This window comes from Eptatretus burgeri, chromosome 15 (assembly GCF_056783735.1).
Source record: "Eptatretus burgeri isolate ZD-2024b chromosome 15, Ebu_testis_v1, whole genome shotgun sequence".
Taxonomy (NCBI): Eukaryota; Metazoa; Chordata; class Myxini; order Myxiniformes; family Myxinidae; genus Eptatretus; species Eptatretus burgeri.
The window spans coordinates 35,527,975-35,672,153 of NC_140975.1; the positions used below are offsets into that span (position 1 = coordinate 35,527,975).

At 44.1% G+C, this 144,179-nt stretch overlaps 4 protein-coding genes across 10 annotated transcripts in view; 1 reads left to right on the forward strand and 3 right to left on the reverse strand.

The window, feature by feature from the left end:
* Positions 1-3,766, forward strand: part of LOC147011920 (splicing factor 1-like) — a 104,198-nt gene extending 100,432 nt beyond the window's left edge. For all 5 annotated transcript variants that reach the window (XM_085857527.1, XM_085857528.1, XM_085857525.1 and 2 more), the window contains one exon: positions 2,523-3,766. In XM_085857527.1, coding sequence (XP_085713653.1) covers positions 2,523-2,809 — 287 coding nt within the window. In that variant the 3' untranslated portion in view covers positions 2,810-3,766. The remainder of the gene's footprint in view (positions 1-2,522) is intronic.
* Positions 3,767-6,858: 3,092 nt separating this feature from the next.
* On the reverse strand, positions 6,859-9,623 carry LOC147011921 (ADP-ribosylation factor 6-like). The gene has a single exon (XM_085857530.1). The coding sequence runs from the start codon at positions 9,045-9,047 to the stop codon at positions 8,520-8,522; it is 528 nt and encodes a 175-aa protein (XP_085713656.1). The 5' UTR covers positions 9,048-9,623; the 3' UTR covers positions 6,859-8,519.
* Positions 9,624-43,126: 33,503 nt separating this feature from the next.
* On the reverse strand, positions 43,127-65,524 carry LOC147011922 (EH domain-containing protein 1-like). Its single transcript, XM_085857533.1, has 5 exons — positions 65,005-65,524; positions 64,323-64,420; positions 54,586-55,007; positions 51,946-52,107; positions 43,127-48,049 (listed from the first exon to the last, which is right to left on the reverse strand). The coding sequence occupies exons 1-5, from the start codon at positions 65,409-65,411 to the stop codon at positions 47,405-47,407; spliced, it is 1,734 nt and encodes a 577-aa protein (XP_085713659.1). The 5' UTR covers positions 65,412-65,524; the 3' UTR covers positions 43,127-47,404.
* A 5,673-nt stretch (positions 65,525-71,197) lies between these two features.
* On the reverse strand, positions 71,198-105,477 carry LOC147011923 (uncharacterized). 3 transcript variants are annotated; one of them, XM_085857557.1, is made up of 8 exons: positions 105,429-105,477; positions 104,631-104,689; positions 84,232-84,297; positions 83,979-84,103; positions 80,633-80,696; positions 79,296-79,462; positions 76,938-77,041; positions 71,198-71,576 (listed from the first exon to the last, which is right to left on the reverse strand). In XM_085857557.1, the coding sequence occupies exons 3-8, from the start codon at positions 84,293-84,295 to the stop codon at positions 71,420-71,422; spliced, it is 681 nt and encodes a 226-aa protein (XP_085713683.1). In that variant the 5' UTR covers positions 84,296-84,297; positions 104,631-104,689; positions 105,429-105,477; the 3' UTR covers positions 71,198-71,419. The 3 variants fall into 3 exon arrangements, with proteins under 3 accessions (XP_085713683.1, XP_085713682.1, XP_085713681.1); XM_085857556.1 differs by lacking the exon at positions 105,429-105,477 and having other exon boundaries at positions 104,631-105,421; XM_085857555.1 differs by lacking the exons at positions 104,631-104,689; positions 105,429-105,477 and adding an exon at positions 84,534-85,561.
* Between the last annotated feature and the right edge of the window lie 38,702 nt (positions 105,478-144,179).

A 144,179-nucleotide genomic window follows, 5' to 3' on the forward strand; every position in this document is an offset into this window, starting at 1 on the left:
ACGGTGTAGTCGTGCTGTCCCCTTTGCAGAAAAGCATCCCCAAAGAATGATGTTTCCACCTCCATGCTTCACAGTTGGGATGGTGTTCTTGCGGTTGTACTCGTCCTTCTTCTTCCTCCAAACACGGCATGTGGAGTTTAAACCAAAAAGTTCTATTTTGGTCTCATCAGACCACATGACCTTCTCCCATTCCTCCTCTGGATCATCCAAATGGTCATTGGCAAACTTCAGACGGGCCTGGACATGTGCTGGCTTGAGTAGAGGGACCTTGCGTGCACTGCAGGATTTTAATCCATGACTGCATAGTGTGTTACTTATGGTTTTCTTTGATACTGTGGTCCCAGCTCTCTTCAGGTCATTGGCCAGGTCCTGCCATGTAGTTCTGAGCTGATCCCTCACCTTTCTCATAATCATTGAGGCTCCACGAGGTGAGATCTTGCATGGAGCCCCAGACCGAGGAAGATTGACTGTTATCTTGAACTTCTTCCATTTTCTAATAATTGCGCCAACAGTTGCTGCCTTCTCACCAAGCTGCTTGCCTATTGTCTTGTAGCCCATCCCAGCCTTGTGCAAGTATACAATTTTGTCCCTGATGTCCTTAGACAGCTCTCTGGTCTTGTCTTGCCCATTGTGGAGAGGCTGGAGTCTGATTGATTGAGTGTGGACAGCTGTCTTTTCTGCAGATAACGAGTTCAAACAGGTGCAGTTAATAGAGGTAATGAGTGGAGAATGGGAGGGCTTCGTAAAGACAAAACTAACAGGTCTGTGAGAGCCGGAATTCTTACTGGTTGGTAGGTGATCAAATACGTTTTTCATGCAATAAAATGCAAATTAATTATTTAAAAATCATACAATGTGGTTTTCAGGATTTTTGTTTTATTTTTTTTTTTTTTTTTTTTTTTTTTTGTTTTTTGTTTTTTTTCACAGTTGAATTGTACCTATGATAAAAATTACAGACCTTTACGTGCTTTGTAAGTGGGAAAACCTGCAAAATCAGCAGTGTATCAAATACTTGTTCTCCCCACTGTGTGTATATATATATATATATATATATATATATATATCTATATATATCTATATATATCTATATATATCTATATATATCTATATATATATATATATATATATATATATATATATATCTATATATATCTATATCTATATATATATATATATATATATATATATATATATATATATATATATATATATATATATATATATATCTGACCTTTGAAACCTTTTCATATATCTATTCTAATACCAAGCTTGCACACTAAAAACTCGGCTCGCCGTCACACGATCCCTATGAAATTGCTGTGGCACTTCACGGACATGCCGACAATGTTTGGGAAGTCTTGGTGTTCCATAGTACCACTTACATTTTGCACAATGCGTATTTTTGTCATTCCCCGTGTACGGTCTGTCGTCTGCTACCAGCTATGTTGTACTGCTATCCCGTGCATGTGTACGGGTATCGCTAGTGTATGTGTATATATATATATGTATGTATATATATATATATTCAAAAGTTGCGCCCGATTTATGTTTTTTCGGCTGTCAGATTCTTTCTGGGAAGTCATGTTGTTAATAATTGCCTTGCAGATTATTCATTTTCATAATTTATTTATTTTTGATTTTGGTTTGCAGGTTATTGCTGCGAGTTTGGAAAGTTACTGAATTTGCACCAAATTGAGCTCAATGGCACAATTAACAGACAATTGTGTCTACTGGGCTGCGAATAACCAAAGAGTGACAGTTGAGAAGGAGGTAAATTTACCTGGCGTGATAGTTTGGGCCGCCATATCTCCATTAGGGATAATTGGACCATTTTTCTTTGAGGGATGTGTCACTGCAGAAATTTACCTGGATATGCTGCAAACCTTCTTTTGGCCCAGGCTACAAGATCAGGACTGTTATTTCCAGCATGATGGAGCTCCACCTCGTTATGGACGTTATGTTCCTCAGTGGCTTGATGAAAACTTTCCCAGAAAGTGGATCGGCCGCCGCGGTCCGATAGAGTGGCTGGCACACTCCCCGGACCTTACACCTCCAGATTTCTTTATTTGGGGTCTCATGAAAGACCTTGTTTATCGTGAAAAGCCTCGTACCATTCAGGAATTGAAGGCTCAAATCACTGCAAAGTTTGAGGAAATTGATATCGAACTCTGTAGACGTGTGTGCCGCTCTGTGCCTGCTCGGCTGCAATTGTGCATCGATCATGAGGGAGGGCACTTTGAAAATTGCAAGTAAAACAGCTTGGTACAGTTCTGTAATAATTTTTTCTTGAATAAATGGTGAGATAAACATGTCATTAATTTATTTCTACCTTCTTGTACACTGTAATACAAATGGCAAACAAACAATCAACTGACAAATCGGGCGCTTCTTCTGACTCACCCTGTATGTACATACTCGTTGTAGAGGAGGCCACCTATTGGATATCATGTTTTTATATTTGGCATTATAATGATTCTTCATCAGACACTGATAATATAATTATTGGTGATTGTTGTTTTCAGATATGAACACCAGTCTCCCGCCCTGGCAGCAGGCCACGAACCCTCCACTTCCTCCACCACCACCTCCAGGACCCACTCCTCCTGCACCTGTTCCACCACCTCCCACACAACCACCTTTACCTCCAAATGCCCCACCACCTCCCCCACCTCCCCCTGGCACCAGCGTGATGTATGCCCCACCCCCACCACCATCAGATCCCGCTACACAGTTTTCCAACCTCCTCGGCAGCATGGCCATGGGCTTGTCCACCTTCAATCTACCACCACCACCACCACCCCAGAGTTAAAGGTCATTGTGGTGGTTTGTATTCATGGCTTAACCTTTTGTCTTTATGTTTTGAAGTCTGTTTCCTTCTATTTTGGCAATGTCTTGTTGACGTGCATTTTGGTTTATGGCATTTCCTTCTCTGCCATTCGACTCTCCTTTAATGTGGATAATTCTGCGGTATTCAAAGTCCAAACGATAGTTGAATGGGTTTAACAATGCCTTTTGTTTTGAGCCGGTGGAAATTTCAACTTGTCCGTTGATTGAGCAACACGAAATGCAAAAAAAAAATGACAATAGGAAAGGACGTCACATGAATGGCTTGAAATATCCCCATCACATCTTTTATGTACAAATTAAAATTATTAAATCTGCATGTATTGGCAAAATGTAAAGGCCCAGTCTCAGCAGGTTTGTTGAGCTTTCACCATAAGTGAGTGATTGGAGTTTATCCACCATACTAGCTGTGCGACGAATATATTTTCATAAGTATGTCACTGTTTGTGCAGTTTAATTCCTCGCTGTAGAGATGCGTTTCCTCAATGTTTTTTGGGCCGTTTGTAAAAAATTTTTTTTTTTTGTGCAGTTTGTCTCTTGTTCTTACACGCCATTCGACTTGTTGGCTGCACCCAAGTTGGTACAGAGTTGATTGTGATCACTTTGGGTGTTGAGTTAATGATGTAAAGGTTGATCAGCAAGTCTGTGGCCGAAGTGAAAAATAAAGTAAGGGTGATTCGGTTAGTTAAACTTGTAAAGTTATGAAATGTTTTGGTTTTCTTTTCTTTTGTTTTTTAAAACATAAAGTCATTGTAACAAGACAAGCAAAATTGGTCGATATCAGTCATTGGATTTTTAATTACGATGGTTGACAAACCTGCTGTTCACCCACTCGTTGGTATGGCTATTACCATCCGATATCAATCGCACATTGTCCCAGATATTAGTGCTATTAAAGTTTTTACTTTTCTTTGCCTCTTAATTGAATGAGCAAATGGATGCTGATGTGATTATGTTTGTATATTGGAAGTTGGGTTCAGATTACCATTCTCAATGGTTTTTCCTGTAAATTTGGAGAGCTCGTCTTTAGTGGTGAAAGGGCGATGCAGAGAGGATGCGAGTTCTGACATTCATCTGCAGCCCTCAACATTTTTTTCTCGTGGCACAACCAAGGCTCATGGAAGAGAAAGATAGATTTGACTTTGTGGTTGCAGGACAACAATTGGGCACAGCAGTGGAGGAATAAACAAACAGAAGGAAAGGGAGAGAGAGAAAAAGAAAACACTTAAACCAATAAGTAAAGCAGTTGGGTTAAGAAGGGTTAATGGGGGTAATAAAGATCCACAGGTCAGGATAGGGAATGATGGATGACATGAGGTGGCAGTGCACTGCCTGCTTGAAGCCATGGAGAGAAGACTGAAAAAGAACAGCCAATGGAATGTGGTTCCATAGACAGGAAAAGTGGGGAATAAAGGAGTTGAAATGTGCAGTCAGCTTGGATTTTGGAAGGTTAACCAGAACTGGGTCACTGGAAGAATGGGTGCATCCTAGAGTTGCTGAGGAATGTCAGAGGATAGACAGAGACAGATAGATAGATCCACCAACAGAGAGGTGGTTAAAAAGAGCAGAGGCTATCGACATGTCTGCAATGTGAGAGCAGCAAACCTTGTGCTTCGGCCTCATCATGGGAAAGTCCGATAATGTTGAGCTTCAGATTCCACAGAATCCAGGAGAGTCATGATGCTGGGGTACCAGCCCATAGGGGGAGAGCAGTACTCTATTGAGCTGTTGACAAAGGCTTTGTAGACTGTGTCCAAGAAAAAACCTGAATCGAAAGAGGATGCCAATCAGACAGCTGACTTTGGAAGCAAGCTTTGCCATGTGGTTGGCCCAGGAAAGTAAAGGATGATTGTGAGGCCTTGAAGTTCATTTGACTGAACTTGTCCCAGTCGCTGACGGTGAAAATAGGCAACTTAGTTTGATGATTCCTCTGGAGCGACAGGGAGGCAAGACATAGATTTCCCAAGATCGGTGGGCATGTTCCATTTATCAGACCAACATCTAATCAATTCCAGATCAGCACATAGTAATGCAGTTGCAGTCTGCTTAGCAGCAGGATGGACTACTCATTGACACAATGTGGAGTCATGAGCAAGACTGGGCCAAACACACTGCCTCTCGCCTTCACTCGGAGAGGAGAGAGTTCCATTGATAGCAACACGTTGATTGTATGAGATGAGGCATTCAGAAATCCAGACGGCCTTTTATTCCACAGGCAGAGAGCTTGGCAAGCAAAGCAGGACGGCAGTCTCTCAAATACCCAAGATATGCATGCACGCAGGAAGGGGGTGCTGAGGGCGCTGCAGCACCCCCTAGCTGCGGGCAGGAGCACAGCACCTCCTGCCTGAAAATAAGTGTCTTTTTATATTAAATATATATATATATATATATATATATATATATATATATATATATATATATATTAAAACGATATAATAAATAATTTTGCTTTGGGGAAGAAAATAAGTTTAAAAAATGTTTGTTAGTTTTTAGTGATCACAGACATGGAGATCTTGCTACGGGGTTGGGGGTTCACGACAACTCTAATACCATCGCTAAAATAGACAGCACCTCAGCACCCCCACTCAAAATGCCTTCCCATGTGCCTGAAGATGTGTTACGGAGAGGGTCCTGACCTCTTGAGATTGTCTTCAAGCATTTCTGGGAGGGAGCAGCAGCAGTTCTAGAGTGTTACTGGGATGGTAACGAAATTGAAGGTGAGAGAGTGGCTCTTTGAAAACAGCAACGATCTGAAAGATTCCATGACTATTGTTGTAATTGGACAGAAGCCCACTGGTCTGTAATTGATAGCATCTGTTTTGGCACCCTCCTTGTGGACTTGAGTGATGTTTGCTAACTTCCAGGCCGATTATCATCTTTTCCATAAGCTGATAAATCAAAATAATCAACTGATCATCGATCTAGATTCTAGAAGGAAGGAAGCAATCAATACATCATTCGTCTTGTCAGACGTCAACACCAGATTTCACATTTTATTCATTTAAATTTTAAAAAGACTGAGATGATGACTTCCAAAATACCAGCAATTTTATTTAATAATGAACACTTGGAAGAAGAAGAAAAAAAAACAAAACCAGAGAAGATGTTCATGTAATGATTGTGATTTATGTATACACTGGACAAAACTCCATTCTCCATGCATACATACATACATATAGTACATTATAAATAAATGGATTTGAACCTGAAAGCCATCTGCTTTCTTACGATATTTCCAAGGACTCGTGCCCGGTATTTACAGCATGGGCGACAAGATGTATAACGTATAACGCACATCCAACACGGAATGGGCCTTGTCATGGAAACTGCTTTTGGGCACGACCCCTCGTTTGTACTTCGCAGGGAAAGCGAGTGTGAACATTTACTAGATCGAGCAGAGCTCGCAACAAATGCAACACACATCTCACCTGCACATGGGTGCAATCACGTAAAACATCCATACCAATGCAAAACATTAGACTGACCATTTAACAGCTTTTATGCAATATTATCAACTTGCAGTGCATTTTTTTTAAGGCAGATTAACCTCCATCCTGTCCATAACAAGATTAGAGAGATCTCCCCTCGGGTGATAAATAAAAAGAGGTCCAAACACAGCATCACCAAAAAGAGGCAATGGCCTTGCAGATCTGCAATTGCAGATGACAGAGATCTCTCCAAAAAAAATAATGAATAAATTAATCTACAGTGTACAATATCCAATCCTATCTTTTAAAACTTCCATCTTGGCCACATGATTCTGCCTTAAAGATATTATATATATATATATATATATATATATATATATATATATATATATATATATATATATATATATATATATATATATATATATATATATATATATATATATATATATATATATATATATATATATATATATATATATATATATATATATATATATATATATATATATATATATATATATATATATATATATATATATATATATATATATATATATATATATATATATATATATATATATATATATATATATATATATATATATATATATATATATATATATATCCATCCATCCATTGGACTCTGCATTGCATGAGCGGTGCTGTTAGAAAACGGTTAATTCGTATAGAAATAGCATAATGGCCGATTATTTTTTTTTTTTTTTTTGACTTGCCGGGTACGTCATTGGTGAAACTTCATTGCACTGACCAAATAATCACCCACGAGAAGAGTGCAATTTCCAAAACATTATATAAAAGCTTAAAGTCTAAATTACCACTCTTGATAAATAATTCCATCATTGACATTGCCAAATAACTGAGCTTGTACTCAAGACGAGACCAAAGAAGAGAAAGTGATTTCAGATATGGCTGTCAAAATTTTTTTAAAAATAAGTCCCTTCCCCCTATCCACCCCAACCCTGCCCACCACCAAACCAAAACGACAAAATCAAAGGCAGAGGACAATTTGAAAAGAAAAACGTGCAAATCCATCGGCTCAGTTTTATCCGATGGAGTGATACAGAGGTAGCGAATTATGGTGGCTCTTGAACCCCTCCACCCACTCTGGACCAATGGTCTGTTGCAGAGCCTGAAACATTGCCAAAAGTAATGACAAACATCGTTTATACTAATGCCATAAATAAGGTACCATAGGTCAACATTGATCCACGTGTACCCCTATTCAAATCCATATTGATGCTAGCAGCTGCCAGGTTAAAACGAATCAGTGTCCACCTGACGTAGAGTACTGTACAAGAAACCTCATGCCTTAAAGTTTGAAGTGAGCCAAGTGAGGTCTTCACAGAGACCACCACCGGTGTCCACCTGAAGTAGTGCACGATAAACCTTATGCTTTATAGTTTGATGTGAAGTCTTCACCGAGACCACCACCGGTGTCCACCTGAAGTTGGGCACGATAAACCTCATGCTTTGTAGTTTGATGTGAGGTCTTCACCGAGGCCACCACCGGTGTCCACCTGAAGTAGAGCACGATAAACCTCATGCTTTGTAGTTTGATGTGAGGTCTTCACCGAGGCCACCACGGGTGTCCATCTGAAGTTGAGCACGATAAACCTCATGCTTTATAGTTTGATGTGAGGTCTTCACCGAGACCACCACCGGTGTCCACCTGAAGTAGAGCACGATAAACGTCATGCTTTATAGTTTGATGTGAGGTCTTCACCGAGGCCACCACCGGTGTCCACCTGAAGTAGAGCACGATAAACGTCATGCTTTATAGTTTGATGTGAGTTCTTCACCGAGACCACCACCGGAGTCCATCTGAAGTTGAGCACGATAAACCTCATGCTTTATAGTTTGATGTGAGGTCTTCACTGAGACCACCACCGGTGTCCACCTGAAGTGGAGCACGATAATCCTCATGCTTTATAGTTTGAGGTGAGGTCTTCACCGAGGCCACCACCGGTGTCCACCTGAAGTAGAGCACGATAATCCTCATGCTTTATAGTTTGATGTGAGGTCTTCACCGAGGCCACCACCGGTGTCCACCTGAAGTAGAGCACGATAATCCTCATGCTTTATAGTTTGAGGTGAGGTCTTCACCGAGGCCACCACCGGTGTCCACCTGAAGTGGAGCACGATAATCCTCATGCTTTATAGTTTGAGGTGAGGTCTTCACCGAGGCCACCACCGGTGTCCACCTGAAGTAGAGCACGATAAACCTCATGCTTTATAGTTTGATGTGAGCCAAGTGAGACCTTCATAAAGACCGTCACCGGTGTTTGCACACGAGGGCTGCACATACCAGTTGCGGTCTCTTAAACGTGTTAAGCCCAATTTTTCCTGCACCTCATGAGGCTTCATAGCATCAGGCAGGTCCTGTTTGTTGGCAAACACCAGGATGATGGCGTCGCGCATCTCGTGGTCATTGATGATTCGCTGCAACTCGAGTTTCGCTTCGTCTATGCGATCACGATCGGCGCAGTCGACGACGAACACCAGGCCCTGCGTGCCCGTGTAGTAATGTCGCCACAACGGGCGGATCTTGTCCTGGCCACCGACGTCCCACACGTTGAACCTGACGTTCTTGTAGGTCACCGTCTCCACGTTGAAGCCAACGGTGGGAATTGTCGTGACTTGCTGGTCGAGCTTCAGCTTGTACAGAATGGTCGTCTTTCCAGCCGCATCCAATCCCAGCATCAGGAGGCGCATTTCCTTGTTCCCGAAAACCTTCGAAAGGACCTTCCCCATCGCAGCAGGTTTCCTTCAATGGACGTGATGTTTATTTTTTTAGTTTGTTTTTAATCCGTTTCTTTGGCAGAAACGATCGACAATAATAATTTTACGCATCATTCTCATTCATATAATTGTCCCTCGATGAAAAAGCATCTCGGTTTGCGGTGATATGCGCTGGAAACGGACAAGAGTAATGGCGACGACTGATTAAAAACTCTACCTTGTCCGACAAGTCAATTCCACGTCTTCGTGTTGTTAGGCCTTCGGCTAGGCCTCAAGACCACGGACTTTCCTAGAAGGCGGCGCCACCTGCTGCCCTGCGCACCCCGACAATCCGCGAGCGAGACGACCGTCCCGCGGGTTTTACTCCGTTCGGGGCCGCCTGACGGGTCGGGTCGCCATGGTAACTGACCCTCGTCGGTAAATGAGAAGAAAGGACTGAAGGAGAAACAATTCGGCAGAGGGTCGTTTTTAGGGGGGAAACTGTGATAACTCCAAGAACGATGCACACGTTTCCCGGAAGCCTGGAAGAAGAGCGACGTCAGCACAGGCGGGTCCTCATCGACTTCAATTTATCATTTTTCAGGTTTCTCCTCCCCCTCCCCTCCTTCTCCTCCTCCTCCTCCTCCCCTCCTCCTCCCTCCCCTCCCCTCCTTCTCCTCCTCCTCCCTCCCCTCCTTCTCCTCCTCCTCCTCCTCCCTCCCCTCCCCCTCCCCTCCCCTCCCCTCCCCTCCCACTCCCCCTCCCCTCCCCCTCCCCTCCCCTCCTCCTCCTCCCTCCCCTCCCCCTCCTCCTCCTCCTCCCTCCCCTCCCCTCCCCTCCTCCAATTTATCATTTTTCAGGTTTCTCCTCCCTCCCCTCCTCCTCCTCCTCCTTCCCTCCTCCTCCTTCCCTCCTCCCCTCCCCTCCTCCTCCCTCCACTCCTCCCCTCCTCCTCTCCTCCTCTCCTCCTCCCCTCCCTCCTCCTCCTCCCCTCCTCCTCCTCCTGGTGCAGCACAAAGCTGCTGGTTGCATCATTGGCATCATGCAGCGTCCTCTATTACCAGAACACTGGTACTCGTTGCGCCGACCTCAGAAGGTTGACAGGCTGAGTCAACCCACCTGGTGTTAATTTAACGGTTAAAAAAAACAAAGCTCGAATGAGCTAAGATCCTCGTCCTCTTAATGATGACGTCATAAAAAAAACGAATATGACGTCATTGTGATGTATCAGGTTTGCGATAAAAATTATCTGTGCTAACGCCCGGCTTGATTCCCGCAAACAAGATTCAAACAGCTTGCCGAGTTTCGGAGATAATGGTATAGGCGATTTCCATTAGCAGCGATATTATGATGTCAACTTTTTTTTTCTCGGAAGAATTTCCAAAATCGGAGATGGTTACTGTCTGCACGTGGGCTTTCTGCATATACATGGCGAGTTTCACGAAGATGCGATGAAAACTTTGGGCTGTGAAATAAAAAATAGGAATTACGTCATAAAAATTGATATGACGTCATGGTGATGTATCATATGTGCGGTAATTCATCTCTGCTAATGCTCTGTTCAATTCCCGCAAACAGAATACAAAAAGCTTGCCTAGTTTCGGAGATAATTTTTTGGGCGATTTCCATTAGCGGAGATATTTTGACGTCATAACTTTTTTTTCTCGGAGGAATTTTCAAAATCGGAGATGGTGACTGTCTGCGCAGGGTATTTTTACATATATGTGCCAAGTTTCAGGAAGTTTCGATGAAAACTGTCGGCTGTGAAACAAAAAAAAGTCCACAAGAACAACAACGTAAGACTTAGAGATCCTCCACGAGGATCCATAAACAGGAGCTCGCGCTCAGGACCCTCAGATCCTAAGCCTAAGATCCAAAGCCAGCCACCCTCACCGCTAAGCCAACATCAGTCTTTGCAACTTACACGGCTTCTTTGTATGCATGTGTAGTACATGTGAGTAAATTTTGGTCAAAATTAAAGGCCAAAGGTCAAGGTCAATTTCAAACCTTGAAAAAAAATCCTGAGGTTTGGTGGTAATAAAATCACAAAAAGTCCCATTCGATGAAAATTGGGTCAATTGTTGTCATGGAAACTGTTGGCACGTCCAAAGGGCTAAATCAATTGTTCTGATTTTTGATGAACCAATTCTGTGACCCTATATGCAAATCCTGTTCGTATTTCAAGTGAATTGGATGAATATCGATGATTTTCTGTGACCTTGACCTGTGACTCTTTGACCTCATAAATATTCTCCATTTTGATTGGGGAACCAAATTGAGTGACCCAATCTGCAAATGATGTTCTACCTTGTAGAGTACCCACACTATGGTTGGATGGAGTTTGCACATAACGTACTGAAAAAAGTATCTTCTGTACATTGCAAGAAGACTATAGATGTTTGTGTGGTGTGCATCGAAAGGTGGCGAAGGGGTCTCATGGGTGTAAAGGTCTAAAAGGGTCTAAGAGGTCCAAAGTGTCTATAGGGGTCTTAAAGTCTAAGTTGTCTAAATGTCTAAGAGGTATGTTCCAATAGTAGTTTGGGTATAAATGGGTTTTAAGTATGCAAGAGGTCTAAAGGATCAAAGGAGTCTGAAGGGGTACTAAAGTGTTTGAGAGGTACGTTCCAATAGTAAGTAATTAATAGACAAAGTCACAGTCCAACAATCTTTATATAATGGACCAAGTGTATGTGTATGTATGTATGAATCTATGTATGTGTGTATTTAAGTATACACTGTATGTATGTACTGTATGTACATATGTCCACTACATGGCCAAAAGTATGCGGACACCCTTTCTAGTTAGTGCATTCGGCTGTTTCAGCCACTGACACACACACACACACACACACACACACACACACACACACACACACACACACACACACACACACACACACACACACACACACACACACACACACACACACACACATTTATTAGTATAGATTCCAAATTGGCTCCCATCCCAAAATCATTTGACATGTCTCCTTCCCAGATATTATTGTATATCATGCTGGATATGAGAGAAATTCATCCAGTCATTTTTGAGCTCTGGAAGGATGGACAAGACCCAAACCATCTGTCCCCAGGCAGGCTCTGACTCCCTGTTGTGACTAAATAAAAAGTTTCATGTCTTGGCCTTCCATGGGTTCTTGTCCATCCGTTTCTCCTTTGCTCCACTGGTTTGCCCATTGACCCCTCAACCTTTATTGTTCACCTTCTCAATATCTGGATTTCAAAAAGATCCAATTCATTCGAAGTTATTTGTAGGGATCCAACTATACACTCGTGTTTCAGCCTCAACTTTTGAGTGAAGTTTTTGAGAAGAGAGAAAACAAGTAATTTCATCTGATAGCACCATCAACTATCTCTTGCTTTGATTGTTATTGTTCATGCCACAGGTACTCAAAATGTTCTATAATTTTATTCCGAATGGCCCCAACGCACTGTTTCATTGCATCGCACAGGTCTGATGCAGGATTGTTTTTTGGGTTTTTTTATCTATAAAGGGGTTGGGGGTCAGTGAGGGCTCAGTTCAGCTCTCCTGGTGGGCTGACACTCTTAGCATACCTGAAGCCTTCCCCACCGATAAGACCTTCATTCACAGTTAAAAAACAGACCATGGTACGCACACTTTCCTCTCAGCTGTTTAGCCTGGGTTTGAATCCCGACCCAGCTATAAACTGTCATCCCAGTGTTTGAGTTGCTGGGGGACTCATCAATTTGTGTGCCGTCCCTCGGATGGATGTTAAGCTGGCTGTCCCGTCTGCCAGCATCCACTTGTGGGTGTTAAAGATCCCACGGTGTCCTTCGTGAAGAGTGGACAAGCTATCACCGGCACCATGGCCAAGTTACAAATTCCTGCTCTAACCTGCATCAACAGCAGCCACACCCTCAGCCTTGTGCTGCATACGAATGAAGAAGCTGTCATGCTTCTTTCATGCCAATCTGCTGAATATGAACGGTCATACCGTTATGGTATGACCGTTCTGTCTCTGTCTCTGTCTCTGTCTCTGTCTCTGTCTCTGTCTCTGTCTCTGTCTCTGTCTCTTTCTCTCTCCATGTTAGCAGGGGGCTGCTGGCTGTTTGTTCGTTGTATACTGTCATGGCTGCTCCTTGCTTCGTGTCGTGAGTACCCCTCCCCTCCTCTGCTGTGCTGTTTGGTGTTTCCACTTTCCCCATTTTTCGTTTCTCATGTGTTCGTTTTCTACTTGTGGACTTTTCCCTTGTTATTTTTCCTTCCTGTCTGGAGAAGAAAGAGAGAGCGCCCACGGTCTCGTGTCGAAAATTGTAGGCCTAAGGCCTGTCATGGCCGCCGGAGGAGGTTTTTCTCGTTCACTGCGACCGTGTTCTTTGTTAATTCTCAACTTTAATCGTTAATTTATTGTTGTTTGTGAAAACGCCTTTTTTTTCTCTCTCTCGATAAAGTTTACTAACTTGTTTTCTTGAGTTAGAATGGCAGGTGAACGTTTCCGTGTCGAGATGTTCGAGTCACTAATTCGTAAACACGCTGTTTTTTGCTTCCTTCCCAGTGAGGTGGAACTTAACGATGTGCTTTCCACCATCGGTAACATCGTTAGGTTACATAATATCCGTGCTGCTTGTCGCATGAATAAGAAATTTGTGGTGTTTGTGTCGGAGGAACACGTGGTCGCCACAGTGGTTGAGCATGGCCTGTTCATCGAACCGAACACTTACCTCTCTGTGTTCGCTTTGCAGGCCCCAACAGTTAAAGTTAATATTAATAATATTCCACAATTTATAAGGAACCAGGACTAGTGTAACTGTGGTGAATTAACGTGAATCGAGGGACATGACGCGGGATCACATGTTGTGCGTCTCGCGTATAAGGGGAGGTCTCTCTGCGGCACGAGTGATTGTCCCCGGGGCATTGCTATTGACATCGGCTGTCCACTTGATGCTCGTTAACTGAAGGTGCTCATTGACTGGTGAGAATGGAGATTATATCGAACTCCGTGCTTACGCGGATTTAGTCTGCAATGGTTAACTGCACATGTATACGTTTCTGCTTATGTACTCCTAGCTGAACCTGTATTTCCTGGTGTGCCCACAGAAGCGGCTCCAATCAAATGGAATAAAGCCTAAACTCTGAAGGTTCATCTCTCGCTCTCATTTCAATTTATTCCATTCAATTTTCTCGGCTCTCTCAACCAAAGATGGACAAGATCTACAAACCAGAGAGGTTCGACGCAGACCCAAACACGACTGACGCAGAAATGAAATGGTCACATTGGTTCTGCTCCTTCTCACACTATCTGACCATCATCGCGGAGGGAGCTGACAAATTTGCCGCTCTCGTGAATCATGTCTCGCCCGGCGTGTACAGGCTCTTCTCAGGGTGCGACACTTACGAAGCAGCGATTGACGTGCTGCAGGCGCTCTACGTGAAGCCCAAGAACGAGGTATACATACGACATCTTCTCAACACACGCAAGCAAGCAGCCGGGGAGACAATCGATCAGTTCCTGCAAGCTCTGAATCAGCTGGGAAAAGACTGCAGCTTCCGGGCGGTAAGCGCCGAGGAACACCGAAAGGAAGCCACACGGGAGGCATTCATCCAAGGACTCAGATCAGCCCACATACGGCAACGCTTACTAGAGAAAGCGCAACCCACTCTTGACAAGGTAGTCGATCAGGCTCGAGCGATGGATACGGCTCAGCAGCAATCTGAGTCATTTGGGACACCGATGCTGCTCATGAACGCTGCTACGATGGGAACCCAAGGAACCCCACTGGCACAGACACAGCCAGACATGAGGGATGGAGAAACACCCGAGGAGCCGGATACCCAGACCTCGTCAAACTCCTCAGCAACTGCTCCGGTCGGTAAATGCTTCTTTTGTGGGTACAAAAGGCATCCTCGTCAAAAATGTCCCGCCAGAGATGCCACATGCATGAATTGCGACAAGAAAGGGCATTATGCCAGGGTATGTAAATCTACTCTAAGGAGAAATAAACCCACTTCTGCGGCTCTCTACTCGCAAAATAAATTGACTGCAGCCTCCCCGGGAATCTATCCAAGGCTATCATCAACGTGCGAATTAACGGGCATATGGCTGAGGCACTGATTGATACCGGTAGCTCTGAAAGTTTCGTCAACAGCTCGCTAGTGAAGGGCAGGAAATGGGTAATCCACCCGACTGACAATACGGTATGCATGGCCGCCACCTCACTACAATCCCGCGTACGAGGGTACTGCAATGTTGAATTGGACGTAAAAGGGTACACGCATCGGGATGTAAAGGTGCTGGTGCTTCGTGATTTGTGCGCAGACGTAATTCTGGGTCATAATGTCCTCAAGCAGCACACGAGCGTCGAAATACCCTTTGGAGGAAGCAAGCCTCGTCTAATTTTAAATGCGCTGACCACCGCGGAGGTGACGTCCCCCAGCTGTTCGCTAACTTGTCGCCGGTCTGCAAACCGATAGCGATCAAATCGCGGCGATATACCACTGCTGACATGAATTTCATCACTTCAGAAACCAAGCGATTACTGGAGGAGGGAATTATAGAACCGAGCGATTCGCCATGGCGCGCACAGGTGTTAGTAACCAGCAGTCAGAACCATAAGAGACGGATGGTTGTCGATTATTCCCAAATGGTCAATCGCTTCACCCAACTCGACGCCTACCCCCTGCCGCGCATAGATGAGATGGTCGAACGCGTGGCCAATTATAAGGTATTCAGTACCATCGACTTGCGAAGCGCCTATCATCAAATTCCCATCCGAGAGGAAGACAAACCGTACACTGCATTCCAGGCAGGGCGGCGCCTCTACCAGTTCAGAAGGATACCATTCGGTGTCACGAATGGAGTAGCTTGCTTCCAACGGGTTATGGACGACATCATCTCAGATGAAAACCTCGAAGACACTTTTGTTACGTGGATAATGTCACAGTGTGCGGTAGGGATCAGAGGGAACATGATAGGAATCTGGACAGATTCTTGAGCATTGCTGGAAAATATAATCTGACTCTCAACTACGAGAAATGCGTATTCTCGGCAAGGTCAATTGACCTTCTCGGCTACACGATAGCCGACGGCACAATTAAGCCTGATCCTGAGCGATTGCGCCCGCTCCGTGAGCTTCCACCACCTCAGGACTTGCAAACAATGCGCCGGGTGATCGGGATGTTCGCTTACTATGCAAGATGGATTTCGCAATACTCCGAGAAAATACATCCCCTAGTGCATTGCAAAAACTTTCCACCAGATGCCGCTGTCGTGAAAGCTTTCCACGATCTCAAGGATGATATCAGTAAGTCCGTGGTTTTATCGATCGACAGCTCGGTGCCCTTCGTGGTGGAGACCGACGCTTCAAATCACGCCATAGCTGCAACACTTAATCAGTCTGGGCGGCCGGTCGCTTTCTTCTCGAGAACTCTCTCTAGAAGCGAGCAGAGACACTCGGCAATAGAGAAGGAGGCGTACGCCATCGTCGAAGCGCTGCGTAAATGGAGACATTATTTACTGGGAAACCACTTCACGCTCGTTACGGACCAACGATCCGTGGCTTTCATGTTTGATGGGAAAAATAACGGGAAAATTAAGAATGAAAAAATTATGAGATGGCGGATAGACCTAGCTTGCTACAGTTACGACATTGTTTACCGGCCCGGGAAGGAAAACCCTGCTGCAGATACCTTCTCCCGGGTCTACAGTTTGGCAACAATCAGTCAGGCTTTGCAAGACCTCCATGTGTCTCTGTGCCACCCAGGGGTAACCAGGATGGCACATTTCGTACGCAGACAAAATCTTCCCTATTCTGTTGAAGATATTAAACAAATGAATGCTTCATGCCCTGTTTGTGCTGAACTAAAACCCAGATTCTTTGGCGCGGCATCTGGCAGACTGATCAAGGCTACTTCCCCCTTCGAGAGACTAAACATCGACTTCAAAGGGCCCCTGCCGACCGAGACAGACAACAGATACATATTCACCGTTGTTGATGAATATTCAAGGTTCCCTTTCGCGTTTCCGTGCTCGGATATGACCTCGGGCACTGTCGTAAAATGTCTCTCTGACCTCTTCGCTATGTTTGGGAGACCTTCGTACATACATTCAGACAGAGGGCCGTGTTTCATGTCGGCCGGGCTAAAACAATTCCTATTAGAGCACGGCATAGCAACTAGTCGAACGACGGGTTACAACCCACAGGGAAACGGGCAGGTGGAACGGTATAATGGAGTAATTTGGAAAGCCGTAACTCTGGCGCTGAAATCGAGAGGACTGGGCCCCGAGCGGTGGGAGGTTACTCTTCCTGACGCAATGAATTCCATACGCTCTTTGCTCTGCACGTCCACAAATGCCACTCCTCACGAACGTATGTTTACTCACCAACGACGTTATGTTGACAGTCAAACGGTGCCCAACTGGCTGACCCACCCCGGTACAGTGTTCATGAAACGCCCGGTACGACAAAGCAAGTATGAACCGCTGGTGGAGGGGGTCGAACTCATTGACACTAATCCAGAGTATGCTCATGTCAGGCTCCCGGATGGCAGGGAGACCACTGTGTCGGTTCGCCATCTGGCTCCCTCAGGTACTGGCTCCCCTCCTGGCACTCCTCCTTCTGACATTTCCCCCCCAGGAACTCCGCCAGGCGACGGGGCTGCCGCGTTCCACCCGAGAGCGATCGAGGAGTCATCCCCGGCACAAGTCGAGGCTCACCAAGAGGATCGGGAGTCTCCCTCAAGTGAAACTGCCGTTTACTCCCGGAGAGGTCGACGAATAAGGCCCCTCGACGACTCAATCTGTAAAGGAGATTATCGGCATTCTCGCTGCTCATGCTCCTATATGCCCATTATATCATATATCGATGCTCATTTCCATGCTCCTACAACTCAAAATAATCACTGCTTGGCATGTATGCTCCTGTAGATCAATTAGTCCGCGTTGCTTGAAATGTATACTCCTATAGTGCTAAAGCAATCATGGTGTGTAAGATGGGCCCCTAGTTACATTTTAAAGGTGGGGAGAATGTGGTGAATTAACGTGAATCGAGGGACATGACGCGGGATCACATGTTGTGCGTCTTGCGTATAAGGGGAGGTCTCTCTGCGGCACGAGTGATTGTCCCCGGGGCATTGCTATTGACATCGGCTGTCCACTTGATGCTCGTTAACTGAAGGTGCTCATTGACTGGTGAGAATGGAGATTATATCGAACTCCGTGCTTACGCGGATTTAGTCTGCAATGGTTAACTGCACATGTATACGTTTCTGCTTATGTACTCCTAGCTGAACCTGTATTTCCTGGTGTGCCCACAGAAGCGGCTCCAATCAAATGGAATAAAGCCTAAACTCTGAAGGTTCATCTCTCGCTCTCATTTCAGTAACCATTTAAACAAGTCCGGTAAGGTTGTGTCGAGGATCTCAATGGTGCCGATGCATCATGTTAGTGATAAATTTAACCACGTCATGTCCTTAAAAAAAGAGTGGTTTACATGATACTACCTGAAAATGGTAAAACACTGAATGTTGTCCTCAGTGTAAAAATCGAAGGGTTTGAATATAAAATGTTTGCCTCCTCAGAGGTTACGACGTGTTTTGGGTGTGGAGCTTACGGGCATGTGAAGAGTGTGGGTCCCAATGTGGTTACACCGCAATAAAGTGAAGGTGCCGTGAGGAACGATTCTTCCTCACCACAAACTGATGGGGAGAAGGTGAATCGGGAGCCTAGCCCCACCGGCTGAGGTGTTCGACGAATTGGACTCGTCCACCACGACCAGCACTGGAGAGAGGGTGTGTAATCGTGACGTCATTAATCCACCCTCACCAAACGAGGAAGTGAAAGTGGTTGCTTCCTCTCCTTTACCATCCACTGTACAGGACAGTGTGGACGATATGGAGGTATCTCTTCTGGATACCAGGAAAAATGCCAAAAACGGTCAAATGTTGATGCCTTTGATGCTAAGGAGCAGAATAAGGTCCAGATCGTGTCAGGCTCAGTGGATCTCCAAGGTACGTCTCATATTGGAAACCCCTTGGTGGTACCGGAGTCATGTGCGGATGTGGAAACTTCGCTTGTTCCACTGGCCGACTCTGAGCGAGACACAGAGAACAGTGAGGTATCTCAGGATGTTTTAAGTGTTTGTCCTGTTAGCCAAACTTGTTCAGACGAGTTAACAGCTCTGTCTGTCTGACATTGATGGAGAAATAGATAAAGGGGAAAATCCCTGTGAGTTAAATGTCAACCCCTCCCTCACAGATGATGATGTAAGGGTTGTAGAGGGGAAGGACATGGACAAGGCAAATTCGGAGGGGTCCATAAACAGAGCAGAACTTTCTGTTGAGCCAAAAGTAAATGTTCCACAAGTAATAGGAGAGGCCATCGATGAAGCACTTGATTCAGATGAAACCTCTTCAACCCCACATTTCAGTGCTTTAAGCTCTCAAGAGGATGAGGGGGGAAACGACACAACCTTAGTGTCTCAAGAAAATGTGATTAAATTCCTGGATGAGACATTCAGGAAAAGATACGTAAAAATCAAAGATTACTTCCCGAATTTACACGATTTCATTAAAACTGCAAGGAGTATGATTGGTGATCCTTATCATGTTAACATGTCAGAGCCTCAGTTTCAAAGGTTAAGGAAATTTGTTACTCGGGCTGGTAAAGAGCTTCAAGAATAACTAACAGAATGGAGATAAAAGTAGAATCAGTGAACATCAATGGAGGCCGCAGTTGTGTGCGTCGCCTCCAGGTATTTCAGCTCTTCCAAAATGAAAAAATTGATGTGTTAATGCTACAGGAGACGCATGCAAATCAGTCTACTGAGGATGAGTGGTGTAAAATCTTTAAAGGTTGTCTTTTTTTTTCTCGAGTGCACTTGTTGAGGCCAAGGCTGATGTGGCAATAGTGTTGCATCCTCGACTCCAGCCTTCGGAGATAACTTGTAAGGAAATTTTCAAAGGTTACTGTCTGTGCAATTTGTCAGTAGTAACCTAAAGATTTGGATGACAAATGTTTTCTCTTCTCGTGCTAACTCTGAAAGAGGTGCCTTTCTGTACAAGTTGGCAGAGTTTGTAAGCACCATTGACTTAACCATGTTGTTGTGTCTGGGGGGTAACTACAACTGCACCCTCGACCCACAATTTGATCGGAACACTTGTGAGCCTCATCCACCCAGTGCAAGGCCTTTGGCACAGCTCGTCAAAAAGTTTAAACTGGTGGATGTGTGGCGGGTACAAAACCGTAAATTCCGTCAGTATGCATGGGTTTGTGCATCAAGAAATGTTTTGACGATGGCTCGCCTCGACAGATTTTATGTTAATCATGAAATGGTAAACATTATTAAGAACTCATATATAAGGCCGTCTGGTTTTTCCGATCATCACATGATTGTTATGGTGTGTGGCTTTCCTCATCATGTCTGTGGAAGTGCATATTGGACTTTTAATATGAAACTTTTACAAAGTGCACATTTTATAGAAGCTTTTAAAATGGTTTGGGAAAAATGCGAGTCACAAAAGGGTTCATATTTGAACTTAAGACAATGGTGGGACTGCACAAAGTCCCAAATCAAATGTTTTTGCCAACAATGCTGCTCTTACAGCACAAACAACGCTTTTGGTGTGATATCTGCTTTAAAAAACGATATACTTATCTGTGAGCAGAAAGCTGGATTGTCTCGCATGAATGTCCAGCAGTTGTCGGAGAAAAGGACCCTTCTGGCTGAAATGGTGAAAGAGCGGGCGGCCGGTGCTTTCGTCTGACTGCGGAACGAAAAAATCCAACTTGACACACCAAACAAAGGGTTCTTCAATTTGGAAAAAATGGTCAAGACCTCTCAACAAATCCATGCTTTGCGCTCTTCTGGTGGTGATTTGTTGACCTCCCAGAGTGATATCAAGCATGAACTACAAGACTATTTTTCGAAACTCTACGCAAAAAGAGCTGTGAATAAGGAGAACAGGAAGCCAATGCTTGAACAGCTCCCTTCTCTGTCTGAAGACCAACAGCAATTGCTTGAGCCTGACATTTCTCTTGGAGAACTTACTGCTGCGCTCAAGGATAGCAAGGATGGGAAAGCCCCTGGACTAGACGGCATTCCGGCTGAATTTTATAAGGCTTTCTGGGACATTCTAGGCCCTACTCTTCTTGAGGTCTTTCAGGAGAGTGTTGAACAAGGTGAATTGCCATTGAGCTGCCGGAGGGCAGTTTTGTGTTTCCTTCCGAAGAAAGGAAATCTACATGAGACCGCAAATTGGCGGCCTGTGTCACTCCTCAACACGGACTATAAAATGTTGTCAAAAGCACTTGTAAACCCATCTAAAGGAAGTCATCTCCTTCTTGATTGGCACTGATCAATCATACTGTGTTCCAGAACGTTCCATATACGATAATATTTTTTGGTGAGAGACTTGATCAGTCTCAGTCGAACTACATCTCCTGGTTTTGGTTTATTGCTTTTAGATCAAGAAAAAGCTTTTGACAGTGTTAACCATTCTTTTTTGTTTGATGGATTAAGGAGAACAGGGTTTGGGGAAAAATTTATTGCTTATGTTAAGTTATTGTACAAAAATGCATCTTGTCTGCTGAAGGTTAATAATAGTCTTTGTTACCCTTTCCCCTTTCAGCGAGGCATCCGTCAGGGCTGTGCGCTATCAGGCATGCTCTACAATCTATCCGTTGAACCTTTATTAGTTTTACTTCGGAACTCCGTGTTCGGAGTCTCTCTTTCACAAAACTCCAAAGTCGTCGTTTCAGCTTATGCTGATGATATTTGTGTTGCTATTGCAAATTAAAAAGATGTTTATGAGGACTCTCATTGCCTTACCCAGTTTGAGCTTGCTTCTACTGCAATGGTAAATTGGAAAAAAAAGTGTAGCTTTTTAAGTGGGCCACAGATCGCCTTCCTCGTCCCTGCCTGTTTTACCAGGAGGAATACAGTGGAGTAGTGAGGGGTTTAAATATTTAGGCTTATTTCTAGGAATTGAAGCGTATGAACAAAAAAATTGGGAGAACTTCCTGGAAAAAATTAAATTGAAACTGGCAAGGTGGAGAAGATTGTTCCAACTTCTCTCGCTTAAGACATGGGTGTCAATCATAAACAACCTGGTGGTTCCATTTATTTGGCATAGAGTTATCCCACTTGAACCTCCGAGATACTTGGTCACAGGCATTCAGAGGGTTCTGACTTTTTTCTGGGGTGGCCACCATTGGCTGGGCCCAGACGTGGTGTGCAGACCCTGAAATGCGGATGGTCAAAATCTGATGCATATCCCAAGTCAGATAATGGCATTCCGGATTTCCACGATTAAGCGCCTACTGTACAGTGAGTGTGTTCCTTGGCGACCTCTCACAAACGCCTGTTTGCAGAAAGTGGAAGGTCTGAAATATGACCGTGAACTTTTCCTCATCGACCTGCAACACGTTGACATGTCTCAGCTCCCCAGTTTTCATCAGAGCCTTTTGAATGCTTGGCAAGTCCTCGGAGTGCAACGTTTAGAGCAGGGGTTCCCAAACCCAAGGTTGTGACCCAAACTTGAACCCCCCCCTCAAAATCTCAGTTTTTGAGGGGGGGTTTCATGTCAAAAGCATAGGTACACTAGGTACCAGTATCATTTGGGTTGCGAGGCAAATGTGATTTCAAATTTTGGGTTATGGACAAAAAAGTTTGGGAACCACTGGTTTAGAGGTATCATACGATGCCCAAAAGTTTGTACATGAGCCATTAGTTCAGAATCCTTTATTCTCTAGAATTTCAACCTTCAGGTCGTTTATGCATTGTTTCACCAGTGTTGGAATAAACAGAGTGCGAGACCTGTTGCATCCATCCTTCAATGCCTGGCTACCTGTAAGCTCACTTTCATTAAAAACTGGTGTTCGTTCTGCTCGTATTGTGGAGAATGTCTTGAAAGCAGTAATTAAAACCTTTCATAGACAAAACATCGGGTGGACTGGGGTGGATGAAGTGGTAGACTCGCGTCTCTATTTCCCTGAACTTCAAATTTCCTCAAAAAAACAAGAGGGTGTGTTCTCCTAAAACTTAGAGGAAATTGGTGTGTTTCACGTCATGGGGAAAACGGCTATCTACAACATATGTCTGGAAGCATGTATACCTGGTTTTACAAAACTGTTGAAAAATCGGTGGAATGAGACCTTACCTGCTGGAGCTTTTTTAACTCCAGTGTGGAACAAAATGTATAGTTCTCCAACTCTTGGGTGAACTGGAGACCTGAATTGGAGACTAGCACATCAAGCCCTGGTCACACAGACATTACTCCATACGTTTAATTCTTCTGTTCCAATTTCTTGTCCTTTTTGTGATTTGATTGAAAATGTTTCCCACGTTTTTATTGAATGTAAGAGATTGGTACCCCTCTTTCTCTTCCTTCAACAGCTTTTCTATAAATTTAATTTTGTTTTTTTCTTTTCCAGTCTTTATTTATGGAATCAGGGGGAATTATAAAAGTAAACCAGTCCTCTCATTTTTGTCTTTTCTGTTGGGCATTGCTAAAATGGCAATTTATAAAACCAGGAAAGCAAAATTGAAGGGGAAAAATGCAAATGTGCTTTTGTGCTTTAAAGGTATGGTTTCGGCACGAGTAAAAATGGAGCAGGCTTATCTTTTGAGCCTGGATATTGTGGGTTATCAGTTTCTTTTCGTGAGGAATCTGTTTGTAAAAGTATAAAGTACTTCCACTTACTTTTTGCATATATGTATTATTCTGTGGTGTTTTTGACATGAACGACACCCTTGTTTGTATTGCTTTTGTTGAATTTATTTTTGCTGTAAAATTGTTTGGAATTGTTTTTATGAAGTGTGCTTTTTCTGGTGTGTTTTGATACTTTTATAATAAAAGCATACAAAAGTCTCTGTCTCTGTCTCTGTCTCGCTCTCTCTCGCTCTTTTCCTTCCTTTAGATTTTCCACATTCCTTGTATCCTCATGCATACATATTATGGAGACAGCTCCCAGGCATTTTACAACACAATATACGAGATGTCTAATTATAGGGATCACATCATTATTCAGAACATCAACCTGTGGTGGACGTGCCGTTGTTCAAAATGCCACCCTTAGTGTCTTTTTTTATTGAAGTGACGATTGACCATTTACTTTGCAATCAAAAAACCGTACATCATGTTTCATCACATCATCCCATGCTTCCAACGTTCACAATTTTACATGAATTGCACACTTCGCAGGTCATTGGCACATCTGCCTTTGCCAACCAACAATGAATGTGCCATCTTTACAACAATGTCCAGAACAATACAGTATGTACACTGTATATATATATATATATATATATATATATATATATATATATATATATATATATATATATATATATATATATATATATATATATATATATATATATATATATATATATATATATGTCTATCTCTCTCCTTTCATTGAATCTAACATGCATTCTTGACCTGTCAATTGTAATTTGTCACTTCTGACGTCAGTGCTATGGTGGAGGAATCCAACAGCTTGTGCAAGTCGTTGGTAAGCCAAAGTGGTGTTGTTATGGGGCAAGTAGACCATGCGGTGCCCATATCCTCTCCAGAGCATGTTTCTGAGCAGCCATGGGCAATGAAGCCATTGAGTGCTCAGAAATGCAAGTCAACGGTAAATCATCATCCGCTCCACCGCCAAGCCACTCTGTGAGGCAAATATTTGACCAAAATTGAAAATTGAAGGCTTTGTTCACCTGGTGCATTCCACAATTGCTATTGCACTTGGCTGATCAATACAGTGTAAATAAACGATTTCAGGAGAGAAATCTCCATTAGTAAAAGATAGGATCCTTGAAATGCATGCTTTATAAATCTGGACAAATGGTGCATGTTCTACACATTCATTGCACTTTTACAAGTGTTGATCAGGAAGTCTATGGCATCACATTAATATAATTGGAGAAAAGAATATTTCGTTCACGTTCCTCATTGACTTTTTCAAGCCACAATGTAAATTATCACTCGACTCACTTAATGGTGTCTGCTCATGGAATCTTGAGTTATTGAGGGCCAAACCTCCAAAAGTTTTATTTTCGAATAAAACTATCCAGTCTGTTCAATGAGCGAAACGCAAGTTACACGCTGGAAGTAGTAAAAATGCACTGGATTTACCAATGACGTCATATAGTAAAATATAAAATACACTGCAACCACATACTTCATGGTGTGGGGAATCCAGGTTCAGATGTATTTGTCCATTATTTACTAATATCCCTGTAGTTCACGTTCACATACACTATTTTTGTCTGCTAATGTTTGCCCTGGATATGACATAGTTGCAAGATCCACGACGAGCAAAAGATCAATGTAAACAAAAAAACCCTCTCATTTATGTACATACAGAGTGTCCATAAAGTCCTTGTGCAACTTTGAATTTTTATAACTTTTGGTGTACACACGATAAAAAAAAAATAACTGTAAATTGTGCATGAAAGCATAATTCATCAAGTTTTATTTTGTTGTTTTTTTTAACTCCATATGGTTCAAACTTTTAGGCTTCAACATAACCACCATCGTTCAATCCGATTTTGCAACTTGTTGAAAACTTTCTCCAGTTGCCGCTGAGTTATTTAATGAATTGCATTTGTGATCGTAGTCATAAAGTTCATTCAAATAATGTGGTTTTGATGAATAAACAGTTTTACGTAGCCCCATAAAATGTAGTCCCATCAGGACAGGGCAGGCGAAAGAGATGGCAAAGAAATTGGTCCATGTCTACCGATCCACTTGTCTGGGAAGACATCATTGAAGAACCGTCGCATATTTGAGGCGATAGTGTCAGGGAGCCAAGTCTTGCTGGTACAAGGTGATATATGAAACGTTTGATCATCGTAGTTCGGGAACCAAATACAGTATTCATAGTGGTTGACTTTACCACTGATGTTGAAGTTGCCCCATCAGAAAATATCAACTAATCAAGAAACTTATGGGAATTGTGGATTTAACAAAAGCAAGAAAAAAATTATTTGGAAGAACATCAACATTAACAAAACGTAATGAATTGTGCTTTCATACACCATTTACAGTTTCTTTATCTCTTGTGTACATCAAAAGTTATAAAAGTTCAAAGTTGCACAAGGACTTCATGGACAGCCTGGTGTATTATCTACTTTATCGTCCACTCCTCCCTCAGCCCCCCCCCTATGCAGTCACGGGACCGGTTCCTGCTCTGATGCTCTCAACATCTAAAACGTATACTGGAACTTCAACACTTTGAAAAACAAACATCCAAGTGAGATACCCACAGCACATCAACTTAATCCTTCATGAAATTAACATAGCAGGTGTCAGAAAAATAATAATAAGCAGAGAGACCCGCAATTTGTTCTGAGATTTATCAAATTAATTCAACTAGTGTCCTTGGTCGACGTTAATTCCAATGCTCTGTCCGTTGTGAATTTACCTTCTTCCCAATACCACTATTCCTCGGGTTTTACTCCTCGCTTCCCCATTAGCTCATGTCTCTCAATGCGCCCGGTCTTCTCTGCGCTCCGACTGTGGCCGCAGCTATCAATGCAGGGAGCAGTGCTCTACGTGCACCCGGCACTCCTCTCTTCCCTCCGATGTCCTCGGTCTTGGGGACGAGCCTCTTGCCATCACTCACAAAGCCTCTTTGACAAGAGTCTTCAGATGTCAGTGTTGCCTCGGTTCGTAGCATGCATTTCTCAGTCGGGGTACGCGGGAAACCTCCATAGCTCCACTGGCATCTGTCACCTTCAGGTCTTAAAGGACAGTCGTTCGAATGATTGCCACCACTCGCGCTCAACTCCAGCTCCGCCATGGTTATGTCCATATAACCCGGTATGGAGCTGTTCAACAAAGGGTTAACAACGTTCTGTACCTCTGGCACATGTGGCCTCATGAAACATGCACCATGGAGATCGTGCATGGTGGCCTGTTGTTCAGCGTCTTCGATTGTCTGTAGATAGTTCCCTTTTGCCAGGGAGTTGTCTCTTGGGAAAGCATGACTATGTGGTTTGTCAGTGGTGGACAGCAAGAGTCCTTCCCGAGAGAAGGCTCTTTCCATTTTAGTTGAAGGTCTTTGCCCAAAAGAGTCGGTTTTCCAAGTGCGAGTCTGACCACAGCAGGCACTGGCTCCATCCTCTTTTCCCAAAGTCGACATGACAGTTTGTGTGCCACCTTGTGTTGATGGATATGGACGAGGAGGAAGAAGAGGAGGAGGAGAAGTGCAGTATGTGAAACGCGATGGAAGAGACAAAGGGGGCTTTGGAGGAAGTCTAGGACGTGTAAGTTGCGGAGCATCTTGCTCTTCTTCCAAGTAGTTTCGTTTTGGACATCGCTTAACGATGTCGATATCATTTCTTATGTGTGGAAACCCATCATCCAAATACTCAACATTTTGTTGATCTCGCCACAAAGGGTCTTCAAATCCTCGACGTCGATCTACAAATGCACAACTCCGTTCCTCATCCTGGTCCTCTCTCACATTCCCTTTTGGGTCGAGCAGGCACAGGAGGCATGCGATCAATGCGCCTTGAGCGCCACCACGATTCCCATGCTTCAATTCTTCCGTTTGCTCTGGCATTCCCACTCTGCCAAACCTGCTCTCCCATCCCGGGCCATCTTGAGCTTGTGAGCCGAGCCTGCTCTCCCATCCCGGGCCATCTCGACCCTGCGAGCCGTGCCTGCTCCCCCATCCCGGGCCATCTCGACCTTGCGAGCCGAGCCTGCTCCCCCATCCCGGGCCATCTCGACCCTGCGAGCCGAGCCTGCTCCCCCATCCCGGGCCATCTCGACCCTGCGAGCCGTGCCTGCTCCCCCATCCCGGGCCATCTCGACCCTGCGAGCCGAGCCTGCTCCCCCATCCTGGGCCATCTAGAGCGTGTGAGCCGAGCCTGCTCTCCCATCCTGGCCCATCTTGAGCTTGTGAGCCAAACCTGCCCTCCCATCCCTTCTCGAGATCTTCTCTGTAGGCCCTCGCACGTCTTGGTCCTAATCCGGACGTTTGCCCGACCCGCTTGCTGAATCCTGCACGAGCCTGACCGAAACGTACGAGCCCTGCACGTGCAAGCATGGCCGTGGCTCGAGCCAGGAGCACGCGAAGAATGAGTAGCAAGGGCATGGCACGCACAGCACGGTGCAGCCGGACTCAACTTGGAGAAACTATTGCATTGGGATCGACTCGGAGTTGGTCATGGACGAAAGGCACGAATCCGTGTTGCACATGCAGCATTCAATCTCTCCACTACCCTCATGCTGCGGTCTATGAACATGGTCATGGAGGGTGGGAGGGAAGTTGAGGCCGGGGTGGGGTGCGAGGAGGTGGTCGCCGGTGATGTAAACGATGCTGTTAAAAATAGCGAAATACGAAAGGGGTTTCTCTCTTTGTGATTTCAATCGCTCTGAATTGATGTATTTTCAATGTTCATACACTTTACAATCAGCGACTAATTATCTGTATTTGGTACGAGTCATAAATGCAAGTTTGTCACAATGGACAATGGGTTAGAACCAACCTTTTGGCAAAGACGTTGCCTCCAGGAGTGACTTTTCAGAGAGTAGTTAATGGATGGACTCGTCTCCCTGGAAAGGTTGTCGCTGCAGAAACAGTATATAGGTTCAAACTGGAATTAGATAGGTAACTAGAAGCATTGGAATAGGGGGGGGAGGGGGGTAACAAGGATGTTGACAGGACTTGGAGGTAGCTCGAGTATGCATGGGTGATTGTGTACATGTGTGCTGTGTGTGAGAGGGTCGAGTCAAGGGATAGCGTTTGTTGTACATTCTTCACCCGATAACCACCTTCGCACACCAAAACGAAATTATTAATAATAATAAAAACAAAAAAAACAACATTCCCCATTTTAATATTTAACACTCCAGTGATGTCCCTGAACCTGCCACACTTTTTCTGGTCCCCACTCCTTTTCTGGTCCCCACTCCTTCCCCACATCTCATCCTCCCAATGAAATACAGTTGTTGACTTCATGATGTGTTTTTTAGATCCTCGTGGAGGATCTCTAGGTCTTACTCACGTTGTTGTTCTTCATCTTCTTCTTGTGGACTTTTTTGTTTCACAGCCTACAGTTTTCATCGAAACTTCCTGAAACTTGGCATACACATGTAAAAATACCCTGCGCAGGCAGTAACCATCTCGGATTTTGAAAATTCCTCCGAGAAAAAAAAGTTATGATGTCAAAATATCTCTGCTAATGGAAATCACCTAAAAATTATCTCCGAAACTTGGCAAGCTTTTTGAATTCTGTTTGTGGGAATCGAACAGGGCATTAGCAGAGATGAATTACCGCACGTATGATACATCACTATGTCATTCCTATTTTTTGACATTTTTTGTTTCACAACCCAGAGTTTTCATCGGATCTTCGTGAAACTTGCCAGGTAAATGCAGAAAGCCCACGCGCAGGCAGTAACCATCTCGGATTTTGGAAATTCTTCCGAGAAAAAAAGTTGACGTCATAATATCGCCGCTAATGGAAATCGCATACACCATTATCTCCGAAACTAGGCAAGCTGTTTGAATTTTGTTTGCGGGAATCAAGCCGGGCATTAGCACAGACAATAATTTATCGCAAACCTGATGCATCACGATGACGTCATATTCGTTTTTATGACGTCATCATTAAGAGGACGAGGATCTTAGCTCATTTGAGGTTGTTATTGCAGACAAAGACTAATAGAGGGTTGACATAAAGCACAAGGAGGACAAAGACTTTAGTGTGTACTCGACGTTCCTCCCATCCCTTCGCTGACAGGTTTTAATCGAAAGACAACATGTTGTACTTCACAAACATATTGCATGTCTATCTGTGAATGTCAATAAGGATGTAAAGCAAAGTGAAAACGCATGGAAAAGGAACTTTTATAACACGTCATTATTGTTGTTGTGGCTGTGGTTGTTGTTGTGCTACATCAGTGTACTTTTATATATTTTTTCTGTTGCTTCAAGAAGTACTGTATTACTATAGTACATCACCTTTTGTATGTTCCTTTCTTGTCCTTCTAACAAGTTCCTGCCGTCGAGAATAATAAATACTACCGTTGGAAACGCCACGTGAAAGCTCGAGTTGGTCCTTGTTCTTCCTCAATCTTTGAAACACGCGCTTTTGATATTTGATATTTATTTATTTCCCATTCACATCATTACATGACTGGAAATATTTTCAAACAATTTCATCAATATGAGCAAAGTTAGACTGCAAACAGAAAAGAAAAAAACATCATAAGAAAAAGCTTGAGAGTGATGTCCTTAAATAAATTGCATTTCATACAATATACCTTCATGCGATATCTGAATGGAGAGAAAGAGAAAAGAAATTCAAGAAAAAAAAAAATGAATGACAGATAAATTTAACATCACATATTTATCCGACTCGCGAGTCATAGGTCCTGATTATAAACGTGTTACATTGTTCAAACTTAATTATAACGTGCACAGACGATCCATGTTAAACATACACATTGTCTGCCCCCCTCTCTTCACACTGCCTCCCCCCCTCTCTTCACACTGCCTCCCCCCCCCCCCGCACACTGCCTTCCCCTCCCCTCATGCTGCTTTTCCTTCCCCTTCCCCCACGCTATCCTCCTGCCAAACCCCCTCCACCACCAAAAATTCTCCAGAAGTCAAAAAGAGGAAGAGCTGTCAAACAATATGCGAATTGGACAAATGAAAGCTTTTGAAAATTTATTTGTTTGTTTGTTTATTATTATTATTATTATTATTCTTTTTCAGCAGTCAAAACTGCTGCTCGGATCAATGCAGTTTTTACCAAGGAATGAATCGCCAGATCACAGAAAGATGGCCGAGAGGTACGCACGCTTGCTCTAATATTTATAGTCTGGGTTTGATTCCTAACCCAGCTATAAACTGTCATCCTGGTGTTCCACAGGCAGGGTGATTCATCACTGTGTGTGCCGTCCCTTGGATGGACGTTCATGTGGAACAGAATTCCCCTCCCTGCTCTCCCCGTCCGCACTCTCCCCGTCCGCACTCTCCCCTCCACTCCCTCTCCCCTCCACTCCCCCTCCTCTCTCTCTCTTTTTCACCCCCCTCTCTCTCTCTCCCCCCCACCCCCTTGTGGTGACACGTAACACTTAAACTCACAGTCTCCCTACTTAATTACATCGAGATCTCTCCTACATATACACAGACCAAACAACTCTATTCAATCCTAACTTTCCGATGAAATTCCTCCATCTACCCCCACAACCGTAACAGTATGTAAAAGTGAATGTTACATCATGTACATGAAAATTTTGCATATCAGTTTTAGACATACTTTCATTTTGATGAATGATTTAATTCATAGCAGAATGTAGTTGTACATTGTAATGAATTCAGATTATTGTGTCATTATATAAATGTAAACATTACTATGGTCACACACATGGATGTGACAGAATTAGTGACGACATTTTCTATCTGTGTATTCCAGTTCAAGCATTGATCAATTGTACTGCCTTGAAATTTAATGTATTCTTTCATCTCTCATGGGATTCCATCAAGTTTAACTTTAGACTGTAAATCATTTCTAAATTAATGGTGACTTTTAAAATGTATATAGTTGCTTTTATTCTAGTTCAGGGATCATTTGTTCCTTCTGAACCACGTGGAAACTTTTAGGTAATTCAGCATTCAGGGTTGAAATAAGTGTTGCAAAATCAGAATGAGATCAAAAATATGCATACTAATTATTTATGATGCTCAATGGTTCCACCAATCAGGTAATCCCATCCTTTCTTTCTCTCAACCAATCAACGTTGAGGACATTACATTGTGACTTCATAAACGAGAGTTTGGGGGGTTCTTCTTAATCTGCTTGTGGTTTTATCCTGAGGAATGCAAGTCGAAAAACTTTGATCATGTCCATTTTGTTGACATGCACACATTTACATGGAAAATTTGTACCTTCACTCCCCCCCCCCACCTGAGACAATTTGTACCCCCACCCCAATCCCACACCACTGGCAAATATAAAAAAAAACACCCCTATAGTCTAATTGTGGTCATACTGGTCCGATGTACTGTAGTTAGTCTGGATATAATTGGTGCAGAACTGTAGGAGTGTAACGCGACAAATAACCAAACACACAAATAGACCGGGGGCCAGTGGGACCTACCTTGCACCACCCCCCCACCCCCCCCCCCGCGACAATTTTTCACTGATACCACAGTGTTCATATGTATCCCAAGTATCAGAAAAAAGATGTTCCCAGAAAAATAACTCATTTGCACTATGCTTTATGAAGCTGTTTCCATTTTTGCATGTAATTAAGCTATCCAAACATTATTCTACATCTCTGACAACAAAGGAAATATGTTCACTTCATTCCTTGACCCTCCAAACATATGTGTGGATTCCTCATTTACAAATTTCCAGGTACCAGAAGTTGAGATATTTACGAAAATGAGAATTTCTATAATGGCGGATCTAATTAGCATATCAATGCATTTTAAATTATTTACACTACTTTTACTCAAACAGAAAATAGTTGTTTCCCTTAATATAAACACCAACAGACATCATAAGTCGCAGTTATGTATTATATCAGGCCCAGGTAATTAATTCAATTGATTAATCTGATTTCGCATGATTTTCAAACGATTCATTGTGCTTTGTATTTTATGCTAATTGGCCAACTTTAAAAAATCCAAAATTTTTAATATTTTTTTTGCCAACCTGGCTTGTATCTGGCAACACTTAAGTAATGTTTTTTGACAAAAAACTGACATGTGGTAATTACAAGGAAAGAAAATGGAAATTCTTGCATTGTTGTGGGAATTAGTCTTTCAGTCAAATTTAATTAATATGCAAATGAGCTAATTAGCATAAACAAAAAATATTTTAATACGTAAATATATAAGCTATAATTTGACACCAATTTTGTGATTTTATTTGACAGAGAATTTGACATTTTGCCGATCTGTGTGAGATTCGTCTATTGTTGATTGGTTGCCATGGAAACAGTTTAATAAAGCATAGTGCAAATGAGGTATTTTTCTGGGAACATCTTTTTTCTGATACTTGGAATATATATGAACACTGTGGTATCAGTGAAAAATTGTCGCAGGGGGGGTGGGGGTGCAAGGTAGGTCCCACTGGCCTCCGGCCTAAAACAAACAATAACACAAACACCAGTCCGTGAATAAAAAAACAAAAGGGGAAATAAAATAAAATAAAATAAAATAAAAATAATTAAAAATAAATAAATAAATTTTTAACTGCCATCACTGGTCTGTTCTGTGGAGGGCACGTGATAGCACTGGACCAATCATGTTCCGTGATGTACCTCGGGCTGTAACTTATACTTGGTGGCCTCGGCTTCACTTTTTAAAACCCCCTAATTTTTGCTCATGACAGCGAGCTAAAAAAATGTATAGCGATCCAGTCTTGTATGCAAAGTACAATATAGCTGAGTTTCAGGAACCGTTGATGCTTGGTCTCGGAGGAGATGATAAACACTTAGCTCCATTGCAGTATATAGATAACGGATAAACACACATGGTATCAGATATGAGTTTTGAAGCTGGATTCCCTATACATTGAGCCAGGAGGTTCAGATGGGAACAATAACAGGACAACCTTGTGGTTTATTTCAATTTGTCCAAGTTGCTCGATGATAAAGCTTGATGTACAGAGTACATCTTGTATACACGGAATGTGATATGCGATCCCCGCACACTTGCGACAGCTGCGTCATGCGCCGCATCGCAGCTGCCTGATGACTCCACGCGCTGTTTATTATCGCAAGATTCTTTCAGCAAACTTCTTGCTCCTTGCCGGCCGAACTATGCACATGACGCATGCCATTCAAAGAGAATAATCCATCTTAGCGGTGCCTGTCGAAAAACCATGAGCTATAAGAGTATCGGCAGGCGCTGCGGAGAGTGAGTCGGACCCTATAGTAGCAACTCAACAGGTGTACGAGCGATCACTCATTTCTCTCTCTCCACAATGAATGGATTGTACAAACCCACGAGCAGCTGCAGATCTTGGTGTCCAATGGCTCCAGCTGCCCTTTTCTCCCGTCACGATTTTCAATTTCCATCAACAACCACATGGAAGTCTTGTCCGTGTGGTCAGCGCTGTGAGAGCGAGTTTTTAGAAATCAAATACTATATCATGTTTATTTATACTTTATATCTTTTAAATAAACTGAGATGGCAGGGCATCTTGGAGGTATGTACACACTCTTCTCTGAACTGTCCAGCCTGGGTTTCAATCCCTGCGATACTACGCAACTACTCCGACTAATCCGCATGCTCGGCTCAGTGGCTTAGCGACCCCCTTGGGGGTCGCACTTTGTACTTTGCCCTTTTTGCACTTTGTAGTTCTTGGGACAGGGGGGAACACACGAGGTTAGGGCAGCAATTTTTTGGTCATGGTGCCCGCGATAGCTCATTTACTCTTCATGAAAGACACCATGGGATCTTTATTGTCCACGAACTGATGTCGGCAAATGGGACACCCAGTTTAACGTCCATCCAAGGGACGGCACACACAGTGCTTCATCATCCTGCCTGTGAAACACCGGGATGACAGTTTATAGCTGGGCCTCGATTCAAACCCAGGCCAGACACCTTCAAGACGAGTGTGCATACCTCTCGGCCATCCTGCCAGGCCTTCTTCTCTCGCGTGAACACTTTTAGTAAAAATTGCTAAAATTCGTAAATAAAATCGTGTGCCCCATGACTTTTGACTCGGATCCCAAAATCACTTGATGTGTCTCATGCCCAGATGTGATTGCATTCACGTACCGAATACGAAAGAAACGTGTCCAGTCATTTTTCCGGGAGAAGCTTTGGATTGATACACAGATGGATGGACAGCCCCCAAAATATAAGCCCCCAGTTGGAGGCTAGTGAAGAAATTTGTTAACTACCCAGTACAATACTTCATCAAAATGTTAACACTCCATTCGGAGAAGACCTAAAGGCACAGAGAGGACAGAAAAGAAAAGAAAGTAAACTAATGTGTAGCTAGAGGAAAGTGTTGCTGAGCACAGGGTGTGTGAAGTGAAACAAGGAGCTGTTGTGTTGCTCTTTGTGCTCTGGAGATGTCTCTCAAGCCACACGGTCATTGCTTGAGGAGCCAAACAAGAATGGCCTGTGGGATGCCATGAAAATGTAGCAGAAAACTTCTCTTTAAAAACAAACAAACTAACGGATCATGTTTATACATCCACCAACAATTACATCTACCTATTGTCTGTTGTATTCACATTGCTTCAGTGTTGTGTGAGCCTATGTGGACAAGGAGAGGTCATTGAGGGACCTTTACAGCTGCAAAGATAGAAATTTTTTGCTCTCCTCAACAAGCACAGACACTCTTGACACTGAACTTTACGTTGAGGTAAGTTCTCGCTTGCTCTTTGTATTCTATAGTTGGAGCTGGTCGTGTTAGGAAAATAAGTCGTACAACACCAATGGACTGTCAGTCCTCCCTGGCTACGAAACCAGCAGCTGCAAGTATTGGGAATTGTACAGCTCCATGTTTTTCGCAGGCTGGTTTCTGATGTTCAGCAATGCATGTGTCTTGCCTTATCCCCTGCTCTCTGGAAGCTCCTCACGCAAATGCCACATCTACAGTTGGCCATCCCAAGTATTTAAGCACCCAGCAGTATGTATTGCACTAACTCGTCTTGTGGGAGGACTTCTCATATCACTCTCTCTCCATTATCCCCACAGCCTTGTGGTTCTGACATATCTGGTCTCTCCATCTCTCTTGAGGTCCTCCAGAGGGATGGAGCTGGCGTAAGCAGCCAAACAGGGTCACATTGGGGATATGGTAGTTGGACATCCGAGGCACCTGATCTAACCACTACAGTCTGCGCTTGGTGTGTAAAGTTGTTTTAGTCACCAGATCTCCCTACAGACCACTGGTCACCTCAGAAGTGATATTATGTTCCCATTGCTGCCAGCTGGTGATACCAACGATGGTGCGGGTACACCGGTGGTGAAAGGCATTGCGCCTCCTGAGATGTCTGCATCCAGTATTCTGAGCTGTACAAAGGTGTCCAGCACATGGAGCTGTATATCAATATACAGAGTACACACGCCTGAGACATGCCACTGAGTTTTGATATTCAGATGTCTGTCCTTAACAAAACAAGCAGCGAGCAGGGCACCAACAGCCTGGGATGCACTCGCTTTGATCTGAGGTCGAAACAGGTTGTGCTTCCAAGAGTTCAAATAAAAATGCACAACACATCAATGTGCACCTGAGTATGTTATGCGACACACGAATGAACTGTTTCCATGCATGACGCACACTTGTCGAGACGTGAAAGGGAAGTGTACTGCGAGTGGAAAGCAATCTTGATGTTGAGTTGGGCACCTTATACTTACAACAAAACCAACACAATAGTTATCATTTTTTACAAGAGCAAGGCTCAGGGAAGAGTTAAGTTAAATGGACAGTGCAGTATTGCAGCAACAGTTGGGCACAATTGGCAAGGGGATAAATTAGATAGAGAGAGGGTGGGAGGGAGAGAGAGGGGGAGAAAAGAGAAAACATTGGAATCGGCAAGTAAGAAGGTTGGGTTAGGAGGGGTTCATGGAGATCATAAAAATCATGGCTTAAGATAGGGGGTGACAAGAAATGGAAGTGCACTTCCCTGCTTGAAGCCCTGGAGGCAAGAGTGAGACAGAACAATCTCTTGAAGGTGGTTCCATCGACTGGAGAAGCGAGGAAGGAAAGAGTTAAGGTGTGCACAGTTAAGGTCTTTTTTGTACGTTAAAACAGAAGTGGATTACTGAAAGATTGCATGAATCCTGGAGTTGTTGAGTGTCTGAGGACTGACAGAGTGAAGGGAACAATTTTGGAGAATAGATGGTAGAAAACAGAGACCATTGACCTGCCTGTGATGTATGAGCAACAGACCGTGTGCTTTGGCCTCATAACGGAAGATTTCAATAATTTTTATAGCTTTATATTCTAAATAATCCAGGAGAGAGTGCCAGCCCATAGTGGAGAGCAGTACTACAATGAGTTATGGACAAAGGCCTGGGAGACTGAGTTGATCTGATTTTCCAAAGAAAGACTTGGATCATGGCCATCATGGCCGCAAGTTGCTCGCTCATGTCTGGGCTATTATCACGCTGCTGTGGTGACACCGGCCTGCTGCTTCTGGGGTACGAAGCTACACTGCAAAGAGGGGTTTGTCCTGAACAGAGGCGGCAACTCCACCATGCCCTCCATCGCCATTTCTTCTGGGGCCATGGTGGGGTCAGTCCAGTGGGCCCCCTCAGCTAACTCCTCACAAATTGTTCATTATTGTGCCGCTTTAAAATTAAAATTTTGGCGCCAATTTGCACACGCTCCACAATTTATATTTTGAGGTGAAATTTCTCACACATCGGGTCCGTTTCTCACTCGCTGACACCAGTGTTGCAGTGAGCCCAGACTCGAACTTGAACTGAGGTCCTCTTTCTGTGCCGTTGGCCCTTTTCATAAAAACTGGCAGGAACCTAAACTGACCATGCGCATCACCTTTTCTCTCCTACAGACCATCTTGATCCTGATCGGTGCATAAGCAGGGGACAAGAAGCAAAGCAAACCCCTTAGCCTTCACTTAGAGTGCATTACGATCCCAGTCACACTCAATGGTCCCGAGGCCTCCTCGGGAACATTTAACGAAGCCAAAGGGATGGTAGGTGGAGAAACATACTCTCACATGAATGTTACAGTACGATTAACAAATCAAATACTTAAGAAGTAACTGATGCTATGCTCAAGATTCCTTAACCCCGAGGAGGCATGTCCACAACAATTATCCTAAATTAAGCCAAAAGCACACAAAACTTCCACACCTTTGCTTGTCGGTCTCTCTTCCAAGTGATCAAATGTGTACTCAGGTAATGCGTTCATACCCATTCATACCACTGTGTGTCATGTTTATGTGCAAGGAAAGTCACCCATTCAGTTTCCACATTATCAATTTTTATTTCCATTTTCATGCTCAGGGGTATGTTAATTCGCCTTGTATCAAAGTTTGGACAGGTGGAAATGCACCCTTAATACGTTGTATCACTTGCTTTACACATGAAAATACCACTTTGTCAAGGAGGTTTATTTCTGAAAATTATCTGTTGAAAGTTGTACCACTCATCTCATGGAAAACTCCTTGTACACATATCTGAAAAATATGGCATTGGGGGGTGCACGTAATCGCTGCAATTAATTTGATTTGGAAAAGCCACTTCGTATTCAGTGATTCACCATGAATGGTAACTATTATATGTCTCCAGGAAGTGGTATTTTCATAACATTTAAAAATAGCTGCTGGTCTGAATCAGATGGTTCATAGTCATAGTCAAAACACAAACATCTACAATTCCCTCTCCAACTCTTCAAAACAATACTCTCCAATACTCACCATAGCACACACTTCACTCAATACATTGTTGAAAAATCAGAGGACACAATCTCTTGAAGTGTTTTTCTATGTTTTATCCCCAATTTGAATTTATTTTTTTTTGAGGTATATTTTCACCTATGCAGTATTATGACTGTTGGATTCGCTATATATGCGAGATATCCCTTATTGTCAGGTTTTCTGTGTGTGTGTGTGTGTGTGTGTGTGTGTGTGTGTGTGTGTGTGTGTGTGTGTGTGTGTGTGTGTGTGTGTGTGTGTGTGTGTGTGTGTGTGTGTGTGTGTGTGTGTGTCTGCAACGCGAGGCTCCACAGCACGAAACAGCAAACCGATTTCGATGAAACTTTGCCAATATGGGCAATATGTGCCGGGAATGTGCGCGTTTGAATTTCGTTGCCTAGCAACCACCCGTTGCTGTGCAGCGGCCAAAAAACCGCGTACAGTATTTTCAATACTTGTCCTTCAGTTGTGAATGTGGAGATACGAGACTTCGGAATTAAACACTTCGAGATATTTAGAAAATTTTACTCGAGCCGATTTTTGATTGAGGTTTTATTTTTCAAATGGTAGTCCTTCAAAAATAGGGTGTCTATTTACCGTCATTTTTTATGAGGGGCTTAGGAAAATGGGCGGAGCTTTGGGAAAGTGGACGTGGTTGATGAAAAGTGGGAGTGGCGTAGGAAAGTGGGAGTGGCGTAGGAAAGTAGGCGTGGCTTATGAAAAAATATTGTGTGGCTCAGGAGGTGTGGTCAAACAAGAGCATTGAGAGATGTTTATCAGGTTTTCCATGTGTGTGTGTGTGTGTGTGTGTGTGTGTGTGTGTGTGTGTGTGTGTGTGTGTGTGTGTGTGTGTGTGTGTGTGTGTGTGTGTGTATGTGTGTGTGTGTGCACGCAACACTAGGCTCCACAGCACAAACCAGCAAACCGATTATTTTTCAAATGGTAGTTCTTCAAAAATAGGGTGTCTATTTACCGTCATTTTTTATGAGGAGTGCCAGTTGGAAAAATACGCAATAGGAAAAATCTTGCCAGGCAGGGGAACAATTGTATGTGAACCAATACGTCTTGGCAATGAATCTTCGTCGGTGGATCGGTCAGAATGAAAAGCATCGTATCCAGCGCTTCGATCCTTGCGAATCCCTCGTCGCCTACCGGCTTGTACAATAATTTTGTTTATATTTTTAAAAATTATTTAAGACTCATGGAGGTGATGCAACACAAATCATGCACAAACACATAAAAAGAAATACATCAGACAACTGACCTTGGGGAAAGTGAGTAACTTCCCAGAGAACTCTGGGTACTCATGACTAAGTGACTTTCTACACACAATCAGCAGGTCAATTAAGGAGGAATCCTGCTTCACCATGCGATGCCAACCCACAGGGTACAGGGTTTATTTATTTATTCATATGCCACCTGTGGTTACTTTGCTGTATCATTTTCTGGGGGCACAGCTGTGCTGCTGATGCAATGCCCCTGTTACCAGCATGCTGGTGCTCATTTTGTTGATCTTGGAAGATGACGGACTGAGTCAATCCTACCTGGTGATACTTCAATGGCCCGTCAGGGGCTTGAAGTCAACACCCTAAGATCTTAAGCTTAAGTCAACCACCTTAACTGTTCGGCCAACATCAGGCCTGGTACAGGGTTTATCATTGCTCTATCATCTAAATGCTGGACATCAAAGCAAGGAGGCAGCATAAACCATTTTCTTAAGTCTTTGGTCTGACCCTGCCAGGGTCAGAATGGAACACCGATTTTCAGACATGGAGAAGATGCCTTGACCTCGAACCTCAGAACAGATGCTTTGTCACAAGCCCAGAGCAAAAACATTATTCCAAACACAGGGCGGAGGCTATAACCATTATACCACGGAGTCTGGTTATATTTTGCGTTTCCAAAAGCATGTAGATTGCACAGAATCATTTTCTACGTCAGTTGCACTTTTTGTCTTGGGGGCCCGTTCAAGCTCCGCAGACATGATCGCACCTTCTCCCAGGGTCTCCAGCGAGACCCCGGGTACTCAGGGTAATACCGGTATGGTATTTCATCTCCAGGCATTATCATTGTAAATATTTCCATGAAACTTGGCAAAAATATTAAATAACTATCATATAAGACCTGTCGCTTTACTGCCGGACTTATCAAAAGATAGCATGTTCCGCTTCACAAACACATTGCATACCTATCTGTGATTCTCAATGAGAATGTAAAATGAAGCAAAACGTATGAAAAAATAATCTTCTATAACATGTAGTTGGTGTTGTTGCAGTCGTTGTGGCTGTGGTTGTTGTTGGTGTGCTCCTCTCGCATTATTTTACATTGCAGACAAAAGAAGAGCCATGTCGAAGCTTCTCGACATGCACTCATCAGGATGATCACAAGGACACTGGAAATAAGGACAAGCAATTTATGCTCACACACGATCACTGATTTATTTAAATCGGTGACGATGATCACAGTTGATGCCCTGTGTGAACTGGATAACCCCATACCTGATACGGGGCTTCAGTTGTCTCAAAACAAGCAAAGTATTTGTAAAAAATATTTTTGCTTCCAGACACTGGGTCTGAATGTGGCTTCAAGCATCCAAAGATGTACAGCAATGGAGGTTCGGGCCATAACCTGGCCAATCCAAGGGATAGTTTTCAGCACACTATGGACTACTACTACATGTGGTCACAACGCGAGTGATACTTACTACTCACACAACGCTCCCATCAAATTGGGAAGGTTGTAACATGCCTACAATACAATTAAACAATGTAACATGAGTTCAGTGCCAGTGTGATGCCAAGTACGTAGGCCATACATATGAAAGACTGGAGGAATGAATTAAGCAGCATGTTCCATTGGCAATTCGTAGTCGTCAAGCTAAATGTTGTGGACAACTAGTTCGTGCTTGCAAACAAACCAACTAAAATGCTGACTCAAAGTCATGACTCTGTGATTGGACAGCATTTGCTGAATGATCCAGTGTACTGAAAACGATTGCTTGTATTGGTTTCAGATCATGCTTGAAGCCACATTCATACACACAAAGTCCCATTCTTTGCAAGCAAAAATAACTTGTATAAATGCTTCGCTTTTTTTCAAGATAACTGCAGCACCGTGGAAAGTCAGGGTTGTCTGGTTCACTCAGTGCCTCACAACGGCAATCCTCCTCATCGACGTGAGCTAATCAGCGATCATGTGTGAGCATAAATTGCTTCTGTCTTTATTTCTGGTATCCTTGCAATTGTTCTGATGAGTGCATGTTGAAAATATATGTATATTCATGTCTAACAGCTTCCATGTCCATCATAGTTTATTCCAAAGGGTTTCTGCTGTCATAGGATAATAAACCAATACATTATGCTCCAAGTCTTCCGGTTCTGAGGTTCTGAAATGAGAATCGACTTCCGGTTCTGGGTTTGGAGCGTCGACAGGTCTTCTTCGGGGCTCTCTGCTGACAATCTCAGAGTTAAGTTTGCAGTCGTTATCTGTCCCGTTTTAACTGTTTATTTTCTCACTTACATGTTACTGTGTTCCTAGTTCGGTTTTGTTTCAAAAATCGTGCTATTTTGTCGACCTTGTCTGGCCGGGTGCTTGAGGCTTGAGGCCTACCGGTTCCCCTCGGTGTACGATCGTGTTTATTTGTTTTTTTCTCCCCATTACCTTCAATTTCTATCTTCCCCACTTTCCTAACGTCCCCTGTCCCTCCCAACTAATCACTCCATTTCTTATCTTAAATCAAAAAACAAACAAACAAAAAAAACGCTACCTTTCTCCTTGCACAATCATGAGTCTCGATTCTTCTTCTTCATCTCCTCTTCTTCTTCCTCTTCTTCTTCCTCCTCGATTTTTTTTTTTTTGACAACACTTCCATGACCTAATCTGTTGAAAACTCTCTCAAATAATAATAATGATAATAATAATAACAAAAACGATCTCTTATAATGCTTCATCTTCCTCTTTCATACGTGTGGTACTCTTTACTGTTTCAGAATGCACTACTCTTCTGCTATTTAATCAGACTGCTCTCAATTCGACCTTTCCTTCATACCTTGCCTAAAAAAATCCAACTGTAACAGCATTTCTTCTCTCCATTCTCTGAATTTGCCTTTACTGCATCCATCAATAATTGTGTTAATTCGCATAACTGACCTAAAAAGGTGGCAAAAAACCCCAGATTGCTATGAATGTTCGCTTTCCATCAACCCATTCTTTTTTTCCAACTTCAGTGCCAACTCACCCCTCTCACCCCTCACTCTCAAAGCAACCATCCCACTCTTCTCCCTCCAAGCCTCCCTCTCACCTCTCTCAAAAACTCCCCCCTCACCTTTCTCCCACCATTCATTCCCCTCACTCATCCTTCTCAAAGTTGCCCCCCCTCTCATTCACAAAGCTGCCTCCTTCCACTGCCCTCTCACCTCCATCTCTTCACTCACCCTTCTCAAATCCTCAACTGCCTTCTTCCCCCTCTCTTGTCCCCCCTCTCCCCCAGCACCACAGAGCCTTTTCTCCTCCTCATTCGGCCTCCTCCCCGAGTTATTCTGCAATCCCCCACACTCTTTCAACAACCCTCCTTACCCCCCTCGTCCCTTGTCCTACCCTCCCCCCACCCCCTGCTCCCAAAGCCTCTTCTCCTCCTCATTCGGCCTCTTCCCCGAGCTATTCTGCAATCCCCCACACTCTTTCAACAACCCTCCTTACCTCCCCCCTCATCCCTTGTCCTACCCTCCCCTCCCCTCCCCACCCCCTGCACCCAAAGCCTCCTCCCCTACCTCTTCATTAAAAGTGTGCACCTCAAATATCCGGGGCCTTCGCTCAAGCCTTTCAGATATTTCCATACAAGTTGCCACTGACAAACCAGACATAATCTGCCTAACAGAAACTTTCCTCCCCCAAGACGTGTCTGACTCCCAAGTATCTCTCCCTGGTTACTCCCTCCTCTGGTAGGACAGACCTGAGCCTCGTCCTGGTGGAGGAGTTGCTCTCTTCATCAAAGACTCTATTCCTCACTCTCCATGCACTGCCCTCACTCCCCCACACCCCCAGGAATACCTCTGGTTACGGCTTCACCTCCACTCCCACGTCATGTTTATATGTGTACTGTACCGTCCACCTAATAGTGATGACTCCATCTACAACTCACTATCTGAAAACATGGACCAACTTCTATCTTCTCATCCAAACTCTCTTTTCCTCATATGTGGGGACTTCAATTGTCATCATGCCAGTTGGCTTGGTGTGGGTACCTCTCTTACCTGTCATGGCACCTCAGCAAAATCTTTCTGCGACTCATTGGAACTGACTCAATCGGTCAACTTCCTTACCCGGATCTCAACCAATGGTACTCCATCTCTTCTGGATCTGATTTTGACAATATTTCCCTGACAATATCTGCTGCTCTTCCTCCGCTGCAATCGGTTCTTCTGACCATGTCCTTGTCAAAGTGGACATCTCTCTGGTTGTTATCAGAGAACCACCTCACCGCTGTCAAGTCTGGAATTTCACTCAAGCCGACTGGCAGGGTCTCCAAGCAGCCCTCAAACTTATAGACTGGTCTCCTGTCACTACTTTCTCAGACATCAACTCATCCTGGGAATTCTTTCAAAGAAACTTGCTCTCCCTCATGCACAGATTTATTCCTTCTCGTCTTCAGTTGTCCTACCCTTCCTCCCGCCCTTGGTTCACTGAAGCTTGTGGTGAGGCAGTTGTCCTGAAACAACGTGCCTTTGCCCTCATGGAAAGAAAACCCAACTGAGGGCAATCTCAGTTCCTTCCATAAAGCTTGGAACAAGTGTGTATCTACCCTCAAGAGAGCCAGAAAACAACATCCTTCTAATCTCAAGTCTGAACTCTCAAACCTCTCTCCCTCCTCAAAATCTTGGTGGCATCTAATAAAATCTGTTTCTGGTATATGTTCCCCCTCCATCCCCTCCCTTACCTCAAATGGCAGCACTGCTGATACTGCACATGAAAAAGCTGAATGCCTAAACTCGGTGTTTGCAGCTAAATCTTGTGTCCAAAACCCATCGCTTTCTCTACTCACCTTACCCAGTCGCACCCAACTGTCCCTGGACTCCGTGTCCTTTTCTCCTAACAAGGTGGAGAGCTTGCTGTCAAACCTCGACTCAGATTCTGCAACCGGTCCAGACGGCATCAGCCCACCTGTCTTTAAAACCTGCTGCTCTGCTCTTGCTCACCCTCTCTCTGTTCTATTCACCCTCTCATTTTCTCAAGGCCATCTGCCATCTGCTTGGAAATCAGCAAACATTACTGCCCTGTATAAAAAAGGTGCAAAAACAGATCCCTGCAACTATAGACCAATTAGCCTTCTCCCAATCATCAGCAAGGTGATGGAATCCATCATCGCTTCAGAAATTAAATCCTTCCTCTTCTCCAATGGCTTGATTTCCAATCTTCAATTTGGTTTCAGACCAGGTCACTCTACCCTGGATATGCTGCTTCTGCTCTCCCAACAATGGATGGAGGCCCTCAATGCCAGACAGGAAATCCGAGTCATATCCCTGGATATATCACGTGCTTTTGACAGTCTGGCACCCTGCCCTGCTCACCAAACTCTCTTCCTATGGTATCCAAGGCCATCTCCACTCATGGTTCGCAGACTTCCTCTCCTGTCGCAGTCACCGTGTGGCCCTTAATGGAGTTCTTTCATCCCCTCTTCCTGTCCAGGCTGGAGTTCCTCAAGGTAGCGTTCTGGGCCCTGTTCTTTTTCTGGTTTTCATCAATGAAATTTCTGACTCTCTGGAAAATCCTCTATATCTCTTTGCTGATGACTCCACCCTCTGCTGTACCATCGATCATCCCTCAGACCGGCAAGCAGCAGCTTCTTCGCTCACTGCAGATCTGGATAAAATCACAAACTGGTCCAACACGTGGAACATGTCTCTCAATCCGGATAAATCTCACACTCTCACTATGTCTCTTCGAAAGGATCGTTTAGAAAACCCACCCATCCACTTTCTCAACAATCCTCTGGAAGAAGTCCTTTCTTTCAAGCTTCTGGGTCTCACTATCTGCACTGACCTTTCCTGGGAAAGCCACATTTCAAACCTCGCCTCCATAGTCAGTCGCTGACTGGGAATCCTCCGTCATGCAAAGTCCTTCCTTGGCCCACCTGAGCTCCTGACCACTCACAAAGCTTTTGTCCACAGCCTGATGGAGTACTGCTCTCCCCTCTGGGCTGGTGCTCCTGCCTCCCACCTTTCTCGGCTTCATGCTGTGGAAACCAAGGCATTTTGGATCATTGGCATCTCCCGCATTGAGGTGGAGTCTTTGGGGCTCTCACTCAATCACCGCAGGTTGGTCGGTGGTCTTTCTGTCTTTTACCATCTCCTCTCCAGCCTCCCCCCCCCCCCGCTCTCTCTGCGATTTGTCCCCACCTCATTTCCACAGGGCGTTCAAGGTCCACCAACAACCCCCTTCTGGTAAAACTACCAAAATCACGAATCACTGCTCACCTTCACTCTTTCATTCCTCTTTTTCCCCACCTTTGGAATAAACTCCCTCACTCTATTCAATCTTCGCCATGTTCCCCATCCCATCCCCATCCTTCTCCCTTCCACAGTTCACCTAATGTGTCTGTTCCCCATTGTTTTGTCCCTTCCACTCCCACCCCTCTTGTCTCATGCCTCCTTGCTGTGAGTTGTGTGTTAGCTCTCATACGAGCCTCGACCAAAGTATACAAAAAATAAATAAATAAATAAATCCCATTCTTCCCTCCAGGCCTTCAAAACAGCTGTTCACCACCACCTCTTATCATCCCCCATCCAAATCCTCGATCTTTTCTGCCCCCGATAATCCACCCAAGCCCACCTCCTTCAAATTCCCTGCTTTCCTTCCTGAAAGTCGATTTCCATTGGCTTTGTTTGGGTCAAGTGGTAATCACAAAGAGGAACCCTGAAAAATGTAATCGTCTGTCGAATTAAAATTATTCATAAGATTTAATCAAGTCTGTATGTGCATCTCTAAAAAAAAAAACGTTACGCCATTTTTGAACAGCCCCATATTGGGGTTAAACATCCGTGAGCATGTGACGAATCAGCTCGTTCTGATATAATCGTGGCAGAGGCTGACATGGATGAGAGGTGTTGCGTTAATCTTTTAACAGCACATTAAATGTGTGCTTCTCAATTGGCCCGTTACCAGATTTTGTCACAGGTTGTGACCGCAGTGAGGTCATTCTTGTGATCTAACGGACACGACATTTTACAACTTTAAAATTTTTTGTTCCCAATAAATCGATTAGTACATTATAGCTTTCCAATGGTACCATTTTATACGCCCGATGTGTGTGTGTATATATATCGGGGCGTATTATGTGATACCGGTCGTCCGTCCGTCCGTCTGTCCATCCGTCCGTTCCTGTCCGCACTCTAACACACAAAGTTTTCAACTTTCACGTTTCATATTTGGTACATAGGTGGACTGTGGAGACGGTGTGTCGCGACATACGTTCGTCATCTAAAGTGGTTGCCATGGCAACCAGGATGCTGTTTTCCATGTAGTAGCACAATTCTACATATACTTTCTTGTTCGGGCGTGTATTGTGCTCACTTGTTATTATTCTATGACAGCAGGAACTCTTTATGCTTGGATAGGCATGAACTCCATAACCCCATCTTGAGAAATGACATACATGCACACAATGTTTGAGATGAATCAGTAAGTTGGTGTCCTAACATCGAAGTGAATAAATAAAGGAATGCGATTATTTACTCTGAAGCGTTACAATTGTTTGGAAAAAAAAATAAAAGTTCAGTAAAGACTAAAATGTAGAAACATAACAAAACTTGGTTGATTCACTTCAAGTCAGGCTCCAGACTTCCTGATCCCCCCTTGTATAATCTACCTTAAAACACATTTTGATTTTAATAAAATCTCTCACACTTTTATTATTCCTGGGTATTTCAAAAACTTCTTTCCAATTTTTTGCTTTGCAATAGTTTTGAAATTTTCTCACAAATAGTTAAAATTGTTATTTTCATTTGGTATTAGAATGGCATTTAATTGAAATTGCTATTTAGTGATCGCATTGGACAGGCTCGTTTGCGACGCTCTCAGCCGCCTTGACTTCCACACAGGACGCGGTGCTCTCAGCAGGCTGGCGAACCCGTTTGCTGGGTGGCACCAGGTGTATGGGCAAGCGGGTTGGTAATTCCTGCCCTTCAAGGCGTGCCCGCACAAGGAAGCTGGCAAGAGAAAACTCCTCAGAGTCCAACATTCCATCCCCATCGATGTCGGATAGACGCCAGATGCGACCAAGAACAGCATTGGGCAAGCGTGACTGGATCAGTATCAGTTTGGCACGGGAACCAGAAATCTTTCCATTGACAGGAGAAAGAGATGAAAACACTTTATCAAAGTCCGGTTTGTCTGCAGCCACGGCCCATGGTACATCCTTGCCTCTTTCACCTTCTTCATCCTCTTCTGCATTTTGTCCGTCATCGCTTTGTTCATCTTCTCCTCCTCTTCCCAACCATATGAAGGACTCATCAAAGCTTGAGAAGGCACCTCCAGTGATTATGGTAAGTTGCTTAGCAGAAGCTTGGCGATGGTGTGTCGTGAGCAGGACAGGCAAATCCTGGTTGAGCATTGTATTCAGGGAAGTGAGATGGGACTGACGCAAAGAGCGCACTGTCTTCGGTCCGAGTATCAGCAGCATAGCCTGCAGACAAATGGCAAGGGTCATTCAGGTTCAGTTTGTTTGTTTTTTGATCCAGAAAGTCATTTTCCACATAGTTTTGCTACCTTCCTCCCCCAAAAGTTAAACTTGTTTCTCTGCTTGCTTATGAACTTGTCTCAAAGAAAAATCTTTTACAAATATCATGGAATTATTTATATATTATATTATTCTTCAAAACTGACAATGTTCTTCTGAAAGTCATAGGTCAAATAAAAAATTCCAGTTGAAACCCTTTCCGATTGAAAGAATTGGTCAAAGGTGTTTCTATTTGCATGACAGCCAGGTGTTGTAAAGGCAGGAATGATGAAAAAGGTAGCAAATGTCAAGGGATGTGTCCAGGTGATGATGAGTGCATATGGAGGCTCAAAAACATGAAACGACCATTTTAGGCTTTGTTATGCATAGTTATTGAAACTGTGTGTTGCACGACTTTTAGTCTGTTTATGACACACACGTGTTTAAAAAAAAAAAAATTAACATGCTCTCTGCCATCAACAAAAAAAAACAAACATGTAGAATTGATAAAAGAATTGCTGAAGGAGAGGGAGATTGAGAGATTGGGACCATACTCTGTTCAGAGCGTTGGTGCTGCCTCAGCAGTCTCCTTGGCTATTGGACACAATCCTGGATGGGTCACCACTCCGACACAGGACACCAGCAAGCTGGCAATCATTTTGCCGACCTCGGAAGGATGACGGGCTGAGTTAACCCCACCTGGTATTAATTCAACAGCTGAGCAGGATTTGACCTCAGGACCCTCGTTTCCAAAGCCCACCACCCTAACCATTAAGCCAACACGAGGCATATTGTTGAAGGACTGTTCCAGCATTGATTCCAGGTGCCTTTTGGCACGAGGGATGTGCACAACACCTCAATGCAAGTTTCCACATCGCGTAATTGCCTCATGCAGTAATCATTCAGCACATGCAGCTCATGCACGTTTAGGTTTTTAGAAGTGACACGAGTAATTCTACGCCAACTCAAAACCGTCTTTCTGAGACACCAGCATGTGGATCATCCAAAAAAAACCAAAACGTTGATTACATTCTTCAACAATACAGTACAATGCCATGTCTGTCCGAAAATTATCGGAATCAAATCATTGGACACGTTCAAGCACAGTCTTCCATTTGCCATGTTGCAAGACTCTAATGTAAGGAGAGGAAGAAGATGTTATGAAGCCACGAGATCAGCAATAGATATGCCAAGAAGTGGACGTCCCAGAATAACGACCCCCCCCCCCACCCCACTCAGGAGCTAAACATTCCTTTAACCCATCTGTACAATCGGTTTGAAGCTGGCCACAGGACAGCAAACACTCCCTGGACCTCACAGGATAAGTGTCAACACCGTCTTGAGGCATATCCATACACATTTGCAGTAGTAAAATCAGCATGTCTGATGGACATGGAGGCAATGGGCAAGCGTTATGTTCAGTGAAAAAAAAAATCCAGGTTTCTCCTTGAAAGGCATGATGGCCATGCACGAGTCTACAGAAGACACAATGAGCGATATTCCCCAGTCTGTTTGAAGGAAGCCGCAAGTTTGGGATGTGTAAATGTAATGATGGGGGTGGTATTACTGAAACCTTTCACATCACCTTGATCCATATCCGTGGCAATCTGACGGTAAATCGATACATTAATTGTATCTATAAGCAACACGCGTTTCCTACCCTTCAACAACATGGACGAAGAATTATCTTTATGGACAATGCTCCTGCTCACAGATCTGATTTTAACAAGGAACGTTCTTGTCATTGCCAACATTAATGTCATGATGTGCTGGCCTGTCATTTCATCTCACTAGATTTACATCCAATTGAACATCTGTGGGATATCATTGATCGTTGTGTTTGAACCTTGCAAACATGGCCACAGACCCTCAACGAGCTGGAACAGGAGATGATTTGGGTGTGGAATAGCATTCCTCAGGCTCAGATTTAAGTACTTGTATATTCAAAGTGACGACGGTGCAATGCAGCGATTGCTGTCAGAGGTATACATTACTCGTTATTGAGATTGGTACTTCCACATTGGATCCCTATGTGAAAAATATTTGCCAGAACACAGCATTGCATGATTATGTCACAATGAAATGGACGTGCAATTAGTCGGAATTTATCTTTCTCAGAGGTTTGCACCTCATCTGTCGCATTATATCACACAAATAAATCCAATCAACAACAATTATGTGCTCAGGTCTTTTTTTATGGCAGAGAAACCATGAGACAAGTTGTTTCATTTAATGTTATAAATTAATGTCGAGCATTCAAAATATTTATAACTAGAACGGCACTTGATAGAGCACACACCTCCGCCAGGCTGAACAGTTTATGTTTTGTATCCCACTGATTGGCTGGATCTGGAACCGAAACTGAACCAAAATCTAATCAACTTGTTCTTATCACCAATCCATCTTATCCACCAAGTTTTGTCATAACTTGTCCACGAGGTTTTGAGATATCGTGCTATGTATCGTTTTTGGCTCTATCAATCAATGGTGAAGAATCACTTAAAAAATTCCAGTAGTCGGATCCGGATCTTCACCAAAATCTAATCAGCTCGTCCTTGTTACACACCCAACCTGTCCACCAAGTTTTATCCGGATCCGTTCACAACTTTTTGAGAAATCCTGTGGACAAACAAGCAGACAGAAAGGGGTGAAAACAACCTCCTTCACCTTCAGTGGCGGAGGTAATTAAAAACCTCGTATCCAGATTCCGATCTTCACCAAAATTGAATCATTTTGTTCTTGTGACACACCCAATGTGTCCACCAAGTTTCGTCCGAATCCGTCATCAACTTTTTGAGATACTGTAATATACAGTATATCGTTTTTGGCCCTATCTCTCAATGGTGAAGAATCGCTTTTAAAAATTTCTCGGATCCAGATCCAGATCTTCACCAAAATTTAATCAATTCGTCCTTGGCACACATTCAAATTGCCCACCAAATTTTGTCCGAATCCGTCCATAACCTTTTTGAGATATCCTGCTCACAGACAGACAAGCAAACAGACACATGGGGGTGAAAACACCTTCGGTGGCAGAGATAACAAAGTCCAGCGAAACATTGCATCAACTTTTTCTTTACTTTTGACTATTTCATGAAAATGTAAATCCCACTTTTTCACAATTTAAAAAAATAAAACTAGTGGGCCTGCCATAAAAAAAATTGGTCCATTGGACCAAATCTTCATTGGTCTTCACGTCTTTGCAGCATACTTTCCTGCTGCACTGATTACTCACACACGCGCACATCTCGTCCCTTTATAGCAGATGGCCAACAATTTATTGGATGATGCAAGAAAATGCATCCGATTCGAAAATTAATTTTACGCACAGTGGTCAAAAACAACCCATATGAAAGGATATACATTATATAACAATCAAATAGCAAAACACGTTCACCATAGAATCTGGTTTTGGGGGGATTAAAACACAGTAGAAATACCCTTGGATCCAGATGGGTATTTCTGCTGTGGATGGATCTGGATGGGTTAAAAAAAAAAAAAAACAACAGCAGAAATACCCATCATTTAACTTCAAAATGAAAACAAAAGAAGCCGCAGAGGGATTAACCTCTGAAATAAAGAAACAGATAAACCGCATTGATGAGACAACATTCAAATGGTGGCTACGAGTTTTTGTGATGCGAATGCATTTCTTTGGGAATTTTCGCTTGAATGGGATTGGTGCTCGGATAAAATGAAAGGTATAAATAAATCAATGAACTCCACCATAACAAGGGCAGTTACATGGTCAACATTATGACTTTGGGTGAACATGAGCAAGACCTAATAACAAACAGCTTTGTAAGATTAAGTGAATACATGATGTCTTATTGGTGCATGTCATGTGGGTGTAGATAACACACCTTCATGGAGTTTATGTTAGGGAGATCTCCTGGCCATATATGCTGTTCACAGCACACTCGAACACAGGTCTCATCAAAATGTGACATAAGCTCTTGCCAATAAGCCTCAGAGCCCGAGTAGGGTAATGCTGCGTGCAATGTATGCATCAACATTGCGTGAGCCTGTGTAGACAAGGGAGATCGCAAAAGGACCTGACATATGCAAAAAAGAGAAAAAAAAAATTTGACCACCTGACCACCACCCCTCCCACCCCCATGGTGCAGTATGTACTTGTCATATGTCCAACCACCTGAAGCTTTAATTTTTTTTTTGAATCCCATATATGAAAATCAATCTTGAAAAGAAGTTTCCAAACCAGGTCAAAAACTTGTACAATCCTACAATTTTCTGACTCTAATGAAACGATTGTTCTCAACCATCGTAAATGTTGGGCCAGAGATAAAAATTTGAGGGTTTTGAATTAGTGCCCAGTCTCTGCAGTCTATGTGTAGTAAGGTGGTATAAATCACTTCCTTTCCACATAAAGACTGCTGCTTGAGAATTCTAAACCACCTGGTTGGGTGCCAAGGATATATCATCCTAGTTGGCAGGTGTGGAACAAGCTGACTGGTTACGATGCATTAAAATCAGTCAAGTTGTTGGAGGTAAGTCAAAACTTCTGGCTTATTCGGCTTCCAGGTGAATGGGATTTTCCATCATCTTGGATGCAAGGATATTTATGGCAGTGAGCCAAAAAAAAAACTGATTGGATAAGTTGGAATCGGAAAATTTATTCTCCAGTTATTATGGTTACAATGATTGTTGTTTGTCCAATCTGCAGTCTCACCGAACAGCTAAGATGGCGTTGTTATCATGCAGGATTACAGTGATTATAGTGATTTCGACAGCTGCGATTTTGATGATTGTGAAGAAGTTATGATTATGATCATGATTGTAGCACAGGCGTGATGGGCTGAATGACCTCATCCTGCATCAAAGTTTCTTGTTGTTGATCCTTGCTGATAATAATAATAATAATAATAATAATGGATAAGCCAACGATTACGATTACATCGCTGATTATATGTACTCCTCATTAAGAAAACATCGACTTTAAAATGCGAGATAAACTATTGGTTCAGAGATCTTAGTAATGTGTCGGCAAATCTTACAATTGAGGAAACAAACACAACATCAGGAAATTGGATGTGCGGCGCTTGATGTTAAACTTTATCATTACCTCAATTGGGCGATCGTGTAAAATTAATGTGCGAATCAAGTCTCCTACAGAATCTGTATTCATCTGCACACATACCTGCACACATACCTGCACACACCCCATCAATGGCTTCTATAAATTGGGCACCCATCTGGTACGTCAATTGAGGAGGCGAGGACCAAAGTGAGTTCGCTCACACCATCGGGATGGTTCAAGGGGGCATAACTCAGACTTGTTGTGGTTTCCCAATGCAACGTTCATTGAATTGTCATTTCTAGGAATTGACAAGGTAATGTCATACTGGACTGTTCATGGAGAGACGTACTCTTGGCTGCCCAAAGCTTTAACCGCTCTTGAAGAGCATTACATCATCACTGTTGCAAGAAGGAACCACTTTTCCACAGCACAATCTCCAGAATGAACTTTAAAGAGTAAACAAGAATCAAATGTTGACCTAGATAGTTTGGAACAGGCTTCATGCCAGTGATAAGGCAACTAGAAGATCACTGCTCCACAGTCATTGAACACAGCAACATCAACAGCAGAACATGCAATGGGCAACGCGACCTGACAACACTGTAGGGTGAACCGTTGACACCATGTACTTTTTACTGACGAGTCGATTCTATTTAGACTTCAATGATGGACATGCTAGAATCTCGAGATCAGGTGTGGAGTGATTTGATAACTGTGCCATTAAATCAGTGTTATCGGTTTGGTGGGGGAAGCCTGATAATAAAGCAACCCAGAAAAGCTACACAAGGTAAGCCCTTTGCATTTATCAGTGGACCCCAAAGTTAAGAAGTTAGACAGGAAAAAAAAACATGGCTGTCTGAAAGGAGCATCCAAATTGGCAACTTTGCCAGCCATCAAATGATAGACAAGTTTATATTGGCAGAAATTGCTTCAATACCAATTGACCACATTTGATCCCCAAACAAGCTTGGACACGTCTTCTCATCAACCAAATCGGATGATCCAGATCTCTCTGTGGATCGCTGTGCCTTTCTTTGATCAGGAACAGTGCCAGTGGATCAAGAGACTGTGGGCAAACGGCGACTGCAAAAAAAAAAAAACCTCCTGAGGATATACCAAACATGTTCAGTCCGACCGAGGTCTGGAGATCATGCAAGCCAGACAATTCAAGTTATGTTATGATCTTGAAGTGCACCATCAACAAAATGTGCATGGCGTGGAAGGGCGTTTATTCATTAAAATTAAGGTGGGACCTTGCTGTTGGGCCAGACAACTACAAGCATGCTGCCATCCTTGTGTTTGTCTGTGCAGTGCACAGATAAATGTCCTGCTCCTCTTAAACGAGTTGAGAATATGAATGAACACAGTTCAAAGTACCAAAAAAAACAAAGAAAACGACACAAGCCTTGAAAGCTTTTTTGGAAAAAATAATTATGAGGAGTATACATAAGTAACACTCACGTACTCGAACCAGCCTTGCCCTACGTCCAAGATCGGCGAAGCGTCGTAGACAGGCACCCCGGGGTAATACACGCAGATCACGGAGCAACGCACGCTCGTCGGTCTCCAGGAGGTTCCGCTGTTCAGCTGAGCGCAAGGGCTCCCCCCAGAATGAGCCCACATGAATGCGTGGGGACTCAGCGACTGCAGGGCCCACGGCACGTCCCAAGCACCATGTGAGGGCGCCATAAGCTCGCAGGAGTTCGTGCGCACTTAGGAGATCTGACTTATTGAGGAGGACACGGAGTTTGGCTCGGTGGTGCCGGCGGAGTGAACGCAGCATCATTGACAGCTCGGCAGAAAAGTCCAGGCGTTGCGCATCCACCATTAACAAAATGCGATCAGCTCTCGAGGCTAGGCTAAGGAGCACTTCAGGGAGATCATACCCTAAGATGGAAAAGAAGAGGTACAGTGAGATAAAGTGGGGGTGGGGATGTTCGAGGTTGAAATCAAGCCAGAATGCTGAACTCCATTCTATGTTCCAGAAGCAGAGCCAAATTTGTGAATTACATGATGATATAATGAGGCATATTGTTTTTGTCAGCACGAAAGGCTTCAAGGGGAATGCCTTTGGAAAAGGAGTAGAACATTGTGTGCTGCACCCACAACTATATCGTGATGTTTTGTTCTTGGATGCCCGATGCAGAGCGTCGGCACTACCGAAGCAGTTTCTTGGTAAGGGTTATACTGTGTGGTTTTTCCATTGCTTTCACAGAAGTAGTTAGGGAAGGAATTTGGAATTTGGCCAGGGTTCCGGCGATAGCTCATCTACTCTTTGAGGACACCGTGGGATCTTTAACGTCCAGAAACTAATGCCAGCAGATGGGACGCACAGTTTAAAGTCCATCCGACGGACGACACACATTTATGAAGCACCAGGATGACAATATATAGCTGGGTCAGGATTCGAGCCAAAGCTCGACAGCTGGGAGGCAAGTGTGCAAACTATACCTCGAGGCCATCCTGCTGGCATTGTTCAACATTAACAAACTCTCACAATGATTTCAGAATTCAGTCAAACTCACAACCATGACTGTAATTCAGTTTGCTCTCTGCCCTTGCTCATAACAATATCCTATGCAGACTGTATGTGGGATAGATGAGAGAGATTGAGAAAGGGGAACTCGATACATTTGAGCCACATTTGCACAAAACGAGCATTTGGTTTCTGTAGAAAGTTTGACGATGAGTGTTGTCAATGAGATGGCAACGTATGTACATAACATTGTCCTTCATACAGGAACAAACTATACATTATAGTTGTGAAAATCAGGTTGTAATTAGGAAGATCCATAATTAAAAACTGAAGGAATCACTTACAAGTACAGGAGCTGACAGGTAACTCAATAGGCAAGGCTCAAGTTTGTTGTTATGACTGAGCTGTTGCAAAAGCTCTGTTGTTGCATAAGTAGAAGCAATAAAGGCTCTGCTGGCTAAACAGTTGAATAAGCTCTGCCTAGAAGGCATAAGCTGAGCAGCCCCCTGCAGTCCATAGGATTGTACTGCAACGAACACAGGAAGAAAACTAAATTCTCAATTTTATAGACCACTCTGCCCCAGAGAGAGAACATCTTGATGTATTGTCATGTGAGGTTTGACCATTTCACTCCAGGGAGACCTTCTGCTACACATTGATGAAGGCCAACAAGCCCAAAACGTGTGTCCGTGGATGTTCCCTCGACGAGAACATCAGTTGCGCTCATCTAAATGGGCAGCCGGGAAGTTCGACAATGAGTTGGTAGAGGTATAGCAGTGTGTGATACCCACAGTGCAAAGTAAGGTCCCAGTTCAAGGGGTTCCCCAATCCTGGATTCGCCATTTATCTTGGTCCACCTCCCAGCACTATAACAAGCCCCCTTTTGTTGTATCCTCGCCTGAGGCGGTCACTCATTGGCATTCCTTGGGTTTCCATGGATACCAGGGGTCCTCCTTCCCCATGGCCAACAGATCCTATCCCTATTCCATGCTGGACTATGATAACAACAACCTGACTGATTTGACTCCTCGTCTCACGCTGGGCTAGTTGTGGTGAGACATGTCAGAGCTCCACTCTGCCTCTCTCCTCAAGAGCCTGATCCACATGCGGACATGCAAAATTTTACACACACACACACACACACACACACACACACACACACACACACACACACACACACACACACACACACACACACACACACACACACACACACACACACACACACACACACACACACACACACACACACACACACACACACCTCCCTCTCACTGGCTGCCATTCATTTCACCTACATCTATCATACTTGTTAGTTGCTTTTCCTCACAAGACTAAACACAACCCAAGGGATGTTGATCCTACATTTCAATACACATCACAGAACTACAATTTAACCCCTTCCACTTGGTCCACGTGCTGGCCCTCATGGTCACTCGTACCAATTCCAAAACTCACCTGCATTCTCCCAAAGTAAAGCATGGCAAGTTGTGGCAGTGGGAAAAGGTAAATTTAGCATCAATGAAATCCATCACTTGGGAAGTTGGTCAATACAAGCAGCACCTGTTGCAGCCATTCCTCTCATATACAAGCCAATCATTCCCAGTACTCTTCTTCCCAAGCATAAGGGCCCTTTAGATGATGGCTACATGGGAAAGCTTATGCGGACTTCTCTGAGCCTTATCCAACCACATTTTCAATCTCGTGTTGAAACGTTCCACAGATACTCTGGTTAGTCGTCCGGTGGTGATATTCAAACCTGGTCCATATACATTGTTACCGATCTGGGGTTCGGGGTTTGCCATGAGGGCAAACTCCTTGAACTCCTCCAAACCTCCGGTCCTGCAGGCCGACGTGGATAACTCTATGGCTCGGTGGCTGATGAAGCAACCATGAACATCAATCAGACGGCCAAACCTGCCAGTGTTTCTTTTCTCAGTTGCTCTCTGTGTCTCTGGCCTCCATTTTCATGGTGGTGCCTTGTCTCTTTCTGTACAGTATGGGCTGATTTGCTCTTCTTGCGATGTTGTTTTCCCATTACGAGCAGTGAAGTGTGTGTGTGTGTGTGTGTGTGTGTGTGTGTGTGTGTGTGTGTGTGTGTGTGTGTGTGTGTGTGTGTGTGTGTGTGTGTGTGTGTGTGTTGTTGCAGGCCGGCGGAGTTGGGTGAGAAGACCATGAGGTGGGGGAAGCTACGTTGATTCCCACCAGATCCCTGGAATTGTAGGCTGTCGCTCAAGGAGAATTCCGTGACGCGGCGGGTCACTTAACCGACTGTGGACACCAATAACTCAACCGCGTGACCTAGGGTCCTCCCGTCTATGGAAACGGGTTACCTAATTAACCACATGGTTTGATTATGGGGAACCACGCCCTTGGTACACCTTGTCCGAACCGGATCGGATCACCTCTCCGGATCGGATGCAGCCGAGTGACACTGCCAAGGACGTACCGGCTGGAGCTTGGTTTTTCAAACCTGGGGGCGCGACCCCAAGTGGGGTCGCCGAGCAAATTTCGTGGGGTCGTGGGTGTCTGCTTGCAGCGGAAAAAAAATACATTTTTTCTATTTTCGCTCGGTGTTCGCTTTTACGGGATATAATATAAACGGTTCGTTCAAAGTATGGGAACCGGCGCAACATGATGCTTGGAATGGGATCCAGCCGATGTGTGGGCTCGCTGAAGGGCGGTTCATTTTGGCGGGAAATTAGTGGTTTGATCCACGGCCTCTCAGACTCAGACTCTGACTATATCATTAACGTCTATTCACGTCTCCACGTATGACTCGAGACCTAATTTGTGATGACAGCACCAGCCACCAGCAAATCTCGAGAACGTTCTGACCGGAATAAATTTCTGGACCTTGGATTTTACTACGTGGTGGATAAAAGTGGGGCACAGAGGCCTCAGTGTGTGATTTGTTTCGAAGTGCTTTCTACGGAGTCGATGAAACAAAATAAGTTGCAGAGGCATTTGACTACAAAACATGCGCCTTATCAGGATAAGGAGAGAGCGTTCGAGAGGAAACTTCTTGCACTCAAGAATACGCGTCTTGACAGAGAGGGTACATGCCATCAGACCAATTCTCAGGCATTAGAGGCCTCGTATCGAGTGTCGCTCCATGTTGCCAAGACTAAAAAGCCTCACTCCATTGCGGAAGAACTCGTGCTGCCATGTGCAAAGGACATGGTATCTCTGATGGTTGGGGAGGAAGCAGCGAAGAAACTGGCAGTTATACCCCTCTCTGACAACACCATCCAACGCAGAATTGAAGATACGAGTCTGGACGTAACGGCTCAGGTCGTACAGAAGATCAAGGAATCACCGTGGCACACCATACAGTTGGACGAGTCCACTGATATCGCATCGTACGCACAACTCATCATCTAGGTCCGCTTCATCAAGGCTGATAACTTTGTCGATGAGCCTCTGCTCATCAAACCATTGGAGGCCACCACCAAAGGCGAGGACATTTTTGGGAAAGTAGAGCAGTTTTATCGTGACCATGATCTGGACTTCGGAATGTTGCTCGGTTCTACAACAGACGGTGCGCCAGCAATGTTAGGAGCGCGTTCTGGATTCAAGGCTAAATTGCTTGAGGTGGCTCCTCAGACCTCCATGGTACACTGCATGATTCACCGAGAAGCGCTCGCCTCTCGTACTTTGCCAGAAACCTTGCAGAGCATGCTCTCAGAAGTCGTAAAAATGGTGAATCACATCAAATCGAGCGCCCTCAACACTAGGTTATTCAGGCTATTCTGCCAAGAGATGGACGCCGACCAGAAGAATTTACAATTCTACACTCAAGTCAGATGGTTATCTCGAGGAAACCTTCTTCTGCGCGTTTACGAGCTCAAAGATGAACTGAAGGAGTTCCTACGCACACAAGGGAAAACGGCATGGGTAGCGCTGCTTGAGTCAGACTATTGGCTGTCAGAACTGTGCTATCTCGTTGACATCTTTGAATGTTTCAATGTCCTCAACCGCTCCCTCCAAGGCAAAGACGCCAACCTCATGATTTTTCACGACAAAATGAGCGGATTTCTGGCGACTCTAAAATTACTGGCAGACAAAGCAACTGTTAAGCGCTTCAGCCTTTTCCTCCGTCTGGTGGAGCATCTAACGACCTGCCAGTACGATGATACTGAGCTCGGCAGTCTTTCTGGGGAGACAACACGTTACCTTCGGTCGCTCATTGAACAGTTCGAGCACTATTTCCCTGAGCTGGATGTGCAGTCCTTTTCTATGGTTCGGGACCCTTTCACGGCTCCACTGGACTTGATTGCTGATGAAGATGATACAGCACAGGAAGAGCTTGTACAGCTCCAGCAGGATTCAGGAGCTCAGGCTCTTGCGCGGACGAATTCGTTGTCGACATTCTGGTGCAAAATGCTGCCGTCGTACCCGACCCTGTCACGGCGCGCCATTAAGGTTCTCATGCCATATCCTTCATCATACTTTTGTGAGCAGTCGTTCTCCACCATGGTGGTGATTAAAACAAAGTACAGAAATCGCCTAGAAATGGAGCACGATATGATCCTGGCATTGTCATCTACTTCTCCACGAATAGAGAAGTTGGTTTCTGAAAAACAGTTTCTCATCCTTCTCACTGATATATCTAAATGTCATTCGGACTAAACTTCTGAAACATGCAACTGCACTATTTGGATACTGTCGGCTATTCTCCGTTTACTCGTCCATGAAAACATGACGATGGTGAATAAAGTAAACAGTAAATGTTCTTGTGTCATATGAAATCTTATCTTGTATATTATGAATTGGGTTTTGAATCTTTTTGGTCGTGTTATGTAGAGAGGTTCTGAAATTGGGTCGCCACTAAAAAAAAGTTTAAAAACCACTGGACTCGAGGGAACGGATCGTTGGGAATAAAGACCCTGCTAAACTTAGATGTGAACCATGCTGGACCAATGAGAGAAAAGACAAAGGTGAGCTGGGAACATTCCTAATGACAATTATTTATTAACAAGCAAGTGAGGAAAAGTATGTGGCTCGACAAAGATTTATTGGGTATGTGACGCAGGGAAAGAGGAGAGAGAATGTGGTGCGACAATAATACAAGTAACCTACTAAAGCAGGCACAGTGCAAACTTGACGTGAGATTAATAACAGTAACAACTAGAGGGGGGGCACTCGGTAGAGAGCAAACCCTCCGCCGCCAATACTGCTAGGTCACTCAAGTGAACCTGATATCCTATTCATTCAATTTGACGTCAACAGTGCTCACAGAGTTATAGTTTGCAACTTTCCCTTTTACATACTCAATTAATTCGGCATAACTAGATTCCTTGAGACAGAAATTGATTTTACGTGGGTATATCCACCTGAAGTTCCAAAATCAGCCGCAATTATAATTTTGGCATTTTTTTTTGTTGGAAATCACTTGTAACATGTAGAAATGCAAAAAATAAAAATAAAAAAAATCTAAATTTTGTTGAAAAAAGTTGCATTTTTTTTTTCTCTAACAATTTTTTTGGGGGTTGGAAATCACTTAAAACATGTAGAAATGCAAAAAAAACATTTCCCTTTTTTGGGGGGGGGGTAATTATTTTTTGGGGGGGTAATTATTTTGGGGGGTGGAAATCACTTAAAACATGTAAAATGCAAAAAAAAAATTTTCTCAAACAATTTTTTTTTGGGGGGGGGTTGGACATCACTTAAAATATGTAGAAATGCAAAAAAATATTTTTTCTCTAAATTTTTTTGGGGGGGGGAATTTTTGGGGGGGTTTTGTAAATCATTTAAAACATGTAGAAATGCAAAAAAAAAAAAACTTCTCTAACAATTTTTTGGGGGCGGGGGTAACAATTTTTTTTGGGGGGGGTTGGAAATCACTGAAAACATGTAGAAATGCAAAAAAAAAAAAAATTCTCTCTAACAATTTTTTTGGGGGGAGGGGCCCAAGCCCAAAATTTAATGGCATGATCCTTGGACCATACCTAACACCCCCCACCAAGTTTCGTCGAAATCCGTCGAGGAGTTTTTCCATAATACTGTTCACAAACAAACAAACAAACAGAAGGGTGAAAGCAGTAACCTCCAAACATCTTCGAAGATGGCGGAGGTTAATAATACTCTTCTGCAGGCTAACTTAACAGACAGGCCCGAGCACACTCAGACACACAGAAAAAGAAACCCCAATGAGAAGGGACTTTTGCAGCCAGGGAGGGAGGGGGTTGAGGTTATGCTCTCGGTACCTGGGCGTTTCAGGGGAGGAGATGCTCCGTGGTGCGGTACCCGACAGTAGTCGCGTTTTCTGGCCACAGCCGCACGTGTGGAGATCGTGTTGTGAAGGAGGAGCTTGAGTGGAGAAGGGCGGAGTCCAGAGGGCGAGGGTGGAGCAGTAGGCGGGACCAGGCAGGAGAAGTCGAGAAGCAGGAGTCGAGGTCGTGTGGGCGGAGACGAGGAACAGGAGGCGATTCGTCGACGTCGTGTGGGCGGAGACTAGGAACAGGAGGTGATTTGTCGAGGTCGTGTGGGCGGAGACGAGGAACAGGAGGCGATTCGTCGACGTCGTGTGGGCGGAGACTAGGAACAGGAGGTGATTTGTCGAGGTCGTGTGGGCGGAGACGAGGAACAGGAGGCGGGCCGTCGAGGCGAGATGTGGGTGGAGCCGAGAGACAGGAACACTCCGCGTGGAAACACCCAAACCGAACACGCACTTCAATTCCCTCACACGGAGGATTTCTCCGTCCTTTATAGAGCTCGGGGGAGGGGCCATGCCGAATCCAACGTCATCACCGGAGTCGGGCGCTCCGACTGGCTCCGACCCCTCACGTGGTCCGCCAGCCTGGGCCGGGTTTCAGGCAGACGCTGGTGCAGCCCGTCCATCTTGCTGCCAAAGCGTACGTGACTCGCCACACATGTCGGGTTTCGGGTAGACGTTGATGCACGGTTATGGTAGACGAGACGAGGGGGCAAGCAGGCAGATTTACCTCAGAAAAGAAGAGAAAAAGAGTGGGGATAAAATAAAAGGGGAAAATGATTTAATAATCCTGACTATTAGACCTTCGCAACGCTCTCCCGGTTGTGCCACGAGACAAAGGGTAGGGGACTATCTCCACGTACAATAATGGGATAACTGTCTCGGGACACTTATCTATTGTATGTGTGGTGAATTGAAGGTCGTGACGTGCGATCACATGTTGCACGGCTCGAGCACGGAATAGATAAAGCTAAGGTTCTGCTCGGTCGGGGTGATTGTCCCAGGGGCATTGTCGTTTACGGCGGCGGTTCACTTGGTGCTCGTTGAATGGTGAGAATTGAGAGTATATCGGACTCCGGGCTTATACTGATTTATTTTGCGGTGATTAGTTGCACGTGTATACCTTACTGCTTATGTACTCCTTGCTGCGCCTGTATTCCCTGGTGTGCCCGTAGAAGCGGCTTCAATCAAATGGAATAAAGCCTACACTCTGAAGGTTCTTCTCTCGCTTTCATTTCAATATGCACGTGGTTCTGAGAACCGCAACAATTATATATATATATATATATATATATATATATATATATATATATATATATATATATATATATATATATATATATATATATATATATATACACACACACACACACACACACACACACACACACACACACACACACAAGGGGGACGTGCTTACATATTGTAAGCAATAACGAGCCATGCTTTCCCATTGCCTTGGGTCACTCACCTGAATTAGTTTTTTTCATTTATTTATTTATCTTATTTACTGACCCTTTCTGACAGTTCTGTAATCCCCCCCCCCCCCCAGGTGTACTGGCTTCGATGCCCACCTACACGTTAAATTTCAGCTTTCTACCTCACCCAGATGGGTACCAAACATGAATATCAGTGAGTGAGTGAGTTAGTGGTTAGAAAGATACACATATACATATACATACATATACATATATAACACATGAGGCATGTTGCTGCTTTTCTCTTCTCCATAACCCTTATGAAGAAATAATTTAATTCTTAAAGATCGTTTTATTACTCTTGTTTTGCAGTTTCAATATCTTATCCAATTTCACGTCGTTTCAGAGTCCACCGAAGGAACTTTGTCACATGAGTTGATATTTGCACTCGTAGTTTCAATCCTGCAGTGAAGCACCTCACAGTGTTGAAGAGTGGTGTTAATGAAATTTGCAAGATGCAGCATTTTAGTACCCAAGTGTCAAGAGAGCATAACTCTCACCAATTTCCCCCCTCCCCTCATGTCCAAGAAACATTGCGGCTAACAGGAAAACAATAACCCAAGAGTTTACAAAATCCATCCAAGTACTCCGATTTCCTGCTCCCTATATACAGTATCTATTTGTTCCTTTGTGTTTGTGAAATTCATTCGGATATATGACGTCTTATCCTTCTGATCATTTAATGGTGGCAGAGCATCGGTCTAATTTGTCATCAGACAACTATTTGTGGAGGTGTGAGTGAGTGAGAACCATGTGTCTGATGCAGATATCGGTCATTTATCCAAAAGGGGTAGTGTGCAATGGCCACGAGCATATTCACAAGTTTATTTTAATACCATTTAGAAGCAGTACTGTGTTGGACTTCATGCCCTCATCAGGAAGACAACTGGTGTGCTCATGGTGCAGATGACATATCACTAGTGAGAGGAAAATATATCCTTCACGGACCACAGACTACCGATATTTGATATCGTCGTGCGGGTTTCAAACATTGTACCAGCAGTTATGGAAAAGTGAATGTCATGACATACCTCGTGGAGAAATTGGACCATCTCCTGCCACAATTCCCGGTGTATCCACAAACGTGATGGCCTTCAGCACTGGACATGGCAACTGAGCGCACACCAACCTGCCATGAGCAATTGTATATTAATGATAATAATTGTGGTAATAATAAATAAATTCTTCAATGTCTGAGCCTTATCGATAAAGGTGGTTATTAGTCCCTCCAGGTTTCACCAGAGGGGACTATAGGTTTGCTCTCTGTCCGTCTGCCCATCCCACCTGTGGTTTTTCGGATTATTTTTGTCGCGTACCCTCTAACATATTCAACTGAAACTTGGTGCATATCTTTCGTATGATAAGTTACAGAACATGTTTGAGTTTCAGGGAGTTTCGTCAATGTTTCACAGAGTTGTGCCCTTTTGAAATATCACACCGGTAGGGGAAGTATTGCAAAGCACTCTTGCTCTTGTTACTTTTGACACTGGGTCAGCAACATATGTGCGTTTCTTTTCTGCAGATTGCCACAGAGCCTTAAATTTCTCAATACATGTATATATTTTTTCTAAAAAAAAAAAATTTTTCAACTGATTGATGATCATCATATGTTGTATTCTCAAACTGAATCATTTTCATTTCATCATCATCATTATCATATTCTTCAAGATTTTTCTCTCAACATCCTTTCCTTTTCCTCCTCTTGCTGGGTACCTGCTGAGAAATGCACTCCCAAACGACCCAAGAGAAGCGAGTGGGAGGCTCGGCTCCAACACCACCGTGTGTCCTGGTAGAATAACGGCTCTGGGGCCGTAGCTTACGATGGTCACTGCATCTGTCCCGTGACCTGGTGCCGACCGCAGCCCTGGATAATCCTCTTGCAGAAGATAACGTAGAAATGAGGTCTTTCCGGCTCCGGGTGGTCCGAGAAGCAGCACAAGTGACTTGGACCCAAAGTCTGCTTGGTGCAGGGAGGGTCCGTGGAATGCATGGAAAGAACTAGCTTTTTCGAGCGGCAGGAGCTTTTCCTGATAGAGCGACCACAAAGCCTCCTGGAACGAGGGCCCACAAGCTCCTTGTTCATTTATAGCTGCATCACCTGGCTTTTTGCGCCCCCACATGATCAGATTGTAGTGTCAATGTTGTGCTGGGTAGTTTCTCGTTCTGATCTGAATTTCCCGATGGAGATGCAGATGAGCTGCAAAGGTTCGTCAAAGTTCTCTCACTAGCTGTTCTCTCAACCTTTTATGAAACAAGGGAGGAGTAAGGGTGGGGACTTTGAGAAGAGAGGGGGGTGCTCTGTTGGAGCAAAATTAGGGTGGGGTGGTACAACATTGGGCAGCACATTATGCTTCTTACTACTACTTTAATATAGATTGAATAATAGAAACCTGAAAATGTGCTTTGCACTTTTTGAGTGTGATCCTCATCGAGGGAAGATCAGAAAATCGATGGCTTGGCATATCAAGTCACTGATTCAACAGCTGAACAATATTTTTGTTTCATGTGACTAAAGATTTATATTCCATATACTGTAATTGAAATGAACGAAACATTTTTCAAACTGGTGTTTAACAATAATTTTACTAATTCAAGTTAAAATCCACCTTGCACGTATTCGGTTATTTATTCTTCTTGATTGTAGTACGTCATAATGTCTGCTTTTCACATTTTGAAAATCAAAAGTAGCAGTAAATATTAACCTTATCATTAAGTTCTTGTAAAGTACACTTTACTTCTTTGATAAATCTCGCACATGCACACAAATTTATAATATGGAGGAGTTTTTATTTGTGAAGCACTTGTACCTAAGACATCTGACTTTTTAGAGCACACTCATTAGTTACCACACTATTTTTGTTTGAAAAAAAAAATAATAATAATTGCCTCCAAGCCGTCCAGTATCATTGTGTTTTCTGTGAGCCATTGTTTGTTGTCTTTGATCTGATTTGCTTCGGGGTAAATTATTAAAATAACTGATGCTTTCTTTAAAACTCCATGGTTCAACCTCACCATCTATAATATGTATAACATGCTTGTTCAGTTTGTTTGTTTTCTGATGATATTTCTGACGATTGTATATTATAAATGAGTTCCGGTTGTATATTATAAATGAGTTCTGGTTGTATATTATAAATAAGTTCTGGTTGTCTATTATAAATGAGTTCCAGTCTCTTTTTTTATAAATGAGTTTATTTTTTCATGCCTTGAACAAACTTTGGTACATCACTGGTGATAAAGGTTGTGGTCAAGTTTCATCGGAATTATGTGTGTGGTTTCAGAAAAGAAAGCAAATACATATTTTGGGGGGCAACCCCCACATAGAAGCCCTTTGACCCCAATTTTTTTAACGTCGTGAACAAACTTTAGTACATCACGGCTGATGAAGTCGGTGGTTAAATTTCATCGGACTTGTATGGTCATTTCGGAGAAGAAAAAGCAAATACATCCTTTGGGGAACCCCCCCCCCCCATAGACCACTTTAGACCTCAAATTTTTTTTCATGGCACGAACACACTTTGGTACATCATGCTTATTGAAGGTTGTGGTCAAGTTTCATCAAAATTGTGTTTAGATTTGGAGAAGAAAGCAAATGCATAATTTGGGGTCAACCCCTTACACCCTTTCGAGCTCAATTTCTCTGTCATAAACAAACTTTAGTATTTCATTGCTGATGAAGGTTGTAGTGAATTTATATTGGAATTGTGTGTATGGTTTCAGAGAAGAAAGGAAATCATATTTTGAGGGGGCAAACCCCCTTACACTCCCTTTGAGCCCGATTTTTCTAATGTCATGAACAAACTTTGGTATACCATGGGTGATGAAGGTTGTTGTGAAGTTTCATCAGAATTGATTGTGTCGTTTCTGAGAAGAAAGTAAATATCTCTTGGGGGGGGGAACCCCCCCATAAATCCGTCTGTAGACTCCCTCAGACCCCAATTTTTGTATTGCTGAGAACAAACTTTGGTGCGTTATGGGTGATGAAGGTTGTGGTCAAGTTTCATCAGAATTGTATGTATAGTTTCTGAGAAGAAAGCAAATACCTATTTTGGGGGGCAACCCATGTAGACCCCCATTGGGCCCGTTTTTTTAATTTTTTTTTATGCCATGAACAAACTTTTGTACATAAACGGTGATGAATGTTGTGGTAAAGTTTCATCGAAATAATAAGTGTAGTTTCAGAGAAGAAGTTGAAAGTATTTGTGGATGGACTGATGGACAGACGACACGTCATCCCGTAAGCTCCCCGGAACTACGTTCCAGGTGAGCGAACAAACTGCAAATGCACTTTAACTTTCATATCATCACGACTTTTTCTTTAACCACCTCAATTATTCCCATCTTCATTGTGGGACTAGCTGAGGAACGTTTTTTTCCTGAAATCTTTCACGAACAGACTGGTTAAGCCTCACATTCGATTAAAGGTGCAAATAATTTTAAATTTGTTCTGGGTGTCGGTGATAACTCGACAAAAGACACTGTGGGATCTTATTATGACCTAACAACACTGCATTTGTCAAATGACGTAATCCACCCCAAAATGCTCTGCACATGTACCGAAACCCCAGGAAGCTGAAGTGTTTGGGGCAAAATAAAATGTATTGTATGTCTGGGATAAGGGTTGTTACCTGGAATGGCTCACCAAGCTTCTGAAAGAAAATGAAAATACTTGGAAAAGTACTGTGAGGCCACAAGAGTCCACGCAAATGACAAGTTTCCACCAGTATCACTCTCTTCGTCACGTGTTTGCAGCAAATGCTGGCGTGCCACATGGATTAATGGCTCCATTTCAGTTGGGAGTTGGATGTTTGGATAAAACCCCACATTGGCTGGCTTACTAGCTCAGCTTTTGGGGGGCGTTCCACTCTCTGTATTGGTTTTCTCATTGATTAAGTTATGGTATGACTATGTACTCTTGTATTACAATATTTCCATGAGCCAATTTGCATTCAGGAACACGACAATTATGGTTAAACACCTTGAAATTGCCATACAAAATGCTGAAAATTATGTTTAAAAGACTATTTGAATCACACATTTTGTGGTAACATCGATAGGTTGAAAGTGCCCGGCAAGCAGAACCGAGTAAGTGTAAAACACATATTGGGCATGTGCAAAAGATGTTTAGCATTCATACGTCATTTCAAAAATAACGTATTGCTGCTCGATGGGTCCTCCGGATTAATGTCCTTCCTCTGGATGGCACACACAATGATGTATCGCCCTGCATGCAAAACATCAGGGTGACAATTTATCGCTGCACCAAGATTCAAACCCAGGTGAGACAGCAAAACGGTGAGTGCGCACAACTCGAGGTTATGTTGCATGTGAACGCATACAAATTTTCTCGTCCTCCACCTCAATTAGCTCATCTGATCATATGCTAGTGAAGGTCAACATCTCTCTGGCCATTCTGAGAACAGCCTCAGTGCCGGCAAGTCTGGCAGTTCACTCAGGCAAATTGGCAGGGACTGCAAGTCACTATCACACTTCAGGTACTGGTTATATATATATATATATATATATATATATATATATATATATATATATATATATATATATATATATATATATACCACCCCTGATATTAATTCAGCCTGGGAATTCTTCCACAGAAACCTTGTGCACAGATTAATCCCATCTCTTCTTCAGTTATCTTACATATCCTGCCACCCCTAGTACACTGAATCATATGGTGAGGGAGTTGCCTTAAAACAACTTGCATTCTCCTTCTGGAAGGCAACTCCGACTGAAGGCAACCTCATATCATTCCAAAAAATTCCCCAACAAGTGTGTGACTACTTTCAGGAGAGCCAGAAAACAACATCTGTCCAATCTCAAGCATGATCTTTCAAACCTGTTTCCCTCCTCTAAAGCCAGGTGGCACCTTGTTAAGTCTGTCTCCGGTGTATACTCCCCTTCCATCACCTAAAGTGGCACCACAGCCGACTCCGCTTGTGAGAGGTCCGATTGCCCCAATTCTGTGTTTGCTTCCAAATTCTGTGGCCCCAACCCCTCATTTTTGGTACCCACCCTTCCCTGTCATACCCAACTGCTCCTGAACTCTATATTTTCACTGAGAAGGTGGAGAAGTTGACAACCCTTGATTCTGATTTGGAAACTGGATTGGATGCCATCAACTCACGTATCCTAAAAACCTACTCTGCAGCTTTTACACTTCCTCTATCTACCCTTTCCACCCTATAATTTACCCTGGGTCATCTTCCATCGACCTGGATGTCAGTCTACATGACTGTACCCCATAAAATGGTGCAAAATGGAACCCCTTAACTACAGATCAATTAGCTTACTCCCAATCATCAGCAAGGTCATGGAATCCATCATCGCAGTTAACACAAAATCATTCCTTTTCTCCAACGACCTCAATTCAGATTCAGACCTGGTCACTCTACCTTGGACATGTTGCTTCTCTCCCAACAATAGATAGAGGCCCTCAATACCAGACATGAGATCAGGGCCATTTCTCTTGACATATCTGGAGCTTTTGATACAGTCTAGCATCCTGCCTTGCTCTTCAAACTGTTTGCCAACTCTATTCTTGGATTATTGACTTCCTCCACTCTCGTCACCAATGTGTGCTCTCAATTGAATCCTTTCTTCTCCTCTCTCTGTCAAGGCTGGAGCACCCTCAGGCAGTGTTCTAGGCCACATCCTATTCCTAATCTTCATCAATGATCTCTCTGACTCTTTGGAAAATCCTCTTTATATCTATGATGACTCCACTCTCTGCCGTGACATCCCTCATCCCTCTAACAGACAGGCAGGCTCTTCTCTGTCTGCAGACCTTGACAAAATCACAAACTGATAAAACACTTGGAATATGTCTTTTAACCCTGATAAATCCTAAACACTCTCTGTGTGTGTCTGTGTGTCTGTCTGTCTCTCTATCTCTCTATCTCTCTCCTGCAACTGCAAACCCTCCCATCTACATACTTTCTCAACAACCCTCTCAGAGACATTCAGTCATCCAAAGTCTTGGGTCTCATTCTCAGCCATGATCTCTCTTGAGCAAGCCACATTTCAAAGTTGGCCTCCAAAGGCAGATGCCGACTGGGCATTTTCTGTCGTGCAAAGTCCTTCCTTGGCACACCTGAGCTCCTGTCCACCTTCAAGGCAGCTTCAGCTTTATGGAATACTGTTCTCCACTCTGGGCTTTGCCTCACACCTTGCTCAGTTTGATTGTGTGGAAACCAAGGTCTTCAAGATCATTGGAATCTTTTGCGATGAAGCTGAGTCTAATGGCCTGTCATTTCACCATCACCAACAGGCAGGTGGTTTCTCTGTCTTCTGCCTCCTTTCTGGTCTTGCACCCTCTGCCCTGTCCATACTTTGCCACCACCCCCCCCCAAACCCCACACCCAGGTTTCTGCATGATGCACATGGTCCACCAGAAACACCCTTCCAGTGAAACTCCCAAAATCCAGAACCACTGCTCACTTCCATTCATCAAGACACCATCATGTTCCTCTTTTTTCCCCACCTGTAGATCCAACTTCCATTCTCTCTTCAATCTCATTCTTCCCTCCAGTTCTTCAAGACAGCTGTTCACCATCATCTCAAATACCACCACCCTCCATCCAAAACCATGATCTTTTCTACACCCGTTAAACCACCCCACCCCTCGCAAAAAATTGCTTCTGCATCCATATTGTCCACCCTTTGCATTCTCCCTTACCCCTCAACATTACCTGCATCCCTTGTTTGTCCGTCTCCATCTATTTTCTTCCTCCACCCTGCTTTTAGTGTTTCCCCCTTTCTCCTGCCGTTCCGTTTGTTATGATATGTCCTAATCCATTCTGTGTTCATCGCTCTTCCACGAGCCTTGACGACATAAACAAAAAATATATACACACACGAAGGAGTCCAAATTCTGAGCATCATTCAACACATTTCAATGTCCCTTTAATGAAAAATTACAGGTAACATCATAATTTTAAACACACAGTGTATTAACTTAAGATGTACACAATGTTTTCACTAGGAAGATATCAGCTATGACTGTGTAGTATATAAATGTAAAATTATCAGCACCAATCACCAATATTTACTCAGTCATGAAAAAAAATTAATGTGCATGGCTTATAGATCCTGAGTAATGGAGAACATTTCAAGGTGACACTTCCACCTGGACACCACAAACGATCAAGTGGTCAGCACGGCCTTTGATTTTAAGGCTTATATAGCGGGCTTTTTTCGGTCCAGCATCACAAGTGAAAGTTCTGTTTCCTCCAGGTGGTATAAAGATGTCCCCACTCGCTTCGCACCTTAGGAGAAATGAGGAATAAGTAAATAATTGTTGAGCAAGTTTGATTTTGATCTCAAGCTTTTTGCCAAGGTTGCTCGCAGAAAATTTATTTTCTGTTCTCTGTAGGATGGTAAAGCAAAGAAGATGATGGTGCTTTAAAAGTTTCAAAGTACTTTGAAGAGAGATTGATCGATCTTCACAATTCCTTCCACTTAGGATACACTTGTACAATGCAGAATTTCACTTTCACAGCACACTTAATATAATACCTAGATCCTACACACGCACACGCACACACAATCACGCTCTGGGTCTGCTCAGCAGGCATGTTAGACGTCGGCCATTACAAAGCTTTCAGCGTTGGTGTGAGAAATTTTGGAGGTTAATCTGAAGACTCAACAGCTCAGTTATCTGTTACCATGGAAACAATAAGGTCCTTGGGTTTGAGTTCCGAATTAAGTCAGAATTTTTTTCACACTAGCCCCAATCAGGAATTTATTTCTGTTTGTTATATATGAGAGTGAGTCAAAAAGTATCCGAAATAATTTATTAAAAACTGTGTTGTGTTGACTAAATTGCTTATTATCCCCCGCCAACCAACGAAGTTGGCGGGGGATATAGAAATGGGTTCTGTTCGTCCGTCCGTCCGTCACATTTCGTTTCTGGAGCTTAACTACAAATCCCCTCAAGATATATTTACGAAATTTGGTACACATATCAAGCAAGTGGTGAACTGGTGCCTTTTGATATTTAGAGATTTCCCCCCAAAAAATTTCTGTCACTTTCCATGGAAACAAGTTGGGTATTAAGAAATAATTGAGGTTAACCTTTGTTTCCAGAGCATAGTTGCAAAACTTCTTTGCTTCTTTGCAAAACAAAAAAAGTTGTTTCTTGAGTTATCGCGTAAACGAAAATCCGGACGGACGGACGGATAACCCGGAAACATAATGCCTCCGGCACCCTTGGTGCGGAGGCATAAAAACATTTTGGTATTATAAATAGAGATGGACAACCTATTTTCCTGTTTAAGCCTCTTCTTCCTCTTCTCAGGGACGTGGCCTCACTTTTTTTTTTCTTCTATCGACCAGCTTACAGTGAGATCTCTCAGCAAAGCCATGGCTAATAGAGAAATGCGCAATCAGAACCTCATCCAAGGTTACGGGAAAGCTCATCCAGAAACATCCAAAAAGTCCTTTGACAGCTCATTTTAATATGGAACAAAAAAAGGTTGTTATGTAACGGTTTTGGAAACACCCCCAACTCCCTGTAAGTGTAAAACTCAGATGTTTGGACACACACCCACACCCACACCCAACCCCACCAAACTCCAAATCCTAACCCCCAGGCGTTACGAACGTCATTTTTACAGCTGGCTTTCTTTCGCAGCATGAAGAAGACGTCACAATTCAGTATTCATGCTGAGGCGAATTGGCTCACTTACTGAGCAAGACAATGGCCATTGACTCTTGGTGGAGTCATATGAGACGGACCTCGAAGCCTTGTGTATGCCACCAAAGGGGATGGCACCATTCTGCAGAGTACCGCGTATCGGCAGCCGTGATAGACGAAGAAACTGCATGGGGTCTCTGTGCCTTGGTGTTGAATACCGCTCATGAATACAGTCTGATGTACGTTTTTCCCACTGCGAGAGCACGACTTGGCGGCACTTTGGGTGCGTCTACACATGCAGGATGAAGCGCCTCAATTCCAAAGTTCCACAGAGCCCATCTCTGGACAAGCTCAGTACCAGAATAGAGGGAGGATTTTATTTTCTTTTGTTTTACCATTGTCTGTGTTGGAGTCTGTGTGTAGAGGCGCCTCGACTTTAGGATTAATTTACCTCACGCATTATTACATTCTGAATTATTGTCCTTTGTAAATATTTGTCTATTTTCATTAAATTCCGCGGTTATTTTAAGTTGCTGTGTCCGTGAATTTGTCGTGTGGTTAGAGTATAAAACCCACCTGTGCATCCATCTGTGTTTCCGTCGCTCCGCCATTGCACCCCACTCCACCCGCACATGTAATAATCTCTGAGGATCAATGTGTCCGCCTCCTAAGGAAAACTACTTGGTTATCTGGGCTTGCGGTGTTAACTGCCATCCACCACAATTTGGGTCAGGGGATTAACGTAACCGGCAGTACCGCGACAATTCATTAACCTCCGCCATCGAAGATCGGAGGTTACTGTTTTCACCCCTTTCTGTTTGTTTGTTTGTTTGGTTGTTTATTTGTGAACAGTATTACGGAAAAACTCCTCTACGGATTTCGACGAAACTTGGTGGGGAGATTAGGTATGGTCCAAGGATCATGGCATTAGATTTTGGACTTGGTCCAAAATACAATATGGCCGCTATGGCGGCCATTTTGAAAAATATTTGAATTTTTTTTTTTGCATTTCTAAATGTTTTCAGTGATTTACAACCCCCCCCCCAAAAAAAAAAACATTTGTTAGAGAGAAATAAAAAATTTGCAACTTTTTTTTCAATAAAATTTAGATTTTTTTTGCATTTCTACATGTTATAAGTGATTTCCAACAAAAAAAACATGCCAAAATTATAATTGCGGCTGATTTTGGAACTTCAGGTGGATATACCCACGTAAAATCAATTTCTGTCTCAAGGAATCTAGTTATGACGAATGAATTGAGTATGTAAAAGTTAAAAGTAAAAGGGAAAGTTGCAAACTATAACTCTGTGAGCACTGTTGACGTCAAATTGAATGAATAGAATATTAGGTTCACTTGAGTGACCTTGCAGTATTGGCGGCGGAGGGTTTGCACTCTACCGAGTGCTCCCCCTCTAGTTTTGCTTTTGTTTCTCTCTGGCCATTTATGTTACTTTCAAATATCTGGCTTTGCTTTCTCCCATTTTTTATTTCTTCCTTGTAACTAGCCTGTCCCTTGTGCAGTGGAGATGGAGTTTTGCAAGTGTGTGTGTGTGTGTGTGTGTGTGTGTGTGTGTGTGTGTATGTGTATGTGTATGTGTGTGTGTGTGTGTGTGTGTGTGTGTGTGTGTGTGTGTGTGTGTGTGTGTGTGTGTGTGTGTGTGTGTGTGTGTGTGTGTAGACAGCGTTATTTAGGCTTTAGTAAAAAATTCAAAAAGATTGTTGTTTAAAGCTGCAGGAAAAAATTAACTCAGGAGAGCAGCACGGTGTTTTTTAGGGGGAAATGGCCTCCTAATTGCCTTGTTTTATGTCGGAAAGGATCTTGAGACCACTCATTACATTCACCGTAGTCTCCTGGAGACTTGTGTCTCTTTGTATATCTATTTCCATTCTGCATACTGAAATTTTTTTTCTCCATAGTCAAAGCCCGTGGCAGAGCGAGAACACAGAATGGATCAGGATACAACATAACAGGAGGAACAGCAGGAAAAGAGGGAAATACCAATAGCAGGACAGAGGGAGAAAATAGATGGACACAGACAAACAAGGGATGCAGGTAATGATGAGGGGTAGGGGAGAACACAAGGGGTGGGCAAGATGGATACAGAAGCATAACTTTAAGATGTGTGTGGGATGGTCCAATGGGTGTAGAAAATATTGTGTTTTTGAATGGGAGATGATTTGAGATGGTGGTGAGCAGCTGTTTTGAAGACGTGGAAGGAAGAATGAGATTTAAGAGAATGTGGAAGGTGGTTCCACAGGTGGGATAAAAAAGAGAAACAAATGAGTGGAGGTGAGAGATCGTTGATGAAGACTAGGAATATAATGGACCTAGAGCACTTGACAGGGACTGGAGAAGAACAGGTTCTGTTGAGAGCCACACGTTGGCTACGAGAGTGGAGGAAGTCAGCAATCGAAGAGTGGAGTTGACCTTGGATTCCAAAGGCAAACAGTTTGGAGAGCAAGGCGGGATACCAGACTGTATCGAAAGCTTGAGATATGTCCAGAGAGATGGCCATGATCTCATGTCTGATATTGAAGGCCTCCATCCATTGTTGGGAGAGTATAAGCAGCATATCCAAGGTAGAGTGACCAGGTCTGAATCCAAATTGGTGATCTGAGATTAGGTTGTTGGAGAAAAGGAATTATTTCCGATGATGGATTTCATGACCTTGCTGATGATTGCAAATGAGCTAATTGGTCTGCAGTTAAGGGGATCCCTTTTGACACCTTTTTATGTAACGCTATGATGTTGGGGAATTTCTGAGCAATGGAAGATGACCTAAGGTAAATGACAGGATGAAAATGCCAGAGAGAGGAAGTGCAAGAGCACTCGTTATATTGAAATGCAATTGGTTTGATTCCCAATGGAGCATCCCAGCTTACACAGTAATCTTGTTACATCATAAAACATGATTCCAAACATTGTGAAAACATATTTTTGTCAGGTTTTCAAAACATCATTAAAATGTGATTGAATAGCATTTTACTCATTTTTGAAACGTTATCATGGTATTACATTCAACATCATAACTGTCGAAATGTTTAAAAACGTTTTAAGGATGCAATGTTTTCAATAGTTTCAATTGGAGTGATGTAAGTGAGTTATAAGTCACATGACTGTAGATTCAAGTGGAATGATCGATGGAAATAGTTTAAAAAAAGGAAATCACAAGTGAATGAAATGATAGATTTCACCTGGTGTTGGCTTGGCGGTTAGGGTGGTGGCTTGGGATCCAAGGGTCCTGAGTTCAGCCCCATTTACTGTTGAATTAACACCAGGGGGTTGACTCAGCCTGTCATCCTTCCGAGGTCGGCGAAATGACTACCAGTGTAGCAGCCAAAAGGCTGCACACGAAGGGAAGGGGTATCGACGGATTTATCAAATCTGGCATTGGTGTGGCGCAGGCATGATGGGCCGAATGGCCTCCTCCTGCACATAATTTCCATGTAAATTCCGTGTAAAACATTTGCTAGTAACCAGACGACCCGTGAACCCATTGAGTTCCCGTTGTGACAGCGATTGATAAAAAAAAATCATTTCAAAAAACAAAAAAAGATAGCTCCAGCGAACTATACCGCTGAGGTTGTTTGCATTGATCAAATTCTCCCGAAGAGTACTTGACTGAATCGGGAATTGATTTTAAAATAATTTTTTGTTGCCAGATTTTAACGAAACTTGATACTGCACACCGCAGGAGAATGGTGAGTAAGGTGGTCCTAAAATTTTTGCACTGTCGTGTACTGTTTTGGCTGTATTTCGGGAACATACTTATATACAAGATGAGAGTTTTAGTAATATATAGAAGATAGATAGGTAATGCTGAATAAATAATAATAATAATAATGATAATAATAATAATAATTAGAATCCTAAGAATAACGATGATAGCAACCACAATACTCTAACTATAAAAATAAAACAATAATAAAAAAAAAATTACAAGAAAAGTAGGGGCTGAAGTTTGTATACAGTAATTCAAGCATGTGATACCTCCAGCCTTTGAAGTTAGGGAGCATTCGACTGATGTGCAAATCCACATTGAAGAATCGCATGCCCTGAACACCATTGGTATTCTTCAGAAAGACCTTGGATATCTGCTCACAATAGATAATGGGTTCTTGATAAATAATTGATCATTCTATCAAAAACAACTTATCCAATAACTTTTTTTTAATTTTTGACAGAGAATAGACTAACATTCCCACAAATGTCTCCTGCTATTCCTCTGTTCCAATTGGTTCATCCGATTGTGTGCTAATGAGAGTCAACATCTCTCTGGCTATTCTTAGAGAGCTGCCTCAACACCGGTGAGTCTGGCAATTCACTCAGGCAGATTGGCAAGGACTGCAAGCAGCCATCTCTCTTCAGGACTGGTATTCCAGATCTACTACCCCTGCTGTTAACTCAGCCTGGGAATTATTATACAGAAACCTGCTCTCTCTAAAACATAGATTCATACCAGCTCATCTTCAGTTATGCTGCCCTTCCTCCTGCCCATGATACACTGAATCCTGTGGTGCTGCAGTTGCTCTGAAACAACTTGCCTTCTCTTACTGGAAGGACAATCTGACTGAAGGCAATCTCAGTGCATTCCAAAAAGTCCGCAACAAGTATGTGTCCACTCTCAGTAGAGACAGAAAACAACATCTGTCCAACCTCAAGAATGAACTTTCAAACTTTTCTCCATCTAAAACCTGGGTGTGGCCTGTTAAGTCCGTCTATGGTGTATGCTCCCCTTCCATCGCTTCCCACTCTTCGATTGTCATCACAGCCAACTCCACACGTGAGAGGGCTGAATGCCTCAATTCTGTGTTTGCTTCCAAATCCTGTTTCCCCAAACCCTCGCTCTTGGTACCCATTCTTCCCTGTCCCTTCTTCCCTTCTTCATCATGTAAATGACAGTGAAACTATCATATAATTTTCTCTTCTTAAAATCATACATTTGTTGTTTGCTAATTGTGGTTCCACACATTTCCTTATCCCTACCAAGTGGGTAATATTCTTCCTTACAAGACTTATTTAATTCATGTGAGTCTTGTAAGTTTATCACAAATGACCAATTATAATCTAAATTACAGAGGGCTGTGGGAGGCAAACCACAGTGACCTTACCTGTTCTCCTTAATGCTCTACCCCATTCATTTTAATAAAATGCACAACAATCACAATTATGCACAAAAATTATATATAGGCGACAAATCTTCAATTACGATCCGCCGCCTTCTGCTCAACATGGTGTCCTTAGGGCGGGGAGAAAAGACGATAAAAGCACACAAACAAGCAAAACAAACAGGCCTACCTTAACCACAATTCAACTTCATCAATTCAAACACATCTGATTGACCACGTCCCCCAGTAGATGCCACTTGCTCCAGCTGTTATCTGAGCACAATTTCCCAATTTAAAAACTACCTAGCCAATTTCACGGGCTACCTGCCTTCCATAGCACATATCAAATCGCACGGGACTGAGTAGAACATTCCTTTATACGCTACAACAACAATAACAACCATAACCATAACATTCCCTGCAAAACCATGGCATCTCAGTTATCTGCAGGTGTGGCCTCAACTCAGAAGACAAAACTGTGGCAGCAAGGTGTAGCAGTGTGTAAATTCCCCCAGCACAAATAACGTCCCATCTCGATGGAAACCATGGAGTCTCCATCCTCACCCACCAGCACCACAACAGCTCCCTTTGCTGCACAACCTGCCACAATTACTGCCTGGCTTAAAGGCAGAACGAGCGCACTGATTCATATCCTCAATCCAGGAGGATAAAAGTTTCTCCATTTTCTTCAATTAAACTCCTCCGAGGTCTCGTTAAGCACCTACAGGAGTTGTGGACTGACGAGATGAAAGTTGTGGCTTTCATTTTTTTCTTTGTTCTTTACAATTGTCCTTACAGATGACTCCCTAAAACCAAATCCACACCCAACATCGGTGACATCAACACCCATCCACCTAAACACTTTCAATTTCAGCTCCAGATTTTGTGATAATTTCGGCATAATTACCAAGGCTTTCGGCACAATTGCCAAGATGGTGGTCATAGAGTAGTAAGATAACAATGCGCGTTCTGATTGGTTGAGAGCAGACACACTCAGAGACGTGCTCTGATTGGCTGCCAGCGATGTCAACACTAGCGGTCGCATTTAGGGTAGATGCAGTGCATTTAAACTTGTAGCTTTTGACTTGCTTGATGGATTTTAAATTTTAAAAATTTTTAGGTAATTAAAAATTGAATATTTAATTTGTGCTAAAGCAAATCCACGCAAAGCGGGGTCGCACTATGCGGTGAATCACCACAATACATTGAGAAATCATTCTAATTTGGTTTTCTGAGGAACCTTTTGGTTGTAATGCAGGTCCATAGTCCACCATGGCTCCCAGTCCCTTCCGGTAATGAAGCAGAATTCTGGGCAGGATAGGTCATTGTTGTCATTTTTGAAAGCTTCCTCCGGCCCTGTGTTCTCTCCCAGCAGGCTGGACTGATAAGCCTTACCATACACCACGTCTGTTGGGTGTTGTGGAGGAAATGTACAAAATGGTGGCAAGTTTATCAAATATCAAACAAGGCCTGCTTTGCACCTCACGTAAGATGAGGCCATCCATCTCAGTGTCATGAGAACCGAACAAACTTTAATAGTTCAGTTGTATTTGAGGAAATAGGTGCTGATGCAATATGATAGCATCAAATGGATCAAAACAATGAGGAAGCCACGAGTGAGCATGACACACCGACACATTTACCACATGTTGTAGTTATAAAAGCTTTTTTGCATGGAAGAACATGACTTAGAATATAGGATATCTCATCAGCAAAAATGAGGTGTGCCATGCAGATGATGGGTGTTACTGCAAATAATCAAAAACCATCCGATCCCAATCATTGCAGAATTGTGCAGCTTACATTTAGAGTCACTCAAGAGAGGCATACTGGATGCTTTCACATTGCATAGTGATATCTTCTTGTTATCGCCCATCAGTCTGATGTATCGGGCACTCAAACCTCCACACTTATATGTGCTGATGATTACTGATCCCTTCAATTTCAGCTCATTAAAATAATCACATCTGGTTTGAAGACAAAATCATCACACCCTCATGTTTGGTTATGTGAAACGTTTCTTATGTGTGAGATGTAAAACAATGAGGTACACAATATGTATATAACTATATATATATATATATATATATATATATATATATATATATATATATATATATATATATATATATATATATATATTGTTACGGTTGTGGAAATTCACAGAGCACCATATAGGTCCTTAGATCAATTATGTCGATAAGTCTGTGTTCAGATAGATTTCCCCACCGATGTTTAAAGGGATTTATTCGCGTAACCGGGCTGTGATCTTTGAGTTAGCCATTTTTCTTTTGCTGTCGTTATTTTGGACCAACCGCATTTCAACCAACATAACCACCTTCTCCACAACGCCGACCACAACCACCTTCTCCACAATCGCCAACATCCACACAGACAATGAACAACCACCTTCACCACAGCCACCTTCACAACAACCACCTTCTCCACAACTGCCTTCACACAACCATCTTCTCCGCAACGCCAACCACAACCACCCTTCTCCACAACACCAACCACAGCCACCATCTCCTAAACCACATCTCCCCCGATAACCAACAACGAACACCATCGCCTCACCTTCAACTCCGCAAACGCCGCCATCTTTGCGCCAGCCACGGCGAGTTCCCAGCGAACAGCATCGCTGCAAACAGACGCGGGGGTTTCCTCGTTGGGCAACATAAAATATATACACATATATATATATACATACATATATATATATACATAAAATATACATACATATATATATATATATACATTATACATATATAGCCTGGCGTTGGCATAGTGGTTAGGGTAGCGGCTTGGGATCCAAAAGGTCCTGAGTTCAAGCCCCATTGGCTGCTTGAATTAATACACACCAGGAGGTTGACTCAGCCTGTCATCCTTCCGAGGTCGGCGAAATGAGTACCAGTGAACTGGGCCCAGTGTATGCCCCAGTTAAAATAGGTGTACCATATCCCTGTGTGTCGTATGAGGCAACCAGGGTTGCGTCAGGAAGGGCATCCGGCATAAAAACCTATGCCAAATCATTATGCGGACAATAAAACGGATTTCCATACTGGATCGGTCGAGGCCCGGGTTACCAAAGACCGCCACCGGTACTGTTGGTCAGCAGGGTACCGGTGGAAATTGTGCTACTGTTGGGCAAAGGAGGAGAAGGAGACGGGGAAGGCATGTCCACAGGAAGTGGGAGAGGGGGAAGGGTAGAAGTGTGGAGGTGAGAGTTGGAACTCTGAATGTTGGGACTATGACTGGCAAAGGGCGAGAGTTGTCTGATATGATGGAGAGAAGAAAGGTGGACATACTGTGTGTACAAGAGACCAAGTGGATGGGGAGTAAGGCTAGGAGCATTGGAGGTGGTTTCAAACTGTTCTACCATGGTGTGGATGGGAGGAGAAATGGTGTCGGTGTAATCCTGAAGGAGGATTATGTCAAGAAGGTATTGGAGGTGAGGAGTGTCGGACCGAGTGATGAGTGTGAAGTTGGAAATTGAAGGGGTGATGATGAATGTCATCAGTGCATATGCCCCACAAGTGGGGTGTGAGATGGAGTGTAAAGAAAATTTCTGGAGTGAGTTAGATGAAGTGGTGGAGAGTGTGCCCAAAGATGAAAGAGTGGTGATTGGATCAGATTTCAATGGGCATGTTGGGGAAGGGAATAAAGAGGATGAGGAGGTGATGGGGAGGTACGGTGTCAACGAGAGGAATGTGGAAGGGCAAATGGTGGTAGATTTTGCAAAAAGAATGGAAATGGCAGTGGTAAATACGTATTTCAAGAAGAAGGAGGAATACAGGGTGACGTACAAGAGTGGAGGAAAGTGCACACAGGTGGATTACATCTTATGCAGGAGATGCAACCTGAAAGAGATTAGAGACTGTAAGGTGGTGGCAGGGGAGAGTGTAGCTCGACAGCATCGGGTGGTGGTCTGTAGGATGATTTTGGAGGTGAGATTGAGCAAGAGAGTGAGGGCTGAACCAAGGACCAGATGGTGGAAGCTGAAGAATACTGTTGCGTGGAATTTACGGAGGAGGAGAGACAGGTGTTGGATGGTGGTAAAGAGGGATGGGATGATTGGGCAACTACAGCAGAAGTGGTGAGGGAGATAGCTAGGAAGCTTGGTGTGACATCTGGACAGAGGAAGGAAGATAAGGAGACTTGGTGGTGGAACGAGGAAGTACAGGAAAGTATAAGGAAGAAGGGGTTGGCGAAAAAGAAGTGGGATAGTCAGAGAGATGAAGAAAGTAGGCAGGAGTACAAGGAGTGGCGGCGCAAGGCAAAGAGAGAGAGGTGGCAAAGGCCAAGGAAAAGGCATATGGCGAGCTGTATGAGAAGTTGGATACAAAAGAAGGGGAAAAAGGATTTATACCGATTGGCAAGGCAGAGGGACCGAGCTGGGAAGGATGTGCTGCAGGTTAGGGTGATAAAGGATGTAAATGGAAATGTGCTGACTAGCAAGGAGAGTGTGTTGAGAAGGTGGATGGAGTACTTTGAGGAGCTGATGAATGAAGAAAATGAGAGAGAGAGAAGGTTGGAAAAGGTGGAGATCGTGAATCAGGAAGTGGGGTGGATCAGTAAGGATGAAGTGAGGACTGCTATGAAGAGGATGAAAAGTGGAAAGGCGGTTGGCCCAGATGGTATACCATGGAGGCATGGAAGTGTTTCGGAGAGATGGCAGTGGGGTTGTTAACCAGATTGTTTCATAAAATCTTGGAAAGTGAGAGGATGCCGGAGGAGTGGAGATTAAGTGTACTGGTTCCGATTTTCAAGAATAAGGGTGATGTGCAGAGCTGTGGTAATTACAGAGGTATAAAGTTGCTAAACTACACCATGAAGTTGTGGGAAAGAGTAGTGGAAGCTAGGTTGAGAGGAGAGGTGATGATTTGTGAGCAGCAATTTGGGTTTATGCCAGGAAAGAGCACCACTGATGCGATGTTTGCTTTGAGAATGTTGATGGAGAAGTATAGGGAAGGCCAGAAGGAGTTACATTGTGTGTTTGTGGATTTAGAGAAAGCTTATGATAGGGTGCCAAGAGAGGAGTTGTGGCATTGTCTGAGGAAGTCGGGAGTGGTGGAGAAGTATGTGAGGATCGTGTAGGATATGTATGAGGACAGTGTGACAGTGGTGAGGTGTGCGGTTGGAATGACGGACTGGTTTAAGGTAAAAGTGGACTCATGGACTTAATCTTCAAAAATTTTCTTTCATGTGGACTCATCAATAGATAAAAGTACAACTTATTCGTTTAAACAAATGACTTTATGGGAAGCAGATTTCAGGTGAAATTACTCGACTTCAATGCGGATAATCATCGTGAACTTGTCATGCTTATGTGTTGATGTTTCTACAAAACAGACAACACAAAAGACGTGTGAACACGCAAAAAAAACAAGGATATGGACAATTGACGCTTTTTTCTTTTGACATTCTTCTTTCAATTGACCCCTCGCTCGTGACATCCCATCCCCAAGGATACCTAACATTAAGGGCCAATCAGAAAATGTGCGGCTGAACATAGAAGCAGTTCCAGCATGAAAATGTTCTTTCAAAACCACAGAAAAATCCATTTATGTCAATGTAAGAAGAGGACAAAAAACACTAATAACTGTTTCGTTAATGCAATCCATTGACTTCCTAGATGTCATGCCATTTACCTCTTTACATAACCATTATTTCTCGTGAATCTGCAGAGGTTCACCAAGGGAAATTATGTAAAAAAAAAAAAAAGTAAAAATAAAAGCAAAAACGATATCCCCTTAGGATAATGCTTTCAAAGCCAAGTTCAATGAAAATGAATATTTTTTTCGATTGAAATTTTGCTGTAGATAATAGATATGTAGAGAATAGTTTGATGAAATGGAAGTTCGCATAATGCGGCAATCATCGGAGGGATAAAGCGAGTCCATTAAATGTGTCATGCTTTTACCTTCCAGAAACCCTCATTTTTCCTTGGCTTGAAGCAATTTCTGCTTGAATTTAAAAAGTGTGGAATTACTTTTTGGTCTTTTTGCGTTTTGTAGCTTGTAACCGCATTCTCTGCCACATTCTGCTCTGTAACGACAGAATCGTTTTTCTCATTTTTGACATTTTTGACGCCATGGAAGGACAATTAATTGGTGTTCTCCATTTTAATTGTATTCTTTGTTTCCAGCAACAAAATTTCCATCTGGATTACTTACGAATTGGTACAAGACCTGTTCCCCAGCACGAGGCAACCATTAGCACTAGCCCCAAGATCTGCATCACTGCAATACAAAATAATAACAATGTAAAAAGACAACATAACACACACAGGCAGCGATTCTACATCTGTGAAAATTGTGAATATCCCTGACACTAGTGGTAATAGTACAGCCTGTTTTATGAGTACAGTATTTTGACTTAGTGGACAGTTACAATTGCAAATCACACAAATTCATTGACTTCATACGAGTTATGATGGCAAGCAAAGAAGCCGAGAATTGCCAGTCGTTCAACATACGTGAAAAGGACATTTTTCGTTCCATACAAATTGATCACCTCGGATGTCCCACAGTTTACAACTGCCTGTATCGTGTTCCTTATAACTCCACTTGATGTTTACCGTCATACAGGTTGAATTACATGCTGAAAGGCTGAACGTAATTTAAAACCTGTCATACATATGTATGTCATGCTGTAATGAGTTATTACAAGTCAGAAAAATACATTAAAAACTAGAAGAGCACTCGTATCGGCAGAGCGCATACCTCCACCACGCAATGCCTGATCCACTAGATGACTAGAACATATCGGGGCCAATACATTTTTGAGATATCATGTTGTATATCGTTTTTGGCTCCATCTCATAATGGTGAAGAAACGCTTTTGGATGAAATAATCTTGTATCTAATAAATTCGTTTTCGGATCTTCACCAAAATCGAATCAATTTGCCCTTGATACAGACCAACATGTCCACAAAGTTTCATCCGAATCCGTCGACAACTTTTTGAGATATTGTGCTATATCTCAGTTTAGCCCTACATCTCAATGGTGAATCCAAAAAATGTTCTTTAATTTTCAGGTTAATTGGATGAAAATTTACGATTTTATAAATTTGACCTCAATATGACATATGACCTTTTGAGCTGTTTAATTTCGGATGAAAATTTACGATTTTATAAATTCGACCTCAATATGACCTATGACCTTTTGACCTGTTTAATTTCAGATGAAAATTGTGCTTATACTGTTGTACATACAAAAAAATGACGAGCCTGTGCATACATACAAACGTATGTGGTTCTCATGCATAATAAGAATTATGGATCAATTGTTGTGTAAATGGTATCACGTGGTAAATTGTGGTTCAATTGTCATGTGGAAATCTTATGTTGAAGTACAGTACTTTGGTTCGTGCGTTTTTTATATATCAAATAAAATGTGCATGAAATAAGATCAGTAATACAGATGAACCTGCAGGTGCATGTGGATGCATCTAATATGCTGTTGCATCACCATTACATCAGACTAAACAAATGCAGGGGTGAGCCTGAGCTAATATGTGAAGTAGGCGAAGTATGAGTTTGCAAAGTTGACTACAACATCCTCCATCATTGGAACAAACCAGGGAGTGATCTTGTAACTCTATAATGTTACTGCCAGGGTCTCTGCTAGCAATTAGGACACCCATAATCACATGCATCTGAAAGCAATTCTCAGATCTTGCATGAGTTCTTGAAATTCCTGTTTGAAGTTATCGATGGCATTAACATTTGCTTCAGTGACTGCTTTTGTTTTCATCATAACAGCTCCATTTCACAGGCTTTGCCGTTTCCCTTTGGTCTTGCTACTTGCTATTTCTGACTTGCTCATTTCATTAGCAACGACACATCTGCCATTTTCATCAAAGGCTGATAGGCTTTCTCTACAGGATGATAGGTTGAGTAATAATAGTAAGGCTCAGAAGAAGTACGATGAAACCCTTCCTCAAAATCATCTGGCCCTTTAATGTCGAGGCCATTGAATCTTTTTGTGGTCTTAAGCAAAGCACTAGCGCAGTTGCAAGGCTTTGTTGAGCAATCTTTTGGCTGTTATTCCACAGACAGTTTTGATGATGAGCCGAAGCAATATTTTTGCTGCAATCTTGTACTGTCTTTTAAAAGCTTCCACTAGCTTAACCCTTGCCCCATTATCATCCAACAGAATGACTTGCTATTTCATTAACATGCAGTTCTTTTACAGCAGGCTTCGGCTCTGCCAATACTTGTGTGCCTTTCCTGAAAGCTCATATTTCCTCCCTGTGTTTCACAAAGTACTTTTCATACCGCTTGATTTTAGCTCTTGCGATCATAACATCATTAATATGAGCTGCTGCCTTTTATCCCTCAGGATTAGCATTCCAACTAGTACGAGAAGCTTCCCGGGAAGCTGCCTTGTTCTCTCAGTCAGCCCCATACATCGCATGCAAGGGTACATTCTTTCTTTTTTGGGGTTTGAATACAATTCTGTTTGTTCTGGGCCCTGTTCCTTCATAACTTATGCATACTGCAGAACCTTGCACTCCATGGCAAACTTTATTGCAGACTTTATTATGGCAGAGATTCGTACCGCAGAGATTATTACGGCAGAGTTTCTCAGTGTCTGCACGCCTAAATGGCGTTCAATGGGTTGTGGTGGTGTATTGCGGTTGTATTTTTTTCCATCATAAAAACTTGCATTTTTTTGTTGTTGTTCGGATGGAATTGCAATAGCTCAGAGACAATGTTGGTTCCTCCCGTTAACATCATTGTAATCGCTTCAGCCATTATTGTGCTTAGCTGGCTGACGAAAGAAAGAAGTACAATTCAGCAGTTTCGCGATGTATTGCGACTTCTTTATCAGTCTTTGTAGTTATGAAAACTACTAATACTACACTACGACTAATCCACATACCCAGCTGAGGGGTGTAGTTTATCCCCATGGGGGTTGACCCTTTTGCATTTCTTTCCCATGGAACAGTGGGAATGTGAGGTTTGGGGAAGAAAAAAATTTTGGTCATGGTGCTGGCTTTTTTGCGAAGGTCTTTGCAAAGGACACCGTGAGATCTTTAACGTCCACCAACTAAGGCCAGCAGATGGGATGTCCGCCTAACATCCATCCGAGGGACGGCGCACACATGGACGAATTGCCCTGCATAATAGTACTTGGCATTCCTTAAGTGTATAAGGAGTAAAGAACAGGTTAGGACCAGTGTGGGCCCATTGAGGAATTGCACCTGGGAGAGTAGTTCGTGAAGAAAGTGAGATAGCAGGCTTATTAAACAGGAATTTTGCTTCAACTTTTACACAAGAACAGTCAGGAGAATTGCCAAAAGCTGAAAGTGTCTATCAAGGAGGTGAGGAAGGGCTTTTACAGAAGATTCAGGTTGGAGTGGAGGAAGTAAAGGAACAGCTAGGCAATCTAACAGTAGATAAGGCTCCCGGTCCAGATAATATGCAACCGAGAGTATTGATGGAGGTGGCTGAGCAGCTAAGTGAGATGCTAACGGATATTTTCAATAGCTCACTGGAGTCGGGACAGGTACCGGAGGATTGGAGAGTAGCACATCACCCATCACTATAACCTATGAGTACGTTGATGAGTGCACAGGACTCGCGTATAAAAAACAGGGAAGGTGTTAATGTGTGTGAGGAAAGTGTGCAAGTCGAAACACTCAAAGGAGATAAAAGTTGTAACAAGGTGTCTGGAGGGGAACCTTCAGATGGATCATGTTGTTCGTGAACCAAGACAGCCTGGAACATGCAAGAATGGATTTAGGGAAAAGGGATGAGCGAAATGGAGATAGACGTTCTATGGCTTGCAAAATCGGCTGTTATGATGTCAAACAAGCCGATGGCTTATTAAAGTACATCTCGACCTGAGGTGCACAAGACCATTGGCCTGGCCAGCAATAGGAAATAATGTTGTTTTGCAATGTGACGACACAATGGAACATGGAAAGAGTTTGCTGGTTGTCAGAGGGATGGATTGCCTGCATTTGCATTTAGCATTCGCAGCAGCTTGGTGTTCCAGGGGCAAAAGACCGTAAAAACTGTCGTGGTGAAGGCAAGATGGACACAAGACATTATGTTGATGGATAAGAATGTAAAAGTTGAAACAGAATGCCCAATATTTTTAGTACGATTATTCAAGAAAGGATCCAAAGTGGAATTGGGGAACTATATAATTGTTAGTTTAACTTCAGTTGTAGGGAAGGTGTTGGAGACATTAATTAGGGACCAAATGAGGAATCATTTAAATAAATATAAACTTATTAAAGGTAGTCAGCATGGGTTTCATGAAAGGAGGTCATGTTCGGGTGGATAGGGGAATGCAGTGGACATAGTATATCTCGACTTTAAGAAGGCATTTGATAAGGTACGACATCGGAGGTTGTTCGCCAAGGTGAGGGCTGGTGGTGTGGCTGGTCAGGTAACTAACTGGATTGCAAAGTGGCTTAGTGATAGGAAGCAAAGAGTGGCTGTGAGTGGGAAGATGTCTTGCTGGGAGGATGTAAGTACTGGGGTACCCCAGGGATCAGTTATGGGACAATTATTATTCATTACTTCCATCAATGCTTTGGATAGTGGGGTTAAGAGTCGGCGTTCCAAATTTGCAGATGGCACTAAGTTGGAGGTAAAGTGGATAGCAGAGAGGGGTGGTGGGGAGAGGTGATCAGATTAAGGAATGTCGAGATACTTTCATAGATTAGGAAAAGATTGGCAGATACGGTTTAACATAAAGAAGTGTAAGGTGATGGGGATGGGTAAGAATAATGAAAATATAGATTACATGAATCAAGGGGTAATCTTGAAGCAGGTCATGCAGGAGAATGATCTGGGGGTGGTAATAGATACGTGAGGAAAGCAGACAGCCGACAATGCCAGATAGCTGGAGGTAAAGCTAATAGGATTTTTCGATTGTATTTGTGGGGGATAAATTATGTATCAGATGAGGTAGTTTTAACTATGTACAGCAATTCAGTGAAGTCTCATCTGGAATATTGTGTGGAGTTTTGGTCACCATTTTTCAATGAGGACATAGCTGCCATAGAGAGGGTTCATCGTCAGCGGCTACATAATTAATTCCAGGCCAAGCTAGACTCAGCTCTAAGGAGCAGCTGTCAAAGGAGACAGGACTTTATTCATTAGAAAGCAGGTGGTTACGAGGGGATATGACAGAGACATAGTTCTGATAATTAAGGGTACAGAGAAAATAAAGTGCAGAAGAGACAGAGATAAGACTAGGGACCATAACCTGAGTGTAAGGAAGAGGAGAGTAAGGCAAAGGTCTTTTACTCAAGCGTGCAGTAAATCTATGGAAATAGTCTCCCTGGAAAGGTAGGGGGAGCAGAAACAGCAGATATGCTGGCATTTAGGACAGGTAGATATACCTAGAACTCTAGAAGCATTGGGGATAAGGAGTACATGGACATTGGCAGGAATGATAGGTGGCTGAGGTATGGATGGGTTATTGTATACTTGTGTCATGATTGTGACGTCTGTGAGAGGATTATGTCAAAATGTGCTGCTGGTGTTTGTTTGTTCATTGCTCACCTTAGATTCCGTGATTGCCTGCCCTGACCCCTCCCCCTCCCTTCCCCCTCCCCCCCCTCAAAAAAAAATTCGTATATAAAAGATAATAATATTCATATAGATTTATTCAGATCATATATATATATATATATATATATATATATATATATATATATATATATATATATATATATATATATATATATATATATATATATATATAGTCTACAAAACACGCTGCAGGTGATGTCTGTGCTTGTCGCACCATCCCCACATCCCCACTCCTCCACCTGCTACACATGCTCCCCCAGTGAATTTACGTTGATAAATTACAAGTGTTCCATTGAATAATGTGTTATCGATCACGTACTTGTAGTGCAGGCTGAATGAGGTCCTCCTGCATGCAAGTTCCTTGTGTAAATTCATTCAGCAATTCATATGATGTTGAATGTATACATCAATATCAAATCACTCACACAATATCCAAACCCCAAATTGTTTTGGAAAACAACACTGTACAATTACTGGTAAGCGACAGCCTCCAGTGAAGCATGTAGTTGGAGTTTCCTATATTGCAAAAAGTCAATAAACAGCCATTGTTTTTTTGTATTTCAATAGGTGTGTTCGTATAGTTTCATGTTTGAAAACCAAGAGCACTTGAAATGCCCTATCCTGAAACTTAGCTCTTTTGTTTCCCCGCCCTATAACTACAAGCCAAGCACTGCATTGACAAAGGTTATTTTTTAGATTTGTGAATAACGTTGTTTAATTTACTAATTTGGTATCAACTCTTTAATTTACTCTCGTACTTGCGATCATTCTAATCTGAGAAACATTGGAAAGAATTCGATCTTCATTGCAATGAGAAGCCGAATTAGCTTTGTAATAGAATGAGTAGGTAAATAAAGTACAGGTGTGGATCCTTGTTTGAGGATTAATTACTTTGTCAAGACAAATATTAGGACAAAATCATGTCTGTTGTCGCAATCTTATCGTGGTCTTGTTTACCAAACAATTTGTTTCGTGGCAGCTCCATTGTAACTTTGCTCTTTTTATTGGTATATATGTGGATGGTCAGGACATTGAGAACAACTCAATGTGGGTTCTTAATTAGCCTTCTGATTCAACATGAAGATCGAGATTCTTGCTGAAAGAAAAACTTCCATTGAAAAAAAATGGTCGAAGAGCTAGCTGTCCCTCCCATGTGTCCTTCTCCCAATTATCATAATCAGAATCAATCTTTTCCAAGACTGGAGCATATACGAGGGGTGATCAGTTTGTTTGGGGACCACCAAGGAAAACACTATAATATTACTTTTATTGCTCAACCTAATCTCCTTTCCTGGCAATGCATTTGTCCTCCAGCTTGTCTATGTCCATTCTGTAGAACTTGTCGTGCCGTTTGAGGAAGTCCTCCAAAGCTGCCATCATGGCATTGTCAGTCCCCCTCATATTTGTTCTCCTGCAGAGCTTTTTCAGGTGAGGGAACAAATATAAGTCAGATGGGGCTAAATCTGAAGAGGAGGTTGGGTGTGGCAGAAGGTCATGCCCACAGTTAGCAGCAGTAGCCACCTAAAGATAGGCTCTTTTCTGGACAACTGTCAGCATCCAGGGAGTCCACAGTGCTGACACCTTTGTCATGTCCAGTTTGTCTGTAAAGATTGTTGAATTGAAGCAAAACTGATACCCAATGTCTCTGCTACATGCCTGATGATTGCTCCTCTGTCTTTCATAACTACTTCATACACCTAGTCCACCATTTTTGGTGTTGCCACCTCAACAGGAAGATCTGATCTGTGCTCATCTTGTTCAACCATACTTGAACTCAGCAATGCAGTACTTTACCATGGACCATGAATGAGCATCATCCCCTTATATTGATACCATATCCATATGTATTTGCTTGGGAGGGAAGCCTTTCTTGTGCAGGTACTTCATCACGACTCGGAGCTCCACTTTCTCCATTTTGACTGAATTTAGGGGGTTTCCTACTTTGAGTCCACACACTGGAAAATCTTTGAGCAGAAATATGGAATTAGCAAGACGTGTCATAATAGCAAGGATAGATCTTTATATTCGATAACTTTCATCATCCTACCATGTCTGCAAGTATGTTGGGCCACATAAAGCTGATCACCCCTCATATATGTATGCCTGGTGTTGGCTTAATGGTTAGGGTGGCGGGCTTTGTATCCGAGGGTCCTGGGTTCAAATCCCACTCAGCTGTTGAATTAATACCAGGTGGGGTTAACTTGACCTGTCATCCTTCCGAGGTCGGCAAAATGAGTGCCAGCATGCTGGTATACTGTATCGGAGTGGCGATGCATCTAGGATTGTGCCCAATAGCCAAGGAGACTGCTTAAGCAGCGCCAATGCTCTGCACAGAGTATGGTCCCAATCTCCTCCTCATATATGTGACGTCACCACACATGCATCTGCCATATTGGATTACAACAAACAATATGAAACTACATGTGAACTGTATTACTCTTTATACCTTGCACACATCACGCACAGTATAATTGAGCAATTGGTTCACTTTGTCTATCTGTCTGTCTGTTTGTCTGTCTGTCTGACAGGCGTCAGTCTCTCATCCAGGAACTACTTCATTTCAATTTAATTTCATATTTGGAACACAGTAGAACACGAATCGGAACATGATTTGGAACACGAACCTACAGTTTAGTAGTGCTTTGGCTCTGAATTTGGCAAATTGTACAGCATCTTGTCCCAAGCACACACGTGCACCCATGGTAAAAGTAATTGCTTCAGTCTATCTGTCTGTCCGGCAGTCAAACAAAATTGAAAACCATTCCAAACGAGAAACTTACTCATAAAGGACACAAACAACAGGCACGAATAACTTAATATTAAGGTGTTAAATAAAGTGGTGTCAAAGAGAGTGCATAATCGGTGGTGCACTTCAGATTTAATCATTTGTTTTTTATTTTTATTTTCTACAGCCTTTAAAATGTAACCCCAACACGAAAGTTTCAAACTTTTATTTTATTGCAATTTAATTACATATATTGAACACTGTAGAACATAAATCCCCTTGTTTGAACTTCCAAAAACCTTCAGTTGATGAGTACTTTGGCAAAATTTTATGCCATCTCGACCAAACTAATTTCTCGCATGTTCTGAGGGGGGAGTAGCAGTGAGATGCAGACAAAAATGGCAGTGCCTAACCATGGGGCTAACCCTGGCAATTGCAGGGAGCCCCACCTGTGGAAAGGGCAGGGGGAGGCGATGGCCAGCTGTTTGGCCGAGTAACGTCCATAGCCTATTGATCGATCAACTCATTGCATTACTTGTATTGCATGGAATTACTGAAAAATGTCTAAACATGCATAAAATCGATCCAAATTTCCTCTAACAACAAAAAATTCACAACAACAAAGATCATGCACAATTCCATCGATAGTTCCACAATAGTTGATAAGTGATGAATACATGAAGTGAAAATAGTTCAGAATATGGACTGATACACACAATTCCACAATAGTTTCACAGTCATTGATTAGTCGTGTATATAAGAATAATTGTTCACTGCATGGTGGAAAATAACTAAATTTCCACATTGGATCAGCGTACCAAAGGAGAATCTTTAATTTCATATATATGGAGGAAGAACATTCGATGATTCACTGAAACATTCGAATGAACTTCACTGAAACAGAAGCCTGAAGTAATCCTTCCTATACACAATTTGACTTCCAAAAAATGGGAGGGTGGGACATTTGGCAATTCAACTATGGTATGAGCTGATAGGTACTAGGCGAAATAACTCAAAACTGCAATACATGGCCACTTTGGGTGGGAGGGAGAGAATAACACACTCATGGCAAAAGTTTGTAGTGTTAACAGCCAGGTCACCCAGTTTCTATGCAGCGAGCAAGACCTTTTTTCAGAGTAAGATATTCCTTTTATCAATATGTAGGTCTAAAGACTGTCGGGAAAAGGGAAACATTACTGATAGCCAATTCGACTATAGTATAAAAATTATATTTATAAAGTACCAGCAACAACTCAACAAGTGAATATAATGGAGAATACATGAATATAATTATTTTCTTCCACAACTGAAGGTGCTCTGTTAAAAAATATCTATTGAATTTATGATTAAATTTGAAATTGAAATTTGAAAATAAATTTGAAATATTGCATAATTCAGTGTTTTCTAATTAGTGTGTGGTGGGGTAGGAGGAGCAGGGGGGGGGGGAGATGGTACATCATTGAATTTTGTCAGAATCACTCAGACTGCCCCTGTGCATAGCGATTCAATGACACAGCAACTTCAGCAACGTCCGCCAGCATCCCCTTTTGGTAAAACTACCAAAATCAAGAATCACTGCTCACCTTCATTCTTTCATTCCTCATTTTTTCCCACCTTTGGAACAAACTCCCACACTCTCTTCAATCCCACTATTCCCTCCAGGTTTTCAAAACAGCAATTCAGCACCTCTCTTATCTTCCCCATCCAAAACCACGATCTTTTCTACCTCCACTAATCCACCCCAAACCCACCTCCTTCAAATTCCCTGGTTTCCTTCCTGAAAGTCCCTGTTGTGTAAGGTCTTGAAAGTCCCTGTAGTGTCCATCTTGTTTAGCCCCTGTACCCTGCCCCATCCCTCTCCGTTCCACAGATCCCCTCATGTCTCTGTTACCCACTGTTTTTTTTCCTTCCCTCTCTCACGCCTCTTGACTCCTGCTCCCCTTGTGTGTTTATGTGTGTTTGCTCTCATACAAGCCTTGATAGTGTGTACAAACAACAGCAAAAAACAAGCTCAAATGAGCTAAGATCCTCGTCCTCTTAATGATGACGTCATAAAAACGAATATGACTTCATTGTGATGTATCAGGTTTGCGATAAATTATCTGTGCTAATGCCCGGCTTGGTTCTCACAAACAAAATTCAAACAGCTTGCCTAGTTTTGGAGATAATGGTGTAGGCGATTTCCATTAGCGGCGATATTATGACGTCAACTTTTTTTCTAGGAAGAATTTCCAAAATCTGAGATTGTTACTGCCTGCGCGTGGGTTTTCTGCATATACATGGCAAGTTTCACGAAGATCCGATGAAAACTCTGGGTTGTGAAGCAAAAAATGTCAAAAATAGGAATGAGGTCATAAAAATTGATATGACGTCAAAGTGATGTATCATATGTGCGGTAATTCATCTCTGCCAATGCCCTGTTCGATTCCCACAAACAGAATTCAAAAAGCTTGCCTAGTTTCGGAGATAATTTTTAGGCGATTTCCATTAGCGGAGATATTTCGACGTAATAACTTTTTTTCTCGGAGGAATTTTCAAAATCGGAGATGGTTACTGTCTGCGCAGGGAATTTTTACATATATACGCCAAGTTTCAGGAAGTTTCGATGAAAACTGTCGGCTGTGAAACAAAAAAGTCCACAAGAAGAAGATGAAGAACAACGATCCACGAGGATCTAAAAACACTCTGTGGGGTGTCGTGTTCTTTGAATTCTCAAGTTATATTAGTCTGAGAACTATTAGGCTTCATGCCATCAATCAACATTTGATGCGTATTTGACTTGATATAAATGCATAATTGTCTTGCTCTGCCTTACTATGTGCATTTGCCTTCATATTTTAATTGTTATAAGTTAAAAAGAAGGACAAAAACAACACAAAACACGTTTGTATCAAATTTTAATTCCAACAGTGACAGCGTGACTGATATCCACAACAATTATTTTAATTGCACTCCACAAAGTTACACTTTAAGCACATTCCGTAATCTTTTCTTCACTCAATATAATTATCTGAACAGCAGAAAATGTTAAGTTTAATGATTTAGCAATTTGTAAATATGGAGAAGGGGTTTGTAAAACAGCCTTGCCTGCTTAAAGTAAATATGTAATTACGCTTAGTTATAAGAATTGGTAATTTCTTTACATTTTCAGAATTCAACAGTTATTTAGTCCACCAGCTCCGATCCTCAAATCTGAAAACAGATTTTGATTATATACTCTAATTAGTCCATGGGAGGTCATCGCCGAAAATCACCAAGGCTTTTTGAGTAGACTTAGGCCGAAACAATATGGTATATTAAGACCTCTGTGAGGTGAATGCAGACTGACCAAGGGTAAGCCTGTTTTTGGTTTTAATTTAATAATCCCATTAATTATCTTGAAAAGGGCTGTTTAACATAACAGTTTTCATTCATGCTCTCCCTTGGAGTTCGCTTCGTATGCACGCAAAGTGTGGGCTGCAAGGTTTTATGGTTTTGGAGTTATGGATGAGCCACATGCACTGACACACTGCCACAGTGACACACACACACACACACTGCCACAGTGACACACACACACACACACACACACACACACACACTTATTATTATTATAAATGTAAAATTGGCCAAATTTTTGTTTTATCTCAAAATATATCTTGTTTTTGTTTTTCCTCACATCAAACCACATCTCAATCTTTCCTGGTGAGGAAGTTAGACATGGTTATTGAGTGACTTCTTCAGCCCTCTCAGGGCATACTTTTGTTTTGGATGTTTAGTTTATGTGGATGCTCCATCCACATAAACGAAAACATCCTATATAAAAGTTATTTTGAGATATGACAACAGATTGAAAATCCTTTTGAGATATGACAATAATACAATCACAGTAAGTCCCATTTGATTATAATGGGGTGAAATTGTAACGGAAACCATTGACATGTCAAAACGGCTATATCGACCATCCCAATCGACCTCATTGGAATACTCGGAAACTAACTGGAAGTGTTAATAGGTGATTTGATCCAGTGATCACAACACAAGGAAGCTGGAGGTGCCATATATTACCCTTCCTGTTCATGCCATTTTGGAGCCAAAATTTGATTGTACAACATCTCTTGTTCGAAAATAACAAACAAGAAAGATGCTGTGCTTAGCACAGTACTTGCAAAATCCAAATAAACAATAGTTACTATGGAAACTGAAATTTCAAAAATTTGGTCTTTCAAGTGTTTTACATGATTGAATTTTAAACATAACAGGCTTGTTTGATACATTTTCTAATTGCTACCTCATGGGTTTTTTTATCCCCCCCCCCCCCGGAGGGAGGGAGCGGGATATTGTAATCGTCCAGTTTGTTTGTCTGTTTGTTTGTCCGTCTGTCTGTCTGTTAGCAACTTTACGGCAAAACAGCTTTCGCAAACACTATCAAATTTAATCCACAGGTGGGCAATGAACCTTGGATGACCCCATTAACTTTTGGGTCCAATTGGATCAAAGGCAAGGTCAAGGTCACAAAAAGATCAAAATCGTTTTTCGCTCATAACTTCGTCAAAAATGATCTGATTTACTTCAAACTAAGCTTATAGTGAACCTTATTCTAGTTGTCACTTATAATCCTACCCATTCCTACAGTGAAAATGCATATTTGTGAAGATCGGTAGGGTCCGAAGTTTTGGGGGTCATGGTCATCGGGCAAAATTACAAATTTTCCATTAAAACTAAAACATGGTTACGAAAATACAACTTCACGGGAAAATGGCTGGATCAAACACTGTCAAATTGTATCCACAGGTGGGTAATAAACATCGGACGACCCCATTAACTTTTGGGTCCAATTAGGTCAAAGGTCAAGGTCAGGTCACGAAAAGGTCAAAATCGTTTTTCGCTCATAACTTCATCAAAAATGGTTTAATTGACTTCAAACTAAGACTAAAATATTCCTTATTCTATTCCTTATAATCAACATTCAGGTTAAGGATGTATCAAATTTAAATTTGATCCCCAAAATAACTTTATGCCTTAAATGGGCAGGATTTGTTGTGCCTGGCACCACTTGTTTTACATGTTTTGGATGGCCTTGACCTTGACCTTTGACTAATTTTGACTGATTTTTACACATACACACTGCACATATGTACAAATAAGCTGCGTAAGTTTCAATTTGGTATCTTGAAATCCTTTTGAGATATGACAATAATAAAATCACAAAAAGTTCCATATGATGAGGTGAAATTGTCATGGAAACCATTGATGTCAAGATGGCTACATCATTCATTCTGATTTTTAGTGAACCAATTCAGTGACCTAATATGCAGATCCTGTTCAAATTTCAAGTCAATTGGATGGAAATTGACGATTTTAGAAATTCGACCTTGAGGTCGAAATTTTTAACCTTGACTGCTTGAGAAAATGGCTGACCAGAAGTGATCGACCCACCTCTGATTTTAAAGTGCAAGCCGAGTAGGATGTAGTAATGCAAACTGGAAGTCACAACAATGACTGTGCCAATTTTTCTCAAAAGGTTATGTCAGGAAACATGACTTTGCTCTGACAATGACGTTTTGAACTCAAAAACAATAGGCTTATGGATTTTGACGAGCTCTATCAGTTTGTTAGGTTTTTTTTTGAAGGTTAGTGTAGAATTGCGACCTTTAAGCAACTGACAGACAAACAGATATACTCAGGAAATTAATATACGGAACTTGCAAATCTTCGGTTTCACAAGTAACTGGAACGGTAGTCGGTAGAGCGCATAAGCTGACAGGCTGAACAGTTTACGTTTTGTATCCGACTGATAGGCCGGATCTGTATCCGGACCTCCAAAATCTAATCGGCTTGTTCTTGTCATCGAACCAACTTATCAACCAAGTTTTGTTATAACTTGTTCACATTATTTTTTGAGATATCGTTCTATACATCATTTTTGGCCCCATCTCTCAATGGCGAAGAATCACTTACAAAAATAAAAAAATCTCATATCTGGATCCAGATGATCACCAAATAGAATCAATTCTTCCTTGTCACAGACCCAACCTGTCCACCAAGTTCCATCCAAATCCATCAACAACTTTTTTAGATATCATGTTCACAGATAGACAAACAGACAGCAGTGAAAATACAACCTCTACCCACCTTTGGTGGCAGAGGCAATAAAGTGATGTTTTTGCTTTTATCCAAGTTACAAAATAAAATATCGAAAATCTTTTCATTTTTAACTCTGACTTTAAGTTCACACCCATACACAAATAATCATCACCAACATCCAGATGAGACCACAACACAAAGCCAACAAGAAAAAGAGCAATCAAAGATTGCAGAACCTCGACAGGACTTGTTTTGTGTAGTGTATTTTGGGTGGCGTTTGTGTACTGGTGTGTTGCATAATTAATGAGACGTAATTAGAACTGCAACTTTATAACTGCTGGCAGTGATGACCGGGTACCAAGATATCCCACCTTGATGTAACCCCTCTTTGATTAGACATCTGACTCTGACCCATGACGTTTTTTATTACTATTCAATTGAATTCAGAATGGGATTGAAATAAATTGAATTAAAATCAAATGAAAGACCAAATAGGTACAATCCTGCATTGGAGTCATCAAATGGAACCCGAACAAGCAGACAGCAAAGATGAAGTCATCAGGAGGAACCTGGATAGGATTCACATTGCAGATGCTACTCCTCTACACTGAAACCTATCCAGGTACAGCCAAGTGAGCCGCATTCAAAACAAAAAATATCAACAAGAAAAATAAGAACCCATATCAAAAAATTAAAAAAGTCTGGCTGCCAGACCATGCTTTCAATCAAGTTGAAATTTAAAACGTGTCTTTCCCATCAACACTGCATCATCAGTGTGAAGTTTCACGTCGATTGATTAAGCAGTTCCAGAGAAAACATTATTTAATATTTTCTTAAATCCAATATGACTGCCAAACCATGTGACCTATCAATAATTCCTTAATTCAGCTCCTTAGTAGGTGTCTTGATCCAGTGTCTTGAACAAACTTGGACACCCATAGCTTAGGGAACATTTGTGTGAAGTTCCCCTCAATCTGTCTAGCCATTCTGGAGAACAAGATTTTTATAGATTTTAGGGTAAATCCAATATGGCTGCCAAACAATTTGATCGATGGTGTCATATCTGTGAACATTTTGTTCCTCATGGAGAGACGGTCATGGAGGTAAAGTTTTGCCTCGATCTGTTCAGCCACTTCAGAGAAGATTTTTGAAGATTAAAAAAAAAAATATATATATATATATATATATATATGGCTGCCAAATCGCTTGACCGATGACATCATCCATTTTTTTCTGTGGACCAATTTATTCCTAGATGACCCTCAAAAATTTTCATATTTTTCTACATATGCAATTATGACGTCATAACGAAGGCACCTATGACGTCCTAAAAATCACACTCATTCACCATTAAGAGTACTTGCGACATGCCAAGTTTCAATTTTTTCCTTTGTGTGGTTTTAGAGATACAAAGGTCCAAAGTTTTTCAGTTTTTCCAACATGCTCGCCTCACGATGTGACCTTAGACGTCATAATCATCATTAAAACATTCTGGATCAGTAGTTACAACAATGGTGAAAATTTCGTCTCAATCCGACAAGTGGTTGCGGAGAAAAACACAAAAGTTCTGTATGGATAAACAAACAGAAAAACAAACAAACAGACAGAGAGACAAACAAACAAATAAACAGACAAATGGACCGAAATGTAATACCCCCTCCTCTGGTGAGGGTAAATATCTATAATTAGGTTCTGACCTTAAAATTATGCCAGGTTCGAAATAATATTTGGCAACCCCACATACTTTTTATTCCCATTATTGTTGTAAGATGAAATCCCACAAGCCCCAGCCAGCTCCAAGATACGGCTCAGACATTGGCAGCTAAAACAGGAAGAAAAAAAAAATACCTAAATGGTGGTTTAGTACTCTTAATCCTCGGGGTCGAAGAAACTCTGGGGTACGAATAATAATTAGGAGCACTAATTGCAGAACAAATCCTACAACAGGTATAAACCTCCCCTGAACCCATCGGGGAGGTTTAACTGGAATGAACTAAGGCTCGAGTTCAGAGTTGGGAGCAACTATCAAGGCTTCAAAGCAGTAGTAGGTACAGGGTTGACACAAGGAACCAAGAAAAAGAGCAATCAGAGATTGCAAACCCTCACCAGGACTTGTTTTGTGTGGTGTGTTGTGTGGCGTTTGTGTGCTGGTGTGTTATATAATTAATAAGAGACAAAATTAGAACTGCCACGTTATAAATGCTGGCAGGGATGAATGGTTCAGCCATTTCAGAGATGAGGATTTTTGAAAGTTTTTTTTTTATTTTTTATATATCAGCAATATGGCTGCTAAATCACGTGACCGATGACGTCATCATCATTTTTTGTGGACCATTTTATCCTGAGATGGCCTCAAAATTTTTCATACTGATTGGATGTGTAGCATTCTACGTATGCAATTATGTCATAAAGAAGGCATCTATGACGTCATCAAAAAAATCACGTTCACTCCCCCATGAGGAGTCCTTGCTATGTGCCAAGTTTCAATTTTTTTCCTTGGTGCGGTTTCAGAGATACAAAGGTCCAAAGTTTTTCTGTTTTTCCAATGTGGTTGCCACACCACGTGACCTATGACGTCATAATTATCATTGAAACCTTCTACATGAGTAGTCGCACCAATCGTGAAAATTGTCTCAATCCGATAAGCGGTTGCGGGAAAAACACGAAAGTTATGTGCAGATAAACAAACGGACCCAAATGTAATGCCCTCTCCTTCGGCGAGGGTAATAATGATTGTGGGTTCAGGAACAATGTGCCCACTGAATCTGGTGCATGCAGGCATTCTCACTCATTTTTACTCAAGGGAACACTCAAGCTATAGTTAGACAGAATGGGAAACGAATTGTGTTGTTGTCGTTGGTTGTTATTATCTGCATTATCAGCAGAGGTATTATCTGCAAAAGATGATCCCGTTTAGTGATGACCTTGGAGAACTTCAGATCATGTTAACGAACACTTGAACCTAACCGTCTCTGCTCCATGCTATGAGAGTGGACAACTCCAGTTCCAGGCAATTCACACTCTCATCCATCAGGCCATCCCACAGAACCTGTTCATTAGATCCCTGCTGTGAATGCAGAGTCTGCACTCATGGCGAGCCAGATGTATGGACCACAAACACCACTGTCACAATTCCAAAAAACAAACTTGGATTGTCACCTCCATGAGATGTGCTAGAAATAAAGCTGTTTGAACTCAGCACTTATCATCATTTTCGAACTTCAAACGTTATTACATCATGGTTATATATTGTTGTTGCTATGAAACTTTTAAAACATAATACTACAATAAACGTTCTTCAATCAGTTATTTTCAGAAAACAATGACATACCATTAATTGTTTTTATTTGTAGTGATTCCTTGTAAATGACTGCCTGATGTACCATACTCTGTGTTCCAGAGCTTTTGTTCCGCCAAAGTCGTTTCTTGGCCTCGTGTCATGCTGGACGGTGTGCCATCCTTCTCCCAGCAGTAGTTAGTGCAGGAATTTGTCATTTGTTTCGGGTGCCGGAAATAGCTCGCCTACTCTTGGTAAAGGACAATGTGGGATCATTAATGCCCACCAACTAATGCGGGCAGATTGGAGAATACATCTCTGCTATTCCTTTAGCTCGCCTACTCTTGGTAAAGGACAATGTGGGATCATTAATGCCCACCAACTAATGCGGGCAGATTGGAGAATACATCTCTGCTATTCCTAACACAGACCAGAAATACATTCATTCACAAAATAAATACCATCTCACAAAACTAATATTAGCTTTCTTGAAAAATGTAAATTTATGGCAAGTCCTTTATCCACATTAGCATCAAGTCTCACATCCTTTCCAAATCTCCAAACCATTTATTCAGAACGAGATGAAATTGAACTCTTCTCATGAAAAGGAATTTAACATTATGGTCACCTTGATGCAAAAGATTTGATGAAGCAAAATTATCATCAAAAGAAAAGTTTTAAATTATTTGAGTCAAACTCAAATAACTGATGAAGACTATCAACATGGTAAATATGTAGAAAAATTTAACCGAAGAAATCTTCGTGAATATCATGACATATCGCAAAACAGATGTTAAACTATTAGCTGATGTATTTGAAGCATTCAGATAACTGTCATTATTAATATTAATTTATATTAGACACAAGTCCATTATTACAGAGCTCCTGGATGAGTTTGGAGTGCAATGTTAAAGATGTCTAAACAACTATTATAATTAACTATGCCACCGAAAGTGGCCAGAGGTTATGTTTACACCCCTGTCTGTTTGTGAGTAAGATATCTCAAAAAGTTACGGAAGGATTCGGACGAAATTTGGTCGGCTAGTTGGGTGTGTGACAAGGACGAATTGATTCGATTTTTGAAGATCTGGCTCCGGATCCGAATTTTTTAAAAAATTTTATCAGTGTTTCTTCACACCATTGAAGAATGGGGCCAAAAAAATGATACATCCGAGTTGCATCATATTTCAAGATTTGTAGATGGGCTATCACAAAACTTGGTGGATGAGTTGGAGAGGTGACAAGAACAAGCCGATTCGATTTTTGTGAAGATCCGGATGCAGATTCGGCCTATCACTGGGATTAATATCATAAACTGTTCAGCCTGAAGGAGGTATGCGCTCCACCCAGTTTACTAATGAATTTATTTAAACTTCAAAATTCTATGATATCTTTACTCTCAATCCAGCTCATAGATATTGTCTCAGGTTTCTTTGATGTAAAACATAATAGTCTTTGTCATTTAGTGTGGAAAGTAATTTTTTCTGTTGGTCTGTGTTTTGTAATGAGATGATTGTTGATAATCACTGAGTCATTCTTTATTTGGATTTTCTTTCTCAGGAGCAAATGGTAAGTCTCCATGTTTGTTATGGAGTTATTCTGGATATTTTAAATCTACTTCAAAGTAATTTCAAACTTTTCAGTTGTCTAATTCTTTGAAGGTAGAGATTAAAACTTATTTCAAGACTTTTTAATAGTTCTTCTCTTTTACCCCTTTTAAATAAATCCTCCATATGGGAAAGACTGAGACATTGTCCACCCAAAGAGATTGTTGGCATACAAAACTTAAATAAGAACTATCTTTCAAAGTATCATATTTTTATTGTTATTTATTGTTTTCTTCATCAAATCTCTTTCAACAGATTTGTGATATATCACTTCCTTTAGCTTTCTCCATCATTTGAAGCATATCTATGTCAGTAATTAATTTGAACAATACTCGGTAGAACGCAAACCTCCACCATGCTGAACAGTTTACATTTTTAATCCAACTGAAACACTGGATCAACATCAGGCTCCGGATCTTCATCAAAATCTAATCTGCATGTTCTTGGCACCCACCCACCTCATCCACCAAGTTTTGTCATAATTCGTCCACAACTTTTTTAAACATGCTATACATAGTTTTTGGCCCCATCTCTCAATGGTGAAGAATCACTTAAAAAAAAATTTTAAATTCTCGGATCCGGATCCGAATATTTACCAAAATATAACATATACATATGGCAGTATTTAATGATATATACTGACATAGGTAAACATTATTATTGTTATTCACATCATTATTATTCCTCGAAACACCCACTCCCAACAGGAGTGTAATATCCCCTTCCTCTGCCAGGGGTCAGTAAAGCACTTCCACTATGCCACGTATACAGTGCAACATTCCCCCATGACGATGAATTTTTCTTGCCTAAAAACCTTCTCAGGCACTTAAAAGATTCCAAATTTTAAACTCATTCCATCCAGCGGTCTAACAGTGCAAACATTACAGACACACACACGCACACGCACACGCACACGCACACACACACACCTTTGTAAACAAACCGAGTTACTTTCATTTGAAGACATCATAAAAGCTGAAAAATAAAATCAAAGATAGGGCCAAAAATGATGCATGGCATCTTTCATCATGATTATATATATAAATTCATTCATGCTATATATCTTTCAATAGGAATGAGAGTAATTTTGGAAGGTTTTACATGCCCTGGAAAGTTAGAGGCGTTAAAAATTAATCATCATGGGGGAATGTTGCACTGTATACGTGGCATAGTGGAAGTGCTTTACTGACCCCTGGCAGAGGAAGGGGATATTACACTCCTGTTGGGAGTGGGTGTTTCTAGGAATAATAATAATGTTAATAATCTAATTTACAAAGCTCATTCTCACGACTCACTGACTGACTCACTCACTGACAAACTGATATTAATGTTCGGTACCTTCCGGGTGACATAGAAAGCTGAAATTCTACGTGCTGATGGACATCGACGCCAATACACTGGGAAAAAATCACAAAACCGTGGAAAAGCATCAGTAAATGAAAATATCCAAAAATAACTACAGACTTTTGCTCACTGTAGGTAAGCGACCTGAGACTCTGGGGACAACGAGAGGTTAATCTGCAACTGCTGATATTTATAACGTATCTATGTACGAAGCACGTTTGGTTAATTATTTCTGACAAGATTTAAGCATACCCCACTAGTATTTTGTCATGTCCAGGGGTTTTAGCCCCGAACTGGACGGATGGCCAAAGAGTTCTCCCTTGGAGGTGGACACGTGACCCTCAGAGATGAATGTGCGCGTGGGAAAGAAAATGCTCAGCACTTTACCAGGCCGATAGCACAGCACAGGGGTTTTACTCAACCCACAACATTTACAAGGACACAAGCAAATATAATAAATAATTTAATAACCAGAAAACTCAACCATTATAACGAAAATGAATCAAGACGTGAGGTAAACCCAAACGTAAATCTAATTGAGGTGCCTCCACACTCCGAAACGGACAAGGAGAAGATAATAAATAAAAGAAAAATAATCCCTTCTGTTTTTTCGACACTTAGCTTCGGGACCAGGAGGTGGCCTCAAGAACTTCGCTTTGAGCTCCTTCCCCATCCTGTATGATCTGCTACCTCCTACGCACTCTACCTCTTCATGCATCTCACATCACGCCCATGTCCTCTGACTACGACTGCCGTGGCCTCTTCCGCGCTCTTCCTCTTCATGCCTCTCACCAATCATTCGCCTTGGGGGCATGACTTCGTCCGCAGTCACCCTTGGAGGTGGGGCTCTCTACTCGCCTGGCTATGCAGCTCGGATGAAATGGCCGTTGCCGTTACAAAAACGTAATTCTTTCATTGCTGGTTGTAATACAAAAACATAGGGAAAGGTTATTGGGGGGGGGGGCAATCACATACTAGGGGGGAAATTGTCATCCACGGGCCAAGCAACTCTATACGATCCTATCTTTCCTATGAAATCCCTTCATCGAACCTTAACAGCTTGTCTACTTCTTCTTCTTCTTTCAGCTACTCCCGTTCGGGGTCGCCACAGCGGATCATCCGTATGATCCGCATAGTGATTTGGCACATGTTTTACGCCGGATGCCCTTCCTGACGCAACCCTGGTCACCTCTTTCGACGCAGGGATATGGTACACCTATTTTAACCGGGGTATACACCGGCCCAGTACACTGGTACTCATTTCGCCGACCTTGGAAGGATGACAGGCTGAGTCAACCCCCTGGTGTATTAATTCAGTGGCCCAACAGGGCTTGAACTCAGGACCTATTGGATCCCAAGCCGCTGCCCTAACCACTGTGCCAACACCAGGCTATATATATATATATATATATATATATATATATATATATATATATATATATATATATATATATATATATATATATATATATATATATATATATTGTATATATGTATATATATTGTGTACATATATATTGTTGCGGATTCGCGCCCGCCGGCATGCGAACGGCCACGTAACTCGAATCGCTGCACGTCGCCCACCGGACGGACAATACCGTCGTGACCCTCTCGGACTAACGCCGGGAACTAGTCACGGGTGGGCCTTTCGGCCTCACCACGATCGTGCCAATCGGCCCCTCGCGTGGGATAGGGTTGCTCGCCAAATTCGACCGACCTAAGTACCCACACGGAGGGTAGACCGGGCGATCGCACCTCGCCGCAGGTCGACTTCGGACACGGGCCACTTTAAGCGACCCGTTCCGTACTATCGGGATAACCGAGCGGTGTTATCGTCAACCTCGACGGTTCGATTAATTATTGGGCGTATTTAGCCCACGACCAACCCTTTACGTAAAGTAAGATGGAGATTCAATGAGAGAAAAGACGAAGCGAAACGGGAAAACAGTTCAACATAAAGCACATTTATTTCACGATGGCACACGGATAGCACACGGATAGCACACATATACAATTATACACCAAAAGCAAATGTAAAAGTGGAAGAAACACAACAATTGTGCACAAAAAGCAAATGTAACAATGCAGATCTACCACCGACTACCGAGCACACGGCAACACTTATACAGTTTTACTTCACAGACGGCGCCGACAACACATATACTCAAAGCAAAAGAAAAAGGGACCACCCTCCACTATGAGGGGGCAGACGGGCCTGGGGCCGAGACCGCGTCGAGCCTACCCGTCTGATGATGAGCCGCAAAATGGCGGTGGCGCCCCGACTCCGCGGGCCTCGCGGACAGTGTCTGGAATGGGGTGGGAACGGGGCCCCCTTCTCACACTATCTCAGCGCGGGGGGAAACAGGAGGGGGTTGTTGATGCTCGGGGGAATGAGGATATCTCGCTGGCTCGGGTCCCGCGACGAGCGTCTCCACCGCGACCTCGGTCGCGTTACCGGCCTCCCCTCTCCGCAGCTCCCCGACTCTGATACGAGCGCCCTCTCGACTGCCTTCGCCGCCGCCACCTCTCCAACTCTCCCACTCTTCTCAGCTCCGTCCAACTGCTTTCTCCGACTCTTCTGTTCTCAACTCTCCTTGACTGACTACGACCAACTCAACTACTTTTTTGGCGAGCGAACGCGGCCCTTTATAGCCCCCGTGGCTTCGCTCCTTCACCTTCGACCCTTTACCTCTGGCTGGCTCCCCATTGGACAGAGGAAAAGTGGGCGTGAATGCTTTTTGATCTGCGAATCTGCATATAGCGATTATACTCCGACGCACCTGGAGGCGGGGCCAAATCGCCCCATGCTCGCTGATAGGACGGAACAGAAGTGGGCGTGAATCGTTTTTGATCCGATTTCTTCGGAAAGGCTGGTGTTTTTGCACCCGCCGCTCGGCGCGCGCCCTGCACGAGTCCAGGATCGGTGTCCACAAGCGGCGCGGGAATGGCGGTGATGCGATGGTTGCGAGAGCGAGATGTGACGGCAAGGGTCGTGGCTGTGGTTCTGAAGCGTCGTTGCGGTTGGTGGTTGTTGTGTGATGGCTGTTGAGACGTGGTTGGTGGTGGTAGTAATGGTAGTAATGGCGGCTGGTCCAAAATAAAGATAGTAAAAGAAAAACGGCTATCTAGAAGGGTCGCAGCCCGAATGAATGACATTTATTCCCTCGAAACAACGGGTTTGGGCCTAACTACACATATACTTACAGAGATATCTCACTTAAGGGACCTGAATGGTGGTTTGCGAATTTCGTCAACCACAACACTACCCCCTCCCCTTTTTACAGACTCGTCCCAAGTCGTCAAATTTTCCTGTGCCATCATGTGTAGTTTTCCCCTAGTACATTTTACCTACGGATCCCTGAGTGCGACATTCATGGTATTCGTGTCCCCAAAATAAATAACCTGAGGGCTGAGTAACTACCTAAACAAACTCACTCACACGGACGACTTAAATAAAATTGCCAGCGCTAAGACAGACATGCCGGGGGCGCACTCATATGTACAGTACATCTTAACCTTAACTTACAAATTTTACACTAAACCATGGCCCAGGATCAATGAACTCTGCAAAAAGAAAGCAGTTAGCAGGGAGCCAGGCTGCTCGCATGCAGTCTCTGGCTCAAACAATGCAGGTGATGGGGAACGTGGCCGGCTGCTCACTCGCAGTCCAAGGCCTTCCCTTTTTAAACTGAACGCAGTGAAAAACGGTGCATGGGCTGCACAAACGCAGTCTCCGTGCCAGCTCAAGTGGCACACGCAATGAACACAACGAATGGATGGATGAATGGATGGACGCAAACACGGTGCACGGGCCGCCACTGCAGGCCCTTGTTGTAGCTGCCAACAGGGCAGTTCTCGCAGCTTGCAAACTGTTGCTTTCTGATCCTGGCGCACATGGCAATGAACAGGGGGGGAGGGGCAAAGCAAAAATTGAACGGGGCTGGTGAACAGGGGCAGTGGGCATGGCATGGCAAAGGCAGCAGGCAAACACAGCCCGCAGAAGAAGGCCGCTGCAGGCAAACACAGCCGGCAGACGAACTGGCCGGCACAGGCCTTGAAGAAAAACAGCCAGCCGGCAGATGAAGTGGGCCGGCACAGGCCTTGCAGCAACACAGCCAGCAGATGAAGTGGCCGGCACAGGCCTTGAAGCAAAACACGGCCAGCCGATGGCACAGGCCTTGCAGCAAAACAACAGCTGCCGATGAAGTGGGCCGGCCTTTGCCTTGCAGCAACGCAGCCAGCAGATGAAGCTGACCAGCCTTTGCCGTTCAGTGGAGGTTGGTGGAGGGAGTGCGGTGGTGCTGGCCACTCGGAAGGCGGGCTCGGACCTACCCTACGGTCTCCCTCCCAACCTATCGCCTTTGCCTGTCACTGTCTATACCCACTCCCTTAATTTGTCAAACCCCAATTTAGCCCCAACTTTTTTTTTTTCACTTCCCCACTATAAATCGTCCCCTAACCCCCTGTACTGTCCTTGTTCGGCTGACCTATCCTGTCACCTAGCCTACTCCCAACCCCTACGTTCCCTTCCCGGAGGGGAATAAGGGAGAGCTAGCGTCCTGTGTCGAGGCCCAACGAAGCCTCATAATGGCCTCCCCAGACTTCAGCAATCTATAACCAAAGTGGGTCCAGCGGCCCACAACGAGAGCGAGGGGATGGATGGTGCGGAGGGGTACACTTCCTATCTACCCTAACCATTTAACTGTTAAACTACCCCGGGGCTTTCAACAAGCGCCTCTCGCTTAAACTATTGGTTCTAACAACCCAGATTCCCGTCGCCTGTGTTGGTGTCCTTACAATTTCGGGCCTCGCCCCCCAATTTTCTCTCCGTGCCCTCACACGGTCTCATGGCTGGGACACGTGGCTCCCTTTGGCAGGCACGACCCTCTGCCGATTCCGCAGCTTTGGCACCCCCGGGCACTACACTGCCTCCGAGCCTACCAGCTCCCTAAACACCGGGGAGTGCCCCCCATGGCACCTCCCCTGAAATGCACACGTGGCAGGCTGGCTTCCCAGGCCCCTTTCCGAGGGTCACCCGTGCCCACAACACTGCCCACGCGGCTAATGGCGCCCCGGGCCCCCGCACCAAGCAGGCGAACCCGTGCCCATTACGCTATCCCGGCCCCCCATGGGCCCTTGGCCTACCACGGCCGACTAGCCTGGTGCCCAGGGTACCCACTCAGCGATACTCACCTTTCGCAGCCACGCTCCCAGCCCGTCAACAGGGCTCCTGCACCCCTCCAAACGGGTTTCGAGCCTACATTCACACCAACAACAAAACGACCTCCATTTTTCAATTTAACTAACCCCCGAACTAAATCTACACTGACCCCGGGGTCCCTTGGGCGGGAGTCACTCCTCCCCCCAATCACTCATCGCACCATGCAGTCCCCATTCGCTCCATTCACACAGACCCGCTGGCCTCACTCACTCATCATGTACTCACCTCACAACTCTTCAACACACACACCGCTGAACTCTGCCATCCTAACTACCTCCCCTAACTAACTCGTGCTCCCACGTCGTCCCTTAAACTACAGCACGTTCCTTTTAACACTACGTAGCTAAACTACGTCCCCTCTACACATTCACAAGTCTGTCACTGTCTCCAAATCTCTAAAATAACTTTCCCAACCTAAATCTCGCTACAATCCCTCGAACTAATCCATTCCACGGACTCCATGAGGACTTACCCCTGCCCCATGAAGTCGGTCTAGCTAAGCTAACCCTTCCCCCTAACGAGTTTCACCCTGTGCCCTGGCCAAGGGGGTCTTCCACCCCTTGCCCGGGAATCCTGTGCACCCGAAAGTGAGGCTTCCTTTTTTTTTTCACATGTGCAGCACCAGCGCGGCAACTCGCAGCTCGCGCACTTTGCACCTGCCCGTGACGTCATGCAGCTGCATGTGTACCTCGTCCCTCCTTGGACGGTACCATCCGGCAGGGATACCCCTCCTGCCGGATTCCAACCCCGCGTGCAGCCATGACGTGCGCATAAAAAAAACACAAGCCCCACGTCTCGAGGGGTTCCCCACGCGAACACATGTGCTTTGCCCGTTGGAGCTTAACACACACGATCGCGTGGAGAACCCGTCCGGTCCAAATCCGTAATCCTGCCTAAACTTTGTCCGTCCGCGGGATTGGCAAATCCACCGCTGGCGTTTCCGGACCGGGACTTCACTCTCGCAAGCGAGCACGTGAGGGCCTCGTGCGTTGCACAGCACGGACCTCGTGCTCGCTGCTGGGTGAACCCGGCACGGTCCCCGAAACAGCTGCAGCCGCTACCCGGCTTTTGTCTCTCAATCGTCGTTGTCGTCTCCATTCGACCCACGCACTCCCGCATGTTACGACGCTAACACACCTCACCATTGAACTCACACCGGGAGACGCGGCTGCATGTTCACACATGCCGACCGACATCTCCCTTACACACAGCGACCTTGCACACGCTGTCTCTCTCACACTCGGCCGCTCACTCACGCATGCCATTTCCCTTGCACACGTCGCTCCACTCACTCGCGGCCTTCCACTCACTCGTGCCATTTCCCTCACACAAACCATTAAGCCACTTAAGCGACCCGTTCCGTACTTTCAGAATAACCGAGCAGTGTTATCGTCGACCTCGACGGTTCGATTAATTATCGGGCGTATTCAGCCCACTACCAACCCTTTACGTGAAGCAAGATGAGGGTTCAATGGGGGAAAAGACGAAGCGAAGCGGGAGAACAGTTCAACAATAAAGCACATTTATTCGCGGCACACGGGAAGCACACAAATACAATTCCACCAAAAGCACACAAAAAAAAGAAAACACAATTCCATTTACACAAAAAGCAAATATAAAAGTGAAAACACAGTGCAGAGCTAATACCGACTACCGAGCACACGGCAACACTTATACAATTCTACTTCACAGACGGCGCCGACAACACATACCCAAAACCAAGGAAAAGAAATACCCTCAAGGATGAGGCGGGCCTGAGGCCGAGACCGGGTCGCGCCTACCCGTCTGGTGATGAGACGCGGAGCGGCGATGGCGCCTCACTCCGCGGGCCTCGCGGACAGTGTCAGGCAGGGGGTGGGAAAAGGGGCCCCCTTGGTCGCACTATCTCAGCGCGGGGGGAAACAGGAGGGGGTTGCTGATGCTCGGGGTATAGAGGATCTTTATTATCCCTGGTGTGCGTCTCCACCTCGGCCAGGTCGCGCTGCCGGCCTTCCTCGGGCGTGCAGCTCCCGGCACCGTCGCGAGCACCCCCTCGTCTGCCTTCGCCGCTGCCGCCTCTCCGCCTCTGGACTCTCTGACTCTGGACTCTTCTTTGGCTCTCCTCGTTCGACTCTCTTCAGCTTCTCCAGCTACTGCAGGCTTCGGGCTCCAGACTTCCACACGGCTCTGACTGACGAACACGGTCCTTTTATCCCCCCGTAGCTTCGCCTTTGACCCCCTCCCTTTGACCTTTCACCTCGCTCCCCATTGGCCCGAGAAAAAGTGGGCGTGAAGGCTTTTTGATCCACAAATTTGCATATATCGATCGTTCTGGAGGCGGGGCCAAATCGCCCCTCGCTCACCGATTGGACGGCAAAAAGTGGGCGTGTGTCGTTTTTGATCCGTTTTTGAAGCACAAAATCCGTGATTTTGTACACGCTGTTCAACGTGCGCCCTGCACGAGTCCAACACCGGTACCCACAGCGGGGCAAGAACGGTGGCGATGCTACGGTTGCGAGGTGTGACGTGAAGGTCGTGGCGGTTGTGGTGAAGCGGCGTTGTGGTTGGTGGTTGATGTTGTGGTTGTGGTGGTAACGGTTGGTCCAAAATAAAGATAGTAAAAGAAAAACGGCTATCCTGAAGAGTCGCAGCTCGCATAAATGACATGTATTCCCACTAGACAACGGGTTCGGGCCTAACTACACATGTACTTACCGAGATACCTCACCTAAGGGACCTGAATGGTGGTTTGCGAATCTGGTAACCACAACATATATATATATATATATATATATATATATATATATATATATATATGTATGTCTATATATGTATATGTATGTATATATATATATTGTATATATGTATATATATATTGTATATATGTATATATATATATATATATATATATATATATATATATATATATATATATATATATATATATATATACATATATATATATATATATATATATATATATATGAATGACCGTTTTTACAGCCATTTTTCCCTGCTGTGCAGGGTTTAGCTTTTCTTGAGGCAATGTTTTATGGCCGGATGCCCTTCCTGACACCAACCCTGGTCACCTCTTACGACACACAGGGATATGGTACACCTATTCTAACCGGGGCATACACCGGGACCAGTACACTGGCACTCATTTCGCCGACCTCGGAAGGATGACAGGCTGAGTCAACCCCCTGGTGTTAATTCAGCAGCCAACGGGGCTTGAATTCAGGACCCTTGGATCCCAAGCCGCCACCCTAACCACTAAGCCAACACCAGGCTTATATATTGTATATATATATATATATATATATATATATATATTGTTGTGGTTACCAAATTCGCAAACCACCATTCAGGTCCCTTAGGTGAGATATCTCGGTAAGTATATGTGTAGTTAGGCCCAAACCCGTTGTCTAGTGGGAATACATGTCATTTATGCGTGCTGTGACTCTTCAGGATAGCCGTTTTTCTTTTACTATCTTTATTTTGGACCAACCGCCATTGTTACCACCACCAACCACAACATCAACCACCCACCGCGGCGCCGCTTCACGTCACACCTCGCAACCGTCGCATCGCCACCGTTCTTGCGCCGCTTGTGGGTACCGGTGTTGGACTCGTGCAGGGCGCGCGCCGAACAGCGTGTACAAAACCACGGATTTTCCGCTCCAAAAACGGATCAAAAACGACACACGCCCACTTTTGTTCCGTCCAATCGGTGAGCGAGGGGCGATTTGGCCCCGCCTCCAGGGCGTTGGAGGGCGGTCGCTATATGCAAATTCATGGATCAAAATGCATTCACGCCCACTTTTTCTCGGGCCAATGGGGAGTGAGGTGAAAGGTCGAAGGCAGGGGGTCAAAGGCGAAGCCACGGGGCTTATATAAGCGGCTGCGTTCGTCAGAAAAGTGGTTGGTGGTCGTCGTCGTCGTCGCGAAGAGGACGGAGCTGTGGAGAGGCGGCGAAGGCAGACGAGGGGGTGCTCGCGTCGTGCCGGGAGCTGCACACCAGGGAGGCCGACGGCGCGACCTGGTCGAGGTGGAGACGCTCGTCGTGGGACTCGAGACAGAGTAAAAATCCTCCTTTCCCCGAGCATCAGCAACCCCCTCCTGTTCCCCCCCCCCCTGCGCTGAGATAGTGCGACCAAGGGGGCCCCTTTTCCCACCCCCTACCAGACACTGTCCGCGAGGCCCGCGGAGTTGAGGCACCATCGCCGCTCCGCGTCTCATCACCAGACGGGTAGGCCCGACCCGGTCTCGGCCTCAGGCCCGCCTCATCCTTGAGGGTGTTCTTTTCTTGGTTTTGGGTATGTGTTGTCGGCGCCGTCTGTGAAGTAGAATTGTATAAGTGTTGCCGTGTGCTCGGTAGTCGGTATTAGCTCTGCATTGTGTCTTCGCTTTTACATTTGCTTTTTGTGTAAAATTGCATTGTGTTTCTCTTCTTTTCTATGTGCTTTTGAGTGGAGTATATGTGTGCTTTCCGTTCATCGCGAATAAATGTGCTTTATTATTGAACTGTTCTCCCGCTTCGCTTCGTCTTTTCCTCTTTTGAATCCCCATCTTACTTCACGTAAAGGGTTGGTAGTGGGCTGAATACGCCCGATAATTAATCGAACCGTCGAGGCCGACGATAACACCGCTCGGTTATCCCGATAGTACGGAACGGGTCGCTTAAGTGGCTCGTGTCCGAAGTCGACCTGCGGCGAGGTGCGATCGCCCGGTCTACCCTCCGTGTGGGTACTTAGGTAGGTCGAATTTGGCGAGCAACCCTATCCCACGCGGGGGCTGATTGGCTCGATCGCGGTGAGACCGAAAGGTCCACCCGTGACTGGTTCCCGGCGTTAGTCCGAGAGGGTCACGACTGGATTGTCCGTCCGGTGGGCGACGTGCCGCGATTCGAGTTACGTGGCCGTCAGCACGCTGGCGGGCGCGAATCTGTAACACTGGTGTCAGGTCGTGCGATACAAATCCATCGCCCTCCTCGCGACACTGGTATCGGAGAACAGGAAAACGGGCTCTCCTGTCTCCAGCTAAATTCACGGGAATCGGTCCAGGGGTGAGAGAAGCGACCCCCGATTCCCTCCAAATTACGAGCGATTCAAATTAACCCTTTGAGAGAAGCAAGATGGCGTCTCAAGGCGAGCGGGAGCCGGAGGTATTAGAAATGGATGTAGAATGTGTAGAATCCATGGCTCAGGATGGAATACCCGTGCAGGAAATGTTAATCGTACAGGAAAACGAACTCGCCCAACTGAACCCAGAGCCCGAAATAGGTGCGGCAGCGGCCGCGGTGTATGACACCTCCCCCCCCCCCTCTCCACCAAAACCCGCCGACCCCTGCCGAAACGGCTCACCCAAGCGCACCCGAGATGGCCCAGCTCTGCGCCATGCTGGCGGCAATGACAGCGAGAATGGATGCGAATACACAACAAATGAACGAAAAGATGGATGCGAATACACAAAAAATGGATGCGAATACACAAAAAATGGATGCGAATACGCAACAAATGAACGAAAAGATGGATGCGAATACACAAAAATTGGATGCGAATACACAACAAATAAACGAAAAGATGGATACAAAAACAAACAAAATGAACAAGCACATGAAGGAAGAAATGAAAAAGCTCCGGAGTGAGACGCAGAACATGGGCCGATGCCTGCAGGCGGGCATGAAGGCCGTGACCAGGGAGATAGGAATGGCGACTCCACGTGTGGAAGCAAACGAGCTGGAAGGGGGTGCAACGGCTGACAGGCCCGCGGTGGAGGCGGGTAAAAAAATAATTCGGGGGGCGTGTTGGGCGAGGGTCGTGACAGAGGAATCGACGGTGACCAAAAGGGAAAAATTCTCGGAAAAAAAAGAAAAAGTTTTGGTCTCGGGGAGACCAAAACGTGTGAGACGAGACACGAGGTGACGACGACAGAAACTTATAAATGTGTAGAGACACGGGAGACAGAAAAAATAGAGGAGAGACTGCACGATGAAGACGGGGTAAGTGACGCACACACACACACACACACACGGAGGTAGTGGAGGATAGTGAGGTTGAGCTCGCGGAGCGTGTAGGGACCCAGTGCGAGCACCTGGATGGCCTCCTCCAGGAACGAGGGGAGGGAGTATTCCCCCTTGAGGCGAGTCACGACCAGGTGAGTTCGGTCGTGCTTTGCGAGGTTGAGGGGACGGGTGCTGTGGACAGGTGCACGGAGAGCTTGGGGGGTATAGAGGCCCCGGAGACCCTTGTGGGGACACGAATCCCCAGTGTGGTTGTCCCTGTGTGTGTGGTGCAAGGTGTGAGTGCGTCCCCGTGTGTGGAAGCGACCCCGTGTGTGAGTGGTGTGGTGGCGATGGTGCCAGAGTACGTGCTTCCCAGCACACCGTGTGTGAGTGAGGCCGTGTGTGTGGATGAAACGGCCAGTATGAGTGAGGCACAGCGGGTGAGTGCCCCCGCGTGTGTAAGTAGTATGGTTTGTGTGAGTAGTGAGGCACGCGTGAGTGAACGGCCGAGTGCAAGGGAAACCGTATGTGTGAGAGAGCGGTATGTGAGGGAGATGTCGGTTGGCATGCGGGAGCACGCAGCCGCGTCTCCCGGTGTGAATGTGATGGAGTGGAGTGTGAGCGTCGTAACACGCAGGTGTGCGTGGGTCGAATGGCGACGACGGCGACAGAGGAAAGAAAGCCGAGTAGCGGCTGTAGCTGTTTCGGGGACCGTGCCGGGTTCACCCAGCAGTGAGCACGAGGTCCGTGCTGTGCAACGCACGAGACCGCCACGTGCTCGCTTGCGAGAGTGAAGTCCCGGTCCGGAAACGCACGCGGTGGATTTGCCGATCCCGCGGACGGACAAAGTTTAGGCAGGATAATGGATTTGGACCGGACGGGTTCTCCACGCGATCGTGTGTGTTAAGCTCCAACGGGCAAAGCACATGTGTTCGCGTGGGGAACCCCTCGAGACGTGGGGCTTGTGTTTTTTTTTTATGCGCACGGTGACGCCATGGCTGCACGTGGGGTTGGAATCCGGCAGGAGGGGTATCTCTGCCGGATGGTACCGTCCAAGGAGGGACGAGGAACACGCGCAGCTGCATGACGTCACGGGCAGGTGCAAAGTGCGCGAGCTCAGAGTTGCCGCGCTGGTGCTGCGCAGGTAAAGAAAAAAAAAAAAAAAAGCAAGCCTCACTTTCGGGTGCACAGGATTCCTGGGCAAGGGGTGGAAGACTCCCTTACCCTGGGCACAGGATGGAAACTAGTTAGGGGGAAGGGTTAGCTTAGTTAGACCGACTTCATGGGGCAGGGGTAAGTCCTCATGGAGTCCGTGGAATGGATTAGTTAGAGGGATTTAGATGAGCTTTAGGTTGGGAAATAAAATGATTTATTTGGAGACAGTGACAGACTTGTGAATGTGTAGAGGGGACGGAGCTTAGCAACGTAGTGTTAAAAGGAACGTGCTGTAGTTTAAGGGACGACGTGGGAGCACGAGTTAGTTAGGGGATGTAGTTGGGAGGATGGCAGAGTTCAGCGGTGTGTGTGTTGAAGAGTTGGTGAGTTGTGAGGTAAGCACTTGTTGAGTGAGTGAGGCCAGCGGGTCTGTGTGAGTGGAGCAAATGGGGAATGCATGGTGCGATGAGTGATTGGGGGGAGGAGTGACTCCCGCCCAAGGGACCCCGGGGTCAGTATAAAGTGAGTTAGGGGGTTAGTCAAATTAACAAAAATGGAGGTTGTTTTGTTGTTGGTGGGAGTGTAGGCTCGAGACCCATTTGGAGGGGTGCAGGAGCCCTGTTGACGGGCTTGGGAGCGTGGCTGCGAAAGGTGAGTATTGCTGAGTGGGTACCCCGGGCACCAGGCTAGTCGGCCGCGGTAGGCCATGGGCCCATGGGGGGCCGGGATAGAGTAGTGGGCACGGGTGCGCCTGCTTGGTGCGGGGGCCCGGGGCGCCATTAGCCGCGTGGGCAGTGTTGTGGGCATGGGTGACCCTCGGAAAGGGGCCTGGGAAGCCGGCCTGCCACGTGTGCGTTTCAGGGGAGGTGCCATGGGGGGCACTCCCCGGTGTTAGGGAGCTGGTAGGCTCGGAGGCAGTGTAGTGCCCGGGGGTGCCATAGCGGGAGATTCGGCAGAGGGTCGTGCCTGCCAAAGGGAGCCACGTGTCCCAGCCAGGAGACCGTGTGAGGGCACGGAGAGAAAATTGGGGGGCGAGGCCCGAAATTGTGAGGACACCAACACAGGCGACGGGAATCTGGGTTGTTAGAACCAATAGTTTAAGCGAGAGGCGCTTGTTGAAAGCCCCGGGGTAGTTTAACAGTTAATGGTTAGGGTAGATAGGAAGTGTACCCCTCCGCACCATCCATCCCCTCGCTGTCGTTGTGGGCCGCTGGACCCACTTTGGTTATAGATCGCCGAACTCTGGGGAGGCCATTCTGAGGCTTGAGTTGGGCCTCGACACAGGACGTTACCTCTCCCTTATTCCCCTCCGGGAAGGGAACGTAGCGGTTGGGAGTAGGCTAGGTGACAGGATAGGTTAGCCGAACAAAGACGATAAAGGGGGTTAGGGGACGATTTATAGTGGGGAAGTAAAAAGTAAAAATAAAAAAAAAGTTGGGGCTAAATTGGGGTTTGACAAATTAAGGGAGTGGGTATAGACAGTGACAGGCAAAGGCGATAGGTTGGGAGGGAGACCGTAGGGTAGGTCCGAGCCCGCCTTCCAAGTGGCCAGCACCACCGCACTCCCTCCACCAACCTCCACTGAACGGCAAAAGCTGGCCAGCTTCATCTGCTGGCTGTGGTACTTCAAGGCCTGTGCCGGCCAGTTCATCTGCCGGCTGTGTTTGCCTGCAGCGGCCTTCTTCTGCAGGCTGTGTTTGCCTGCTGCCTTTGCCATGCCATGCCCACTGCCCAGGTTCATCAGCCCCGTTCAATTTTTGCTTTGCCCCCCCCCCCCTGTTCATTTCCATGTGCGCCAGGATCAGAAAGCAACAGTTTGCAAGCTGCAAGAACTGCCCCGTTGGCAGCTACAACACGGGCCTGCAGTGGCGGCCCGTGCACCGTGTTTGTGTCCATCCATCTATCCGTTGTGTTCATTGCGTGTGCCACTTGAGCTGGCACGGAGACTGCGTTGTGCAGCCCATGCACCGTTGTGGTTCACTGCGTTCAGTTCAAACCATTCATCCATCCATTCGTTGTGCTCTTTGCGTGTGCCACTTGAGCTGGCACGGAGACTGCATTTGTGCAGCCCATGCACCGTTGTGGTTCACTGCGTTCAGTTCAAAAAGGGAAGGCCTTGGACTGCGTGTGAGCAGCCAGCCACGTTCCCTGTCACCTGCATTGTTTTGAGCCAGAGACTGCATGTGGGCAGCCTGGCTCCCTGCTAACTGCTTTCTTTTTGCAGAGTTCATTGATCCTGGGCCATGGTTTAGTGTAAAATTTGTAAGTTAAGGTTAAGATGTACTGTAAATATGAGTGCGCCCCCGGCATGTATGTCTTAGCGCTGGCAATTTTATTTAAGTCGTCCGTGTGAGTGAGTTTGTTTAGGTAGTTACGCAGCCCTCAGGTTATTTATTTTGGGGACACGAATACCATGAATGTCGCACTCAGGAATCCGTAGGTAAAATGTACTAGGGGAAAACTACACATGATGGCACACGATAATTTGACGACTCGGGACGAGTCTGTAAAAAGGGGAGGGGGTAGTGTTGTGGTTACCAAATTCGCAAACCACCATTCAGGTCCCTGAGGTGAGATATCTCGGTAAGTATATGTGTAGTTAGGCCCAAACCCGTTGTCTAGTGGGAATACATGTCATTTATGCGTGCTGCGACTCTTCAGGATAGCCGTTTTTCTTTTACTATCTTTATTTTGGACCAACCGCCATTGTTACCACCACCAACCACAACATCAACCACCCACCGCGGCGCCGCTTCACGTCACACCTCGCAACCGTCGCATCGCCACCGTTCTTGCGCCGCTTGTGGGTACCGGTGTTGGACTCATGCAGGGCGCGCGCCGAACAGTGTGTACAAAACCACGGATTTTCCGCTCCAAAAACGGATCAAAAACGACACACGCCCACTTTTGTTCCGTCCAATCGGTGAGCGAGGGGCGATTTGGCCCCGTCTCCAGGGCGTTGGAGGGCGGTCGCTATATGCAAATTCATGGATCAAAATGCATTCACGCCCACTTTTTCTCGGGCCAATGGGGAGCGAGGTGAAAGGTCGAAGGCAGGGGGTCAAAGGCGAAGCTTATAAGGCGTCGTCAAAGGCGAAGTTCTGCTTATATAAGCGACCGCGTTCGTCAGTAGAGTTCAGTTAAGACTTCGCAGTCGGTGGAGTTGGGAAGAAGAAGCAACGAGTTGGTCGTCGTCGTCGTCGTGTGCGTTGGAGTCGGAGCGAAGAGGACGGAGCTGTGGAGAGGCGGCGAGGGCAGACGAGGGGGTGCTCGCGTCGTGCCGGGAGCTGCACACCAGGGAGGCCGACGGCGCGACCTGGCCGAGGTGGAGACGCTCGTCGCGGGACTCGAGGCAGAGTAAAAATCCTCCTTTCCCCCGAGCATCAGCAACCCCCTCCTGTTTCCCCCCGCGCTGAGATAGTGCGACCAAGGGGGCCCCTTTTCCCACCCCCTACCAGACACTGTCCGCGAGGCCCGCGGAGTTGAGGCACCATCGCCGCTCCGCGTCTCATCACCAGACGGGTAGGCCCGACCCGGTCTCGGCCTCAGGCCCACCTCATCCTTGAGGGTGTTCTTTTTCTTGGTTTTGGGTATGTGTTGTCGGCGCCGTCTGTGAAGTAGAATTGTATAAGTGTTGCCATGTGCTCGCGTAATCGGTATTAGATCTGCATTGTCGCATTTGCTTTTTGTGTAAAATTGCATTGTGTTTCTTTTCCTTTTCTATGTGCTTTTGGTGGAATTGAATATGTGTGCTTTCCGTTCATCGCGAATAAATGTGCTTTATTATTGAACTGTTTCCCGCTTCGCTTCGTCATTTCTTTCATTGAATCCTCATCTTGCTTCACGTAAAGGGTTGGTAGTGGGCTGAATACGCCCGATAATTAATCGAACCGTCGAGGCCGACGATAACACCGCTCGGTTATCCCGATAGTACGGAACGGGTCGCTTAATTGGCCCGTGTCCGAAGTCGACCTGCGGCGAGGTGCGATCGCCCGGTCTACCCTCCGTGTGGGTACTTAGGTAGGTCGAATTTGGCGAGCAACCCTATCCCACGCGGGGGCCGATTGGCTCGATTGCGGTGAGACCGAAAGGTCCACCCGTGACTGGTTCCCGGCGTTAGTCCGAGAGGGTCACGACTGGATTGTCCGTCCGGTGGGCGACGTGCCGCGATTCGAGTTACGTGGCCGTCAGCACGCCGGCAGGCGCGAATCTGTAACAATATATATATATATATATATATATATATATATATATATATATATATATATATATATATATATATATATATATATATATGTAGTGGTGTGCGCCTGTAATCTGGCTACTCGGAGGCTTGGGTTGGAGGATCGCTTGAAGACGGGAGCTCTGCACTGGGCCGCGCTATGAGATGGTGTAGGGCAGCCCGGAATCATGGCGAAACCCAATCCTTATCCCTTCGTCGTAAGAGGTGACCAGGGTTGCGTCAGGAAGGGCATCCGGCGTAAAACCTATGCCAAATCAGTATGCGGATCATAACGGATGATCCGCTATGGCGACCCCTAACGGGAGCAGCCTAAAGACGAACAGCAATATATATATATATATATATATATATATATATATATATATATATATATATATATATATATATATATATATATATATATATATATATATATATATATATATATATATATCAACATGCACACACCAATAGCAGTTTCCAAAACAATGTACTTTTGTCCAGCATTTAACAATTTTGCTATTTCCATCCTGAGATACCTAATTAAAGCCTAGCTCCTAACCCCATCCTCTCTCCAGCCCTGGCTTTACACTGAGGAGCCTCTGAGAAATGGAAGGCTGTTTTCATGGAATAATTCTGACCATTGTAATGCAGCTCACGACCAAACTCCACTTCAATTTCACTGATCCACCGAGCATTCAGTAAGAAAATAAAATGTTTCCTCCAAACTTCATGGGAATACATAGAAAAGTTTATTGTTTAACTTGTTTCATTCAATATTGTCAGTTTGGATTCTGGAAAAATGAGATCAGGAAAAGAATATGGAAAGCGAAAGTACACTGCTGTGAGGCTGTGTGCGGTAAACTTAAAAAAAAAAATAAAACACATACCTTTTGGATGTATCTACTTATTACTTGTGCATGGTGGAAATGGGGCTGTGACACGCCTTCTGTATGAACCTCTGACGATCTAACACCGCGTGGCGAGCCAAGCTTTGGAATTTGTCACAGTCTTACTGAAATATAAAATCAGGATATGTCCAGAATGGGAATGCTTTTTTGGAATCGCATTCATGCACATCAATAATTGGCTGCTCTTAGAGCACCCTTATTCTGGACATTTCCATCTGTCTGTCTGTCCGCGAAACTTTGGTCAAGCCTCGGGGCTAAACCACGCAACCGATTCCAATGAAATTTGGTAGGTAGGACCAATATTTCTGGGAATCGTCTGCTTTCGAATATGGGACCCGGGCCCTAGCAACGGCATAGCAACGGTCCTTTAAAGTGGTCAAAAAATCGAAAAAAATCAAAAAAAATATCGAAAAATCTAAGCTTAGAGTTCTGTGCGCAATCTATCTAGCTCTCTTCATGCCATATTGCAACCCTAACAAAAAATATTTGTAGGAGGAGATAGGTTTTGGGCGAGTACATGTCAAACATTTCAGAAACGGTTAATTGCGAATATCTCTAAGAGAAAGAGTCTGATTTGATGAAACTTGGGTGAAATGTGTACAATGTTGCAAGCATGTACACAAAAATGAATGGTTGCTATGCACACCTCCGTTGCTTAGCAACAGCTAAAATACTTTATCGTACATCGTACACTTATTGTGGAATGTACAAAAAAATCAATACCTCTGAAACTGGACCTCCAAGGGACCTGTTTTTTTTGTGCCCAAGGAGAATGTCTTACAGCATCATATAAAAAAATAAAATCTTTCGCGAATAGATAAATGGAATTTCCAGGGCTGCCATTTGTTGGAGTCTCTTTGGAAACATGCCTGAAATTTCACAAGGCGGGTTTCTGGGCGCAAACTAAGAGGGCTGTGATAATTGGCTGCTCTTAGAGCACCCTTATCATATTTATTGTGCTAAATTGATTGATAGCATGTACATGAATATCGGCGAGTCGCGTCGGCCAGCTTTCCATCTAGAGCGAGCAGCCATGTCACCTACCGGCTTGTCTGGATACGACTGTGTAACAGAAACACAGGACGAGATGGCAAATCTCTTAAAATAATTATTCTATCTCACTGGAACAAGAATGACTGCACTGTGGCCACAACCTGCAACACAATGTGTGTGTGTATATATGTATATATATTCATCCATCCATTGGGAACATACTCTGTGCAGAGCATTGGTGCTGCCTAAGCAGTCTCCTTCGCTATTGGACACAATCCTGGACGGGTCACCACTCCAACACAGGATACAAGCAAGCTGGCACTCATTTTGCTGACCAGGAAGAGTTAACCCCACCTAGTATTAATTCAACAGCCGAGTGGGATTTGAACTCTGCATCCGAGGATCCAAGGATACCAAGCCCACCACCCTAACCATTAAGCCAACACCATGCATACCTACATACATATGCTTTGGTGTAGACTGTTGTCCAATGGGGATCAGCGGAGTGCTCGTCACACTCCTCATGTTTCGATTTTCCGTCTGGTCACATCAAGTGCCTTCTGGTTGAATGGTTTGCATTAGCAGTAACAATTGTCTCAGTGGCAGATGGATGGTTGTTCTGTGTGGATTACGTGGGTTTACCATGTGAGACATAATCCGCGGCGATGCTCACCAAAACAGTCAAGAGGTGCGTCTGATGTATAAATGACAAATGTGGTTATCATTGGTTATATATTTATCGGTAGAGCATACTGATGAGGGTTAATAAGCCTGAAATCGTGGTCGGTGGTTCCGTTTGATGTTCAACTGATGATGACCATATAAATCTTTGTCTCTTTGACAGAGTCACCAAGATGAAGCTTCTGTGTTGGAGGTGATGCCTTGGTGAAGACTGTTGTCCAATGGGGGTCAGCGGAGTGCTCATCACACTCCTCGTGTTTTGATACATATATATATATATATATATATGTATATACAGTAAGGACTGTACTTTAATTCATTACTGTATACCTACCTTTGCAGCCCCATATATATATATATATATATATATATATATATATATATATATATATATATATATATATATATATAAATATTGTTACGGTTCTCGCAACCGTATGCATACAACATACAGTTGTCCCGAGTCAGTTATTCCATTAATATACGTGAAGTTAGATCCCTTCCTTGTGTGTGCGTTGCGATGGGATTTCGTTAGGTTATTAAATCATTTTTCCCTTTTATTTTATTCCCTCCATTTCATTTCTGAGGCAAAATCCACGACAACCCACGGTACCCTCTGCCTGCTTCCCCCTCATCTCGCTTGCCACAGCGTGACAACCCATGGTACCCTGCCCAATGATCGCTTCTGAGGCAAAATCACAACGTACACCATTGATTAGACCGGCGCTTTGAGTATTCCACCGTCTACTCCAAACCAGACGTGAGCGGTGAATCACGTTCGTTTTGCACCCAGGTGAGCGGGCCAAACTAGCGCCTGGCCGAAACCCCGCCCAGAAAGGCGGACCACATGAAGGCTCGGTCCAATAGGAATGCTCGGATCGGACGATGACGTCGGTTTCGCTATGGCTCCTCCCTGAGCTCCATGATCCATAAAGTACGGAACAATCCTCAGAGTTGTGTCGAGTTGGTTTTGCGGGTCGTGGGAGAGTCGAGTTAGAATTGCGAGTTGTTTGGTCGTTGAAGAGAATTGCGAGTTGGCGAGGTGGAAGACAATTGTTGTGAAAGTGTTCCTGCTGCCTGACTCTGCCTACGTCTCACCTCGACGGCCCGCCTACTGCACTGGCCCTCTCCCACACGACCTCGACCAAACCTCTAATCTGGTCCCGCCTACTGTACTGGTCCTCGTCCACACGACTTGACCAAACCTTTAATCTGGTCCTGCCTACTGTACTGGTCCTCGCCCACACAACCTCAATCAAACCTCTAATCTGGTCCTGCTTACTGTACTGGTCCTCGTCCACTCGACCTCGACCAAACCTCTAATCTGGTCCTGCCTACTGTACTGGTCCTCGTCCACATGACCTCGACAAAACCTCTAATCTGGTCCTGCCTACTGTACTGGTCCTCGTCCACACGACCTCGACCAAACCTCTAATCTGGTCCTGCCTACTGTACTGGTCCTCGTCCACACGACCTCGACCAAACCTCTAATCTGGTCCTGCCTACTGTACTGGTCCTCGCCCACACGACCTCGACCAAACCTCTTGTCTGGTCCCGCCTACTGTACTGGTCCTCGTCCACACAACCTCGACCAAACCTCTAATCTGGTCCTGCCTACTGTACTGGTCCTCGTCCACTCGACCTCAACCAAACCTCTAATCTGGTCCTGCCTACTGTACTGATCCTCGTCCACATGACCTCGACCAAACCTCTTGTCTGGTCCCGCCTACTGTACTGGTCCTCGTCCACACAACCTCGACCAAACCTCTAATCTGGTCCTGCCTACTGTACTGGACCTCGTCCACATGACCTCGACCAAACCTCTAATCTGGTCCTGCCTACTGTCCTGGTCCTCGTCCACACGACCTTGACCAAACCTCTCATCTGGTCCTGCCTATTGTACTGGTCCTCGTCCACACAACCTCGACCAAACCTCTAATCTCGTCCCGCCTACTGTACTGGTCCTCGTCCACACGACCTCGACCAAACCTCTAATCTGGTCCCGCCTACTGTACTGGACCTCGTCCACACGACCTCGACCAAACCTCTAATCTGGTCTTGCCTACTGTACTGGTCCTCGTCCACACGACCTCGACCAAACCTCTAATCTGGTCCTGCCTACTGTACTGGTCCTCGTCCACACGACCTCGACCAAACCTCTAATCTGGTCCTGCCTTCTGTACTGGTCGTCGTCCACACGACCTTGACCAAACCTCTTGTCTAGTCCCGCCTACTGTACTGGTCCTCGTCCACACAACCTTGACCAAACCTCTAATCTGGTCCCGCCTACTGTACTGGTCCTCGTCCACACAACCTCGACCAAACCTCTAATCTCGTCCCGCCTACTGTACTGGTCCTCGTCCACACGACCTCGACCAAACCTCTAATCTGGTCCCGCCTACTGTACTGGACCTCGTCCACACGACCTCGACCAAACCTCTAATCTGGTCCCGCCTACTGTACTGGACCTCGTCCACACGACCTCGACCAAACCTCTAATCTGGTCCTGCCTACTGTACTGGTCCTCATCCATACAACCTCGACCAAACCTCTAATCTCGTCCCGCCTACTGTACTGGTCCTCGTCCACACGACCTCGACCAAACCTCTAATCTGGTCCCGCCTACTGTACTGGTCCTCGTCCACACGACCTTGACCAAACCTTTAATCTGGTCCTGCCTACTGTACTGGTCCTCGCCCACACAACCTCAATCAAACCTCTAATCTGGTCCTGCTTACTGTACTGGTCCTCGTCCACTAAACCTCGACCAAACCTCTAATCTGGTCCCGCCTACTGTACTGGTCCTCGTCCACACGACCTCGACAAAACCTCTAATCTGGTCCTGTCTACTGTACTGGTCCTCGTCCACACGACCTCGACCAAACCTCTAATCTGGTCCTGCCTACTGTACTGGTCCTCGCCCACACGACCTCGACCAAACCTCTTGTCTGGTCCCGCCTACTGGATTGGTCCTCGTCCACACAACCTTGACCAAACCTCTAATCTGGTCCCGCCTACTGTACTGGACCTCGCCCACACAACCTCGACCAAACCTCTAATCTGGTCCTGCCTACTGTACTGGTCCTCGTCCACTCGACCTCAACCAAACCTCTAATCTGGTCCTGCCTACTGTACTGATCCTCGTCCACATGACCTCGACCAAACCTCTTGTCTGGTCCCGCCTACTGTACTGGTCCTCGTCCACACAACCTCGACCAAACCTCTAATCTGGTCCTGCCTACTGTACTGGACCTCGTCCACATGACCTCGACCAAACCTCTAATCTGGTCCTGCCTACTGTCCTGGTCCTCGTCCACACGACCTTGACCAAACCTCTCATCTGGTCCTGCCTATTGTACTGGTCCTCGTCCACACAACCTCGACCAAACCTCTAATCTCGTCCCGCCTACTGTACTGGTCCTCGTCCACACGACCTCGACCAAACCTCTAATCTGGTCCCGCCTACTGTACTGGACCTCGTCCACACGACCTCGACCAAACCTCTAATCTGGTCCTGCCTACTGTACTGGTCCTCGTCCACACGACCTCGACCAAACCTCTAATCTGGTCCTGCCTACTGTACTGGTCCTCGTCCACACGACCTCGACCAAACCTCTAATCTGGTCCTGCCTTCTGTACTGGTCGTCGTCCACACGACCTTGACCAAACCTCTTGTCTGGTCCCGCCTACTGTACTGGTCCTCGTCCACACAACCTTGACCAAACCTCTAATCTGGTCCCACCTACTGTACTGGTCCTCGTCCACACAACCTCGACCAAACCTCTAATCTGGTCCCGCCTACTGTACTGGACCTCGTCCACACGACCTCGACCAAACCTCTAATCTGGTCCCGCCTACTGTACTGGACCTCGTCCACACGACCTCGACCAAACCTCTAATCTGGTCCTGCCTACTGTACTGGTCCTCATCCATACAACCTCGACCAAACCTCTAATCTGGTCCCGCCTACTGTACTGGTCCTCATCCACACAACCTCGACCAAACCTCTAATCTCGTCCCGCCTACTGTACTGGTCCTCGTCCACACGACCTCGACCAAACCTCTAATCTGGTCCCGCCTACTGTACAGAACCTCGTCCACACGACCTCGACCAAACCTCTAATCTGGTCCTGCCTACTGTACTGGTCCTCATCCATACAACCTCGACCAAACCTCTAATCTGGTCCTGCCTACTGTACTGGTCCTCGTCCACACGACCTCGACCAAACCTCTAATCTGGTCCTGTCTACTGTACTGGTCCTCGTCCACACGACCTTGACCAAACCTCTTATCTGGTCCCACCTACTGTACTGGACCTCGCCCACACAACCTCGACCAAACGTCTAATCTGGTCCTGCCTACTACTCATCTCTCGCCTCTTTGGACTCCACCGGACAGGATTACTACACGTGCGGCTGTGGACCGAACTGCACAGCTTTTGTCGGGTGCCGCACCACGGAGCATCCCTTCCCCCGAAACGCTCAGGTACCAAAAACTGTGACCTCAACTCCCTCCCTCCCTGGCTGCAAAAGTCCTTTGCCTTTCATTGGGTTTATTTTGTCTGAGTGTGTGTCTGAGTGTGTTGGTGCCTGTCCGTTAGATAAGCCTGTATAAGATCTTCATTGTTGTCATTGTTGCCTTTATTAATCTCGCGTCGAGTCTGCACTATGTCCGCTTTTGTAAGTTGCTTGTAAAATTGCTGCACCACACCTCTCTTATCTTTCCCCTGCATTACAGGCACAACAAATCCCGCCCATTTATTGACGAAGTTATGAGCGAAAACCGATTTTGACCTTTTCATGACCTGACCTTGTCCTTTGACCTAATCAGACCTAAAAGTTAATGGGGTCATCCGAGGTTCATTACCCACGTGTGGATACAATTTGACAGTGTTTTATCCAGTCCGTTTCCTGTAAAGTTGTATTTTCCGAACCATGTTTTAGTTTTAATGGAAAATTTGTAATTTAGACCGATGACCATGACCCACAAAACTTCGGACTCTACCGATCTTCACAAATATGCATTTTTTCACTGAAGGAATGGGTAGGATTATAAGTGACAAATAGAATAAGGTTCACTATAAGCTTAGTTTGAAGTAAATCAGATCATTTTTGACGAAGTTATGAGCGAAAAACGATTTTGATCTTTTCGTGACCTTGACCTTGACCTTTGATCCAATTGGACCCAAAAGTTAATGGGGTCGTCCAAGGTTCATTGCCCACCTGTGGATTAAATTTGATAGTGTTTGCTAAAGCAGTTTTGCCCTAAAGTTGCGAACAGACAGACAGACAAACAAATGAAAAATCGTGCTTAGCACGACACTTGGCGAATTAGTTGACCTTTCCGTGTGGTGGTCCAAGCTGTAATGTCATGGAATGTGTGGTGTTTATTTGTTCGTACATTAATAAAATGATGCGACGTCACAAATAACAATCAGACGCGCGTTGTCATGGTAACGGCAGCAGATTGAAAATTTTCACAACTCATTTAAAGCCACCATGTGACATTCAACAACTTATCATCGGTGCTTGTTGCCTTCATTCTGATCGTAGAAAATATTTGAAAATACCTAGGAACATTGCTTTTCAACCAGCTTTACGATCCCGTTATCAGGTTTGAAATATGTTGTAAAACAAAAATATGTATTTTATATGTGTGTTTTTCATGTTTTGGGTGACCCTGACCTTGACCTTGGGTCAATTTCGATCAAACTTTGTACACATGTTGATATTACATGCGTAAATAGACAGTATAAGTTTCAATATAATAAGTGCAAAACTGTTTGAGAAATAGCCATGTGTAATTCACAAAATTACCCATTGGTTGAAAATGGGCGATAATATAAAGTGATGCAGAATCCAGATCCTGATCTTGAACATCACCAAAAGTCACATATCCTTTTGCACTGTGGATTTCTTTCAGCTGTTAAAATTTCATCCGAATCGGTTAAGAATTGTGACCTGTAGAACGAATAGAATTTTTTTTAAATCACGCCAATAGCTAAAAACTTTGACGTCATACGCTTGTGAAAAGTGTGCATAATTTGTACTAACATGCATTTTAAAACATTTAGATATTCCATTGAAGTTTGTTTTGGCGTCAACAGGAAGTCGCTACGACTTCCGGTTACTGAGTTATGTCCAAAAATGTGTTTTCACGTTGTGTGACGTCACGTCGCGACGTTTAGTCCGATTAAGATGGGGTTTGGACGCGGACCGACTCAGGTGGATTGCCTATCAGGTGTAAAAATTTAAGGACGACTGTTCCAGCCGTTTGGGCTGTAGACGACCGGACAAACAAACAAACAAACCAACAAACGGAACAGACCAACATAATTGATAAAATCAAAGATTTCGCCAATGAACAAATCGGACGATAACAATATCCCGCTCCCTCCCTCCGGGGGGCGGGATAATAAACCTTTTTGTTGTACCACATGCTTTTCCCCACCTTATTGGAAATAAATAATTGTAGAAATGTTCCCAGCTCGTCTTTGTCTTTTCCTCCATTGGTCCAGCATGGTTCGGATCTAAGTTTAGCCGGTCTTTATTCCCGATAATCCATTCCTTCGAGCCGGTACGTCTTTGGAAGTGCCGCTCAACTGCATCCGATCCGGAAAGGTAGTCGGTAGTTGGTAGAGTGATCCGGTTCGGGTAAGGCGTACCGAGCGCGTGGTCGTCGATAACCTCGTGGTTAATTAGGTAACTTGATTTTAGACAGGAGGACCCTATTCCACGTGGTTGAGGTAAATTGGTGTCCACGGTCGATTAAGGCGTTAATCGACCCGCCGTGTCACAGAATTATCTGTGAGCGACGGCCTACAATTCCGGGGAGTTTGGTGGGAATCGACGTAGTTTCCCCCACCTCGTGGTCGTTCTCCGCCAGACTCCTGGCCCACAACAATATATAAACATTAATATATATATATATATATATATATATATATATATATATATATATATATATATATATATATATATATATATATATATATAGACCCATCCACATCTCTCATCTGTGAATGGATGGAATAGCCAATCAACTCTCACCTAATCAACTAAACCCAGGTGGCTACGATTACATAAATAATTGACGCCTCCCACACTCCACTCCACAAGAGTGTGGGAGGGTTCAATCATATATGTATATATATATATATATATATATATATATATATATATATATATATATATATATATATATATATATATATATATATATATACAGGCTGTCCCAAAAAAATGTACTCACTCTTTAAATGATAATAAATGCGTTGTTTATTGACTTAGAAACAAGATTAATGGATAAATGCATGTTTACAAATGTTCAAACTGACGACCATCACATTCCAAACACAGCCGATAACACGGACCAATGGATTCAACAGCGTTACGAATCATTTCATTTGGAACTGCAAGACATTGTCTTTCAATTTCCTCTTTCAGCTCATCGACTGTTGCTGGTTTTGAGCCGTAAACCTTATCTTTGAGATATCCCCATGAAAAGAAGTCCATTGGAGTGAGGTCTGGGAAACGCGCAGGGAATTCAACACTACCTCTTCACCCAATCCATCTGTTCGGAAAAGTTGCTTCGAGATAGGCCCTTGCATCACGGTGGTAGTGGGGAGGCACTCCATCTTGCTGAATGTAAATCTCTTCGTCACCAAATATGTCTTCGACACGTGGACCGACGGATTCCTGCAGGAAGTTTAAGTAAACATCCCCAGTGACAGTTTGGTCAAAAAAGAACGGCCCTAGGATGCCCAATGCTGATATCCCACACCACACAATAACCCCTGGTAAGTTTTAATGGTGTTCCATAGTAACATGTGGATTTTCAGGAGCCCAGTAGGTGCAATTGTGTCGGTTTATAGAGCCATTTAACTTGAAGCTGGCCTCATCGCTCCAAACAATTTTGGATGGAAATGCTGCATCTTCTTCGCATTTTCCCAGGTACCACTCACAATTCAGCTCTCCGGTCAGGATCGTCTTCATTTAGAGCGTGGATTAATTTTGGAATGTAACTTTTCCAATTAATTTGCTTCAAAATGCGATGGGCGCTTGATTTTGGGATTCCTGTCTCATGAGCCATTTGTCGCACAGATTTCCGTGGGGATCGGTGGAGGGTTTCCGGCAATTGATTTTCCTTTGCGGGGGTGGTTGATGACCGTGGACTTCCTGAACGCTCCTTATGGACGTCATGCACAGTTCCATCTGTTTCAAACTTATCTCGGATGCGAGCAATGGTGCGTCACGTTGGTGGATCTTTGTGAAAATGTCTTCTAAATTGTCTTTGCACTTCCATGATGTTTTCGTGCTTCCAGTAGCACTTTATGATAAATTTTCTTTCTTCAAAACCTAATCGTACTTCTGCCATTATTATGGTCAATTTGACCTGAAAATAAATGAAAAATTCAATGAGTTACGAGGAGCCAAAATGTGAGTACATTTTTTTGGGACACCCTGTATATATCGCTTCCTCTGTGCACTCAACTCCCTCATTCTTGCTCATATCCTACATGTCTATGCGGTTAAAGCTCAGTCTGTAATTTAAAAAAACCAAATCATAATCCACGGCTCAGATTACATTCTCTAATGTGTCTCATTAACCTTGTGCTGTGTCTGTCCCGTGTTTCCATGAGAATGAATAAGATTAGATAGAATAGATTCATCGTGATTGCGAACAGAGGATTTCCCTTTCACCTGTTGGTTCAGTTTAGTGTTATAAACCTTTTGTTCATAAAAACCTGAATGTGGTCAATCGGGGTTGGAAACCTTGCCATTAAACGCTAGTGAATTGGCATTAAAAATGTAGTAACGGGCCGGTTGGGAAACCCACATTTAATGCGTTATGAAAAGATTGACTCGACACCTCTCGTCTATGTCTACCACTGCCACTTATATCACAACGAGCTCATTCGTCACACGGTCACGGATTTTTAACCCAAGATGGGGATGTTCAAATATTACGTATCCCTAATTTTTTCGGCAGGTACATGTTATGGGCTTAATTAAACCTTTCTAATAATTTTTATTCGACATATTATTATTCGATTTTTTGGGGGGCTTCCTCATCGTCCCACTCGACTCAAACAAAGGCAATATAAATCTGACCGTCCTTCACCATATCAAACGGTGAAGGAACCAAATGACAATGCATAATCAGCAGAGGCCTCCAGGTCAAAGTGTTCGGCCCCACCAGAAAACTAAGATGGCGGCCACAACATTTTGGCTGGGTGCCGTGGTGGGTGGAGTCAAGCGACAGATGTGGGTGTGGTCTGGCAGCTGTCTGACCAATGGGTGCTTATTTCAAAAATCGACCCCCAGCATGAACCCCAACAACAGCAATGCGGAGCTCTTGTCAACCAGCGACATAACCCAGTTAAAATGTTATAGGATCTGATGTGGTCTCATTGAGAGCACACTTGATCTTTTCGTGCCTTCAGAGCATCCAAAATATGCCCTCTCTCCCACAAAATACTTTACTATATGGTCATTCAACCTGCTTATTCAGAGCTTATTACATTTGAAGGGGGTGAATAAGAACTTTTGTTTTCCATTTACATTGAAGTTTCCATTTCCTTGCTTCCGTTTCTTTGACGTTTATTCTGCTGAAAATGCAATGACTACGCTTGGCAATTTTTTTAAGCTCAGTGATACACACCCCCTGACGAACTCTAGTAACAACTGGAAATAAGTTGCAGATGGAACCACCACACCTCGCAGCACTCTCTGTACCAGAGTATAGTTCAGAAATCAGATTGAACAACTTTGGTGGCACCCGGCGAAGACTGAGACTCCTCCAGAGGGCATCCAAATTTACTGAATCAAATGCTTTGCGGAGATCAACACAGGCTGCGAGCAACCCTCGCCGAAACTCTCATCTACATTCGGTGAGGACCCAAAAAGCAAGGGTATGGTCAATCCTTGACTTCTTTTTGTAATGCCTGACTGCTCCGGGTGCTCATGCTCGAGCAGATGGTAAGGAAACCTATCATGGATTATCCGAGCAAAGACCTTGCTCGGCACTGAGAGCAGCATCACCCCTCAGTAGTTGTTTCAGTCCTGGTGATCACCCTTCCCTTTCCAGAGAGGGAGACGCTATTAGGGTTTGGGTTCGATGCCTGTGCTCCAAACAGAGCACAGAACTGCATGCAATGACATCAGTACAGCATTTCCACCAGCCTTGAGAACTTCAGCATGGATGGCACAGATCACTGGGGCTTTCCCCCTTTCAACTGGTTCACCACAGCCAGTGTTTCCACAAACGAAGGTGGTTCACAGCTGATTGGAGGGTCAGCAATGGGGATAGTTATACCCCTGACATCCTACTCAGCAGCCAGTGGGTCAGCCTGGTCCAGCTGCTCAAAGTAACCGGCCCAGCGGGTCTTCACTCCGGATTCCTCTGTCAAGAGTCCACCACCCTCTGCTCTAACAGCAGCCCATCGTGGGACGGGCTTGGAGGAACGCAATGCACAAATTCCTCTGCAAGCAGGACAAGAATCACTCGTGTACAGGTGATTCTCTACCCCTTCACAGATTTCTTGCACATGGGCCTCCAGTTTTACGCCTCAGCTCCTTGAACAGTTCAGCTCTGCCATTAATCCTGGTCCTGCGACACTGGTCAATAGTATTCAGTGTCCCTTGGGAGACAAAGTTCCTGTTCGGCTCATGGTGGGTCCAAGACATCTGCCGGCAACATCAACGATGGAAGTCTTGAAGGCACTCCACAACTCTTCAGGATCTCCACAGCACCCAGACCCCCAAAATCTACACTCAGCCTGTTTGCAAACTCCTGAATGAGACTCTTATCCCTGAGCTTGTCAACATCCAGCCTCGGCTGGGATGGTACCATTTTCCTCGATTTAAACTGCAACTTCAGAGAAGCCACAACAAGCCTGTGGTCGGTATTGAGGAACTGGCCACTCTGGTAGACCCTGCAATTCTTAATCATCTCCCAGCAACTATCAACGAGCACATTGTCAATCTCCTTTGCCATATAAGCAGTGTTGGAATACCAAGTCCAGTGATGAGGCTGTGGGTGCTGAAACCATGAACCACCCAAAGACCACGACTTCTTGCAAAGTCAAGGAACTGAGTGCTATTCTGGTTCACAGTTCCAGACCCATGGGGACCAGCATATATGCCTCATAGCCATACATGTCGGTGCCAGTCGATGCATTAAAATCCCCCAAGACTCGAAGATTATCTCCTCTGGGGCACTGATCAACCATAGAATGCCTCATTCACAGTGAGATCACTCGCCTCAGTCGGAGCATATGTTGAGTCGAGGGAAATGACACCGGAGGAGTGATGAATCCTCAGTGTCATAATACACTCGTTGACCGGTGTTACCTTAATTATCATGGGAGTCAACTTATTGGACACAGCTACAGCAACCCCTTGGGCATGGAAACCATCAGAGAGATCAGACCAGTAGTAGGAGTAACCAGCCTCCATGATCTCGCCACTATCTGGTCTCCGAACCTCAGAGAGTGCTGCAATACCGATGTTGAAGCACTGGAGCTCAGATGATAGTAGAGATAGGTGATCATCTTCTCTTCAGGATAGGACATTCCAGGGACCCCACCAAAGGGACCGCCTCAGGTTAACCCAACGAGACTGCTTTCTGGTCGACAACACCTCAGCACCACCCAGACACACACTTCCGCAATCCAACCCAGGAAGGTTTCCCCGTGTTTTTCCTCCATCATTTAAGAGTGGGGGTCCTGAAAGCTTTGTCCCAATCCCATCATCCGGTGAGCTGCCCTGCAAAGGGCAGCTGCACAGGAGGTACTCCCACAGAGTAGGTTTTCAGTTTTCTTTGCGTTTTTAGTGTGCTATCCGGTGGCCGGAGTGCAAATCCTGCCACCAACCTACTAGAAAAAGGTAACCCAGCTGCAGGAAGACATCTGCAGATGCAGTTGGGCATCAGATGGTGAAGGTACCAAACGATGATGATTTCAAATGGTGAAGGTACCAAATGGCAATGGTTCTAAATGGTGATGGTTCCAAATAGTGGAGGTTCCACTGGTGATAGTTTGAAATGGTGGAGATTGCAAAATGTGATAGAATGATGATACGAAATGATGATGTTTCCAAATGGTGATTTTCCAAATGGTGATTTTCCAAATGGTGACAGTTCCAAATAGTGATGCTTCCAAATGGTGATGGTTCCAAATGGTGATGCTTCCAAATAGTGATGGTTTCAAATGGTGATGGTTCCAAATGGTGATTCTTCCAAATGGTGATGCTTCCAAATGGTGATGCTTCCAAATGGTGATGGTTCCAAATGGTGATGGTTCCAAATGGTGATGATTCCAAATGGTGATGGTTCCAAATGGTGATGATTCCAAATGGTGATGATTCCAAATGGTGATTCTTCCAAATGGTGATGCTTCCAAATGGTGATGCTTCCAAATGGTGATGGTTCCAAATGGTGATGGTTCCAAATGGTGATGATTCCAAATGGTGATTCTTCCAAATGGTGATGTTTCCAAATGGTGATGCTTCCAAATGGTGATGCTTCCAAATGGTGATGCTTCCAAATGGTGATGCTTCCAAATGGTGATGCTTCCAAATGGTGATGCTTCCAAATGGTGATGCTTCCAAATGGTGATGATTCCAAATGGTGATTCTTCCAAATGGTGATGGTTCCAAATGGTGATTCTTCCAAATAGTGATGCTTCCAAATGGTGATTCTTCCAAATAGTGATGCTTCCAAATGGTGATGCTTCCAAATGGTGATGCTTCCAAATGGTGATGCTTCCAAATGGTGATTCTTCCAAATGGTGATGTTTCCAAATGGTGATTGTTCCAAATGGTGATGGTTCCAAATGGTGATGCTTCCAAATTGTGATGGTTTCAAATGGTGATGGTTCCAAATGGTGATGATTCCAAATGGTGATGATTCCAAATGGTGATGCTTCCAAATGGTGATGGTTCCAAATGGTGATGGTTCCAAATGGTGATGATTCCAAATGGTGATTCTTCTAAATGGTGATGTTTCCAAATGGTGATGCTTCCAAATGGTGATGCTTCCAAATCGTGATGCTTCCAAATGGTGATGATTCCAAATGGTGATTCTTCCAAATGGTGATGGTTCCAAATGGTGATTCTTCCAAATAGTGATGCTTCCAAATGGTGATGGTTCCAAATGGTGATTCTTCCAAATAGTGATGGTTCCAAATGGTGATTCTTCCAAATAGTGATGCTTCCAAATGGTGATTCTTCCAAATAGTGATGGTTCCAAATGGTGATGCTTCCAAATGGTGATGGTTCCAAATGGTGATGCTTCCAAATGGTGATGGTTCCAAATGGTGATTCTTCCAAATGGTGATGTTTCCAAATGGTGATTGTTCCAAATGGTGATTGTTCCAAATGGTGATTGTTCCAAATTACTGCTTCTCACAAAGCACTGTCCACTTCGCACCTAGATTCTGTTGCCACGTCTGCTGCTGCAGATGATGGCCGAGCGTGGCGAAAAATCGAGCCCACGGTAAGATGATTGAGAGGACTGAATGGGGCAAAAACCCTCAGGGCGACGACTGTGCTGCAATGATGAGTGACACCATGACAAAAGGAAGATGAACTTGATTTGGAAATTGTCCAGTCACATATAAATAGCACCGTTGTCAATGGTGACACGTTTGGTAACATACGTCATTAACTCGAGGGGGTCAGTTGCTGAGCTTTATGGCATTCGTTGATTCCAAGGTTGTCCATCATCAAAATATCTCTTCGTACATTTTTCTCAATCGAATCAGAGGTCTTGAGAAATAAAAGTATCTTTTAGGGAACACAAATTGAAATGACACATTGAACTTGAGTGGGTTATTGGAATTGATTGGATTGGGGGGACAATTAATTTGGTGCTTTCGAGGCATTTAGAGGGTTGGGGTTGAAAAATTTTCAGATTTTAAAAAATACAGTACAAGTACTTCTCCCCCAACCGAGCTGTTTTCATATTGCCGTTTTAATGATGTTGTCCTCCTGATATAGCTACGAAGGCAGAACCAGCTGTGCCCCAGGACTGGAGTTAATGTGAACTTGTCAAATCCTAGATAGCTCTTTTCATTGTCACAGTCCTTTATGGTGGTGGACCGGTGGTCCATGATAATTCCCTGCGGTGATCGTTTCGAGTAGCCTATTTCGGTGTTAATATAGCGAGTTTACTGAAGATAAATGAAGACCATTTTAACGTTCATGAGCAAACAGGGCGGTTTTTAAGAGATTGTGGGAAACCATTACAAATGGACGGGTGGAATGCATTTTGGCAATCGGTCTGTTTCTCTCCTTTTGTAGCTGTCATAAAGGATTGCCTTGGTAACCGCGACTGGTCCATCGCTGCAGATCGAAGGCCACGGACGGGAATGAAGGCTGAAGGACAACAAAGGAAAGAGATATGTTTGAAAGTGAGCTTTTTATAGCAAACGAATTACCCGTGCAGTCGCTACCCGGTGGGAATTGCGCTCTTCCTGTAATTAATCGCTTCCTCCCCCTGGTGGGGGTGAAGGGCAGGTTGGTGGGGGGGGGGGCACGAACCCAGGCACGAATGATCCTCCGTGAGCATTAATACAACCATCTCAAATATAATCGGCCTCACAGTCACGGATCGGGTCCAGCTGGTTACCTGGTTCCGTCAAGTCGTGTCCGACTTTGGTGACATTCATGATCAGATTTGTCCAAGCATCTCTTGCTATCCCGCACTACTTCCTCAAGCTCTGGCAGGGACATCTGGGTTGCAACCTTCACCCCATCCTTTTGGCACATACTTAAGTCTACCTCTTCCTGTTTTTTCCCCTCAAAACATATCCAGCATTGTTGATTTCTCCAGACTTTCGTTTGAATGACAGTTTCTGTTTTAGCATCAGTGCTTCTACTGTACATGGTGGCCACAAAATGGGGGATCAGTATACTAAAACTGAATGTTATCGAATTGATCCCCCACTTTGTGGCCACCATGTAAATGGGAGTCTAGTTTCTTATTTGTTTATTGTCCTTGCACTCCATGGATTTCGAACCTGTCAATCTTCTTCCTTTTTTGTCTTTTTCACTGTCCACGACTCAAATGCATACATTGCAAATAGAAATACCAGATCATTCACCAGCCTGCTCTTGGTTTGTGTTGTCACATCCTTGTCTTTCCAGATCTTTGTCAATCCTGACATTGCTGCTCTCCCCATTGCTAACCATCTATTAATTTCACCACTCACTTCAATCTTAGAACCCAGGAAGATGAAACTTTACACTATTGACACGTGAATCATCTCCCAACCTGAACACATCCATCTTCTCAATTGACAAGATTTTAGCTTTTTTTTTTTTTTTAAAAGTTCAAATAAATAAAGATTAAGAGTCCAGTAACTCTTTCTCATACAGGCCAAAATGAAGAAAATTGTTCAACACTCCTCCTTCCAAATTTCCAGTTTTTCCTCCTGAAAGTTTCCTTCTGTATTTATCTTGTCCTCCCCATGCATCCTCTCTTGCCCCTCATTCCTCCCCACACCCATTATTTGTCCAAGTCTGCCTCGATCTTGGCCTTCGACTCTGCTGTTGGTGTCCCCCCCTCCCCCAACCCTCTCAACTGTTCCTTTTGTCTTGTTGTGTCCTGATCCATTCGATGTACAAGTACTAGCAATTCCACGAGCCTCCACTATGGATTATCCAAAATAAAAATGGTATGCATTGTGCGATAATAATTTTTTGTGTTGTTTATATTTCAGGGAATGGCAGGCAATATTTCTGCTTCAAATTACTATTCTTCAGTAATAATGTATATCTGTTTATGATGGTATGTCCATGGATAGTCACTATGTGGTGTTCCAGCCAGACTATTTGAGTATGGTGCCATGTTGTGGCAATTAAATGAATTTTGTCAATACAATAATATCCAGCAAAGTTAATGACATTTCAAGCTTAATTGGAAAAAAAAAAGTGTAATCAGAATGTTTCCCCACCTGCAAAATGTGCACTGGTTGTGAATTGTTTGACATGTCCCTTTAAAATCATAGCTGGATCACTGATCACCGAAGGTGGAAGGAGGTTATGTTTTCATCCCTGTCTGTTTTTGCTTGTTGGTTTCCCAAATTTTTTTTTGTCAAGTATGTAAATGTGTTCCGTTTGTTACTTTGCAAAAAAAACTTTTTTTGCCAAGTATGTTGGTCTGTCGCGTTTGTCTGTCTGTCTGTCTGTCTGTCTGTCTGTTTGTCACACGATTTTTGGCCACAGTTTTCAAGCAATCGTTCTGAATTTTTTTGTTAATGTAGTTGACCGGCCAAGGACAGCAACGTTTAATTCTGGTGAAGATCCAAATCCGGATCCGGAACTGACAACTTTATCAGTGATTCTTCACCGTTGACAGATAGGGCCAAAAACGATGTAGAGCACAATATTTCAAAAGCTAATGAATGGATTCAAACGAAACTTGGTGGACAGGTTGGGAGTGTGACAAGGACGAATCGATTCAATTTTGGTGAAGATCCCAATCGAGATCCACAAACGACAGTAATTTAATTTGTAGGTGATTCTTCGCCATGAAGAGATGGGGATAAAAACGATATTGCTTGATATGTAAAAAAGTTGTGGACGGATTTGGATTAAACTTGCTGGACATGCTGGGTGTGTGACAACGACGAATCGATTTGATTTTTGTGAAGATCCGAATCCCGATCTGTATCCGAGAATTTTTCAAGTGATTCTTCATCGTTGAGAGATTTGACCAAAAACTAGATATAGCACGATATATAGTGCAATATATCTAAAGGTTATGAATGGATTCTGTAGAAACTTGATGGACAGGTTGGGAGTGCCACCAAGAAGAACTGATTCAATTTTGACGAAGATCCAAATTCAGATCTGGAAGTTGTGTAAGGATTCTGAAAAAGTTGTATTGTGGATGGATTTGGATGAAACTTGGTGGACACGTTGGGTGTGTGATGAGGATGAATCGTCGGATTGGGTAAGACCCCTTAGATTCTTCAGACCCGTTAAACCTGTTATGGCTCTGTAAAACCCTATAAACCCTTTTCACTGCTAACACGCCATAAACCCTTTAGATTTTAGAATGTAAGACCCCTTAAGATCCCTACGGAGTCACACCCTGTTTCGCCAAATGTCACGATGAGTAATTTTTAATTTGTTTGTTTGTCCATTCACCTACAGCCCCAACCGCTCAGCTGATCATTCTGAAACTTTCAGAGATTGTAGGTACCATCCTTGTGACGGTCAATCGACGGTCAATGCAAGGTGCAGCATAGGCCGATTTCCTAAAATTGTCAATTTTCATCCGATTGATGTAAAATTTGAAGAGGATTTGCATAACAGGTCACTGAATTCAACAAACAGGTATTTTGTGGTCAGCATAGGCCAAAAGGTCAACACAGGCCAAAACGTCGACAAGGTCATTTCTAAAATCCTCAATTTTCATCCAACTGACTTGAAATTTGAAGAGGATTTGCATAACAGGTCACTAAATTCAACGAACAGGTATTTTTGTGGTCAGCATAGGCCAAAAGTTCAACACAGGCCAAAACGTCGACAAGGTCATTTCTAAAATTGTCAATTTTCATCCATTTGCCTTGGAATTTGACAATATTTTGTCACTGAATTGAACCACCAATTATTTTTTAAGGTCAAATTTGTTTCATGGATTTCACAATACCGTGCTATGCATGACATCTTTCTTGTTTGTTTGTTTGTTTGTGAACAAGATATCTCAAAAAGTTGTGGATGGATTCGGACAAAATTTGGTGGAGAGCTTGGGTATGGAGCTTGAGAGACAATGGAATCCGGATCTGGATCGGATAATTCTTTAAGTGAGGGATATGGCACAAACAATATACAGTATAGCACGATGTCTCAAATAGTTGTCGATGGATTCGGACGAAACTTAGTGGACAGGTTGGGTGTGTGACAAGGACAAATTGATTCTGTTTTAGTGGAGATCCATATCCAGATCTGGATAAGAGAGTTTTTTTAAATTTTTAAATCTGATTTGATGTGGCCAAAAACGATATAAGCATGATATTTCAAAAATTTATTGGGCCTGATATTTTCTAGTGGATCAGGCATTGCGTGGTAGAGGTCTGCACTCTACCGAGTACCCTTATAGTGTAAATATGGATTGCAGATGTTGCCTGTATGTTTACTCAATACATTAAACAATTTATGACAGTTAATATAGTCCTAGATCATCCATATTCACTCGGGAATATTCATTTGAGAGATGACTGAGCTGAATACTTCAAAAATTGGACCACGGTCCCTGAAGCTCACCTTGATCAGGAGCAACAGTCAGTCAAAAACCCCCGCAAACCTCCTTAGACCCTGATTTTTTAATGCCATGAACAAATGTTGGTAGATCGTGCGAGATGAAGGTTGTGGTCAAGTTTCATTGGAATTGTGTCTAGTTTTTGAAAAGAAAGCAAATTCCTATTTTGGTGGGCAATCCCCCATAGACCCCTTCAGGGTCCGATTTATTTCTTTTTTTAATGCCATGAAGAACAAACTTTGGCACATCACGGGTGATGAAGGTTGTGGTCAAATTTCATCGAAATTGTGTGTGTAGTTTCAGAGGAAACAGGAAATACCTATTTTGTGGGTTGGTCAAACCTGGACCCACTTTGACCCTGGTAGACCCCCTTAGACCCCAATTTTTTTTTTAATGCAGTGAACAAACTGGAGTTGCAACAAACCAAAGATAATTTTTGCCAAGTTTGGTCACAATCCCATCAGCAGTTTCGGAGAAGAAGTTGCAAGTGTTTACGGATGAACGGACTGACGGATTGACAACGCGTCATTCCATAAGCTCCCTGGAACTACGTTCCAGGTGAGCGAGAAACTAAGCATTGCATGACGTTTTAACCTTCAGTAGCTTTCATTCATTCAATTTAGCCTTTGTGTGCACAAAAGTGGTTGTTAAATATCTCAATAATCAATCAACAATCAATAAAACTATGAGCCTGGTGTTGTTTTAACAGTTAAAGTGGCTGGCTTAAGATCTGAGGGTATTAAGTTCAAGCCCCTGTTTAGTTGTTGAATTAACACCAGGTGGGTTGACTCAGCCTGTTATCCTTCCAAGGTCAGCAAAATGAGTACCAGCTTAATGACAACAGGCGCACTGCATCAGTGGCACAGGCATGCTTCCAGAAAATGATGCAGCCAAGCTGCCATAGGCTGCATACAAATAAATATAAAAGAAACTCGATGGTATTCATGGAATACATACCCTGTGCAGTCTTGAGAAGGACTTGGTGTGAGCCAACTCTTGTGTTTTTTTAAGGTTTTTTTTTTTTCCTTTGATCCAATATGGCTGCCAGGCCACATGACCGAATACATCGTCTCTATCAAACCATATTTCCCATGGGTAGTTGATCAAATAGATCTCTCTGCAGATCTGGATAAAATCACAAACTGGTCCAACATGTAGAACATGTCTTTCAATCCTGACAAACTCACACTCTCACTATGTCTCTCCGAAAAGACCACCTGGAACCCTCCCCCATCTACTTTCTCAACAATCCTCTTGAAGAAGTCCTTTCATTCAAGCTTTTGGGTCTCACTATCTGCCATGATCTTTCCTGGGAAAGCCACATTTCCAACCTGGCCTCCAAAGCCAGTCTCCAACTGGGAATGTTCCGTCGTGAAAAGTCCTTCCTTGGCCAACCTGAGCTCCTGACCACATACAAAGCTTTCATCTGCAGCCTGATGCTCTCCCTTCTGGGCTGGTGCTCCTGCCTCTCACCTTTCTCGGCTTCACGCTGTGGAAACCAAGGCATTTAGGATCATTGGTATCTCCCGTGATGAGTCTGAGTCTGTGGGTCTCTCACTCTCTCATGGCACACAGGTCAGTGTTTTTTCTGTCTTCTACTATCTCCTCTCCGGCCTCGCCCCCCCCCACCCCGCTCTGTCTGAGATATGTCCCGCCCATATTTCTGCAGGGTGCTCAAGGTTCGCCAGCAACCCCCTTCTGGTAAAACTACAAATATCAAGAATCACTGCTCACCTTCACTCTTTCATTCCTTTTTCTCCCACATTTGGAACAAACTCCCACACTCTCTTCAATCCCACTCTTCCCTCCAGGTCTTCAAAACAGCCATTCACCACCATCTGTTATCTTCCCCCATCCAAAACCATGATCTTTTCTGCCCCCCCAAACCCACCTCCTTCAAATTCCCTGCTTTCCTTCCTGAAAGTCCCTGTCATGTCCATCTTGTTTACCCTGTGGACCCAACCCCATCCCTCTCCCTTCCACAGATCTCCTCGTGTCTCTGTTCCCCACTGGTTTTTTCCTTCCCTTTCCCACCCCTCTTGTCTCCTGCTCCCCTTGTTGTGCGTTTCTGTGCGTTAGCTCTTATACGAGCCTCGACAGTGTATAC

What these genes read in the sequence shown, in the direction of transcription:
- LOC147011922 (XM_085857533.1), bottom strand. Translation starts at nt 65,411, where the DNA reads ATGTGGGGGCGCAAAAAGCCAGGTGATGCAGCTATAAATGAACAAGGA. An exon ending in GGGAGTGCATTTCTCAGCAG is followed by an intron (nt 64,421 to 65,004) that starts GTACCCAGCAAG and finishes TGCTCATGGCAG; the next exon opens with GTTGGTGTGCGCTCAGTTGC. An exon ending in CTAACATAAACTCCATGAAG is followed by an intron (nt 48,050 to 51,945) that starts GTGTGTTATCTA and finishes ATTTGTCTGCAG; the next exon opens with GCTATGCTGCTGATACTCGG.
- LOC147011921 (XM_085857530.1), bottom strand. Translation starts at nt 9,047, where the DNA reads ATGGGGAAGGTCCTTTCGAAGGTTTTCGGGAACAAGGAAATGCGCCTC.
- LOC147011923 (XM_085857555.1), bottom strand. Translation starts at nt 84,558, where the DNA reads ATGGAACGAAAAATGTCCTTTTCAC. An exon ending in ACGAAAAATGTCCTTTTCAC is followed by an intron (nt 84,298 to 84,533) that starts GTATGTTGAACG and finishes TTTGTATTGCAG; the next exon opens with TGATGCAGATCTTGGGGCTA. An exon ending in CCTAACTTCAAAGGCTGGAG is followed by an intron (nt 71,577 to 76,937) that starts GTATCACATGCT and finishes ATTTCTCCTAAG; the next exon opens with GTGCGAAGCGAGTGGGGACA.